Source organism: Peromyscus maniculatus, chromosome 1, assembly GCF_049852395.1.
Source record: "Peromyscus maniculatus bairdii isolate BWxNUB_F1_BW_parent chromosome 1, HU_Pman_BW_mat_3.1, whole genome shotgun sequence".
Classification (NCBI taxonomy): Eukaryota; Metazoa; Chordata; class Mammalia; order Rodentia; family Cricetidae; genus Peromyscus; species Peromyscus maniculatus.
This window is the reverse complement of record NC_134852.1, coordinates 44,762,350-44,906,528: the sequence shown is the minus strand read 5'-3', so window position 1 is coordinate 44,906,528 and position 144,179 is coordinate 44,762,350.

The following is a 144,179-nucleotide window of genomic DNA, read 5'->3' as shown; positions in this document are numbered from 1 at the left end:
CCTGTTTCTCAAAAGCAGAGTGTTTTCCTTGTAAGGCCGACTGGGGTTTAATACAACTTCCTAAACGGAGTTGAATCAAATTCAGTTTCAAGTTCTAGCATTAAGTGTTAATTCAGGGTAAGAACACCACTATTGTGCTATTCTGGCCATAAACAGTGCAAATAGCACTCGCGTGTGTTCCCAGCAAGTACAGTGTATTTGACTGAAGAGAAGCTCCTGTTTTACTTAGTTTCCAATACTGAGTTGAACTAGATATGCCCCGTTTGTGTAGGATGCACAGTTCTTTTGTTCTGAGCTAGCTCACTGTACTGGCCCTATAGGAAACACAGTGGAGTGCAAGAGTGCCTGTTTCTCAAAAGCAGAGTGTTTTTCCTGTAAGGCCGACTGGGGTTTAACACAACTTCCTAAACGTAGTTGAATCACATTCAGTTTCAAGTTCTAGCATTAAGTGTTAATTCAGGGTCAGAACACCACTATTGTGCTATTCTGTCCATAAACAGTGCAAATAGCACTCGCGTCTGTTCCCAGCAAATACAGTGTATTGGACTGAAGAGAAGCTCCTGTTTTGCTTAGTTTCCAATACTGAGTTGAACTAGATATGCCCCGTTTGTGTAGGAAGCACAGTTCTTTTGTTCTGAGCTAGCTCACTGTACTGGCCCTATAGGAAACACAGTGGAGTGCAAGAGTGCCTGTTTCTCAAAAGCAGAGTGTTTTTCTTGTAAGGCCGACTGGGGTTTAACACAACTTCCTAAAGGGAGTTGAATCACATTCAGTTTCAAGTTCTAGCATTAAGTGTTAATTCAGGGTAAGAACACCACTATTGTGCTATTCTGGCCATAAACAGTGCAAATAGCACTCGCGTCTGTTCCCAGCAAATACAGTGTATTGGACTGAAGAGAAGCTCCTGTTTTACTTAGTTCCCAATACTGAGTTGAACTAGATATGCCCCGTTTGTGTAGGAAGCACAGTTCTTTTGTTCTGAGCTAGCTCACTGTACTAGCCCTATAGGAAACACAGTGGAGTGCAAGAGTGTCTGTTTCTCAAAAGCAGAGTGTTTTTCTTGTAATGCCGACTGGGGTTTAATACAACTTCCTAAACGGAGTTGAATCACATTCAGTTTCAAGTTCTATCATTAAGTGTTAATTCAGGGTAAGAACACCACTATTGTGCTATTCTGGCCATAAACAGTGCAAATAGCACTCGCGTCTCTTCCCAGCAAATACAGTGTATTGGACTGAAGAGAAGCTCCTGTTTTGCTTAGTTTCCAATACTGAGTTGAACTAGATATGCCCCGTTTGTGTAGGAAGCACAGTTCTTTTGTTCTGAGCTAGCTCACTGTACTGGCCCTATAGGAAACACAGTGGAGTGCAAGAGTGCCTGTTTCTCAAAAGCAGAGTGTTTTTCTTGTAAGGCCGACTGGGGTTTAATACAACTTCCTAAACGGAGTTGAATCACATTCAGTTTCAAGTTCTAGCATTAAGTGTTAATTCAGGGTAAGAACACCACTATTGTGCTATTCTGGCCATGAACAGTGCAAATAGCACTCGCGTCTGTTGCCAGCAAATACAGTGTCTTGGACTGAAGAGAAGCTCCTGTTTTACTTAGTTTCCAATACTGAGTTGAACTAGATATGCCCCGTTTGTGTAGGAAGCACAGTTCTTTTGTTCTGAGCCAGCTCACTGTACTGGCCCTATAGGAAACACAGTGGAGTGCAAGAGTGCCTGTTTCTCAAAAGCAGAATGTTTTTCTTGTAAGGCCGACTGGGTTTAATACAACTTCCTAAACGGAGTTGAATCACAATCAGTTTCAAGTTCTAGCATTAAGTGTTAATTCAGGGTAAGAACACCACTATTGTGCTATTCTGGCCATAAACAGTGCAAATAGCACTCACGTGTGTTGCCAGCAAATACAGTGTATTAGACTGAAGAGAAGCTCCTGTTTTGCTTAGTATCCAATACTGAGTTGAACTAGATATGCCCCGTTTGTGTAGGAAGCACAGTTCTTTTGTTCTGAGCTAGCTCACTGTACTGGCCCTATAGGAAACACAGTGGAGCGCAAGAGTACCTGTTTCTCAAAAGCAGAGTGTTTTTCTTGTAAGGCCGACTGGGGTTTAATACAACTTCCTAAACGGAGTTGAATCACATTCAGTTTCAAGTTCTAGCATTAAGTGTTAATTCAGGGTCAGAACACCACTATTGTGCTATTCTGGCCATAAACAGTGCAAATAGCACTCGCGTATGTTCCCAGCAAATACAGTGTATTGGACTGAAGAGAAGCTCCTGTTTTACTTAGTTTCCAATACTGAGTTGAACTAGATATGCCCCGTTTGTGTAGGAAGCACAGTTCTTTTTTTCTGAGCTAGCTCACTGTACTGGCCCTATAGGAAACACAGTAGAGTGCAAGAGTGCCTGTTTCTCAAAAGCAGAGTGTTTTCCTTGTAAGGCCGACTGGGGTTTAATACAACTTCCTAAACGGAGTTGAATCAAATTCAGTTTCAAGTTCTAGCATTAAGTGTTAATTCAGGGTAAGAACACCACTATTGTGCTATTCTGGCCATAAACAGTGCAAATAGCACTCGCGTGTGTTCCCAGCAAGTACAGTGTATTTGACTGAAGAGAAGCTCCTGTTTTACTTAGTTTCCAATACTGAGTTGAACTAGATATGCCCCGTTTGTGTAGGATGCACAGTTCTTTTGTTCTGAGCTAGCTCACTGTACTGGCCCTATAGGAAACACAGTGGAGTGCAAGAGTGCCTGTTTCTCAAAAGCAGAGTGTTTTTCCTGTAAGGCCGACTGGGGTTTAACACAACTTCCTAAACGTAGTTGAATCACATTCAGTTTCAAGTTCTAGCATTAAGTGTTAATTCAGGGTCAGAACACCACTATTGTGCTATTCTGTCCATAAACAGTGCAAATAGCACTCGCGTCTGTTCCCAGCAAATACAGTGTATTGGACTGAAGAGAAGCTCCTGTTTTGCTTAGTTTCCAATACTGAGTTGAACTAGATATGCCCCGTTTGTGTAGGAAGCACAGTTCTTTTGTTCTGAGCTAGCTCACTGTACTGGCCCTATAGGAAACACAGTGGAGTGCAAGAGTGCCTGTTTCTCAAAAGCAGAGTGTTTTTCTTGTAAGGCCGACTGGGGTTTAACACAACTTCCTAAACGGAGTTGAATCACATTCAGTTTCAAGTTCTAGCCTTATTTGTTAATTCAGGGTAAGAACACCACTATTGTGCTATAATGGCCATAAACAGTGCAAATAGCACTCGCGTCTGTTCCCAGCAAATACAGTGTATTGGACTGAAGAGAAGCTCCTGTTTTACTTAGTTTCCAATACTGAGTTGAACTAGATATGCCCCGTTTGTGTAGGAAGCACAGTTCTTTTGTTCTGAGCTAGCTCACTGTACTAGCCCTATAGGAAACACAGTGGAGTGCAAGAGTGTCTGTTCTTCAAAAGCAGAGTGTTTTTCTTGTAATGCCGACTGAGGATTAATACAACTTCGTAAACGGAGTTGTATCACATTCAGTTTCAAGTTCTAGCATTAAGTGTTCATTCAAGGTAAGAACACCACTATTGTGCTATTCTGGCCATAAACAGTGCAAATAGCACTCGCGTCTGTTGCCAGCAAATACAGTGTATTAGACTGAAGAGAAGCTCCTGTTTTGCTTAGTTTCCAATACTGAGTTGAACTAGATATGCCCCGTTTGTGTAGGAAGCACAGTTCTTTTGTTCTGAGCTAGCTCACTGTACTGGCCCTATAGGAAACACAGTGGAGTGCAAGATTGCCTGTTTCTCAAAAGCAGAGTGTTTTTCTTGTAAGGCCGACTGGGGTTTAATACAACTTCCTAAACGGAGTTGAATCACATCAGTTTCAAGTTCTAGCATTAAGTGTTAATTCAGGGTAAGAACACCACTATTGTGCTATTCTGGCCATAAACAGTGCAAATAGCACTCGCGTCTGTTCCCAGCAAATACAGTGTATTGGACTGAAGAGAAGCTCCTGTTTTACTCAGTTTCCAATACTGAGTTGAACTAGATATGCCCCGTTTGTGTAGGATGCACAGTTCTTTTGTTCTGAGCTAGCTCACTGTACTGGCCCTATAGGAAACACAGTGGAGTGCAAGAGTGCCTGTTTCTCAAAAGCAGAGTGTTTTTCCTGTAAGGCCGACTGGGGTTTAACACAACTTCCTAAACGTAGTTGAATCACATTCAGTTTCAAGTTCTAGCATTAAGTGTTAATTCAGGGTCAGAACACCACTATTGTGCTATTCTGTCCATAAACAGTGCAAATAGCACTCGCGTCTGTTCCCAGCAAATACAGTGTATTGGACTGAAGAGAAGCTCCTGTTTTGCTTAGTTTCCAATACTGAGTTGAACTAGATATGCCCCGTTTGTGTAGGAAGCACAGTTCTTTTGTTCTGAGCTAGCTCACTGTACTGGCCCTATAGGAAACACAGTGGAGTGCAAGAGTGCCTGTTTCTCAAAAGCAGAGTGTTTTTCTTGTAAGGCCGACTGGGGTTTAACACAACTTCCTAAAGGGAGTTGAATCACATTCAGTTTCAAGTTCTAGCATTAAGTGTTAATTCAGGGTAAGAACACCACTATTGTGCTATTCTGGCCATAATCAGTGCAAATAGCACTCGCGTCTGTTCCCAGCAAATACAGTGTATTTGACTGAAGAGAAGCTCCTGTTTTACTTAGTTTCCAATACTGAGTTGAACTAGATATGCCCCGTTTGTGTAGGATGCACAGTTCTTTTGTTCTGAGCTAGCTCACTGTACTGGCCCTATAGGAAACACAGTGGAGTGCAAGAGTGCCTGTTTCTCAAAAGCAGAGTGTTTTTCCTGTAAGGCCGACTGGGGTTTAACACAACTTCCTAAACGTAGTTGAATCACATTCAGTTTCAAGTTCTAGCATTAAGTGTTAATTCAGGGTCAGAACACCACTATTGTGCTATTCTGTCCATAAACAGTGCAAATAGCACTCGCGTCTGTTCCCAGCAAATACAGTGTATTGGACTGAAGAGAAGCTCCTGTTTTGCTTAGTTTCCAATACTGAGTTGAACTAGATATGCCCCGTTTGTGTAGGAAGCACAGTTCTTTTGTTCTGAGCTAGCTCACTGTACTGGCCCTATAGGAAACACAGTGGAGTGCAAGAGTGCCTGTTTCTCAAAAGCAGAGTGTTTTTCTTGTAAGGCCGACTGGGGTTTAACACAACTTCCTAAAGGGAGTTGAATCACATTCAGTTTCAAGTTCTAGCATTAAGTGTTAATTCAGGGTAAGAACACCACTATTGTGCTATTCTGGCCATAAACAGTGCAAATAGCACTCGTGTCTGTTCCCAGCAAATACAGTGTATTGGACTGAAGAGAAGCTCCTGTTTTACTTAGTTCCCAATACTGAGTTGAACTAGATATGCCCCGTTTGTGTAGGAAGCACAGTTCTTTTGTTCTGAGCTAGCTCACTGTACTAGCCCTATAGGAAACACAGTGGAGTGCAAGAGTGTCTGTTTCTCAAAAGCAGAGTGTTTTTCTTGTAATGCCGACTGGGGTTTAATACAACTTCCTAAACGGAGTTGAATCACATTCAGTTTCAAGTTCTATCATTAAGTGTTAATTCAGGGTAAGAACACCACTATTGTGCTATTCTGGCCATAAACAGTGCAAATAGCACTCGCGTCTCTTCCCAGCAAATACAGTGTATTGGACTGAAGAGAAGCTCCTGTTTTGCTTAGTTTCCAATACTGAGTTGAACTAGATATGCCCCGTTTGTGTAGGAAGCACAGTTCTTTTGTTCTGAGCTAGCTCACTGTACTGGCCCTATAGGAAACACAGTGGAGTGCAAGAGTGCCTGTTTCTCAAAAGCAGAGTGTTTTTCTTGTAAGGCCGACTGGGGTTTAATACAACTTCCTAAACGGAGTTGAATCACATTCAGTTTCAAGTTCTAGCATTAAGTGTTAATTCAGGGTAAGAACACCACTATTGTGCTATTCTGGCCATGAACAGTGCAAATAGCACTCGCGTCTGTTGCCAGCAAATACAGTGTCTTGGACTGAAGAGAAGCTCCTGTTTTACTTAGTTTCCAATACTGAGTTGAACTAGATATGCCCCGTTTGTGTAGGAAGCACAGTTCTTTTGTTCTGAGCCAGCTCACTGTACTGGCCCTATAGGAAACACAGTGGAGTGCAAGAGTGCCTGTTTCTCAAAAGCAGAATGTTTTTCTTGTAAGGCCGACTGGGTTTAATACAACTTCCTAAACGGAGTTGAATCACAATCAGTTTCAAGTTCTAGCATTAAGTGTTAATTCAGGGTAAGAACACCACTATTGTGCTATTCTGGCCATAAACAGTGCAAATAGCACTCACGTGTGTTGCCAGCAAATACAGTGTATTAGACTGAAGAGAAGCTCCTGTTTTGCTTAGTATCCAATACTGAGTTGAACTAGATATGCCCCGTTTGTGTAGGAAGCACAGTTCTTTTGTTCTGAGCTAGCTCACTGTACTGGCCCTATAGGAAACACAGTGGAGCGCAAGAGTACCTGTTTCTCAAAAGCAGAGTGTTTTTCTTGTAAGGCCGACTGGGGTTTAATACAACTTCCTAAACGGAGTTGAATCACATTCAGTTTCAAGTTCTAGCATTAAGTGTTAATTCAGGGTCAGAACACCACTATTGTGCTATTCTGGCCATAAACAGTGCAAATAGCACTCGCGTCTGTTCCCAGCAAATACAGTGTATTGGACTGAAGAGAAGCTCCTGTTTTACTTAGTTTCCAATACTGAGTTGAACTAGATATGCCCCGTTTGTGTAGGAAGCACAGTTCTTTTTTTCTGAGCTAGCTCACTGTACTGGCCCTATAGGAAACACAGTAGAGTGCAAGAGTGCCTGTTTCTCAAAAGCAGAGTGTTTTCCTTGTAAGGCCGACTGGGGTTTAATACAACTTCCTAAACGGAGTTGAATCAAATTCAGTTTCAAGTTCTAGCATTAAGTGTTAATTCAGGGTAAGAACACCACTATTGTGCTATTCTGGCCATAAACAGTGCAAATAGCACTCGCGTGTGTTCCCAGCAAGTACAGTGTATTTGACTGAAGAGAAGCTCCTGTTTTACTTAGTTTCCAATACTGAGTTGAACTAGATATGCCCCGTTTGTGTAGGATGCACAGTTCTTTTGTTCTGAGCTAGCTCACTGTACTGGCCCTATAGGAAACACAGTGGAGTGCAAGAGTGCCTGTTTCTCAAAAGCAGAGTGTTTTTCCTGTAAGGCCGACTGGGGTTTAACACAACTTCCTAAACGTAGTTGAATCACATTCAGTTTCAAGTTCTAGCATTAAGTGTTAATTCAGGGTCAGAACACCACTATTGTGCTATTCTGTCCATAAACAGTGCAAATAGCACTCGCGTCTGTTCCCAGCAAATACAGTGTATTGGACTGAAGAGAAGCTCCTGTTTTGCTTAGTTTCCAATACTGAGTTGAACTAGATATGCCCCGTTTGTGTAGGAAGCACAGTTCTTTTGTTCTGAGCTAGCTCACTGTACTGGCCCTATAGGAAACACAGTGGAGTGCAAGAGTGCCTGTTTCTCAAAAGCAGAGTGTTTTTCTTGTAAGGCCGACTGGGGTTTAACACAACTTCCTAAACGGAGTTGAATCACATTCAGTTTCAAATTCTAGCCTTATTTGTTAATTCAGGGTAAGAACACCACTATTGTGCTATAATGGCCATAAACAGTGCAAATAGCACTCGCGTCTGTTCCCAGCAAATACAGTGTATTGGACTGAAGAGAAGCTCCTGTTTTACTTAGTTTCCAATACTGAGTTGAACTAGATATGCCCCGTTTGTGTAGGAAGCACAGTTCTTTTGTTCTGAGCTAGCTCACTGTACTAGCCCTATAGGAAACACAGTGGAGTGCAAGAGTGTCTGTTCTTCAAAAGCAGAGTGTTTTTCTTGTAAAACCGACTGAGGATTAATACAACTTCGTAAACGGAGTTGTATCACATTCAGTTTCAAGTTCTAGCATTAAGTGTTCATTCAAGGTAAGAACACCACTATTGTGCTATTCTGGCCATAAACAGTGCAAATAGCACTCGCGTCTGTTGCCAGCAAATACAGTGTATTAGACTGAAGAGAAGCTCCTGTTTTGCTTAGTTTCCAATACTGAGTTGAACTAGATATGCCCCGTTTGTGTAGGAAGCACAGTTCTTTTGTTCTGAGCTAGCTCACTGTACTGGCCCTATAGGAAACACAGTGGAGTGCAAGATTGCCTGTTTCTCAAAAGCAGAGTGTTTTTCTTGTAAGGCCGACTGGGGTTTAATACAACTTCCTAAACGGAGTTGAATCACATCAGTTTCAAGTTCTAGCATTAAGTGTTAATTCAGGGTAAGAACACCACTATTGTGCTATTCTGGCCATAAACAGTGCAAATAGCACTCGCGTCTGTTCCCAGCAAATACAGTGTATTGGACTGAAGAGAAGCTCCTGTTTTACTCAGTTTCCAATACAGAGTTGAACTAGATATGCCCCGTTTGTGTAGGATGCACAGTTCTTTTGTTCTGAGCTAGCTCACTGTACTGGCCCTATAGGAAACACAGTGGAGTGCAAGAGTGCCTGTTTCTCAAAAGCAGAGTGTTTTTCCTGTAAGGCCGACTGGGGTTTAACACAACTTCCTAAACGGAGTTGAGTCACATTCAGTTTCAAGTTCTAGCATTAAGTGTTAATTCAGGGTCAGAACACCACTATTGTGCTATTCTGTCCATAAACAGTGCAAATAACACTCGCGTCTGTTCCCAGCAAATACAGTGTATTGGACTGAAGAGAAGCTCCTGTTTTGCTTAGTTTCCAATACTGAGTTGAACTAGATATGCCCCGTTTGTGTAGGAAGCACAGTTCTTTTGTTCTGAGCTAGCTCACTGTACTGGCCCTATAGGAAACACAGTGGAGTGCAAGAGTGCCTGTTTCTCAAAAGCAGAGTGTTTTTCTTGTAAGGCCGACTGGGGTTTAACACAACTTCCTAAAGGGAGTTGAATCACATTCAGTTTCAAGTTCTAGCATTAAGTGTTAATTCAGGGTAAGAACACCACTATTGTGCTATTCTGGCCATAAACAGTGCAAATAGCACTCGCGTCTGTTCCCAGCAAATACAGTGTATTGGACTGAAGAGAAGCTCCTGTTTTACTTAGTTCCCAATACTGAGTTGAACTAGATATGCCCCGTTTGTGTAGGAAGCACAGTTCTTTTGTTCTGAGCTAGCTCACTGTACTAGCCCTATAGGAAACACAGTGGAGTGCAAGAGTGTCTGTTTCTCAAAAGCAGAGTGTTTTTCTTGTAATGCCGACTCGGGATTAATACAACTTCGTAAACGGAGTTGAATCACATTCAGTTTCAAGTTCTAGCATTAAGTGTTAATTCAGGGTAAGAACACCACTATTGTGCTATTCTGGCCATAAACAGTGCAAATAGCACTCGCGTCTGTTGCCAGCAAACACAGTGTATTAGACTGAAGAGAAGCTCCTGTTTTGCTTAGTTTCCAATACTGAGTTGAACTAGATATGCCCCGTTTGTGTAGGAAGCACAGTTCTTTTGTTCTGAGCTAGCTCACTGTACTGGCCCTATAGGAAACACAGAGGAGTGCAAGAGTGCCTGTTTCTCAAAAGCAGAATGTTTTTCCTGTAAGGCCGACTGGGGTTTAATACAACTTCCTAAATGGAGTTGAATCACATTCAGTTTCAAGTTCTAGCATTAAGTGTTAATTCAGGGTCAGAACACCACTATTGTGCTATTCTGTCCATAAACAGTGCAAATAGCACTCGCGTCTGTTCCCAGCAAATACAGTGTATTGGACTGAAGAGAAGCTCCTGTTTTGCTTAGTTTCCAATACTGAGTTGAACTAGATATGCCCCATTTGTGTAGGAAGCACAGTTCTTTTGTTCTGAGCTAGCTCACTGTACTGGCCCTATAGGAAACACAGTGGAGTGCAACAGTGCCTGTTTCTCAAAAGCAGAGTGTTTTTCTTGTAAGGCCGACTGGGGTTTAATACAACTTCCTAAACGGAGTTGAATCACATTCAGTTTCAAGTTCTATCATTAAGTGTTAATTCAGGGTAAGAACACCACTATTGTGCTATTCTGGCCATAAACAGTGCAAATAGCACTCGCGTCTGTTCCCAGCAAATACAGTGTATTGGACTGAAGAGAAGCTCCTGTTTTGCTTAGTTTCCAATACTGAGTTGAACTAGATATGCCCCGTTTGTGTAGGAAGCACAGTTCTTTTGTTCTGAGCTAGCTCACTGTACTGGCCCTATAGGAAACACAGTGGAGTGCAAGAGTGCCTGTTTCTCAAAAGCAGAGTGTTTTTCTTGTAAGGCCGACTGGGGTTTAATACAACTTCCTAAACGGAGTTGAATCACATTCAGTTTCAAGTTCTAGCATTAAGTGTTAATTCAGGGTCACAACACCACTATTGTGCTATTCTGGCCATGAACAGTGCAAATAGCACTCGCGTCTGTTGCCAGCAAATACAGTGTATTGGACTGAAGAGAAGCTCCTGTTTTACTTAGTTTCCAATACTGAGTTGAACTAGATATGCCCCGTTTGTGTAGGAAGCACAGTTCTTTTGTTCTGAGCCAGCTCACTGTACTGGCCCTATAGGAAACACAGTGGAGTGCAAGAGTGCCTGTTTCTCAAAAGCAGAATGTTTTTCTTGTAAGGCCGACTGGGGTTTAATACAACTTCCTAAACGGAGTTGAATCACAATCAGTTTCAAGTTCTAGCATTAAGTGTTAATTCAGGGTAAGAACACCACTATTGTGCTATTCTGGCCATAAACAGTGCAAATAGCACTCACGTCTGTTGCCAGCAAATACAGTGTATTAGAATGAAGAGAAGCTCCTGTTTTGCTTAGTTTCCAATACTGAGTTGAACTAGATATGCCCCGTTTGTGTAGGAAGCACAGTTCTTTTGTTCTGAGCTAGCTCACTGTACTGGCCCTATAGGAAACACAGTGGAGTGCAAGAGTGCCTGTTTCTCAAAAGCAGAGTGTTTTTCTTGTAAGGCCGACTGGGGTTTAATACAACTTCATAAACGGAGTTGAATCACATTCAGTTTCAAGTACTAGCATTAAGTGTTAATTCAGGGTCAGAACACCACTATTGTGCTATTCTGGCCATAAACAGTGCAAATAGCACTCGCGTCTCTTCCCAGCAAATACAGTGTATTGGACTGAAGAGAAGCTCCTGTTTTACTTAGTTTCCAATACTGAGTTGAACTAGATATGCCCCGTTTGTGTAGGAAGCACAGTTCTTTTGTTCTGAGCTAGCTCACTGTACTAGCCCTATAGGAAACACAGTGGAGTGCAAGAGTGCCTGTTTCTCAAAAGCAGAGTGTTTTTCTTGTAAGGCCGACTGGGGTTTAATACAACTTCCTAAACGGAGTTGAATCACATTCAGTTTCAAGTTCTAGCATTAAGTGTTAATTCAGGGTAAGAACACCACTATTGTGCTATTCTGGCCATAAACAGTGCAAATAGCACTCGCGTCTGTTCCCACCAAATACAGTGTATTGGACTGAAGAGAAGCTCCTGTTTTACTTAGTTTCCAATACTGAGTTGAACTAGATATGCCCCGTTTGTATAGGAAGCACAGTTCTTTTGTTCTGAGCTAGCTCACTGTACTGGCCCTATAGGAAACACAGTGGAGTGCAAGAGTGCCTGTTTCTCAAAAGCAGAGTGTTTTTCTTGTAAGGCCGACTGGGGTGTAATACAACTTCCTAAACGGAGTTGAATCAAATTCAGTTTCAAGTTCTAGCATTAAGTGTTAATTCAGGGTAAGAACACCACTATTGTGCTATTCTGGCCATAAACAGTGCAAATAGCACTCGCGTGTGTTCCCAGCAAGTACAGTGTATTTGACTGAAGAGAAGCTCCTGTTTTACTTAGTTTCCAATACTGAGTTGAACTAGATATGCCCCGTTTGTGTAGGATGCACAGTTCTTTTGTTCTGAGCTAGCTCACTGTACTGGCCCTATAGGAAACACAGTGGAGTGCAAGAGTGCCTGTTTCTCAAAAGCAGAGTGTTTTTCCTGTAAGGCCGACTGGGGTTTAACACAACTTCCTAAACGTAGTTGAATCACATTCAGTTTCAAGTTCTAGCATTAAGTGTTAATTCAGGGTCAGAACACCACTATTGTGCTATTCTGTCCATAAACAGTGCAAATAGCACTCGCGTCTGTTCCCAGCAAATACAGTGTATTGGACTGAAGAGAAGCTCCTGTTTTGCTTAGTTTCCAATACTGAGTTGAACTAGATATGCCCCGTTTGTGTAGGAAGCACAGTTCTTTTGTTCTGAGCTAGCTCACTGTACTGGCCCTATAGGAAACACAGTGGAGTGCAAGAGTGCCTGTTTCTCAAAAGCAGAGTGTTTTTCTTGTAAGGCCGACTGGGGTTTAACACAACTTCCTAAAGGGAGTTGAATCACATTCAGTTTCAAGTTCTAGCATTAAGTGTTAATTCAGGGTAAGAACACCACTATTGTGCTATTCTGGCCATAAACAGTGCAAATAGCACTCGCGTCTGTTCCCAGCAAATACAGTGTATTGGACTGAAGAGAAGCTCCTGTTTTACTTAGTTCCCAATACTGAGTTGAACTAGATATGCCCCGTTTGTGTAGGAAGCACAGTTCTTTTGTTCTGAGCTAGCTCACTGTACTAGCCCTATAGGAAACACAGTGGAGTGCAAGAGTGTCTGTTTCTCAAAAGCAGAGTGTTTTTCTTGTAATGCCGACTCGGGATTAATACAACTTCGTAAACGGAGTTGAATCACATTCAGTTTCAAGTTCTAGCATTAAGTGTTAATTCAGGGTAAGAACACCACTATTGTGCTATTCTGGCCATAAACAGTGCAAATAGCACTCGCGTCTGTTGCCAGCAAACACAGTGTATTAGACTGAAGAGAAGCTCCTGTTTTGCTTAGTTTCCAATACTGAGTTGAACTAGATATGCCCCGTTTGTGTAGGAAGCACAGTTCTTTTGTTCTGAGCTAGCTCACTGTACTGGCCCTATAGGAAACACAGAGGAGTGCAAGAGTGCCTGTTTCTCAAAAGCAGAATGTTTTTCCTGTAAGGCCGACTGGGGTTTAATACAACTTCCTAAATGGAGTTGAATCACATTCAGTTTCAAGTTCTAGCATTAAGTGTTAATTCAGGGTCAGAACACCACTATTGTGCTATTCTGTCCATAAACAGTGCAAATAGCACTCGCGTCTGTTCCCAGCAAATACAGTGTATTGGACTGAAGAGAAGCTCCTGTTTTGCTTAGTTTCCAATACTGAGTTGAACTAGATATGCCCCATTTGTGTAGGAAGCACAGTTCTTTTGTTCTGAGCTAGCTCACTGTACTGGCCCTATAGGAAACACAGTGGAGTGCAACAGTGCCTGTTTCTCAAAAGCAGAGTGTTTTTCTTGTAAGGCCGACTGGGGTTTAATACAACTTCCTAAACGGAGTTGAATCACATTCAGTTTCAAGTTCTATCATTAAGTGTTAATTCAGGGTAAGAACACCACTATTGTGCTATTCTGGCCATAAACAGTGCAAATAGCACTCGCGTCTGTTCCCAGCAAATACAGTGTATTGGACTGAAGAGAAGCTCCTGTTTTGCTTAGTTTCCAATACTGAGTTGAACTAGATATGCCCCGTTTGTGTAGGAAGCACAGTTCTTTTGTTCTGAGCTAGCTCACTGTACTGGCCCTATAGGAAACACAGTGGAGTGCAAGAGTGCCTGTTTCTCAAAAGCAGAGTGTTTTTCTTGTAAGGCCGACTGGGGTTTAATACAACTTCCTAAACGGAGTTGAATCACATTCAGTTTCAAGTTCTAGCATTAAGTGTTAATTCAGGGTCAGAACACCACTATTGTGCTATTCTGGCCATGAACACTGCAAATAGCACTCGCGTCTGTTGCCAGCAAATACAGTGTATTGGACTGAAGAGAAGCTCCTGTTTTACTTAGTTTCCAATACTGAGTTGAACTAGATATGCCCCGTTTGTGTAGGAAGCACAGTTCTTTTGTTCTGAGCCAGCTCACTGTACTGGCCCTATAGGAAACACAGTGGAGTGCAAGAGTGCCTGTTTCTCAAAAGCAGAATGTTTTTCTTGTAAGGCCGACTGGGGTTTAATACAACTTCCTAAACGGAGTTGAATCACAATCAGTTTCAAGTTCTAGCATTAAGTGTTAATTCAGGGTAAGAACACCACTATTGTGCTATTCTGGCCATAAACAGTGCAAATAGCACTCACGTCTGTTGCCAGCAAATACAGTGTATTAGACTGAAGAGAAGCTCCTGTTTTGCTTAGTTTCCAATACTGAGTTGAACTAGATATGCCCCGTTTGTGTAGGAAGCACAGTTCTTTTGTTCTGAGCTAGCTCACTGTACTGGCCCTATAGGAAACACAGTGGAGTGCAAGAGTGCCTGTTTCTCAAAAGCAGAGTGTTTTTCTTGTAAGGCCGACTGGGGTTTAATACAACTTCATAAACGGAGTTGAATCACATTCAGTTTCAAGTACTAGCATTAAGTGTTAATTCAGGGTCAGAACACCACTATTGTGCTATTCTGGCCATAAACAGTGCAAATAGCACTCGCGTCTCTTCCCAGCAAATACAGTGTATTGGACTGAAGAGAAGCTCCTGTTTTACTTAGTTTCCAATACTGAGTTGAACTAGATATGCCCCGTTTGTGTAGGAAGCACAGTTCTTTTGTTCTGAGCTAGCTCACTGTACTAGCCCTATAGGAAACACAGTGGAGTGCAAGAGTGCCTGTTTCTCAAAAGCAGAGTGTTTTTCTTGTAAGGCCGACTCTGGTTTAATACAACTTCCTAAACGGAGTTGAATCACATTCAGTTTCAAGTTCTAGCATTAAGTGTTAATTCAGGGTAAGAACACCACTATTGTGCTATTCTGGCCATAAACAGTGCAAATAGCACTCGCGTCTGTTCCCACCAAATACAGTGTATTGGACTGAAGAGAAGCTCCTGTTTTACTTAGTTTCCAATACTGAGTTGAACTAGATATGCCCCGTTTGTATAGGAAGCACAGTTCTTTTGTTCTGAGCTAGCTCACTGTACTGGCCCTATAGGAAACACAGTGGAGTGCAAGAGTGCCTGTTTCTCAAAAGCAGAGTGTTTTTCTTGTAAGGCCGACTGGGGTGTAATACAACTTCCTAAACGGAGTTGAATCACATTCAGTTTCAAGTTCTAGCATTAAGTGTTAATTCAGGGTAAGAACACCACTATTGTGCTATTCTGGCCATAAACAGTGCAAATAGCACTCGCGTGTGTTCCCAGCAAGTACAGTGTATTTGACTGAAGAGAAGCTCCTGTTTTACTTAGTTTCCAATACTGAGTTGAACTAGATATGCCCCGTTTGTGTAGGATGCACAGTTCTTTTGTTCTGAGCTAGCTCACTGTACTGGCCCTATAGGAAACACAGTGGAGTGCAAGAGTGCCAGTTTCTCAAAAGCAGAGTGTTTTTCCTGTAAGGCCGACTGGGGTTTAACACAACTTCCTAAACGGAGTTGAATCACATTCAGTTTCAAGTTCTAGCATTAAGTGTTAATTCAGGGTCAGAACACCACTATTGTGCTATTCTGTCCATAAACAGTGCAAATAGCACTCGCGTCTGTTCCCAGCAAATACAGTGTATTGGACTGAAGAGAAGCTCCTGTTTTGCTTAGTTTCCAATACTGAGTTGAACTAGATATGCCCCGTTTCTGTAGGAAGCACAGTTCTTTTGTTCTGAGCTAGCTCACTGTACTGGCCCTATAGGAAACACAGTGGAGTGCAAGAGTGCCTGTTTCTCAAAAGCAGAGTGTTTTTCTTGTAAGGCCGACTGGGGTTTAACACAACTTCCTAAAGGGAGTTGAATCACATTCAGTTTCAAGTTCTAGCATTAAGTGTTAATTCAGGGTAAGAACACCACTATTGTGCTATTCTGGCCATAAACAGTGCAAATAGCACTCGCGTCTGTTCCCAGCAAATACAGTGTATTGGACTGAAGAGAAGCTCCTGTTTTGCTTAGTTTCCAATACTGAGTTGAACTAGATATGCCCCGTTTGTGTAGGAAGCACAGTTCTTTTGTTCTGAGCTAGCTCACTGTACTGGCCCTATAGGAAACACAGTGGAGTGCAAGAGTGCCTGTTTCTCAAAAGCAGAGTGTTTTTCTTGTAAGGCCGACTGGGGTTTAATACAACTTCCTAAACGGAGTTGAATCACATTCAGTTTCAAGTTCTAGCATTAAGTGTTAATTCAGGGTCAGAACACCACTATTGTGCTATTCTGGCCATGAACAGTGCAAATAGCACTCGCGTCTGTTGCCAGCAAATACAGTGTATTGGACTGAAGAGAAGCTCCTGTTTTACTTAGTTTCCAATACTGAGTTGAACTAGATATGCCCCGTTTGTGTAGGAAGCACAGTTCTTTTGTTCTGAGCCAGCTCACTGTACTGGCCCTATAGGAAACACAGTGGAGTGCAAGAGTGCCTGTTTCTCAAAAGCAGAATGTTTTTCTTGTAAGGCCGACTGGGGTTTAATACAACTTCCTAAACGGAGTTGAATCACAATCAGTTTCAAGTTCTAGCATTAAGTGTTAATTCAGGGTAAGAACACCACTATTGTGCTATTCTGGCCATAAACAGTGCAAATAGCACTCACGTCTGTTGCCAGCAAATACAGTGTATTAGACTGAAGAGAAGCTCCTGTTTTGCTTAGTTTCCAATACTGAGTTGAACTAGATATGCCCCGTTTGTGTAGGAAGCACAGTTCTTTTGTTCTGAGCTAGCTCACTGTACTGGCCCTATAGGAAACACAGTGGAGTGCAAGAGTGCCTGTTTCTCAAAAGCAGAGTGTTTTTCTTGTAAGGCCGACTGGGGTTTAATACAACTTCCTAAACGGAGTTGAATCACATTCAGTTTCAAGTTCTAGCATTAAGTGTTAATTCAGGGTCAGAACACCACTATTGTGCTATTCTGGCCATGAACAGTGCAAATAGCACTCGCGTCTGTTGCCAGCAAATACAGTGTATTGGACTGAAGAGAAGCTCCTGTTTTACTTAGTTTCCAATACTGAGTTGAACTAGATATGCCCCGTTTGTGTAGGAAGCACAGTTCTTTTGTTCTGAGCCAGCTCACTGTACTGGCCCTATAGGAAACACAGTGGAGTGCAAGAGTGCCTGTTTCTCAAAAGCAGAATGTTTTTCTTGTAAGGCCGACTGGGGTTTAATACAACTTCCTAAACGGAGTTGAATCACAATCAGTTTCAAGTTCTAGCATTAAGTGTTAATTCAGGGTAAGAACACCACTATTGTGCTATTCTGGCCATAAACAGTGCAAATAGCACTCACGTCTGTTGCCAGCAAATACAGTGTATTAGACTGAAGAGAAGCTCCTGTTTTGCTTAGTTTCCAATACTGAGTTGAACTAGATATGCCCCGTTTGTGTAGGAAGCACAGTTCTTTTGTTCTGAGCTAGCTCACTGTACTGGCCCTATAGGAAACACAGTGGAGTGCAAGAGTGCCAGTTTCTCAAAAGCAGAGTGTTTTTCCTGTAAGGCCGACTGGGGTTTAACACAACTTCCTAAACGGAGTTGAATCACATTCAGTTTCAAGTTCTAGATTTAAGTGTTAATTCAGGGTCAGAACACCACTATTGTGCTATTCTGTCCATAAACAGTGCAAATAGCACTCGCGTCTGTTCCCAGCAAATACAGTGTATTGGACTGAAGAGAAGCTCCTGTTTTGCTTAGTTTCCAATACTGAGTTGAACTAGATATGCCCCGTTTCTGTAGGAAGCACAGTTCTTTTGTTCTGAGCTAGCTCACTGTACTGGCCCTATAGGAAACACAGTGGAGTGCAAGAGTGCCTGTTTCTCAAAAGCAGAGTGTTTTTCTTGTAAGGCCGACTGGGGTTTAACACAACTTCCTAAACGGAGTTGAATCACATTCAGTTTCAAGTTCTAGCCTTATTTGTTAATTCAGGGTAAGAACACCACTATTGTGCTATAATGGCCATAAACAGTGCAAATAGCACTCGCGTCTGTTCCCAGCAAATACAGTGTATTGGACTGAAGAGAAGCTCCTGTTTTACTTAGTTTCCAATACTGAGTTGAACTAGATATGCCCCGTTTGTGTAGGAAGCACAGTTCTTTTGTTCTGAGCTAGCTCACTGTACTAGCCCTATAGGAAACACAGTGGAGTGCAAGAGTGTCTGTTCTTCAAAAGCAGAGTGTTTTTCTTGTAATGCCGACTGAGGATTAATACAACTTCGTAAATGGAGTTGTATCACATTCAGTTTCAAGTTCTAGCATTAAGTGTTAATTCAAGGTAAGAACACCACTATTGTGCTATTCTGGCCATAAACAGTGCAAATAGCACTCGCGTCTGTTGCCAGCAAATACAGTGTATTAGACTGAAGAGAAGCTCCTGTTTTGCTTAGTTTCCAATACTGAGTTGAACTAGATATGCCCCGTTTGTGTAGGAAGCACAGTTCTTTTGTTCTGAGCTAGCTCACTGTACTGGCCCTATAGGAAACACAGTGGAGTGCAAGATTGCCTGTTTCTAAAAAGCAGAGTGTTTTTCTTGTAAGGCCGACTGGGGTTTAATACAACTTCCTAAACGGAGTTGAATCACATCAGTTTCAAGTTCTAGCATTAAGTGTTAATTCAGGGTAAGAACACCACTATTGTGCTATTCTGGCCATAAACAGTGCAAATAGCACTCGCGTCTGTTCCCAGCAAATACAGTGTATTGGACTGAAGAGAAGCTCCTGTTTTACTCAGTTTCCAATACTGAGTTGAACTAGATATGCCCCGTTTGTGTAGGATGCACAGTTCTTTTGTTCTGAGCTAGCTCACTGTACTGGCCCTATAGGAAACACAGTGGAGTGCAAGAGTGCCTGTTTCTCAAAAGCAGAGTGTTTTTCCTGGTAGGCCGACTGGGGTTTAACACAACTTCCTAAACGTAGTTGAATCACATTCAGTTTCAAGTTCTAGCATTAAGTGTTAATTCAGGGTCAGAACACCACTATTGTGCTATTCTGTCCATAAACAGTGCAAATAGCACTCGCGTCTGTTCCCAGCAAATACAGTGTATTGGACTGAAGAGAAGCTCCTGTTTTGCTTAGTTTCCAATACTGAGTTGAACTAGATATGCCCCGTTTGTGTAGGAAGCACAGTTCTTTTGTTCTGAGCTAGCTCACTGTACTGGCCCTATAGGAAACACAGTGGAGTACAATAGTGCCTGTTTCTCAAAAGCAGAGTGTTTTTCTTGTAAGGCCGACTGGGGTTTAACACAACTTCCTAAAGGGAGTTGAATCACATTCAGTTTCAAGTTCTAGCATTAAGTGTTAATTCAGGGTAAGAACACCACTATTGTGCTATTCTGGCCATAAACAGTGCAAATAGCACTCGCGTCTGTTCCCAGCAAATACAGTGTATTGGACTGAAGAGAAGCTCCTGTTTTACTTAGTTCCCAATACTGAGTTGAACTAGATATGCCCCGTTTGTGTAGGAAGCACAGTTCTTTTGTTCTGAGCTAGCTCACTGTACTAGCCCTATAGGAAACACAGTAGAGTGCAAGAGTGTCTGTTTCTCAAAAGCAGAGTGTTTTTCTTGTAATGCCGACTCGGGATTAATACAACTTCGTAAACGGAGTTGAATCACATTCAGTTTCAAGTTCTAGCATTAAGTGTTAATTCAGGGTAAGAACACCACTATTGTGCTATTCTGGCCATAAACAGTGCAAATAGCACTCGCGTCTGTTGCCAGCAAATACAGTGTATTAGACTGAAGAGAAGCTCCTGTTTTGCTTAGTTTCCAATACTGAGTTGAACTAGATATGCCCCGTTTGTGTAGGAAGCACAGTTCTTTTGTTCTGAGCTAGCTCACTGTACTGGCCCTATAGGAAACACAGTGGAGTGCAAGAGTGCCTGTTTCTCAAAAGCAGAGTGTTTTTCTTGTAAGGCCGTCTGGGGTTTAATACAACTTCCTAAACGGAGTTGAATCACATCAGTTTCAAGTTCTAGCATTAAGTGTTAATTCAGGGTAAGAACACCACTATTGTGCTATTCTGGCCATAAACAGTGCAAATAGCACTCGCGTCTGTTCCCAGCAAATACAGTGTATTGGACTGAAGAGAAGCTCCTGTTTTACTTAGTTTCCAATACTGAGTTGAACTAGATATGCCCCGTTTGTGTAGGAAGCACAGTTCTTTTGTTCTGAGCTAGCTCACTGTACTGGCCCTATAGGAAACACAGTGGAGTGCAAGAGTGCCTGTTTCTAAAAAGCAGAGTGTTTTTCTTGTAAGGCCGACTGGGGTTTAATACAACTTCCTAAACGGAGTTGAATCACATTCAGTTTCAAGTTCTATCATTAAGTGTTAATTCAGGGTAAGAACACCACTATTGTGCTATTCTGGCCATAAACAGTGCAAATAGCACTCGCGTCTGTTCCCTGCAAATACAGTGTATTAGACTGAAGAGAAGCTCCTGTTTTACTTAGTTTCCAATACTGAGTTGAACTAGATATGCCCCGTTTGTGTAGGAACAACAGTTCTTTTGTTCTGAGCTAGCTCACTGTACTGGCCCTATAGGAAACACAGTGGAATGCAAGAGTGCCTGTTTCTCAAAAGCAGAGTGTTTTTCCTGTAAGGCCGACTGGGGTTTAATACAACTTCCTAAATGGAGTTGAATCACATTCAGTTTCAAGTTCTAGCATTAAGTGTTAATTCAGGGTCAGAACACCACTATTGTGCTATTCTGTCCATAAACAGTGCAAATAGCACTCGCGTCTGTTCCCAGCAAATACAGTGTATTGGACTGAAGAGAAGCTCCTGTTTTGCTTAGTTTCCAATACTGAGTTGAACTAGATATGCCCCGTTTGTGTAGGAAGCACAGTTCTTTTGTTCTGAGCTAGCTCACTCTACTGGCCCTATAGGAAACACAGTGGAGTGCAAGAGTGCCTGTTTCTCAAAAGCAGAGTGTTTTCCTTGTAAGGCCGACTGGGGTTTAATACAACTTCCTAAACGGAGTTGAATCACATTCAGTTTCAAGTTCTAGCATTAAGTGTTAATTCAGGGTAAGAACACCACTATTGTGCTATTCTGGCCATAAACAGTGCAAATAGCACTCGCGTCTGTTCCCAGCAAATACAGTGTATTGGACTGAAGAGAAGCTCCTGTTTTACTTAGTTTCCAATACTGAGTTGAACTAGATATGCCCCGTTTGTGTAGGAAGCACAGTTCTTTTGTTCTGAGCTAGCTCACTGTACTGGCCCTATAGGAAACACAGTGGAGTGCAAGAGTGCCTGTTTCTCAAAAGCAGAGTGTTTTTCTTGTAAGGCCGACTGGGGTTTAATACAACTTCCTAAACGGAGTTGAATCACATTCAGTTTCAAGTTCTATCATTAAGTGTTAATTCAGGGTAAGAACACCACTATTGTGCTATTCTGGCCATAAACAGTGCAAATAGCACTCGCGTCTGTTCCCAGCAAATACAGTGTATTAGACTGAAGAGAAGCTCCTGTTTTACTTAGTTTCCAATACTGAGTTGAACTAGATATGCCCCGTTTGTGTAGGAACAACAGTTCTTTTGTTCTGAGCTAGCTCACTGTACTGGCCCTATAGGAAACACAGTGGAATGCAAGAGTGCCTGTTTCTCAAAAGCAGAGTGTTTTTCCTGTAAGGCCGACTGGGGTTTAATACAACTTCCTAAATGGAGTTGAATCACATTCAGTTTCAAGTTCTAGCATTAAGTGTTAATTCAGGGTCAGAACACCACTATTGTGCTATTCTGTCCATAAACAGTGCAAATAGCACTCGCGTCTGTTCCCAGCAAATACAGTGTATTGGACTGAAGAGAAGCTCCTGTTTTGCTTAGTTTCCAATACTGAGTTGAACTAGATATGCCCCGTTTGTGTAGGAAGCACAGTTCTTTTGTTCTGAGCTAGCTCACTGTACTGGCCCTATAGGAAACACAGTGGAGTGCAAGAGTGCCTGTTTCTCAAAAGCAGAGTGTTTTCCTTGTAAGGCCGACTGGGGTTTAATACAACTTCCTAAACGGAGTTGAATCACATTCAGTTTCAAGTTCTAGCATTAAGTGTTAATTCAGGGTAAGAACACCACTATTGTGCTATTCTGGCCATAAACAGTGCAAATAGCACTCGCGTCTGTTCCCACCAAATACAGTGTATTGGACTGAAGAGAAGCTCCTGTTTTACTTAGTTTCCAATACTGAGTTGAACTAGATATGCCCCGTTTGTATAGGAAGCACAGTTCTTTTGTTCTGAGCTAGCTCACTGTACTGGCCCTATAGGAAACACAGTGGAGTGCAAGAGTGCCTGTTTCTCAAAAGCAGAGTGTTTTTCTTGTAAGGCCGACTGGGGTTTAACACAACTTCCTAAAGGGAGTTGAATCACATTCAGTTTCAAGTTCTAGCATTAAGTGTTAATTCAGGGTCAGAACACCACTATTGTGCTATTCTGGCCATAAACAGTGCAAATAGCACTCGCCCCTCTTCCCAGCAAATACAGTGTATTGGACTGAAGAGAAGCTCCTGTTTTACTTAGTTTCCAATACTGAGTTGAACTAGATATGCCCCGTTTGTGTAGGAAGCACAGTTCTTTTGTTCTGAGCTAGCTCACTGTACTGGCCCTATAGGAAACACAGTGGAGTGCAAGAGTGCCTGTTTCTCAAAAGCAGAGTGTTTTCCTTGTAAGGCCGACTGGGGTTTAATACAACTTCCTAAACGGAGTTGAATCACATTCAGTTTCAAGTTCTAGCATTAAGTGTTAATTCAGGGTAAGAACACCACTATTGTGCTATTCTGGCCATAAACAGTGCAAATAGCACTCGCGTCTGTTCCCACCAAATACAGTGTATTGGACTGAAGAGAAGCTCCTGTTTTACTTAGTTTCCAATACTGAGTTGAACTAGATATGCCCCGTTTGTATAGGAAGCACAGTTCTTTTGTTCTGAGCTAGCTCACTGTACTGGCCCTATAGGAAACACAGTGGAGTGCAAGAGTGCCTGTTTCTCAAAAGCAGAGTGTTTTTCTTGTAAGGCCGACTGGGGTGTAATACAACTTCCTAAACGGAGTTGAATCAAATTCAGTTTCAAGTTCTAGCATTAAGTGTTAATTCAGGGTAAGAACACCACTATTGTGCTATTCTGGCCATAAACAGTGCAAATAGCACTCGCGTGTGTTCCCAGCAAGTACAGTGTATTTGACTGAAGAGAAGCTCCTGTTTTACTTAGTTTCCAATACTGAGTTGAACTAGATATGCCCCGTTTGTGTAGGATGCACAGTTCTTTTGTTCTGAGCTAGCTCACTGTACTGGCCCTATAGGAAACACAGTGGAGTGCAAGAGTGCCAGTTTCTCAAAAGCAGAGTGTTTTTCCTGTAAGGCCGACTGGGGTTTAACACAACTTCCTAAACGGAGTTGAATCACATTCAGTTTCAAGTTCTAGCATTAAGTGTTAACTCAGGGTCAGAACACCACTATTGTGCTATTCTGTCCATAAACAGTGCAAATAGCACTCGCGTCTGTTCCCAGCAAATACAGTGTATTGGACTGAAGAGAAGCTCCTGTTTTGCTTAGTTTCCAATACTGAGTTGAACTAGATATGCCCCGTTTCTGTAGGAAGCACAGTTCTTTTGTTCTGAGCTAGCTCACTGTACTGGCCCTATAGGAAACACAGTGGAGTGCAAGAGTGCCTGTTTCTCAAAAGCAGAGTGTTTTTCTTGTAAGGCCGACTGGGGTTTAACACAACTTCCTAAACGGTGTTGAATCACATCCAGTTTCAAGTTCTAGCATTAAGTGTTAATTCAGGGTAAGAACACAACTATTGTGCTATTCTGGCCATAAACAGTGCAAATAGCACTCGCGTCTGTTCCCAGCAAATACAGTGTATTGGACTGAAGAGAAGCTCCTGTTTTGCTTAGTTTCCAATACTGAGTTGAACTAGATATGCCCCGTTTGTGTAGGAAGCACAGTTCTTTTGTTCTGAGCTAGCTCACTCTACTGGCCCTATAGGAAACACAGTGGAGTGCAAGAGTGCCTGTTTCTCAAAAGCAGAGTGTTTTCCTTGTAAGGCCGACTGGGGTTTAATACAACTTCCTAAACGGAGTTGAATCACATTCAGTTTCAAGTTCTAGCATTAAGTGTTAATTCAGGGTAAGAACACCACTATTGTGCTATTCTGGCCATAAACAGTGCAAATAGCACTCGCGTCTGTTCCCAGCAAATACAGTGTATTGGACTGAAGAGAAGCTCCTGTTTTACTTAGTTTCCAATACTGAGTTGAACTAGATATGCCCCGTTTGTGTAGGAAGCACAGTTCTTTTGTTCTGAGCTAGCTCACTGTACTGGCCCTATAGGAAACACAGTGGAGTGCAAGAGTGCCTGTTTCTCAAAAGCAGAGTGTTTTTCTTGTAAGGCCGACTGGGGTTTAATACAACTTCCTAAACGGAGTTGAATCACATTCAGTTTCAAGTTCTATCATTAAGTGTTAATTCAGGGTAAGAACACCACTATTGTGCTATTCTGGCCATAAACAGTGCAAATAGCACTCGCGTCTGTTCCCAGCAAATACAGTGTATTAGACTGAAGAGAAGCTCCTGTTTTACTTAGTTTCCAATACTGAGTTGAACTAGATATGCCCCGTTTGTGTAGGAACAACAGTTCTTTTGTTCTGAGCTAGCTCACTGTACTGGCCCTATAGGAAACACAGTGGAATGCAAGAGTGCCTGTTAATCAAAAGCAGAGTGTTTTTCCTGTAAGGCCGACTGGGGTTTAATACAACTTCCTAAATGGAGTTGAATCACATTCAGTTTCAAGTTCTAGCATTAAGTGTTAATTCAGGGTCAGAACACCACTATTGTGCTATTCTGTCCATAAACAGTGCAAATAGCACTCGCGTCTGTTCCCAGCAAATACAGTGTATTGGACTGAAGAGAAGCTCCTGTTTTGCTTAGTTTCCAATACTGAGTTGAACTAGATATGCCCCGTTTGTGTAGGAAGCACAGTTCTTTTGTTCTGAGCTAGCTCACTGTACTGGCCCTATAGGAAACACAGTGGAGTGCAAGAGTGCCTGTTTCTCAAAAGCAGAGTGTTTTCCTTGTAAGGCCGACTGGGGTTTAATACAACTTCCTAAACGGAGTTGAATCACATTCAGTTTCAAGTTCTAGCATTAAGTGTTAATTCAGGGTAAGAACACCACTATTGTGCTATTCTGGCCATAAACAGTGCAAATAGCACTCGCGTCTGTTCCCACCAAATACAGTGTATTGGACTGAAGAGAAGCTCCTGTTTTACTTAGTTTCCAATACTGAGTTGAACTAGATATGCCCCGTTTGTATAGGAAGCACAGTTCTTTTGTTCTGAGCTAGCTCACTGTACTGGCCCTATAGGAAACACAGTGGAGTGCAAGAGTGCCTGTTTCTCAAAAGCAGAGTGTTTTTCTTGTAAGGCCGACTGGGGTTTAACACAACTTCCTAAAGGGAGTTGAATCACATTCAGTTTCAAGTTCTAGCATTAAGTGTTAATTCAGGGTCAGAACACCACTATTGTGCTATTCTGGCCATAAACAGTGCAAATAGCACTCGCGCCTCTTCCCAGCAAATACAGTGTATTGGACTGAAGAGAAGCTCCTGTTTTACTTAGTTTCCAATACTGAGTTGAACTAGATATGCCCCGTTTGTGTAGGAAGCACAGTTCTTTTGTTCTGAGCTAGCTCACTGTACTAGCCCTATAGGAAACACAGTGGAGTGCAAGAGTGCCTGTTTCTCAAAAGCAGAGTGTTTTCCTTGTAAGGCCGACTGGGGTTTAATACAACTTCCTAAACGGAGTTGAATCACATTCAGTTTCAAGTTCTAGCATTAAGTGTTAATTCAGGGTAAGAACACCACTATTGTGCTATTCTGGCCATAAACAGTGCAAATAGCACTCGCGTCTGTTCCCACCAAATACAGTGTATTGGACTGAAGAGAAGCTCCTGTTTTACTTAGTTTCCAATACTGAGTTGAACTAGATATGCCCCGTTTGTATAGGAAGCACAGTTCTTTTGTTCTGAGCTAGCTCACTGTACTGGCCCTATAGGAAACACAGTGGAGTGCAAGAGTGCCTGTTTCTCAAAAGCAGAGTGTTTTTCTTGTAAGGCCGACTGGGGTGTAATACAACTTCCTAAACGGAGTTGAATCAAATTCAGTTTCAAGTTCTAGCATTAAGTGTTAATTCAGGGTAAGAACACCACTATTGTGCTATTCTGGCCATAAACAGTGCAAATAGCACTCGCGTGTGTTCCCAGCAAGTACAGTGTATTTGACTGAAGAGAAGCTCCTGTTTTACTTAGTTTCCAATACTGAGTTGAACTAGATATGCCCCGTTTGTGTAGGATGCACAGTTCTTTTGTTCTGAGCTAGCTCACTGTACTGGCCCTATAGGAAACACAGTGGAGTGCAAGAGTGCCAGTTTTTCAAAAGCAGAGTGTTTTTCCTGTAAGGCCGACTGGGGTTTAACACAACTTCCTAAACGGAGTTGAATCACATTCAGTTTCAAGTTCTAGCATTAAGTGTTAACTCAGGGTCAGAACACCACTATTGTGCTATTCTGTCCATAAACAGTGCAAATAGCACTCGCGTCTGTTCCCAGCAAATACAGTGTATTGGACTGAAGAGAAGCTCCTGTTTTGCTTAGTTTCCAATACTGAGTTGAACTAGATATGCCCCGTTTCTGTAGGAAGCACAGTTCTTTTGTTCTGAGCTAGCTCACTGTACTGGCCCTATAGGAAACACAGTGGAGTGCAAGAGTGCCTGTTTCTCAAAAGCAGAGTGTTTTTCTTGTAAGGCCGACTGGGGTTTAACACAACTTCCTAAACGGTGTTGAATCACATTCAGTTTCAAGTTCTAGCATTAAGTGTTAATTCAGGGTAAGAACACAACTATTGTGCTATTCTGGCCATAAACAGTGCAAATAGCACTCGCGTCTGTTCCCAGCAAATACAGTGTATTGGACTGAAGAGAAGCTCCTGTTTTACTTAGTTTCCAATACTGAGTTGAACTAGATATGCCCCGTTTGTGTAGGAAGCACAGTTCTTTTGTTCTGAGCTAGCTCACTGTACTAGCCCTATAGGAAACACAGTGGAGTGCAAGAGTGTCTGTTCCTCAAAAGCAGAGTGTTTTTCTTGTAATGCCGACTGGGGATTAATACAACTTCGTAAACGGAGTTGAATCACATTCAGTTTCAAGTTCTAGCATTAAGTGTTAATTCAGGGTAAGAACACCACTATTGTGCTATTCTGGCCATAAACAGTGCAAATAGCACTCGCGTCTGTTGCCAGCAAATACAGTGTATTAGACTGAAGAGAAGCTCCTGTTTTGCTTAGTTTCCAATGCTGAGTTGAACTAGATATGCCCCGTTTGTGTAGGAAGCACAGTTCTTTTGTTCTGAGCTAGCTCACTGTACTGGCCCTATAGGAAACACAGTGGAGTGCAAGAGTGCCTGTTTCTCAAAAGCAGAGTGTTTTTCTTGTAAGGCCGACTGGGGTTTAATACAACTTCCTAAACGGAGTTGAATCACATCAGTTTCAAGTTCTAGCATTAAGTGTTAATTCAGGGTAAGAACACCACTATTGTGCTATTCTGGCCATAAACAGTGCAAATAGCACTCGCGTCTGTTCCCAGCAAATACAGTGTATTGGACTGAAGAGAAGCTCCTGTTTTACTTAGTTTCCAATACTGAGTTGAACTAGATATGCCCCGTTTGTGTAGGATGCACAGTTCTTTTGTTCTGAGCTAGCTCACTGTACTGGCCCTATAGGAAACACAGTGGAGTGCAAGAGTGCCTGTTTCTCAAAAGCAGAGTGTTTTTCCTGTAAGGCCGACTGGGGTTTAACACAACTTCCTAAACGGAGTTGAATCACATTCAGTTTCAAGTTCTAGCATTAAGTGTTAATTCAGGGTCAGAACACCACTATTGTGCTATTCTGTCCATAAACAGTGCAAATAGCACTCGCGTCTGTTCCCAGCAAATACAGTGTATTGGACTGAAGAGAAGCTCCTGTTTTGCTTAGTTTCCAATACTGAGTTGAACTAGATATGCCCCGTTTCTGTAGGAAGCACAGTTCTTTTGTTCTGAGCTAGCTCACTGTACTGGCCCTATAGGAAACACAGTGGAGTGCAAGAGTGCCTGTTTCTCAAAAGCAGAGTGTTTTTCTTGTAAGGCCGACTGGGGTTTAACACAACTTCCTAAACGGTGTTGAATCACATCCAGTTTCAAGTTCTAGCATTAAGTGTTAATTCAGGGTAAGAACACAACTATTGTGCTATTCTGGCCATAAACAGTGCAAATAGCACTCGCGTCTGTTCCCAGCAAATACAGTGTATTGGACTGAAGAGAAGCTCCTGTTTTGCTTAGTTTCCAATACTGAGTTGAACTAGATATGCCCCGTTTGTGTAGGAAGCACAGTTCTTTTGTTCTGAGCTAGCTCACTCTACTGGCCCTATAGGAAACACAGTGGAGTGCAAGAGTGCCTGTTTCTCAAAAGCAGAGTGTTTTCCTTGTAAGGCCGACTGGGGTTTAATACAACTTCCTAAACGGAGTTGAATCACATTCAGTTTCAAGTTCTAGCATTAAGTGTTAATTCAGGGTAAGAACACCACTATTGTGCTATTCTGGCCATAAACAGTGCAAATAGCACTCGCGTCTGTTCCCAGCAAATACAGTGTATTGGACTGAAGAGAAGCTCCTGTTTTACTTAGTTTCCAATACTGAGTTGAACTAGATATGCCCCGTTTGTGTAGGAAGCACAGTTCTTTTGTTCTGAGCTAGCTCACTGTACTGGCCCTATAGGAAACACAGTGGAGTGCAAGAGTGCCTGTTTCTCAAAAGCAGAGTGTTTTTCTTGTAAGGCCGACTGGGGTTTAATACAACTTCCTAAACGGAGTTGAATCACATTCAGTTTCAAGTTCTATCATTAAGTGTTAATTCAGGGTAAGAACACCACTATTGTGCTATTCTGGCCATAAACAGTGCAAATAGCACTCGCGTCTGTTCCCAGCAAATACAGTGTATTAGACTGAAGAGAAGCTCCTGTTTTACTTAGTTTCCAATACTGAGTTGAACTAGATATGCCCCGTTTGTGTAGGAACAACAGTTCTTTTGTTCTGAGCTAGCTCACTGTACTGGCCCTATAGGAAACACAGTGGAATGCAAGAGTGCCTGTTAATCAAAAGCAGAGTGTTTTTCCTGTAAGGCCGACTGGGGTTTAATACAACTTCCTAAATGGAGTTGAATCACATTCAGTTTCAAGTTCTAGCATTAAGTGTTAATTCAGGGTCAGAACACCACTATTGTGCTATTCTGTCCATAAACAGTGCAAATAGCACTCGCGTCTGTTCCCAGCAAATACAGTGTATTGGACTGAAGAGAAGCTCCTGTTTTGCTTAGTTTCCAATACTGAGTTGAACTAGATATGCCCCGTTTGTGTAGGAAGCACAGTTCTTTTGTTCTGAGCTAGCTCACTGTACTGGCCCTATAGGAAACACAGTGGAGTGCAAGAGTGCCTGTTTCTCAAAAGCAGAGTGTTTTCCTTGTAAGGCCGACTGGGGTTTAATACAACTTCCTAAACGGAGTTGAATCACATTCAGTTTCAAGTTCTAGCATTAAGTGTTAATTCAGGGTAAGAACACCACTATTGTGCTATTCTGGCCATAAACAGTGCAAATAGCACTCGCGTCTGTTCCCACCAAATACAGTGTATTGGACTGAAGAGAAGCTCCTGTTTTACTTAGTTTCCAATACTGAGTTGAACTAGATATGCCCCGTTTGTATAGGAAGCACAGTTCTTTTGTTCTGAGCTAGCTCACTGTACTGGCCCTATAGGAAACACAGTGGAGTGCAAGAGTGCCTGTTTCTCAAAAGCAGAGTGTTTTTCTTGTAAGGCCGACTGGGGTTTAACACAACTTCCTAAAGGGAGTTGAATCACATTCAGTTTCAAGTTCTAGCATTAAGTGTTAATTCAGGGTCAGAACACCACTATTGTGCTATTCTGGCCATAAACAGTGCAAATAGCACTCGCGCCTCTTCCCAGCAAATACAGTGTATTGGACTGAAGAGAAGCTCCTGTTTTACTTAGTTTCCAATACTGAGTTGAACTAGATATGCCCCGTTTGTGTAGGAAGCACAGTTCTTTTGTTCTGAGCTAGCTCACTGTACTAGCCCTATAGGAAACACAGTGGAGTGCAAGAGTGCCTGTTTCTCAAAAGCAGAGTGTTTTCCTTGTAAGGCCGACTGGGGTTTAATACAACTTCCTAAACGGAGTTGAATCACATTCAGTTTCAAGTTCTAGCATTAAGTGTTAATTCAGGGTAAGAACACCACTATTGTGCTATTCTGGCCATAAACAGTGCAAATAGCACTCGCGTCTGTTCCCACCAAATACAGTGTATTGGACTGAAGAGAAGCTCCTGTTTTACTTAGTTTCCAATACTGAGTTGAACTAGATATGCCCCGTTTGTATAGGAAGCACAGTTCTTTTGTTCTGAGCTAGCTCACTGTACTGGCCCTATAGGAAACACAGTGGAGTGCAAGAGTGCCTGTTTCTCAAAAGCAGAGTGTTTTTCTTGTAAGGCCGACTGGGGTGTAATACAACTTCCTAAACGGAGTTGAATCAAATTCAGTTTCAAGTTCTAGCATTAAGTGTTAATTCAGGGTAAGAACACCACTATTGTGCTATTCTGGCCATAAACAGTGCAAATAGCACTCGCGTGTGTTCCCAGCAAGTACAGTGTATTTGACTGAAGAGAAGCTCCTGTTTTACTTAGTTTCCAATACTGAGTTGAACTAGATATGCCCCGTTTGTGTAGGATGCACAGTTCTTTTGTTCTGAGCTAGCTCACTGTACTGGCCCTATAGGAAACACAGTGGAGTGCAAGAGTGCCAGTTTCTCAAAAGCAGAGTGTTTTTCCTGTAAGGCCGACTGGGGTTTAACACAACTTCCTAAACGGAGTTGAATCACATTCAGTTTCAAGTTCTAGCATTAAGTGTTAACTCAGGGTCAGAACACCACTATTGTGCTATTCTGTCCATAAACAGTGCAAATAGCACTCGCGTCTGTTCCCAGCAAATACAGTGTATTGGACTGAAGAGAAGCTCCTGTTTTGCTTAGTTTCCAATACTGAGTTGAACTAGATATGCCCCGTTTCTGTAGGAAGCACAGTTCTTTTGTTCTGAGCTAGCTCACTGTACTGGCCCTATAGGAAACACAGTGGAGTGCAAGAGTGCCTGTTTCTCAAAAGCAGAGTGTTTTTCTTGTAAGGCCGACTGGGGTTTAACACAACTTCCTAAACGGTGTTGAATCACATTCAGTTTCAAGTTCTAGCATTAAGTGTTAATTCAGGGTAAGAACACAACTATTGTGCTATTCTGGCCATAAACAGTGCAAATAGCACTCGCGTCTGTTCCCAGCAAATACAGTGTATTGGACTGAAGAGAAGCTCCTGTTTTACTTAGTTTCCAATACTGAGTTGAACTAGATATGCCCCGTTTGTGTAGGAAGCACAGTTCTTTTGTTCTGAGCTAGCTCACTGTACTAGCCCTATAGGAAACACAGTGGAGTGCAAGAGTGTCTGTTCCTCAAAAGCAGAGTGTTTTTCTTGTAATGCCGACTGGGGATTAATACAACTTCGTAAACGGAGTTGAATCACATTCAGTTTCAAGTTCTAGCATTAAGTGTTAATTCAGGGTAAGAACACCACTATTGTGCTATTCTGGCCATAAACAGTGCAAATAGCACTCGCGTCTGTTGCCAGCAAATACAGTGTATTAGACTGAAGAGAAGCTCCTGTTTTGCTTAGTTTCCAATGCTGAGTTGAACTAGATATGCCCCGTTTGTGTAGGAAGCACAGTTCTTTTGTTCTGAGCTAGCTCACTGTACTGGCCCTATAGGAAACACAGTGGAGTGCAAGAGTGCCTGTTTCTCAAAAGCAGAGTGTTTTTCTTGTAAGGCCGACTGGGGTTTAATACAACTTCCTAAACGGAGTTGAATCACATCAGTTTCAAGTTCTAGCATTAAGTGTTAATTCAGGGTAAGAACACCACTATTGTGCTATTCTGGCCATAAACAGTGCAAATAGCACTCGCGTCTGTTCCCAGCAAATACAGTGTATTGGACTGAAGAGAAGCTCCTGTTTTACTTAGTTTCCAATACTGAGTTGAACTAGATATGCCCCGTTTGTGTAGGATGCACAGTTCTTTTGTTCTGAGCTAGCTCACTGTACTGGCCCTATAGGAAACACAGTGGAGTGCAAGAGTGCCTGTTTCTCAAAAGCAGAGTGTTTTTCCTGTAAGGCCGACTGGGGTTTAACACAACTTCCTAAACGGAGTTGAATCACATTCAGTTTCAAGTTCTAGCATTAAGTGTTAATTCAGGGTCAGAACACCACTATTGTGCTATTCTGTCCATAAACAGTGCAAATAGCACTCGCGTCTGTTCCCAGCAAATACAGTGTATTGGACTGAAGCGAAGCTCCTGTTTTGCTTAGTTTCCAATACTGAGTTGAACTAGATATGCCCCGTTTGTGTAGGAAGCACAGTTCTTTTGTTCTGAGCTAGCTCACTGTACTGGCCCTATAGGAAACACAGTGGAGTGCAAGAGTGCCTGTTTCTCAAAAGCAGAGTGTTTTTCTTGTAAGGCCGACTGGGGTTTAACACAACTTCCTAAACGGAGTTGAATCACATTCAGTTTCAAGTTCTAGCATTAAGTGTTAATTCAGGGTAAGAACACCACTATTGTGCTATTCTGGCCATAAACAGTGCAATTAGCACTCGCGTCTGATCCCAGCAAATACAGTGTATTGGACTGAAGAGAAGCTCCTGTTTTACTTAGTTTCCAATACTGAGTTGAACTAGATATGCCCCGTTTGTGTAGGAAGCACAGTTCTTTTGTTCTGATCTAGCTCACTGTACTAGCCCTATAGGAAACACAGTGGAGTGCAAGAGTGTCTGTTTCTCAAAAGCAGAGTGTTTTTCTTGTAATGCCGACTGGGGATTAATACAACTTCGTAAACGGAGTTGAATCACATTCAGTTTCAAGTTCTAGCATTAAGTGTTAATTCAGGGTAAGAACACCACTATTGTGCTATTCTGGCCATAAACAGTGCAAATAGCACTCGCGTCTGTTGCCAGCAAATACAGTGTATTAGACTGAAGAGAAGCTCCGGTTTTGCTTAGTTTCCAATACTGAGTTGAACTAGATATGCCCCGTTTGTGTAGGAAGCACAGTTCTTTTGTTCTGAGCTAGCTCACTCTACTGGCCCTATAGGAAACACAGTGGAGTGCAAGAGTGCCTGTTTCTCAAAAGCAGAGTGTTTTTCTTGTAAGGCCGACTGGGGTTTAATACAACTTCCTAAACGGAGTTGAATCACATCAGTTTCAAGTTCTAGCATTAAGTGTTAATTCAGGGTAAGAACACCTCTATTGTGCTATTCTGGCCATAAACAGTGCAAATAGCACTCGCGTCTGTTCCCAGCAAATACAGTGTATTGGACTGAAGAGAAGCTCCTGTTTTACTTAGTTTCCAATACTGAGTTGAACTAGATATGCCCCGTTTGTGTAGGAAGCACAGTTCTTTTGTTCTGAGCTAGCTCACTGTACTGGCCCTATAGGAAACACAGTGGAGTGCAAGAGTGCCTGTTTCTCAAAAGCAGAGTGTTTTTCTTGTAAGGCCGACTGGGGTTTAATACAACTTCCTAAACGGAGTTGAATCACATTCAGTTTCAAGTTCTAGCATTAAGTGTTAATTCAGGGTAAGAACACCACTATTGTGCTATTCTGGCCATAAACAGTGCAAATAGCACTCGCGTCTGTTGCCAGCAAATACAGTGTATTAGACTGAAGAGAAGCTCCGGTTTTGCTTAGTTTCCAATACTGAGTTGAACTAGATATGCCCCGTTTGTGTAGGAAGCACAGTTCTTTTGTTATGAGCTAGCTCACTCTACTGGCCCTATAGGAAACACAGTGGAGTGCAAGAGTGCCTGTTTCTCAAAAGCAGAGTGTTTTTCTTGTAAGGCCGACTGGGGTTTAATACAACTTCCTAAACGGAGTTGAATCACATCAGTTTCAAGTTCTAGCATTAAGTGTTAATTCAGGGTAAGAACACCTCTATTGTGCTATTCTGTCCATAAACAGTGCAAATAGCACTCGCGTCTGTTCCCAGCAAATACAGTGTATTGGACTGAAGAGAAGCTCCTGTTTTACTTAGTTTCCAATACTGAGTTGAACTAGATATGCCCCGTTTGTGTAGGAAGCACAGTTCTTTTGTTCTGAGCTAGCTCACTGTACTGGCCCTATAGGAAACACAGTGGAGTGCAAGAGTGCCTGTTTCTCAAAAGCAGAGTGTTTTTCTTGTAAGGCCGACTGGGGTTTAATACAACTTCCTAAACGGAGTTGAATCACATTCAGTTTCAAGTTCTAGCATTAAGTGTTAATTCAGGGTAAGAACACCACTATTGTGCTATTCTGGCCATAAACAGTGCAAATAGCACTCGCGTCTGTTCCCAGCAAATACAGTGTATTGGACTGAAGAGAAGCTCCTGTTTTACTTAGTTTCCAATACTGAGTTGAACTAGATATGCCCCGTTTGTGTAGGAAGCACAGTTCTTTTGTTCTGAGCTAGCTCACTGTACTGGCCCTATAGGAAACACAGTGGAGTGCAAGAGTGCCTGTTTCTCAAAAGCAGAGTGTTTTCCTTGTAAGGCCGACTGGGGTTTAATACAACTTCCTAAACGGAGTTGAATCACATTCAGTTTCAAGTTCTATCATTAAGTGTTAATTCAGGGTAAGAACACCACTATTGTGCTATTCTGTCCATAAACAGTGCAAATAGCACTCGGTCTGTTCCCAGCAAATACAGTGTATTAGACTGAAGAGAAGCTCCTGTTTTACTTAGTTTCCAATACTGAGTTGAACTAGATATGCCCCGTTTGTGTAGGAAGCACAGTTCTTTTGTTCTGAGCTAGCTCACTGTACTGGCCCTATAGGAAACACAGTGGAGTGCAAGAGTGCCTGTTTCTCAAAAGCAGAGTGTTTTTCCTGTAAGGCCGACTGGGGTTTAATACAACTTCCTAAATGGAGTTGAATCACATTCAGTTTCAAGTTCTAGCATTAAGTGTTAATTCAGGGTAAGAACACCACTATTGTGCTATTCTGGCCATAAACAGTGCAAATAGCACTCGCGTCTGTTCCCAGAAAATACAGTGTATTGGACTGAAGAGAAGCTCCTGTTTTGCTTAGTTTCCAATACTGAGTTGAACTAGATATGCCCCGTTTGTGTAGGAAGCACAGTTCTTTTGTTCTGAGCTAGCTCACTGTACTGGCCCTATAGGAAACACAGTGGAGTGCAAGAGTGCCTGTTTCTCAAAAGCAGAGTGTTTTTCTTGTAAGGCCGACTGGGGTTTAATACAACTTCCTAAACGGAGTTGAATCATATTCAGTTTCAAGTTCTTGCATTAAGTGTTAATTCAGGGTAAGAACACCACTATTGTGCTATTCTGGCCATGAACAGTGCAAATAGCACTCGCGTATGTTCCCAGCAAATACAGTGTATTGGACTGAAGAGAAGCTCCTGTTTTACTTAGTTTCCAATACTGAGTTGAACTAGATATGCCCCGTTTGTGTAGGAAGCACAGTTCTTTTGTTCTGAGCCAGCTCACTGTACTGGCCCTATAGGAAACACAGTGGAGTGCAAGAGTGCCTGTTTCTCAAAAGCAGAATGTTTTTCTTGTAAGGCCGACTGGGGTTTAATACAACTTCCTAAACGGAGTTGAATCACAATCAGTTTCAAGTTCTAGCATTAAGTGTTAATTCAGGGTAAGAACACCTCTATTGTGCTATTCTGGCCATAAACAGTGCAAATAGCACTCGCGTCTGTTCCCAGCAAATACAGTGTATTGGACTGAAGAGAAGCTCCTGTTTTACTTAGTTTCCAATACTGAGTTGAACTAGATATGCCCCGTTTGTGTAGGAAGCACAGTTCTTTTGTTCTGAGCTAGCTCACTGTACTGGCCCTATAGGAAACACAGTGGAGTGCAAGAGTGCCTGTTTCTCAAAAGCAGAGTGTTTTTCTTGTAAGGCCGACTGGGGTTTAATACAACTTCCTAAACGGAGTTGAATCACATTCAGTTTCAAGTTCTAGCATTAAGTGTTAATTCAGGGTAAGAACACCACTATTGTGCTATTCTGGCCATAAACAGTGCAAATAGCACTCGCGTCTGTTCCCAGCAAATACAGTGTATTGGACTGAAGAGAAGCTCCTGTTTTACTTAGTTTCCAATACTGAGTTGAACTAGATATGCCCCGTTTGTGTAGGAAGCACAGTTCTTTTGTTCTGAGCTAGCTCACTGTACTGGCCCTATAGGAAACACAGTGGAGTGCAAGAGTGCCTGTTTCTCAAAAGCAGAGTGTTTTCCTTGTAAGGCCGACTGGGGTTTAATACAACTTCCTAAACGGAGTTGAATCACATTCAGTTTCAAGTTCTATCATTAAGTGTTAATTCAGGGTAAGAACACCACTATTGTGCTATTCTGTCCATAAACAGTGCAAATAGCACTCGGTCTGTTCCCAGCAAATACAGTGTATTAGACTGAAGAGAAGCTCCTGTTTTACTTAGTTTCCAATACTGAGTTGAACTAGATATGCCCCGTTTGTGTAGGAAGCACAGTTCTTTTGTTCTGAGCTAGCTCACTGTACTGGCCCTATAGGAAACACAGTGGAGTGCAAGAGTGCCTGTTTCTCAAAAGCAGAGTGTTTTTCCTGTAAGGCCGACTGGGGTTTAATACAACTTCCTAAATGGAGTTGAATCACATTCAGTTTCAAGTTCTAGCATTAAGTGTTAATTCAGGGTAAGAACACCACTATTGTGCTATTCTGGCCATAAACAGTGCAAATAGCACTCGCGTCTGTTCCCAGAAAATACAGTGTATTGGACTGAAGAGAAGCTCCTGTTTTGCTTAGTTTCCAATACTGAGTTGAACTAGATATGCCCCGTTTGTGTAGGAAGCACAGTTCTTTTGTTCTGAGCTAGCTCACTGTACTGGCCCTATAGGAAACACAGTGGAGTGCAAGAGTGCCTGTTTCTCAAAAGCAGAGTGTTTTTCTTGTAAGGCCGACTGGGGTTTAATACAACTTCATAAACGGAGTTGAATCACATTCAGTTTCAAGTTCTTGCATTAAGTGTTAATTCAGGGTAAGAACACCACTATTGTGCTATTCTGTCCATAAACAGTGCAAATAGCACTCGGTCTGTTCCCAGCAAATACAGTGTATTAGACTGAAGAGAAGCTCCTGTTTTACTTAGTTTCCAATACTGAGTTGAACTAGATATGCCCCGTTTGTGTAGGAAGCACAGTTCTTTTGTTCTGAGCTAGCTCACTGTACTGGCCCTATAGGAAACACAGTGGAGTGCAAGAGTGCCTGTTTCTCAAAAGCAGAGTGTTTTTCCTGTAAGGCCGACTGGGGTTTAATACAACTTCCTAAATGGAGTTGAATCACATTCAGTTTCAAGTTCTAGCATTAAGTGTTAATTCAGGGTAAGAACACCACTATTGTGCTATTCTGGCCATAAACAGTGCAAATAGCACTCGCGTCTGTTCCCAGAAAATACAGTGTATTGGACTGAAGAGAAGCTCCTGTTTTGCTTAGTTTCCAATACTGAGTTGAACTAGATATGCCCCGTTTGTGTAGGAAGCACAGTTCTTTTGTTCTGAGCTAGCTCACTGTACTGGCCCTATAGGAAACACAGTGGAGTGCAAGAGTGCCTGTTTCTCAAAAGCAGAGTGTTTTTCTTGTAAGGCCGACTGGGGTTTAATACAACTTCATAAACGGAGTTGAATCACATTCAGTTTCAAGTTCTTGCATTAAGTGTTAATTCAGGGTAAGAACACCACTATTGTGCTATTCTGGCCATGAACAGTGCAAATAGCACTCGCGTATGTTCCCAGCAAATACAGTGTATTGGACTGAAGAGAAGCTCCTGTTTTACTTAGTTTCCAATACTGAGTTGAACTAGATATGCCCCGTTTGTGTAGGAAGCACAGTTCTTTTGTTCTGAGCCAGCTCACTGTACTGGCCCTATAGGAAACACAGTGGAGTGCAAGAGTGCCTGTTTCTCAAAAGCAGAATGTTTTTCTTGTAAGGCCGACTGGGGTTTAATACAACTTCCTAAACGGAGTTGAATCACAATCAGTTTCAAATTCTAGCATTAAGTGTTAATTCAGGGTAAGAACACCACTATTGTGCTATTCTAGCCATAAACAGTACAAATAGCACTCACGTCTGTTCCCAGCAAATACAGTGTATTAGACTGAAGAGAAGCTCCTGTTTTGCTTAGTTTCCAACACTGAGTTGAACTAGATATGCCCCGTTTGTGTAGGAAGCACAGTTCTTTTGTTCTGAGCTAGCTCACTGTACTGGCCCTATAGGAAACACAGTGGAGTGCAAGAGTGCCTGTTTCTCAAAAGCAGAGTGTTTTTCTTGTAAGGCCGACTGGGGTTTAATACAACTTCCTAAACGGAGTTGAATCACATTCAGTTTCAAGTTCTCGCATTAAGTGTTAATTCAGGGTAAGAACACCACTATTGTGCTATTCTGGCCATAAACAGTGCAAATAGCACTCGCGTCTGTTCCCAGCAAATACAGTGTATTGGACTGAAGAGAAGCTCCTGTTTTACTTAGTTTCCAATACTGAGTTGAACTAGATATGCCCCGTTTGTGTAGGAAGCACAGTTCTTTTGTTCTGAGCTAGCTCACTGTACTGGCCCTATAGGAAACACAGTGGAGTGCAATAGTGCCTGTTTCTCAAAAGCAGAGTGTTTTTCTTGTAAGGCCGACTGGGGTTTAACACAACTTCCTAAACGGAGTTGAATCACATTCAGTTTCAAGTTCTAGCATTAAGTGTTAATTCAGGGTAAGAACACCACTATTGTGCTATTCTGGCCATAAACAGTGCAAATAGCACTCGTGTCTGTTCCCAGCAAATACAGTGTATTTGACTGAAGAGAAGCTCCTGTTTTACTTAGTTTCCAATACTGAGTTGAACTAGATATGCCCCGATTGTGTAGGAAGCACAGTTCTTTTGTTCTGAGCTAGCTCACTGTATTGGCCTTATAGGAAACACAGTGGAGTGCAAGAGTGCCTGTTTCTCAAAAGCAGAGTGTTTTTCTTGTAAGGCCGACTGGGGTTTATTACAACTTCCTAAACGGAGTTGAATCACATTCAGTTTCAAGTTCTAGCATTAAGTGTTAATTCAGGGTCAGAACACCACTATTGTGCTATTCTGTCCATAAACTGTGCAAATAGCACTCGCGTCTGTTCCCAGCAAATACAGTGTATTGGACTGAAGAGAAGCTCCTGTTTTCTTAGTTTCCAATACTGAGTTGAACTAGATATGCCCCGTTTGTGTAGGAAGCACAGTTCTTTTGTTCTGAGATAGCTCACTGTACTGGCCCTATAGGAAACACAGTGGAGTGCAAGAGTGCCTGTTTCTCAAAAGCAGAGTGTTTTTCTTGTAAGGCCGACTGGGGTTTAATACAACTTCCTAAACGGAGTTGCATCACATTCACTTTCAAGTTCTAGCATTAAGTGTTAATTCAGTGTAAGAACACCACTATTGTGCTATTCTGGCCATAAACAGTGCAAATAGCACTCGCGTCTGTTCCCAGCAAATACAGTGTATTGGACTGAAGAGAAGCTCCTGTTTTACTTAGTTTCCAATACTGAGTTGAACTAGATATGCCCCGTTTGTGTAGGAAGCACAGTTCTTTTGTTCTGAGCTAGCTCACTGTACTGGCCCTATAGGAAACACAGTGGAGTGCAAGAGTGCCTGTTTCTCAAAAGCAGAGTGTTTTCCTTGTAAGGCCGACTGGGGTTTAATACAACTTCCTAAACGGAGTTGAATCACATTCAGTTTCAGGTTCTAGCATTAAGTGTTAATTCAGGGTAAGAACACCACTATTGTGCTATTCTGGCCATAAACAGTGCAAATAGCACTCGCGTCTATTGCCAGCAAATACAGTGTATTAGACTGAAGAGAAGCTCCTGTTTTGCTTAGTTTCCAATACTGAGTTGAACTAGATATGCCCCGTTTGTGTAGGAAGCACAGTTCTTTTGTTCTGAGCTAGCTCACTGTACTGGCCCTATAGGAAACACAGTGGAGTGCAAGAGTGCCTGTTTCTCAAAAGCAGAGTGTTTTTCTTGTAAGGCCGACTGGGGTTTAATACAACTTCCTAAACGGAGTTGAATCACATTCAGTTTCAAGTTCTAGCATTAAGTGTTAATTCAGGGTAAGAACACCACTATTGTGCTATTCTGGCCATAAACAGTGCAAATAGCACTCGCGTCTGTTCCCAGCAAATACAGTGTATTGGACTGAAGAGAAGCTCCTGTTTTACTTAGTTTCTAATACTGAGTTGAACTAGATATGCCCCGTTTGTGTAGGAAGCACAGTTCTTTTGTTCTGAGATAGCTCACTGTACTGGCCCTATAGGAAACACAGTGGAGTGCAAGAGTGCCTGTTTCTCAAAAGCAGAGTGTTTTTCTTGTAAGGCCGACTGGGGTTTAATACAACTTCCTAAACGGAGTTGAATCACATTCAGTTTCAAGTTCTAGCATTAAGTGTTAATTCAGGGTCAGAACACCACTATTGTGCTATTCTGGCCATAAACAGTGCAAATAGCACTCGAGTCTGTTCCCAGCAAATACAGTGTATTGGACTGAAGAGAAGCTCCTGTTTTACTTAGTTTCCAATACTGAGTTGAACTAGATATGCCCCGTTTGTGTAGGAAGCACAGTTCTTTTGTTCTGAGCTAGCTCACTGTACTGGCCCTATAGGAAACACAGTGGAGTGCAAGAGTGCCTGTTTCTCAAAAGCAGAGTGCTTTTCTTGTAAGGCCGACTGGGGTTTAATACAACTTCCTAATCGGAGTTGAATCACATTCAGTTTCAAGTTCTAGCATTAAGTGTTAATTCAGGGTAAGAACACCACTATTGTGCTATTCTGGCCATAAACAGTGCAAATAGCACTCGCGTCTGTTCCCAGCAAATACAGTGTATTGGACTGAAGAGAAGCTCCTGTTTTATTTAGTTTCCAATACTGAGTTGAAATAGATATGCCCCGTTTGTGTAGGAAGCACAGTTCTTTTGTTCTGAGCTAGCTCACTGTACTGGCCCTATAGGAAACACAGTGGAGTGCAAGAGTGCCTGTTTCTCAAAAGCCGAGTGTTTTTCTTGTAAGGCCGACTGGGGTTTAATACAACTTCCTAAACGGAGTTGAATCACATTCAGTTTCAAGTTCTAGCATTAAGTGTTAATTCAGGGTAAGAACACCACTATTGTGCTATTCTGGCCATAAACATTGCAAATAGCACTCGCGTCTGTTCCCAGCAAATACAGTGTATTAGACTGAAGAGAAGCTCCGTTTTTGCTTAGTTTCCAATACTGAGTTGAACTAGATATGCCCCGTTTGTGTAGGAAGCACAGTTCTTTTGTTCTGAGCTAGCTCACTCTACTGGCCCTATAGGAAACACAGTAGAGTGCAAGAGTGCCTGTTTCTCAAAAGCAGAGTGTTTTTCTTGTAAGGCCGACTGGGGTTTAACACAACTTCCTAAACGGAGTTGAATCACATTCAGTTTCAAGTTCTAGCATTAAGTGTTAATTCAGGGTAAGAACACCACTATTGTGCTATTCTGGCCATAAACAGTGCAAATAGCACTCGCGTATGTTCCCAGCAAATACAGTGTATTGGACTGAAGAGAAGCTCCTGTTTTACTTAGTTTCCAATACTGAGTTGAACTAGATATGCCCCGTTTGTGTAGGAAGCACAGTTCTTTTGTTCTGAGCTAGCTCACTGTACTGGCCCTATAGGAAACACAGTGGAGTGCAAGAGTGCCTGTTTCTCAAAAGCAGAGTGTTTTTCTTGTAAGGCCGACTGGGGTTTAACACAACTTCCTAAACGGAGTTGAATCACATTCAGTTTCAAGTTCTAGCATTAAGTGTTAATTCAGGGTAAGAACACCACTATTGTGCTATTCTGGCCATAAACAGTGCAAATAGCACTCGCGTCTGTTGCCAGCAAATACAGTGTATTAGACTGAAGAGAAGCTCCTGTTTTGCTTAGTTTCCAATACTGAGTTGAACTAGATATGCCCCGTTTGTGTAGGAAGCACAGTTCTTTTGTTCTGAGCTAGCTCACTGTACTGGCCCTATAGGAAACACAGTGGAGTACAAGAGTGCCTGTTTCTCAAAAGCAGAGTGTTTTTCTTGTAAGGCCGACTGGCGTTTAATACAACTTCCTAAACGGAGTTGAATCACATTCAGTTTCAGGTTCTAGCATTAAGTGTTAATTCAGGGTAAGAACACCACTATTGTGCTATTCTGGCCATAAACAGTGCAAATAGCACTCGCGTCTGTTGCCAGCAAATACAGTGTATTAGACTGAAGAGAAGCTCCTGTTTTACTTAGTTTCCAATACTGAGTTGAACTAGATATGCCCCGTTTGTGTAGGAAGCACAGTTCTTTTGTTCTGAGCTAACTCACTGTACTGGCCCTATAGGAAACACAGTGGAGTGCAAGAGTGCCTGTTTCTCAAAAGCAGAGTGTTTTTCTTGTAAGGCCGACTGGGGTTTAATACAACTTCCTAAACGGAGTTGAATCACATTCAGTTTCAAGTTCTAGCATTAAGTGTTAATTCAGGGTCAGAACACCACTATTGTGCTATTCTGGCCATAAACAGTGCAAATAGCACTCGAGTCTGTTCCCAGCAAATACAGTGTATTGGACTGAAGAGAAGCTCCTGTTTTACTTAGTTTCCAATACTGAGTTGAACTAGATATGCCCCGTTTGTGTAGGAAGCACAGTTCTTTTGTTCTGAGCTAGCTCACTGTACTGGCCCTATAGGAAACACAGTGGAGTGCAAGAGTGCCTGTTTCTCAAAAGCAGAGTGCTTTTCTTGTAAGGCCGACTGGGGTTTAATACAACTTCCTAATCGGAGTTGAATCACATTCAGTTTCAAGTTCTAGCATTAAGTGTTAATTCAGGGTAAGAACACCACTATTGTGCTATTCTGGCCATAAACAGTGCAAATAGCACTCGCGTCTGTTCCCAGCAAATACAGTGTATTGGACTGAAGAGAAGCTCCTGTTTTATTTAGTTTCCAATACTGAGTTGAAATAGATATGCCCCGTTTGTGTAGGAAGCACAGTTCTTTTGTTCTGAGCTAGCTCACTCTACTGGCCCTATAGGAAACACAGTGGAGTGCAAGAGTGCCTGTTTCTCAAAAGCCGAGTGTTTTTCTTGTAAGGCCGACTGGGGTTTAATACAACTTCCTAAACGGAGTTGAATCACATTCAGTTTCAAGTTCTAGCATTAAGTGTTAATTCAGGGTAAGAACACCACTATTGTGCTATTCTGGCCATAAACATTGCAAATAGCACTCGCGTCTGTTCCCAGCAAATACAGTGTATTAGACTGAAGAGAAGCTCCGTTTTTGCTTAGTTTCCAATACTGAGTTGAACTAGATATGCCCCGTTTGTGTAGGAAGCACAGTTCTTTTGTTCTGAGCTAGCTCACTCTACTGGCCCTATAGGAAACACAGTAGAGTGCAAGAGTGCCTGTTTCTCAAAAGCAGAGTGTTTTTCTTGTAAGGACGACTGGGGTTTAACACAAATTCCTAAACGGAGTTGAATCACATTCAGTTTCAAGTTCTAGCATTAAGTGTTAATTCAGGGTAAGAACACCACTATTGTGCTATTCTGGCCATAAACAGTGCAAATAGCACTCGCGTATGTTCCCAGCAAATACAGTGTATTGGACTGAAGAGAAGCTCCTGTTTTACTTAGTTTCCAATACTGAGTTGAACTAGATATGCCCCGTTTGTGTAGGAAGCACAGTTCTTTTGTTCTGAGCTAGCTCACTGTACTGGCCCTATAGGAAACACAGTGGAGTGCAAGAGTGCCTGTTTCTCAAAAGCAGAGTGTTTTTCTTGTAAGGCCGACTGGGGTTTAACACAACTTCCTAAACGGAGTTGAATCACATTCAGTTTCAAGTTCTAGCATTAAGTGTTAATTCAGGGTAAGAACACCACTATTGTGCTATTCTGGCCATAAACAGTGCAAATAGCACTCGCGTCTGTTGCCAGCAAATACAGTGTATTAGACTGAAGAGAAGCTCCTGTTTTGCTTAGTTTCCAATACTGAGTTGAACTAGATATGCCCCGTTTGTGTAGGAAGCACAGTTCTTTTGTTCTGAGCTAGCTCACTGTACTGGCCCTATAGGAAACACAGTGGAGTACAAGAGTGCCTGTTTCTCAAAAGCAGAGTGTTTTTCTTGTAAGGCCGACTGGCGTTTAATACAACTTCCTAAACGGAGTTGAATCACATTCAGTTTCAGGTTCTAGCATTAAGTGTTAATTCAGGGTAAGAACACCACTATTGTGCTATTCTGGCCATAAACAGTGCAAATAGCACTCGCGTCTGTTGCCAGCAAATACAGTGTATTAGACTGAAGAGAAGCTCCTGTTTTACTTAGTTTCCAATACTGAGTTGAACTAGATATGCCCCGTTTGTGTAGGAAGCACAGTTCTTTTGTTCTGAGCTAACTCACTGTACTGGCCCTATAGGAAACACAGTGGAGTGCAAGAGTGCCTGTTTCTCAAAAGCAGAGTGTTTTTCTTGTAAGGCCGACTGGGGTTTAATACAACTTCCTAAACGGAGTTGAATCACATTCAGTTTCAAGTTCTAGCATTAAGTGTTAATTCAGGGTCAGAACACCACTATTGTGCTATTCTGGCCATAAACAGTGCAAATAGCACTCGAGTCTGTTCCCAGCAAATACAGTGTATTGGACTGAAGAGATGCTCCTGTTTTGCTTAGTTTCCAATACTGAGTTGAACTAGATATTCCCCGTTTGTGTAGGAAGCACAGTTCTTTTGTTCTGAGCTAACTCACTGTACTGGCCCTATAGGAAACACAGTGGAGTGCAAGAGTGCCTATTTCTCAAAAGCAGAGTGCTTTTCTTGTAAGGCCGACTGGGGTTTAATACAACTTCCTAAACGGAGTTGAATCACATTCAGTTTCAAGTTCTAGCATTAAGTGTTAATTCAGGGTAAGAACACCACTATTGTGCTATTCTGGCCATAAACAGTGCAAATAGCACTCGCGTCTGTTCCCAGCAAATACAGTGTATTGGACTGAGGAGAAGCTCCTGTTTTATTTAGTTTCCAATACTGAGTTGAAATAGATATGCCCCGTTTGTGTAGGAAGCACAGTTCTTTTGTTCTGAGCTAGCTCACTGTACTGGCCTTATAGGAAACACAGTGGAGTGCAAGAGTGCCTGTTTCTCAAAAGCAGAGTGTTTTTCTTGTAAGGCCGACAGGGGTTTAATACAACTTCCTAAACGGAGTTGAATCACATTCAGTTTCAAGTTCTAGCATTAAGTGTTAATTCAGGGTAAGAACACCACTATTGTGCTATTCTGGCCATAAACATTGCAAATAGCACTCGCGTCTGTTCCCAGCAAATACAGTGTATTAGACTGAAGAGAAGCTCCGGTTTTGCTTAGTTTCCAAAACTGAGTTGAACTAGATATGCCCCGTTTGTGTAGGAAGCACAGTTCTTTTGTTCTGAGCTAGCTCACTCTACTGGCCCTATAGGAAACACAGTAGAGTGCAAGAGTGCCTGTTTCTCAAAAGCAGAGTGTTTTTCTTGTAAGGCCGACTGGGGTTTAATACAACTTCCTAAACAGAGTTGAATCACATTCAGTTTCAAGTTCTAGCATTAAGTGTTAATTCAGGGTAAGAACACCACTATTGTGCTATTCTGGCCATAAACAGTGCAAATAGCACTTGCGTCTGTTCCCAGCAAATACAGTGTATTAGACTGAAGAGAAGCTCCTTTTTTACTTAGTTACCAATACTGAGTTGAACTAGATATACCCCGTTTGTGTAGGAAGCACAGTTCTTTTGTTCTGAGCTAGCTCACTGTACTGGCCCTATAGGAAACACAGTGGAGTGCAAGAGTGCCTGTTTCTCAAAAGCAGAGTGTTTTTCTTGTAAGGCCGACTGGAGTTTAATACAACTTCCTAAACGGAGTTGAATCACATTCAGTTTCAAGTTCTAGCATTAAGTGTTAATTCAGGGTAAGAACACCACTATTGTGCTATTCTGGCCATAAACAGTGCAAATAGCACTCGCGTCTGTTCCCAGCAAATACAGTGTATTGGACTGAAGAGAAGCTCCTGTTTTACTTAGTTTCTAATACTGAGTTGAACTAGATATGCCCCGTTTGTGTAGGAAGCACAGTTCTTTTGTTCTGAGATAGCTCACTGTACTGGCCCTATAGGAAACACAGTGGAGTGCAAGAGTGCCTGTTTCTCAAAAGCAGAGTGTTTTTCTTGTAAGGCCAACTGGGGTTTAATACAACTTCCTAAACGGAGTTGAATCACATTCAGTTTCAAGTTCTAGCATTAAGTGTTAATTCAGGGTCAGAACACCACTATTGTGCTATTCTGGCCATAAACAGTGCAAATAGCACTCGAGTCTGTTCCCAGCAAATACAGTGTATTGGACTGAAGAGAAGCTCCTGTTTTACTTAGTTTCTAATACTGAGTTGAACTAGATATGCCCCGTTTGTGTAGGAAGCACAGTTCTTTTGTTCTGAGATAGCTCACTGTACTGGCCCTATAGGAAACACAGTGGAGTGCAAGAGTGCCTGTTTCTCAAAAGCAGAGTGTTTTTCTTGTAAGGCCGACTGGGGTTTAATACAACTTCCTAAACGGAGTTGAATCACATTCAGTTTCAAGTTCTAGCATTAAGTGTTAATTCAGGGTCAGAACACCACTATTGTGCTATTCTGGCCATAAACAGTGCAAATAGCACTCGCGTCTGTTCCCAGCAAATACAGTGTATTGGACTGAAGAGAAGCTCCTGTTTTACTTAGTTTCCAATACTGAGTTGAACTAGATATGCCCCGTTTGTGTAGGAAGCACAGTTCTTTTGTTCTGAGCTAGCTCACTGTACTGGCCCTATAGGAAACACAGTGGAGTGCAAGAGTGCCTGTTTCTCAAAAGCAGAGTGTTTTTCTTGTAAGGCCGACTGGGGTTTAACACAACTTCCTAAACGGAGTTGAATCACATTCAGTTTCAAGTTCTAGCATTAAGTGTTAATTCAGGGTAAGAACACCACTATTGTGCTATTCTGGCCATAAACAGTGCAAATAGCACTCGCGTCTGTTGCCAGCAAATACAGTGTATTAGACTGAAGAGAAGCTCCTGTTTTGCTTAGTTTCCAATACTGAGTTGAACTAGATATGCCCCGTTTGTGTAGGAAGCACAGTTCTTTTGTTCTGAGCTAGCTCACTGTACTGGCCCTATAGGAAACACAGTGGAGTGCAAGAGTGCCTGTTTCTCAAAAGCAGAGTGTTTTTCTTGTAAGGCCGACTGGCGTTTAATACAACTTCCTAAACGGAGTTGAATCACATTCAGTTTCAGGTTCTAGCATTGTGTTAATTCAGGGTAAGAACACCACTATTGTGCTATTCTGGCCATAAACAGTGCAAATAGCACTCGCGTCTGTTGCCAGCAAATACAGTGTATTAGACTGAAGAGAAGCTCCTGTTTTCCTTAGTTTCCAATACTGAGTTGAACTAGATATGCCCCGTTTGTGTAGGAAGAACAGTTCTTTTGTTCTGAGCTAACTCACTGTACTGGCCCTATAGGAAACACAGTGGAGTGCAAGAGTGCCTGTTTCTCAAAAGCAGAGTGTTTTTCTTGTAAGGCCGACTGGGGTTTAATACAACTTCCTAAACGGAGTTGAATCACATTCAGTTTCAAGTTCTAGCATTAAGTGTTAATTCAGGGTCAGAACACCACTATTGTGCTATTCTGGCCATAAACAGTGCAAATAGCACTCGAGTCTGTTCCCAGCAAATACAGTGTATTGGACTGAAGAGATGCTCCTGTTTTGCTTAGTTTCCAATACTGAGTTGAACTAGATATGCCCCGTTTGTGTAGGAAGCACAGTTCTTTTGTTCTGAGCTAACTCACTGTACTGGCCCTATAGGAAACACAGTGGAGTGCAAGAGTGCCTGTTTCTCAAAAGCAGAGTGCTTTTCTTGTAAGGCCGACTGGGGTTTAATACAACTTCCTAAACGGAGTTGAATCACATTCAGTTTCAAGTTCTAGCATTAAGTGTTAATTCAGGGTAAGAACACCACTATTGTGCTATTCTGGCCATAAACAGTGCAAATAGCACTCGCGTCTGTTCCCAGCAAATACAGTGTATTGGACTGAAGAGAAGCTCCTGTTTTATTTAGTTTCCAATACTGAGTTGAAATAGATATGCCCCGTTTGTGTAGGAAGCACAGTTCTTTTGTTCTGAGCTAGCTCACTGTACTGGCCTTATAGGAAACACAGTGGAGTGCAAGAGTGCCTGTTTCTCAAAAGCAGAGTGTTTTTCTTGTAAGGCCGACAGGGGTTTAATACAACTTCCTAAACGGAGTTGAATCACATTCAGTTTCAAGTTCTAGCATTAAGTGTTAATTCAGGGTAAGAACACCACTATTGTGCTATTCTGGCCATAAACATTGCAAATAGCACTCGCGTCTGTTCCCAGCAAATACAGTGTATTAGACTGAAGAGAAGCTCCGGTTTTGCTTAGTTTCCAAAACTGAGTTGAACTAGATATGCCCCGTTTGTGTAGGAAGCACAGTTCTTTTGTTCTGAGCTAGCTCACTCTACTGGCCCTATAGGAAACACAGTAGAGTGCAAGAGTGCCTGTTTCTCAAAAGCAGAGTGTTTTTCTTATAAGGCCGACTGGGGTTTAATACAACTTCCTAAACGGAGTTGAATCACATTCAGTTTCAAGTTCTAGCATTAAGTGTTAATTCAGGGTAAGAACACCACTATTGTGCTATTCTGGCCATAAACAGTGCAAATAGCACTTGCGTCTGTTCCCAGCAAATACAGTGTATTAGACTGAAGAGAAGCTCCTTTTTTACTTAGTTACCAATACTGAGTTGAACTAGATATACCCCGTTTGTGTAGGAAGCACAGTTCTTTTGTTCTGAGCTAGCTCACTGTACTGGCCCTATAGGAAACACAGTGGAGTGCAAGAGTGCCTGTTTCTCAAAAGCAGAGTGTTTTTCTTGTAAGGCCGACTGGAGTTTAATACAACTTCCTAAACGGAGTTGAATCACATTCAGTTTCAAGTTCTAGCATTAAGTGTTAATTCAAGGTAAGAACACCACTATTGTGCTATTCTGGCCATAAACAGTGCAAATAGCACTCGCGTCTGTTCCCAGCAAATACAGTGTATTGGACTGAAGAGAAGCTCCTGTTTTACTTAGTTTCCAATACTGAGTTGAACTAGATATACCCCGTTTGTGTAGGAAGCACAGTTCTTTTGTTCTGAGCTAGCTCACTGTACTGGCCCTATAGGAAACACAGTGGAGTGCAAGAGTGCCTGTTTCTCAAAAGCAGAGTGTTTTTCTTGTAAGGCCGACTGGGGTTTAATACAACTTCCTAAACGGAGTTGAATCACATCCAGTTTCAAGTTCTAGCATTAAGTGTTAATTCAGGGTAAGAACACCACTATTGTGCTATTCTGGCCATAAACAGTGCAAATAGCACTCGCGTCTGTTCCCAGCAAATACAGTGTATTGGACTGAAGAGAAGCTCCTGTTTTACTTAGTTTCCAATACTGAGTTGAACTAGATATGCCCCGTTTGTGTAGGAAGCACAGTTCTTTTGTTCTGAGCTAGCTCACTGTACTGGCCCTATAGGAAACACAGTGGAGTGCAAGAGTGCCTGTTTCTCAAAAGCAGAGTGTTTTTCTTGTAAGGCCGACTGGGGTTTAATACAACTTCATAAACGGAGTTGAATCACATTCAGTTTCAAGTTCTTGCATTAAGTGTTAATTCAGGGTAAGAACACCACTATTGTGCTATTCTGTCCATAAACAGTGCAAATAGCACTCGGTCTGTTCCCAGCAAATACAGTGTATTAGACTGAAGAGAAGCTCCTGTTTTACTTAGTTTCCAATACTGAGTTGAACTAGATATGCCCCGTTTGTGTAGGAAGCACAGTTCTTTTGTTCTGAGCTAGCTCACTGTACTGGCCCTATAGGAAACACAGTGGAGTGCAAGAGTGCCTGTTTCTCAAAAGCAGAGTGTTTTTCCTGTAAGGCCGACTGGGGTTTAATACAACTTCCTAAATGGAGTTGAATCACATTCAGTTTCAAGTTCTAGCATTAAGTGTTAATTCAGGGTAAGAACACCACTATTGTGCTATTCTGGCCATAAACAGTGCAAATAGCACTCGCGTCTGTTCCCAGAAAATACAGTGTATTGGACTGAAGAGAAGCTCCTGTTTTGCTTAGTTTCCAATACTGAGTTGAACTAGATATGCCCCGTTTGTGTAGGAAGCACAGTTCTTTTGTTCTGAGCTAGCTCACTGTACTGGCCCTATAGGAAACACAGTGGAGTGCAAGAGTGCCTGTTTCTCAAAAGCAGAGTGTTTTTCTTGTAAGGCCGACTGGGGTTTAATACAACTTCATAAACGGAGTTGAATCACATTCAGTTTCAAGTTCTTGCATTAAGTGTTAATTCAGGGTAAGAACACCACTATTGTGCTATTCTGGCCATGAACAGTGCAAATAGCACTCGCGTATGTTCCCAGCAAATACAGTGTATTGGACTGAAGAGAAGCTCCTGTTTTACTTAGTTTCCAATACTGAGTTGAACTAGATATGCCCCGTTTGTGTAGGAAGCACAGTTCTTTTGTTCTGAGCCAGCTCACTGTACTGGCCCTATAGGAAACACAGTGGAGTGCAAGAGTGCCTGTTTCTCAAAAGCAGAATGTTTTTCTTGTAAGGCCGACTGGGGTTTAATACAACTTCCTAAACGGAGTTGAATCACAATCAGTTTCAAATTCTAGCATTAAGTGTTAATTCAGGGTAAGAACACCACTATTGTGCTATTCTAGCCATAAACAGTACAAATAGCACTCACGTCTGTTCCCAGCAAATACAGTGTATTAGACTGAAGAGAAGCTCCTGTTTTGCTTAGTTTCCAACACTGAGTTGAACTAGATATGCCCCGTTTGTGTAGGAAGCACAGTTCTTTTGTTCTGAGCTAGCTCACTGTACTGGCCCTATAGGAAACACAGTGGAGTGCAAGAGTGCCTGTTTCTCAAAAGCAGAGTGTTTTTCTTGTAAGGCCGACTGGGGTTTAATACAACTTCCTAAACGGAGTTGAATCACATTCAGTTTCAAGTTCTCGCATTAAGTGTTAATTCAGGGTAAGAACACCACTATTGTGCTATTCTGGCCATAAACAGTGCAAATAGCACTCGCGTCTGTTCCCAGCAAATACAGTGTATTGGACTGAAGAGAAGCTCCTGTTTTACTTAGTTTCCAATACTGAGTTGAACTAGATATGCCCCGTTTGTGTAGGAAGCACAGTTCTTTTGTTCTGAGCTAGCTCACTGTACTGGCCCTATAGGAAACACAGTGGAGTGCAATAGTGCCTGTTTCTCAAAAGCAGAGTGTTTTTCTTGTAAGGCCGACTGGGGTTTAACACAACTTCCTAAACGGAGTTGAATCACATTCAGTTTCAAGTTCTAGCATTAAGTGTTAATTCAGGGTAAGAACACCACTATTGTGCTATTCTGGCCATAAACAGTGCAAATAGCACTCGTGTCTGTTCCCAGCAAATACAGTGTATTTGACTGAAGAGAAGCTCCTGTTTTACTTAGTTTCCAATACTGAGTTGAACTAGATATGCCCCGATTGTGTAGGAAGCACAGTTCTTTTGTTCTGAGCTAGCTCACTGTATTGGCCTTATAGGAAACACAGTGGAGTGCAAGAGTGCCTGTTTCTCAAAAGCAGAGTGTTTTTCTTGTAAGGCCGACTGGGGTTTATTACAACTTCCTAAACGGAGTTGAATCACATTCAGTTTCAAGTTCTAGCATTAAGTGTTAATTCAGGGTCAGAACACCACTATTGTGCTATTCTGTCCATAAACTGTGCAAATAGCACTCGCGTCTGTTCCCAGCAAATACAGTGTATTGGACTGAAGAGAAGCTCCTGTTTTCTTAGTTTCCAATACTGAGTTGAACTAGATATGCCCCGTTTGTGTAGGAAGCACAGTTCTTTTGTTCTGAGATAGCTCACTGTACTGGCCCTATAGGAAACACAGTGGAGTGCAAGAGTGCCTGTTTCTCAAAAGCAGAGTGTTTTTCTTGTAAGGCCGACTGGGGTTTAATACAACTTCCTAAACGGAGTTGCATCACATTCACTTTCAAGTTCTAGCATTAAGTGTTAATTCAGTGTAAGAACACCACTATTGTGCTATTCTGGCCATAAACAGTGCAAATAGCACTCGCGTCTGTTCCCAGCAAATACAGTGTATTGGACTGAAGAGAAGCTCCTGTTTTACTTAGTTTCCAATACTGAGTTGAACTAGATATGCCCCGTTTGTGTAGGAAGCACAGTTCTTTTGTTCTGAGCTAGCTCACTGTACTGGCCCTATAGGAAACACAGTGGAGTGCAAGAGTGCCTGTTTCTCAAAAGCAGAGTGTTTTCCTTGTAAGGCCGACTGGGGTTTAATACAACTTCCTAAACGGAGTTGAATCACATTCAGTTTCAGGTTCTAGCATTAAGTGTTAATTCAGGGTAAGAACACCACTATTGTGCTATTCTGGCCATAAACAGTGCAAATAGCACTCGCGTCTATTGCCAGCAAATACAGTGTATTAGACTGAAGAGAAGCTCCTGTTTTGCTTAGTTTCCAATACTGAGTTGAACTAGATATGCCCCGTTTGTGTAGGAAGCACAGTTCTTTTGTTCTGAGCTAGCTCACTGTACTGGCCCTATAGGAAACACAGTGGAGTGCAAGAGTGCCTGTTTCTCAAAAGCAGAGTGTTTTTCTTGTAAGGCCGACTGGGGTTTAATACAACTTCCTAAACGGAGTTGAATCACATTCAGTTTCAAGTTCTAGCATTAAGTGTTAATTCAGGGTAAGAACACCACTATTGTGCTATTCTGGCCATAAACAGTGCAAATAGCACTCGCGTCTGTTCCCAGCAAATACAGTGTATTGGACTGAAGAGAAGCTCCTGTTTTACTTAGTTTCTAATACTGAGTTGAACTAGATATGCCCCGTTTGTGTAGGAAGCACAGTTCTTTTGTTCTGAGATAGCTCACTGTACTGGCCCTATAGGAAACACAGTGGAGTGCAAGAGTGCCTGTTTCTCAAAAGCAGAGTGTTTTTCTTGTAAGGCCGACTGGGGTTTAATACAACTTCCTAAACGGAGTTGAATCACATTCAGTTTCAAGTTCTAGCATTAAGTGTTAATTCAGGGTCAGAACACCACTATTGTGCTATTCTGGCCATAAACAGTGCAAATAGCACTCGAGTCTGTTCCCAGCAAATACAGTGTATTGGACTGAAGAGAAGCTCCTGTTTTACTTAGTTTCCAATACTGAGTTGAACTAGATATGCCCCGTTTGTGTAGGAAGCACAGTTCTTTTGTTCTGAGCTAGCTCACTGTACTGGCCCTATAGGAAACACAGTGGAGTGCAAGAGTGCCTGTTTCTCAAAAGCAGAGTGCTTTTCTTGTAAGGCCGACTGGGGTTTAATACAACTTCCTAATCGGAGTTGAATCACATTCAGTTTCAAGTTCTAGCATTAAGTGTTAATTCAGGGTAAGAACACCACTATTGTGCTATTCTGGCCATAAACAGTGCAAATAGCACTCGCGTCTGTTCCCAGCAAATACAGTGTATTGGACTGAAGAGAAGCTCCTGTTTTATTTAGTTTCCAATACTGAGTTGAAATAGATATGCCCCGTTTGTGTAGGAAGCACAGTTCTTTTGTTCTGAGCTAGCTCACTGTACTGGCCCTATAGGAAACACAGTGGAGTGCAAGAGTGCCTGTTTCTCAAAAGCCGAGTGTTTTTCTTGTAAGGCCGACTGGGGTTTAATACAACTTCCTAAACGGAGTTGAATCACATTCAGTTTCAAGTTCTAGCATTAAGTGTTAATTCAGGGTAAGAACACCACTATTGTGCTATTCTGGCCATAAACATTGCAAATAGCACTCGCGTCTGTTCCCAGCAAATACAGTGTATTAGACTGAAGAGAAGCTCCGTTTTTGCTTAGTTTCCAATACTGAGTTGAACTAGATATGCCCCGTTTGTGTAGGAAGCACAGTTCTTTTGTTCTGAGCTAGCTCACTCTACTGGCCCTATAGGAAACACAGTAGAGTGCAAGAGTGCCTGTTTCTCAAAAGCAGAGTGTTTTTCTTGTAAGGCCGACTGGGGTTTAACACAACTTCCTAAACGGAGTTGAATCACATTCAGTTTCAAGTTCTAGCATTAAGTGTTAATTCAGGGTAAGAACACCACTATTGTGCTATTCTGGCCATAAACAGTGCAAATAGCACTCGCGTATGTTCCCAGCAAATACAGTGTATTGGACTGAAGAGAAGCTCCTGTTTTACTTAGTTTCCAATACTGAGTTGAACTAGATATGCCCCGTTTGTGTAGGAAGCACAGTTCTTTTGTTCTGAGCTAGCTCACTGTACTGGCCCTATAGGAAACACAGTGGAGTGCAAGAGTGCCTGTTTCTCAAAAGCAGAGTGTTTTTCTTGTAAGGCCGACTGGGGTTTAACACAACTTCCTAAACGGAGTTGAATCACATTCAGTTTCAAGTTCTAGCATTAAGTGTTAATTCAGGGTAAGAACACCACTATTGTGCTATTCTGGCCATAAACAGTGCAAATAGCACTCGCGTCTGTTGCCAGCAAATACAGTGTATTAGACTGAAGAGAAGCTCCTGTTTTGCTTAGTTTCCAATACTGAGTTGAACTAGATATGCCCCGTTTGTGTAGGAAGCACAGTTCTTTTGTTCTGAGCTAGCTCACTGTACTGGCCCTATAGGAAACACAGTGGAGTACAAGAGTGCCTGTTTCTCAAAAGCAGAGTGTTTTTCTTGTAAGGCCGACTGGCGTTTAATACAACTTCCTAAACGGAGTTGAATCACATTCAGTTTCAGGTTCTAGCATTAAGTGTTAATTCAGGGTAAGAACACCACTATTGTGCTATTCTGGCCATAAACAGTGCAAATAGCACTCGCGTCTGTTGCCAGCAAATACAGTGTATTAGACTGAAGAGAAGCTCCTGTTTTACTTAGTTTCCAATACTGAGTTGAACTAGATATGCCCCGTTTGTGTAGGAAGCACAGTTCTTTTGTTCTGAGCTAACTCACTGTACTGGCCCTATAGGAAACACAGTGGAGTGCAAGAGTGCCTGTTTCTCAAAAGCAGAGTGTTTTTCTTGTAAGGCCGACTGGGGTTTAATACAACTTCCTAAACGGAGTTGAATCACATTCAGTTTCAAGTTCTAGCATTAAGTGTTAATTCAGGGTCAGAACACCACTATTGTGCTATTCTGGCCATAAACAGTGCAAATAGCACTCGAGTCTGTTCCCAGCAAATACAGTGTATTGGACTGAAGAGAAGCTCCTGTTTTACTTAGTTTCCAATACTGAGTTGAACTAGATATGCCCCGTTTGTGTAGGAAGCACAGTTCTTTTGTTCTGAGCTAGCTCACTGTACTGGCCCTATAGGAAACACAGTGGAGTGCAAGAGTGCCTGTTTCTCAAAAGCAGAGTGCTTTTCTTGTAAGGCCGACTGGGGTTTAATACAACTTCCTAATCGGAGTTGAATCACATTCAGTTTCAAGTTCTAGCATTAAGTGTTAATTCAGGGTAAGAACACCACTATTGTGCTATTCTGGCCATAAACAGTGCAAATAGCACTCGCGTCTGTTCCCAGCAAATACAGTGTATTGGACTGAAGAGAAGCTCCTGTTTTATTTAGTTTCCAATACTGAGTTGAAATAGATATGCCCCGTTTGTGTAGGAAGCACAGTTCTTTTGTTCTGAGCTAGCTCACTCTACTGGCCCTATAGGAAACACAGTGGAGTGCAAGAGTGCCTGTTTCTCAAAAGCCGAGTGTTTTTCTTGTAAGGCCGACTGGGGTTTAATACAACTTCCTAAACGGAGTTGAATCACATTCAGTTTCAAGTTCTAGCATTAAGTGTTAATTCAGGGTAAGAACACCACTATTGTGCTATTCTGGCCATAAACATTGCAAATAGCACTCGCGTCTGTTCCCAGCAAATACAGTGTATTAGACTGAAGAGAAGCTCCGTTTTTGCTTAGTTTCCAATACTGAGTTGAACTAGATATGCCCCGTTTGTGTAGGAAGCACAGTTCTTTTGTTCTGAGCTAGCTCACTCTACTGGCCCTATAGGAAACACAGTAGAGTGCAAGAGTGCCTGTTTCTCAAAAGCAGAGTGTTTTTCTTGTAAGGACGACTGGGGTTTAACACAAATTCCTAAACGGAGTTGAATCACATTCAGTTTCAAGTTCTAGCATTAAGTGTTAATTCAGGGTAAGAACACCACTATTGTGCTATTCTGGCCATAAACAGTGCAAATAGCACTCGCGTATGTTCCCAGCAAATACAGTGTATTGGACTGAAGAGAAGCTCCTGTTTTACTTAGTTTCCAATACTGAGTTGAACTAGATATGCCCCGTTTGTGTAGGAAGCACAGTTCTTTTGTTCTGAGCTAGCTCACTGTACTGGCCCTATAGGAAACACAGTGGAGTGCAAGAGTGCCTGTTTCTCAAAAGCAGAGTGTTTTTCTTGTAAGGCCGACTGGGGTTTAACACAACTTCCTAAACGGAGTTGAATCACATTCAGTTTCAAGTTCTAGCATTAAGTGTTAATTCAGGGTAAGAACACCACTATTGTGCTATTCTGGCCATAAACAGTGCAAATAGCACTCGCGTCTGTTGCCAGCAAATACAGTGTATTAGACTGAAGAGAAGCTCCTGTTTTGCTTAGTTTCCAATACTGAGTTGAACTAGATATGCCCCGTTTGTGTAGGAAGCACAGTTCTTTTGTTCTGAGCTAGCTCACTGTACTGGCCCTATAGGAAACACAGTGGAGTACAAGAGTGCCTGTTTCTCAAAAGCAGAGTGTTTTTCTTGTAAGGCCGACTGGCGTTTAATACAACTTCCTAAACGGAGTTGAATCACATTCAGTTTCAGGTTCTAGCATTAAGTGTTAATTCAGGGTAAGAACACCACTATTGTGCTATTCTGGCCATAAACAGTGCAAATAGCACTCGCGTCTGTTGCCAGCAAATACAGTGTATTAGACTGAAGAGAAGCTCCTGTTTTACTTAGTTTCCAATACTGAGTTGAACTAGATATGCCCCGTTTGTGTAGGAAGCACAGTTCTTTTGTTCTGAGCTAACTCACTGTACTGGCCCTATAGGAAACACAGTGGAGTGCAAGAGTGCCTGTTTCTCAAAAGCAGAGTGTTTTTCTTGTAAGGCCGACTGGGGTTTAATACAACTTCCTAAACGGAGTTGAATCACATTCAGTTTCAAGTTCTAGCATTAAGTGTTAATTCAGGGTCAGAACACCACTATTGTGCTATTCTGGCCATAAACAGTGCAAATAGCACTCGAGTCTGTTCCCAGCAAATACAGTGTATTGGACTGAAGAGATGCTCCTGTTTTGCTTAGTTTCCAATACTGAGTTGAACTAGATATTCCCCGTTTGTGTAGGAAGCACAGTTCTTTTGTTCTGAGCTAACTCACTGTACTGGCCCTATAGGAAACACAGTGGAGTGCAAGAGTGCCTATTTCTCAAAAGCAGAGTGCTTTTCTTGTAAGGCCGACTGGGGTTTAATACAACTTCCTAAACGGAGTTGAATCACATTCAGTTTCAAGTTCTAGCATTAAGTGTTAATTCAGGGTAAGAACACCACTATTGTGCTATTCTGGCCATAAACAGTGCAAATAGCACTCGCGTCTGTTCCCAGCAAATACAGTGTATTGGACTGAGGAGAAGCTCCTGTTTTATTTAGTTTCCAATACTGAGTTGAAATAGATATGCCCCGTTTGTGTAGGAAGCACAGTTCTTTTGTTCTGAGCTAGCTCACTGTACTGGCCTTATAGGAAACACAGTGGAGTGCAAGAGTGCCTGTTTCTCAAAAGCAGAGTGTTTTTCTTGTAAGGCCGACAGGGGTTTAATACAACTTCCTAAACGGAGTTGAATCACATTCAGTTTCAAGTTCTAGCATTAAGTGTTAATTCAGGGTAAGAACACCACTATTGTGCTATTCTGGCCATAAACATTGCAAATAGCACTCGCGTCTGTTCCCAGCAAATACAGTGTATTAGACTGAAGAGAAGCTCCGGTTTTGCTTAGTTTCCAAAACTGAGTTGAACTAGATATGCCCCGTTTGTGTAGGAAGCACAGTTCTTTTGTTCTGAGCTAGCTCACTCTACTGGCCCTATAGGAAACACAGTAGAGTGCAAGAGTGCCTGTTTCTCAAAAGCAGAGTGTTTTTCTTGTAAGGCCGACTGGGGTTTAATACAACTTCCTAAACAGAGTTGAATCACATTCAGTTTCAAGTTCTAGCATTAAGTGTTAATTCAGGGTAAGAACACCACTATTGTGCTATTCTGGCCATAAACAGTGCAAATAGCACTTGCGTCTGTTCCCAGCAAATACAGTGTATTAGACTGAAGAGAAGCTCCTTTTTTACTTAGTTACCAATACTGAGTTGAACTAGATATACCCCGTTTGTGTAGGAAGCACAGTTCTTTTGTTCTGAGCTAGCTCACTGTACTGGCCCTATAGGAAACACAGTGGAGTGCAAGAGTGCCTGTTTCTCAAAAGCAGAGTGTTTTTCTTGTAAGGCCGACTGGAGTTTAATACAACTTCCTAAACGGAGTTGAATCACATTCAGTTTCAAGTTCTAGCATTAAGTGTTAATTCAGGGTAAGAACACCACTATTGTGCTATTCTGGCCATAAACAGTGCAAATAGCACTCGCGTCTGTTCCCAGCAAATACAGTGTATTGGACTGAAGAGAAGCTCCTGTTTTACTTAGTTTCTAATACTGAGTTGAACTAGATATGCCCCGTTTGTGTAGGAAGCACAGTTCTTTTGTTCTGAGATAGCTCACTGTACTGGCCCTATAGGAAACACAGTGGAGTGCAAGAGTGCCTGTTTCTCAAAAGCAGAGTGTTTTTCTTGTAAGGCCAACTGGGGTTTAATACAACTTCCTAAACGGAGTTGAATCACATTCAGTTTCAAGTTCTAGCATTAAGTGTTAATTCAGGGTCAGAACACCACTATTGTGCTATTCTGGCCATAAACAGTGCAAATAGCACTCGAGTCTGTTCCCAGCAAATACAGTGTATTGGACTGAAGAGAAGCTCCTGTTTTACTTAGTTTCTAATACTGAGTTGAACTAGATATGCCCCGTTTGTGTAGGAAGCACAGTTCTTTTGTTCTGAGATAGCTCACTGTACTGGCCCTATAGGAAACACAGTGGAGTGCAAGAGTGCCTGTTTCTCAAAAGCAGAGTGTTTTTCTTGTAAGGCCGACTGGGGTTTAATACAACTTCCTAAACGGAGTTGAATCACATTCAGTTTCAAGTTCTAGCATTAAGTGTTAATTCAGGGTCAGAACACCACTATTGTGCTATTCTGGCCATAAACAGTGCAAATAGCACTCGCGTCTGTTCCCAGCAAATACAGTGTATTGGACTGAAGAGAAGCTCCTGTTTTACTTAGTTTCCAATACTGAGTTGAACTAGATATGCCCCGTTTGTGTAGGAAGCACAGTTCTTTTGTTCTGAGCTAGCTCACTGTACTGGCCCTATAGGAAACACAGTGGAGTGCAAGAGTGCCTGTTTCTCAAAAGCAGAGTGTTTTTCTTGTAAGGCCGACTGGGGTTTAACACAACTTCCTAAACGGAGTTGAATCACATTCAGTTTCAAGTTCTAGCATTAAGTGTTAATTCAGGGTAAGAACACCACTATTGTGCTATTCTGGCCATAAACAGTGCAAATAGCACTCGCGTCTGTTGCCAGCAAATACAGTGTATTAGACTGAAGAGAAGCTCCTGTTTTGCTTAGTTTCCAATACTGAGTTGAACTAGATATGCCCCGTTTGTGTAGGAAGCACAGTTCTTTTGTTCTGAGCTAGCTCACTGTACTGGCCCTATAGGAAACACAGTGGAGTGCAAGAGTGCCTGTTTCTCAAAAGCAGAGTGTTTTTCTTGTAAGGCCGACTGGCGTTTAATACAACTTCCTAAACGGAGTTGAATCACATTCAGTTTCAGGTTCTAGCATTGTGTTAATTCAGGGTAAGAACACCACTATTGTGCTATTCTGGCCATAAACAGTGCAAATAGCACTCGCGTCTGTTGCCAGCAAATACAGTGTATTAGACTGAAGAGAAGCTCCTGTTTTCCTTAGTTTCCAATACTGAGTTGAACTAGATATGCCCCGTTTGTGTAGGAAGAACAGTTCTTTTGTTCTGAGCTAACTCACTGTACTGGCCCTATAGGAAACACAGTGGAGTGCAAGAGTGCCTGTTTCTCAAAAGCAGAGTGTTTTTCTTGTAAGGCCGACTGGGGTTTAATACAACTTCCTAAACGGAGTTGAATCACATTCAGTTTCAAGTTCTAGCATTAAGTGTTAATTCAGGGTCAGAACACCACTATTGTGCTATTCTGGCCATAAACAGTGCAAATAGCACTCGAGTCTGTTCCCAGCAAATACAGTGTATTGGACTGAAGAGATGCTCCTGTTTTGCTTAGTTTCCAATACTGAGTTGAACTAGATATGCCCCGTTTGTGTAGGAAGCACAGTTCTTTTGTTCTGAGCTAACTCACTGTACTGGCCCTATAGGAAACACAGTGGAGTGCAAGAGTGCCTGTTTCTCAAAAGCAGAGTGCTTTTCTTGTAAGGCCGACTGGGGTTTAATACAACTTCCTAAACGGAGTTGAATCACATTCAGTTTCAAGTTCTAGCATTAAGTGTTAATTCAGGGTAAGAACACCACTATTGTGCTATTCTGGCCATAAACAGTGCAAATAGCACTCGCGTCTGTTCCCAGCAAATACAGTGTATTGGACTGAAGAGAAGCTCCTGTTTTATTTAGTTTCCAATACTGAGTTGAAATAGATATGCCCCGTTTGTGTAGGAAGCACAGTTCTTTTGTTCTGAGCTAGCTCACTGTACTGGCCTTATAGGAAACACAGTGGAGTGCAAGAGTGCCTGTTTCTCAAAAGCAGAGTGTTTTTCTTGTAAGGCCGACAGGGGTTTAATACAACTTCCTAAACGGAGTTGAATCACATTCAGTTTCAAGTTCTAGCATTAAGTGTTAATTCAGGGTAAGAACACCACTATTGTGCTATTCTGGCCATAAACATTGCAAATAGCACTCGCGTCTGTTCCCAGCAAATACAGTGTATTAGACTGAAGAGAAGCTCCGGTTTTGCTTAGTTTCCAAAACTGAGTTGAACTAGATATGCCCCGTTTGTGTAGGAAGCACAGTTCTTTTGTTCTGAGCTAGCTCACTCTACTGGCCCTATAGGAAACACAGTAGAGTGCAAGAGTGCCTGTTTCTCAAAAGCAGAGTGTTTTTCTTATAAGGCCGACTGGGGTTTAATACAACTTCCTAAACGGAGTTGAATCACATTCAGTTTCAAGTTCTAGCATTAAGTGTTAATTCAGGGTAAGAACACCACTATTGTGCTATTCTGGCCATAAACAGTGCAAATAGCACTTGCGTCTGTTCCCAGCAAATACAGTGTATTAGACTGAAGAGAAGCTCCTTTTTTACTTAGTTACCAATACTGAGTTGAACTAGATATACCCCGTTTGTGTAGGAAGCACAGTTCTTTTGTTCTGAGCTAGCTCACTGTACTGGCCCTATAGGAAACACAGTGGAGTGCAAGAGTGCCTGTTTCTCAAAAGCAGAGTGTTTTTCTTGTAAGGCCGACTGGAGTTTAATACAACTTCCTAAACGGAGTTGAATCACATTCAGTTTCAAGTTCTAGCATTAAGTGTTAATTCAAGGTAAGAACACCACTATTGTGCTATTCTGGCCATAAACAGTGCAAATAGCACTCGCGTCTGTTCCCAGCAAATACAGTGTATTGGACTGAAGAGAAGCTCCTGTTTTACTTAGTTTCCAATACTGAGTTGAACTAGATATACCCCGTTTGTGTAGGAAGCACAGTTCTTTTGTTCTGAGCTAGCTCACTGTACTGGCCCTATAGGAAACACAGTGGAGTGCAAGAGTGCCTGTTTCTCAAAAGCAGAGTGTTTTTCTTGTAAGGCCGACTGGGGTTTAATACAACTTCCTAAACGGAGTTGAATCACATCCAGTTTCAAGTTCTAGCATTAAGTGTTAATTCAGGGTAAGAACACCACTATTGTGCTATTCTGGCCATAAACAGTGCAAATAGCACTCGCGTCTGTTCCCAGCAAATACAGTGTATTGGACTGAAGAGAAGCTCCTGTTTTACTTAGTTTCCAATACTGAGTTGAACTAGATATGCCCCGTTTGTGTAGGAAGCACAGTTCTTTTGTTCTGAGCTAGCTCACTGTACTGGCCCTATAGGAAACACAGTGGAGTGCAAGAGTGCCTGTTTCTCAAAAGCAGAGTGTTTTTCTTGTAAGGCCGACTGGGGATTAATACAACTTCCTAAACGGAGATGAATCACATTCAGTTTCAAGTTCTAGCATTAAGTGTTATTTCAGGGTAAGAACACCACTATTGTGCTATTCTGGCCATAAACAGTGCAAATAGCACTCAAGTCTGTTCCCAGCCAGTACAGTGTATTGGACTGAAGAGAAGCTCCTGTTTTACTCAGTTTCCAATACTGAGTTGAACTAGATATGCCCCGTTTGTGTCGGAAGCACAGTTCTTTTGTTCTGAGCTAGCTCACTGTACGTGCCCTATAGGAAACACAGTAGAGTGAACGAATGCTGTTTTCTCTAAAACAGAGTGTTTTTCTTGCATGGCACACTAGGGTTCAATTAAACTTCCTAAACGGAGTTGAATCACGTTGAGATTCAAGTTCTAGCAGCAAGTGTTCATTCAGGCTAAGAACAGCACACTTGTGCTTTTCTGGCCATATACAGTGCAAATAGCATTCGCGTCTGTTCCCAGCCAGTACAGTGTATTGGACTGAAGAGAAGCTCCTGTTTTACTCAGTTTCCAATACTGAGTTGAACTAGATATGCCCCGATTGTGTAGGAAGCACAGTTCTTTTGTTCTGAGCTAGCTCACTGTACGTGCCCTATAGGAAACACAGTAGAGTGAAAGAATGCTGTTTTCTCTAAAACAGAGTGTTTTTCTTGCATGGCACACTAGGGTTCAATTAAACTTCCTAAACGGAGTTGAATCACGTTGAGATTCAAGTTCTAGCAGCAAGTGTTCATTCAGGCTAAGAACAGCACACTTGTGCTTTTCTGGCCATATACAGTGCAAATAGCGTTCGCGTCTGTTCCCAGCCAGTACAGTGTATTGGACTGAAGAGAAGCTCCTGTTTTACTCAGTTACCAATACTGAGTTGAACTAGATATGCCCCGTTTGTGTAGGAAGCACAGTTCTTTTGTTCTGAGCTAGCTCACTGTACGTGCCCTATAGGAAACACAGTAGAGTGAAAGAATGCTGTTTTCTCTAAAACAGAGTGTTTTTCTTGCATGGCACACTAGGGTTCAATTAAACTTCCTAAACGGAGTTGAATCACGTTGAGATTCAAGTTCCTGCAGCAAGTGTTCATTCAGGCTAAGAACAGCACACTTGTGCTTTTCTGGCCATATACAGTGCAAATAGCATTCGCGTCTGTTCCCAGCCAGTACAGTGTATTGGACTGAAGAGAAGCTCCTGTTTTACTCAGTTTCCAATACTGAGTTGAACTAGATATGCCCCGTTTGTGTAGGAAGCACAGTTCTTTTGTTCTGAGCTAGCTCACTGTACGTGCCCTATAGGAAACACAGTAGAGTGAAAGAATGCTGTTTTCTCTAAAACAGAGTGTTTTTCTTGCATGGCACACTAGGGTTCAATTAAACTTCCTAAACGGAGTTGAATCACGTTGAGATTCAAGTTCTAGCAGCAAGTGTTCATTCAGGCTAAGAACAGCACACTTGTGCTTTTCTGGCCATATACAGTGCAAATAGCGTTCGCGTCTGTTCCCAGCCAGTACAGTGTATTGGACTGAAGAGAAGCTCCTGTTTTACTCAGTTTCCAATACTGAGTTGAACTAGATATGCCCCGTTTGTGTAGGAAGCACAGTTCTTTTGTTCTGAGCTAGCTCACTGTACGTGCCCTATAGGAAACACAGTAGAGTGAAAGAATGCTGTTTTCTCTAAAACAGAGTGTTTTTCTTGCATGGCACACTAGGGTTCAATTAAACTTCCTAAACGGAGTTGAATCACGTTGAGATTCAAGTTCTAGCAGCAAGTGTTCATTCAGGCTAAGAACAGCACACTTGTGCTTTTCTGGCCATATACAGTGCAAATAGCATTCGCGTCTGTTCCCAGCCAGTACAGTGTATTGGACTGAAGAGAAGCTCCTGTTTTACTCAGTTTCCAATACTGAGTTGAACTAGATATGCCCCGTTTGTGTAGGAAGCACAGTTCTTTTGTTCTGAGCTAGCTCACTGTACGTGCCCTATAGGAAACACAGTAGAGTGAAAGAATGCTGTTTTCTCTAAAACAGAGTGTTTTTCTTGCATGGCACACTAGGGTTCAATTAAACTTCCTAAACGGAGTTGAATCACGTTGAGATTCAAGTTCTAGCAGCAAGTGTTCATTCAGGCTAAGAACAGCACACTTGTGCTTTTCTGGCCATATACAGTGCAAATAGCGTTCGCGTCTGTTCCCAGCCAGTACAGTGTATTGGACTGAAGAAAAGCTCCAGTTTTACTCAGTTTCCAATACTGAGTTGAACTAGATATGCCCCGTTTGTGTAGGAAGCACAGTTCTTTTGTTCTGAGCTAGCTCACTGTACGTGCCCTATAGGAAACACAGTAGAGTGAAAGAATGCTGTTTTCTCTAAAACTGAGTGTTTTTCTTGCATGGCACACTAGGGTTCAATTAAACTTCCTAAACGGAGTTGAATCACGTTGAGATTCAAGTTCTAGCAGCAAGTGTTCATTCAGGCTAAGAACAGCACACCTGTGCTTTTCTGGCCATATACAGTGCAAATAGCATTCGCGTCTGTTCCCAGCCAGTACAGTGTATTGGACTGAAGAGAAGCTCCTGTTTTACTCAGTTTCCAATACTGAGTTGAACTAGATATGCCCCGTTTGTGTAGGAAGCACAGTTCTTTTGTTCTGAGCTAGCTCACTGTACGTGCCCTATAGGAAACACAGTAGAGTGAAAGAATGCTGTTTTCTCTAAAACAGAGTGTTTTTCTTGCATGGCACACTAGGGTTCAATTAAACTTCCTAAACGGAGTTGAATCACGTTGAGATTCAAGTTCTAGCAGCAAGTGTTCATTCAGGCTAAGAACAGCACACTTGTGCTTTTCTGGCCATATACAGTGCAAATAGCATTCGCGTCTGTTCCCAGCCAGTACAGTGTATTGGACTGAAGAGAAGCTCCAGTTTTACTCAGTTTCCAATACTGAGTTGAACTAGATATGCACCGTTTATTTAGGAAGCACAGTTCTTTTGTTCTGAGCTAGATCACTGTACGTGCCCTATAGGAAACACAGTAGAGTGAAAGAATGCTGTTTTCTCTAAAACAGAGTGTTTTTCTTGCATGGCACACTAGGGTTCAATTAAACTTCCTAAACGGAGTTGAATCACGTTGAGATTCAAGTTCTAGCAGCAAGTGTTCATTCAGGCTAAGAACAGCACACTTGTGCTTTTCTGGCCATATACAGTGCAAATAGCGTTCGCGTCTGTTCCCAGCCAGTACAGTGTATTGGACTGAAGAGAAGCTCCTGTTTTACTCAGTTACCAATACTGAGTTGAACTAGATATGCCCCGTTTGTGTAGGAAGCACAGTTCTTTTGTTCTGAGCTAGCTCACTGTACGTGCCCTATAGGAAACACAGTAGAGTGAAAGAATGCTGTTTTCTCTAAAACAGAGTGTTTTTCTTGCATGGCACACTAGGGTTCAATTAAACTTCCTAAACGGAGTTGAATCACGTTGAGATTCAAGTTCCTGCAGCAAGTGTTCATTCAGGCTAAGAACAGCACACTTGTGCTTTTCTGGCCATATACAGTGCAAATAGCATTCGCGTCTGTTCCCAGCCAGTACAGTGTATTGGACTGAAGAGAAGCTCCTGTTTTACTCAGTTTCCAATACTGAGTTGAACTAGATATGCCCCGTTTGTGTAGGAAGCACAGTTCTTTTGTTCTGAGCTAGCTCACTGTACGTGCCCTATAGGAAACACAGTAGAGTGAAAGAATGCTGTTTTCTCTAAAACAGAGTGTTTTTCTTGCATGGCACACTAGGGTTCAATTAAACTTCCTAAACGGAGTTGAATCACGTTGAGATTCAAGTTCTAGCAGCAAGTGTTCATTCAGGCTAAGAACAGCACACTTGTGCTTTTCTGGCCATATACAGTGCAAATAGCGTTCGCGTCTGTTCCCAGCCAGTACAGTGTATTGGACTGAAGAGAAGCTCCTGTTTTACTCAGTTTCCAATACTGAGTTGAACTAGATATGCCCCGTTTGTGTAGGAAGCACAGTTCTTTTGTTCTGAGCTAGCTCACTGTACGTGCCCTATAGGAAACACAGTAGAGTGAAAGAATGCTGTTTTCTCTAAAACAGAGTGTTTTTCTTGCATGGCACACTAGGGTTCAATTAAACTTCCTAAACGGAGTTGAATCACGTTGAGATTCAAGTTCTAGCAGCAAGTGTTCATTCAGGCTAAGAACAGCACACTTGTGCTTTTCTGGCCATATACAGTGCAAATAGCATTCGCGTCTGTTCCCAGCCAGTACAGTGTATTGGACTGAAGAGAAGCTCCTGTTTTACTCAGTTTCCAATACTGAGTTGAACTAGATATGCCCCGTTTGTGTAGGAAGCACAGTTCTTTTGTTCTGAGCTAGCTCACTGTACGTGCCCTATAGGAAACACAGTAGAGTGAAAGAATGCTGTTTTCTCTAAAACAGAGTGTTTTTCTTGCATGGCACACTAGGGTTCAATTAAACTTCCTAAACGGAGTTGAATCACGTTGAGATTCAAGTTCTAGCAGCAAGTGTTCATTCAGGCTAAGAACAGCACACTTGTGCTTTTCTGGCCATATACAGTGCAAATAGCGTTCGCGTCTGTTCCCAGCCAGTACAGTGTATTGGACTGAAGAAAAGCTCCAGTTTTACTCAGTTTCCAATACTGAGTTGAACTAGATATGCCCCGTTTGTGTAGGAAGCACAGTTCTTTTGTTCTGAGCTAGCTCACTGTACGTGCCCTATAGGAAACACAGTAGAGTGAAAGAATGCTGTTTTCTCTAAAACTGAGTGTTTTTCTTGCATGGCACACTAGGGTTCAATTAAACTTCCTAAACGGAGTTGAATCACGTTGAGATTCAAGTTCTAGCAGCAAGTGTTCATTCAGGCTAAGAACAGCACACCTGTGCTTTTCTGGCCATATACAGTGCAAATAGCATTCGCGTCTGTTCCCAGCCAGTACAGTGTATTGGACTGAAGAGAAGCTCCTGTTTTACTCAGTTTCCAATACTGAGTTGAACTAGATATGCCCCGTTTGTGTAGGAAGCACAGTTCTTTTGTTCTGAGCTAGCTCACTGTACGTGCCCTATAGGAAACACAGTAGAGTGAAAGAATGCTGTTTTCTCTAAAACAGAGTGTTTTTCTTGCATGGCACACTAGGGTTCAATTAAACTTCCTAAACGGAGTTGAATCACGTTGAGATTCAAGTTCTAGCAGCAAGTGTTCATTCAGGCTAAGAACAGCACACTTGTGCTTTTCTGGCCATATACAGTGCAAATAGCATTCGCGTCTGTTCCCAGCCAGTACAGTGTATTGGACTGAAGAGAAGCTCCAGTTTTACTCAGTTTCCAATACTGAGTTGAACTAGATATGCACCGTTTATTTAGGAAGCACAGTTCTTTTGTTCTGAGCTAGATCACTGTACGTGCCCTATAGGAAACACAGTAGAGTGAAAGAATGCTGTTTTCTCTAAAACAGAGTGTTTTTCTTGCATGGCACACTAGGGTTCAATTAAACTTCCTAAACGGAGTTGAATCACGTTGAGATTCAAGTTCTAGCAGCAAGTGTTCATTCAGGCTAAGAACAGCACACTTGTGCTTTTCTGGCCATATACAGTGCAAATAGCGTTCGCGTCTGTTCCCAGCCAGTACAGTGTATTGGACTGAAGAGAAGCTCCTGTTTTACTCAGTTACCAATACTGAGTTGAACTAGATATGCCCCGTTTGTGTAGGAAGCACAGTTCTTTTGTTCTGAGCTAGCTCACTGTACGTGCCCTATAGGAAACACAGTAGAGTGAAAGAATGCTGTTTTCTCTAAAACAGAGTGTTTTTCTTGCATGGCACACTAGGGTTCAATTAAACTTCCTAAACGGAGTTGAATCACGTTGAGATTCAAGTTCCTGCAGCAAGTGTTCATTCAGGCTAAGAACAGCACACTTGTGCTTTTCTGGCCATATACAGTGCAAATAGCGTTCGCGTCTGTTCCCAGCCAGTACAGTGTATTGGACTGAAGAGAAGCTCATGTTTTACTCAGTTACCAATACTGAGTTGAACTAGATATGCCCCGTTTGTGTAGGAAGCACAGTTCTTTTGTTCTGAGCTAGCTCACTGTACGTGCCCTATAGGAAACACAGTAGAGTGAAAGAATGCTGTTTTCTCTAAAACTGAGTGTTTTTCTTGCATGGCACACTAGGGTTCAATTAAACTTCCTAAACGGAGTTGAATCACGTTGAGATTCAAGTTCTAGCAGCAAGTGTTCATTCAGGCTAAGAACAGCACACTTGTGCTTTTCTGGCCATATACAGTGCAAATAGCATTCGCGTCTGTTCCCAGCCAGTACAGTGTATTGGACTGAAGAGAAGTTCCTGTTTTACTCAGTTTCCAATACTGAGTTGAACTAGATATGCCCCGATTGTGTAGGAAGCACAGTTCTTTTGTTCTGAGCTAGCTCACTGTACGTGCCCTATAGGAAACACAGTAGAGTGAAAGAATGCTGTTTTCTCTAAAACAGAGTGTTTTTCTTGCATGGCACACTAGGGTTCAATTAAACTTCCTAAACGGAGTTGAATCACGTTGAGATTCAAGTTCTAGCGGCAAGTGTTCATTCAGGCTAAGAACAGCACACTTGTGCTTTTCTGGCCATATACAGTGCAAATAGCGTTCGCGTCTGTTCCCAGCCAGTACAGTGTATTGGACTGAAGAGAAGCTCCAGTTTTACTCAGTTTCCAATACTGAGTTGAACTAGATATGCCCCGTTTGTGTAGGAAGCACAGTTCTTTTGTTCTGAGCTAGCTCACTGTATGTGCCCTATAGGAAACACAGTAGAGTGAAAGAATGCTGTTTTCTCTAAAACAGAGTGTTTTTCTTGCATGGCACACTAGGGTTCAATTAAACTTCCTAAACGGAGTTGAATCACGTTGAGATTCAAGTTCTAGCAGCAAGTGTTCATTCAGGCTAAGAACAGCACACTTGTGCTTTTCTGGCCATATACAGTGCAAATAGCATTCGCGTCTGTTCCCAGCCAGTACAGTGTATTGGACTGAAGAGAAGCTCCTGTTTTACTCAGTTTCCAATACTGAGTTGAACTAGATATGCCCCGTTTGTGTAGGAAGCACAGTTCTTTTGTTCTGAGCTAGCTCACTGTACGTGCCCTATAGGAAACACAGTAGAGTGAAAGAATGCTGTTTTCTCTAAAACAGAGTGTTTTTCTTGCATGGCACACTAGGGTTCAATTAAACTTCCTAAACGGAGTTGAATCACGTTGAGATTCAAGTTCTAGCAGCAAGTGTTCATTCAGGCTAAGAACAGCACACTTGTGCTTTTCTGGCCATATACAGTGCAAATAGCGTTCGCGTCTGTTCCCAGCCAGTACAGTGTATTGGACTGAACAGAAGCTCCTGTTTTACTCAGTTTCCAATACTGAGTTGAACTAGATATGCCCCGTTTGGGTAGGAAGCACAGTTCTTTTGTTCTGAGCTAGCTCACTGTACGTGCCCTATAGGAAACACAGTAGAGTGAAAGAATGCTGTTTTCTCTAAAACAGAGTGTTTTTCTTGCATGGCACACTAGGGTTCAATTAAACTTCCTAAACGGAGTTGAATCACGTTGAGATTCAAGTTCTAGCAGCAAGTGTTCATTCAGGCTAAGAACAGCACACTTGTGCTTTTCTGGCCATATACAGTACAAATAGCGTTCGTGTCTGTTCCCAGCCAGTACAGTGTATTGGACTGAAGAAAAGCTCCAGTTTTACTCAGTTTCCAATACTGAGTTGAACTAGATATGCCCCGTTTGTGTAGGAAGCACAGTTCTTTTGTTCTGAGCTAGCTCACTGTACGTGCCCTATAGGAAACACAGTAGAGTGAAAGAATGCTGTTTTCTCTAAAACTGAGTGTTTTTCTTGCATGGCACACTAGGGTTCAATTAAACTTCCTAAACGGAGTTGAATCACGTTGAGATTCAAGTTCTAGCAGCAAGTGTTCATTCAGGCTAAGAACAGCACACTTGTGCTTTTCTGGCCATATACAGTGCAAATAGCATTCGCGTCTGTTCCCAGCCAGTACAGTGTATTGGACTGAAGAGAAGCTCCTGTTTTACTCAGTTTCCAATACTGAGTTGAACTAGATATGCCCCGTTTGTGTAGGAAGCACAGTTCTTTTGTTCTGAGCTAGCTCACTGTACGTGCCCTATAGGAAACACAGTAGAGTGAAAGAATGCTGTTTTCTCTAAAACAGAGTGTTTTTCTTGCATGGCACACTAGGGTTCAATTAAACTTCCTAAACGGAGTTGAATCACGTTGAGATTCAAGTTCTAGCAGCAAGTGTTCATTCAGGCTAAGAACAGCACACTTGTGCTTTTCTGGCCATATACAGTGCAAATAGCATTCGCGTCTGTTCCCAGCCAGTACAGTGTATTGGACTGAAGAGAAGCTCCAGTTTTACTCAGTTTCCAATACTGAGTTGAACTAGATATGCACCGTTTATTTAGGAAGCACAGTTCTTTTGTTCTGAGCTAGATCACTGTACGTGCCCTATAGGAAACACAGTAGAGTGAAAGAATGCTGTTTTCTCTAAAACAGAGTGTTTTTCTTGCATGGCACACTAGGGTTCAATTAAACTTCCTAAACGGAGTTGAATCACGTTGAGATTCAAGTTCTAGCAGCAAGTGTTCATTCAGGCTAAGAACAGCACACTTGTGCTTTTCTGGCCATATACAGTGCAAATAGCGTTCGCGTCTGTTCCCAGCCAGTACAGTGTATTGGACTGAAGAGAAGCTCCTGTTTTACTCAGTTACCAATACTGAGTTGAACTAGATATGCCCCGTTTGTGTAGGAAGCACAGTTCTTTTGTTCTGAGCTAGCTCACTGTACGTGCCCTATAGGAAACACAGTAGAGTGAAAGAATGCTGTTTTCTCTAAAACAGAGTGTTTTTCTTGCATGGCACACTGGGGTTCAATTAAACTTCCTAAACGGAGTTGAATCACGTTGAGATTCAAGTTCCTGCAGCAAGTGTTCATTCAGGCTAAGAACAGCACACTTGTGCTTTTCTGGCCATATACAGTGCAAATAGCGTTCGCGTCTGTTCCCAGCAAGTACAGTGTATTGGACTGAAGAGAAGCTCCTGTTTTACTCAGTTTCCAATACTGAGTTGAACTAGATATGCCCCGTTTGTGTAGGAAGCACAGTTCTTTTGTTCTGAGCTAGCTCACTGTACGTGCCCTATAGGAAACACAGTAGAGTGAAAGAATGCTGTTTTCTCTAAAACAGAGTGTTTTTCTTGCATGGCACACTAGGGTTCAATTAAACTTCCTAAACGGAGTTGAATCACGTTGAGATTCAAGTTCTAGCAGCAAGTGTTCATTCAGGCTAAGAACAGCACACTTGTGCTTTTCTGGCCATATACAGTGCAAATAGCATTCGCGTCTGTTCCCAGCCAGTACAGTGTATTGGACTGAAGAGAAGCTCCTGTTTTACTCAGTTTCCAATACTGAGTTGAACTAGATATGCCCCGTTTGTGTAGGAAGCACAGTTCTTTTGTTCTGAGCTAGCTCACTGTACGTGCCCTATAGGAAACACAGTAGAGTGAAAGAATGCTGTTTTCTCTAAAACAGAGTGTTTTTCTTGCATGGCACACTAGGGTTCAATTAAACTTCCTAAACGGAGTTGAATCACGTTGAGATTCAAGTTCTAGCAGCAAGTGTTCATTCAGGCTAAGAACAGCACACTTGTGCTTTTCTGGCCATATACAGTGCAAATAGCGTTCGCGTCTGTTCCCAGCCAGTACAGTGTATTGGACTGAAGAGAAGCTCCAGTTTTACTCAGTTTCCAATACTGAGTTGAACTAGATATGCCCCGTTTGTGTAGGAAGCACAGTTCTTTTGTTCTGAGCTAGCTCACTGTACGTGCCCTATAGGAAACACAGTAGAGTGAAAGAATGCTGTTTTCTCTAAAACAGAGTGTTTTTCTTGCATGGCACACTAGGGTTCAATTAAACTTCCTGAACGGAGTTGAATCACGTTGAGATTCAAGTTCTAGCAGCAAGTGTTCATTCAGGCTAAGAACAGCACACTTGTGCTTTTCTGGCCATATACAGTGCAAATAGCATTCGCGTCTGTTCCCAGCCAGTACAGTGTATTGGACTGAAGAGAAGCTCCTGTTTTACTCAGTTTCCAATACTGAGTTGAACTAGATATGCCCCGTTTGTGTAGGAAGCACAGTTCTTTTGTTCTGAGCTAGCTCACTGTACGTGCCCTATAGGAAACACAGTAGAGTGAAAGAATGCTGTTTTCTCTAAAACAGAGTGTTTTTCTTGCATGGCACACTAGGGTTCAATTAAACTTCCTAAACGGAGTTGAATCACGTTGAGATTCAAGTTCTAGCAGCAAGTGTTCATTCAGGCTAAGAACAGCACACTTGTGCTTTTCTGGCCATATACAGTGCAAATAGCGTTCGCGTCTGTTACCAGCCTGTACAGTGTATTGGACTGAAGAGAAGCTCCTGTTTTACTCAGTTTCCAATACTGAGTTGAACTAGATATGCCCCGTTTGTGTAGGAAGCACAGTTCTTTTGTTCTGAGCTAGCTCACTGTACGTGCCCTATAGGAAACACAGTAGAGTGAAAGAATGCTGTTTTCTCTAAAACAGAGTGTTTTTCTTGCATGGCACACTAGGGTTCAATTAAACTTCCTAAACGGAGTTGAATCACGTTGAGATTCAAGTTCTAGCAGCAAGTGTTCATTCAGGCTAAGAACAGCACACTTGTGCTTTTCTGGCCATATACAGTGCAAATAGCATTCGTGTCTGTTCCCAGCCAGTACAGTGTATTGGACTGAAGAGAAGCTCCTGTTTTACTCAGTTTCCAATACTGAGTTGAACTAGATATGCCCCGTTTGTGTAGGAAGCACAGTTCTTTTGTTCTGAGCTAGCTCACTGTACGTGCCCTATAGGAAACACAGTAGAGTGAAAGAATGCTGTTTTCTCTAAAACAGAGTGTTTTTCTTGCATGGCACACTAGGGTTCAATTAAACTTCCTAAACGGAGTTGAATCACGTTGAGATTCAAGTTCTAGCAGCAAGTGTTCATTCAGGCTAAGAACAGCACACTTGTGCTTTTCTGGCCATATACAGTGCAAATAGCGTTCGCGTCTGTTCCCAGCCAGTACAGTGTATTGGACTGAAGAGAAGCTCCAGTTTTACTCAGTTTCCAATACTGAGTTGAACTAGATATGCCCCGTTTGTGTAGGAAGCACAGTTCTTTTGTTCTGAGCTAGCTCACTGTACGTGCCCTATAGGAAACACAGTAGAGTGAAAGAATGCTGTTTTCTCTAAAACAGAGTGTTTTTCTTGCATGGCACACTAGGGTTCAATTAAACTTCCTAAACGGAGTTGAATCACGTTGAGATTCAAGTTCTAGCAGCAAGTGTTCATTCAGGCTAAGAACAGCACACTTGTGCTTTTCTGGCCATATACAGTGCAAATAGCATTCGCGTCTGTTCCCAGCCAGTACAGTGTATTGGACTGAAGAGAAGCTCCTGTTTTACTCAGTTTCCAATACTGAGTTGAACTAGATATGCCCCGTTTGTGTAGGAAGCACAGTTCTTTTGTTCTGAGCTAGCTCACTGTACGTGCCCTATAGGAAACACAGTAGAGTGAAAGAATGCTGTTTTCTCTAAAACAGAGTGTTTTTCTTGCATGGCACACTAGGGTTCAATTAAACTTCCTAAACGGAGTTGAATCACGTTGAGATTCAAGTTCTAGCAGCAAGTGTTCATTCAGGCTAAGAACAGCACACTTGTGCTTTTCTGGCCATATACAGTGCAAATAGCGTTCGCGTCTGTTCCCAGCCAGTACAGTGTATTGGACTGAAGAGAAGCTCCTGTTTTACTCAGTTTCCAATACTGAGTTGAACTAGATATGCCCCGTTTGTGTAGGAAGCACAGTTCTTTTGTTCTGAGCTAGCTCACTGTACGTGCCCTATAGGAAACACAGTAGAGTGAAAGAATGCTGTTTTCTCTAAAACAGAGTGTTTTTCTTGCATGGCACACTAGGGTTCAATTAAACTTCCTAAACGGAGTTGAATCACGTTGAGATTCAAGTTCTAGCAGCAAGTGTTCATTCAGGCTAAGAACAGCACACTTGTGCTTTTCTGGCCATATACAGTGCAAATAGCATTCGCGTCTGTTCCCAGCCAGTACAGTGTATTGGACTGAAGAGAAGCTCCTGTTTTACTCAGTTTCCAATACTGAGTTGAACTAGATATGCCCCGTTTGTGTAGGAAGCACAGTTCTTTTGTTCTGAGCTAGCTCACTGTACGTGCCCTATAGGAAACACAGTAGAGTGAAAGAATGCTGTTTTCTCTAAAACAGAGTGTTTTTCTTGCATGGCACACTAGGGTTCAATTAAACTTCCTAAACGGAGTTGAATCACGTTGAGATTCAAGTTCTAGCAGCAAGTGTTCATTCAGGCTAAGAACAGCACACTTGTGCTTTTCTGGCCATATACAGTGCAAATAGCATTCGCGTCTGTTCCCAGCCAGTACAGTGTATTGGACTGAAGAGAAGCTCCTGTTTTACTCAGTTTCCAATACTGAGTTGAACTAGATATGCCCCGTTTGTGTAGGAAGCACAGTTCTTTTGTTCTGAGCTAGCTCACTGTACGTGCCCTATAGGAAACACAGTAGAGTGAAAGAATGCTGTTTTCTCTAAAACAGAGTGTTTTTCTTGCATGGCACACTAGGGTTCAATTAAACTTCCTAAACGGAGTTGAATCACGTTGAGATTCAAGTTCTAGCAGCAAGTGTTCATTCAGGCTAAGAACAGCACACTTGTGCTTTTCTGGCCATATACAGTGCAAATAGCATTCGCGTCTGTTCCCAGCCAGTACAGTGTATTGGACTGAAGAGAAGCTCCAGTTTTACTCAGTTTCCAATACTGAGTTGAACTAGATATGCACCGTTTATTTAGGAAGCACAGTTCTTTTGTTCTGAGCTAGATCACTGTACGTGCCCTATAGGAAACACAGTAGAGTGAAAGAATGCTGTTTTCTCTAAAACAGAGTGTTTTTCTTGCATGGCACACTAGGGTTCAATTAAACTTCCTAAACGGAGTTGAATCACGTTGAGATTCAAGTTCTAGCAGCAAGTGTTCATTCAGGCTAAGAACAGCACACTTGTGCTTTTCTGGCCATATACAGTGCAAATAGCGTTCGCGTCTGTTCCCAGCCAGTACAGTGTATTGGACTGAAGAGAAGCTCCTGTTTTACTCAGTTACCAATACTGAGTTGAACTAGATATGCCCCGTTTGTGTAGGAAGCACAGTTCTTTTGTTCTGAGCTAGCTCACTGTACGTGCCCTATAGGAAACACAGTAGAGTGAAAGAATGCTGTTTTCTCTAAAACAGAGTGTTTTTCTTGCATGGCACACTGGGGTTCAATTAAACTTCCTAAACGGAGTTGAATCACGTTGAGATTCAAGTTCCTGCAGCAAGTGTTCATTCAGGCTAAGAACAGCACACTTGTGCTTTTCTGGCCATATACAGTGCAAATAGCGTTCGCGTCTGTTCCCAGCAAGTACAGTGTATTGGACTGAAGAGAAGCTCCTGTTTTACTCAGTTTCCAATACTGAGTTGAACTAGATATGCCCCGTTTGTGTAGGAAGCACAGTTCTTTTGTTCTGAGCTAGCTCACTGTACGTGCCCTATAGGAAACACAGTAGAGTGAAAGAATGCTGTTTTCTCTAAAACAGAGTGTTTTTCTTGCATGGCACACTAGGGTTCAATTAAACTTCCTAAACGGAGTTGAATCACGTTGAGATTCAAGTTCTAGCAGCAAGTGTTCATTCAGGCTAAGAACAGCACACTTGTGCTTTTCTGGCCATATACAGTGCAAATAGCATTCGCGTCTGTTCCCAGCCAGTACAGTGTATTGGACTGAAGAGAAGCTCCTGTTTTACTCAGTTTCCAATACTGAGTTGAACTAGATATGCCCCGTTTGTGTAGGAAGCACAGTTCTTTTGTTCTGAGCTAGCTCACTGTACGTGCCCTATAGGAAACACAGTAGAGTGAAAGAATGCTGTTTTCTCTAAAACAGAGTGTTTTTCTTGCATGGCACACTAGGGTTCAATTAAACTTCCTAAACGGAGTTGAATCACGTTGAGATTCAAGTTCTAGCAGCAAGTGTTCATTCAGGCTAAGAACAGCACACTTGTGCTTTTCTGGCCATATACAGTGCAAATAGCGTTCGCGTCTGTTCCCAGCCAGTACAGTGTATTGGACTGAAGAGAAGCTCCAGTTTTACTCAGTTTCCAATACTGAGTTGAACTAGATATGCCCCGTTTGTGTAGGAAGCACAGTTCTTTTGTTCTGAGCTAGCTCACTGTACGTGCCCTATAGGAAACACAGTAGAGTGAAAGAATGCTGTTTTCTCTAAAACAGAGTGTTTTTCTTGCATGGCACACTAGGGTTCAATTAAACTTCCTGAACGGAGTTGAATCACGTTGAGATTCAAGTTCTAGCAGCAAGTGTTCATTCAGGCTAAGAACAGCACACTTGTGCTTTTCTGGCCATATACAGTGCAAATAGCATTCGCGTCTGTTCCCAGCCAGTACAGTGTATTGGACTGAAGAGAAGCTCCTGTTTTACTCAGTTTCCAATACTGAGTTGAACTAGATATGCCCCGTTTGTGTAGGAAGCACAGTTCTTTTGTTCTGAGCTAGCTCACTGTACGTGCCCTATAGGAAACACAGTAGAGTGAAAGAATGCTGTTTTCTCTAAAACAGAGTGTTTTTCTTGCATGGCACACTAGGGTTCAATTAAACTTCCTAAACGGAGTTGAATCACGTTGAGATTCAAGTTCTAGCAGCAAGTGTTCATTCAGGCTAAGAACAGCACACTTGTGCTTTTCTGGCCATATACAGTGCAAATAGCGTTCGCGTCTGTTACCAGCCTGTACAGTGTATTGGACTGAAGAGAAGCTCCTGTTTTACTCAGTTTCCAATACTGAGTTGAACTAGATATGCCCCGTTTGTGTAGGAAGCACAGTTCTTTTGTTCTGAGCTAGCTCACTGTACGTGCCCTATAGGAAACACAGTAGAGTGAAAGAATGCTGTTTTCTCTAAAACAGAGTGTTTTTCTTGCATGGCACACTAGGGTTCAATTAAACTTCCTAAACGGAGTTGAATCACGTTGAGATTCAAGTTCTAGCAGCAAGTGTTCATTCAGGCTAAGAACAGCACACTTGTGCTTTTCTGGCCATATACAGTGCAAATAGCATTCGTGTCTGTTCCCAGCCAGTACAGTGTATTGGACTGAAGAGAAGCTCCTGTTTTACTCAGTTTCCAATACTGAGTTGAACTAGATATGCCCCGTTTGTGTAGGAAGCACAGTTCTTTTGTTCTGAGCTAGCTCACTGTACGTGCCCTATAGGAAACACAGTAGAGTGAAAGAATGCTGTTTTCTCTAAAACAGAGTGTTTTTCTTGCATGGCACACTAGGGTTCAATTAAACTTCCTAAACGGAGTTGAATCACGTTGAGATTCAAGTTCTAGCAGCAAGTGTTCATTCAGGCTAAGAACAGCACACTTGTGCTTTTCTGGCCATATACAGTGCAAATAGCGTTCGCGTCTGTTCCCAGCCAGTACAGTGTATTGGACTGAAGAGAAGCTCCAGTTTTACTCAGTTTCCAATACTGAGTTGAACTAGATATGCCCCGTTTGTGTAGGAAGCACAGTTCTTTTGTTCTGAGCTAGCTCACTGTACGTGCCCTATAGGAAACACAGTAGAGTGAAAGAATGCTGTTTTCTCTAAAACAGAGTGTTTTTCTTGCATGGCACACTAGGGTTCAATTAAACTTCCTAAACGGAGTTGAATCACGTTGAGATTCAAGTTCTAGCAGCAAGTGTTCATTCAGGCTAAGAACAGCACACTTGTGCTTTTCTGGCCATATACAGTGCAAATAGCATTCGCGTCTGTTCCCAGCCAGTACAGTGTATTGGACTGAAGAGAAGCTCCTGTTTTACTCAGTTTCCAATACTGAGTTGAACTAGATATGCCCCGTTTGTGTAGGAAGCACAGTTCTTTTGTTCTGAGCTAGCTCACTGTACGTGCCCTATAGGAAACACAGTAGAGTGAAAGAATGCTGTTTTCTCTAAAACAGAGTGTTTTTCTTGCATGGCACACTAGGGTTCAATTAAACTTCCTAAACGGAGTTGAATCACGTTGAGATTCAAGTTCTAGCAGCAAGTGTTCATTCAGGCTAAGAACAGCACACTTGTGCTTTTCTGGCCATATACAGTGCAAATAGCGTTCGCGTCTGTTCCCAGCCAGTACAGTGTATTGGACTGAAGAGAAGCTCCTGTTTTACTCAGTTTCCAATACTGAGTTGAACTAGATATGCCCCGTTTGTGTAGGAAGCACAGTTCTTTTGTTCTGAGCTAGCTCACTGTACGTGCCCTATAGGAAACACAGTAGAGTGAAAGAATGCTGTTTTCTCTAAAACAGAGTGTTTTTCTTGCATGGCACACTAGGGTTCAATTAAACTTCCTAAACGGAGTTGAATCACGTTGAGATTCAAGTTCTAGCAGCAAGTGTTCATTCAGGCTAAGAACAGCACACTTGTGCTTTTCTGGCCATATACAGTGCAAATAGCATTCGCGTCTGTTCCCAGCCAGTACAGTGTATTGGACTGAAGAGAAGCTCCTGTTTTACTCAGTTTCCAATACTGAGTTGAACTAGATATGCCCCGTTTGTGTAGGAAGCACAGTTCTTTTGTTCTGAGCTAGCTCACTGTACGTGCCCTATAGGAAACACAGTAGAGTGAAAGAATGCTGTTTTCTCTAAAACAGAGTGTTTTTCTTGCATGGCACACTAGGGTTCAATTAAACTTCCTAAACGGAGTTGAATCACGTTGAGATTCAAGTTCTAGCAGCAAGTGTTCATTCAGGCTAAGAACAGCACACTTGTGCTTTTCTGGCCATATACAGTGCAAATAGCATTCGCGTCTGTTCCCAGCCAGTACAGTGTATTGGACTGAAGAGAAGCTCCTGTTTTACTCAGTTTCCAATACTGAGTTGAACTAGATATGCCCCGTTTGTGTAGGAAGCACAGTTCTTTTGTTCTGAGCTAGCTCACTGTACGTGCCCTATAGGAAACACAGTAGAGTGAAAGAATGCTGTTTTCTCTAAAACAGAGTGTTTTTCTTGCATGGCACACTAGGGTTCAATTAAACTTCCTAAACGGAGTTGAATCACGTTGAGATTCAAGTTCTAGCAGCAAGTGTTCATTCAGGCTAAAAACAGCACACTTGTGCTTTTCTGGCCATATACAGTGCAAATAGCATTCGCGTCTGTTCCCAGCCAGTACAGTGTATTGGACTGAAGAGAAGCTCCTGTTTTACTCAGTTTCCAATACTGAGTTGAACTAGATATGCCCCGTTTGTGTAGGAAGCACAGTTCTTTTGTTCTGAGCTAGCTCACTGTACGTGCCCTATAGGAAACACAGTAGAGTGAAAGAATGCTGTTTTCTCTAAAACAGAGTGTTTTTCTTGCATGGCACACTAGGGTTCAATTAAACTTCCTAAACGGAGTTGAATCACGTTGAGCTTCAAGTTCTAGCAGCAAGTGTTCATTCAGGCTAAGAACAGCACACTTGTGCTTTTCTGGCCATATACAGTGCAAATAGCATTCGCGTCTGTTCCCAGCCAGTACAGTGTATTGGACTGAAGAGAAGCTCCTGTTTTACTCAGTTTCCAATACTGAGTTGAACTAGATATGCCCCGTTTGTGTAGGAAGCACAGTTCTTTTGTTCTGAGCTAGCTCACTGTACGTGCCCTATAGGAAACACAGTAGAGTGAAAGAATGCTGTTTTCTCTAAAACAGAGTGTTTTTCTTGCATGGCACACTAGGGTTCAATTAAACTTCCTAAACGGAGTTGAATCACGTTGAGATTCAAGTTCTAGCAGCAAGTGTTCATTCAGGCTAAGAACAGCACACTTGTGCTTTTCTGGCCATATACAGTGCAAATAGCATTCGCGTCTGTTCCCAGCCAGTACAGTGTATTGGACTGAAGAGAAGCTCCAGTTTTACTCAGTTTCCAATACTGAGTTGAACTAGATATGCACCGTTTATTTAGGAAGCACAGTTCTTTTGTTCTGAGCTAGATCACTGTACGTGCCCTATAGGAAACACAGTAGAGTGAAAGAATGCTGTTTTCTCTAAAACAGAGTGTTTTTCTTGCATGGCACACTAGGGTTCAATTAAACTTCCTAAACGGAGTTGAATCACGTTGAGATTCAAGTTCTAGCAGCAAGTGTTCATTCAGGCTAAGAACAGCACACTTGTGCTTTTCTGGCCATATACAGTGCAAATAGCGTTCGCGTCTGTTCCCAGCCAGTACAGTGTATTGGACTGAAGAGAAGCTCCTGTTTTACTCAGTTACCAATACTGAGTTGAACTAGATATGCCCCGTTTGTGTAGGAAGCACAGTTCTTTTGTTCTGAGCTAGCTCACTGTACGTGCCCTATAGGAAACACAGTAGAGTGAAAGAATGCTGTTTTCTCTAAAACAGAGTGTTTTTCTTGCATGGCACACTGGGGTTCAATTAAACTTCCTAAACGGAGTTGAATCACGTTGAGATTCAAGTTCCTGCAGCAAGTGTTCATTCAGGCTAAGAACAGCACACTTGTGCTTTTCTGGCCATATACAGTGCAAATAGCGTTCGCGTCTGTTCCCAGCAAGTACAGTGTATTGGACTGAAGAGAAGCTCCTGTTTTACTCAGTTTCCAATACTGAGTTGAACTAGATATGCCCCGTTTGTGTAGGAAGCACAGTTCTTTTGTTCTGAGCTAGCTCACTGTACGTGCCCTATAGGAAACACAGTAGAGTGAAAGAATGCTGTTTTCTCTAAAACAGAGTGTTTTTCTTGCATGGCACACTAGGGTTCAATTAAACTTCCTAAACGGAGTTGAATCACGTTGAGATTCAAGTTCTAGCAGCAAGTGTTCATTCAGGCTAAGAACAGCACACTTGTGCTTTTCTGGCCATATACAGTGCAAATAGCATTCGCGTCTGTTCCCAGCCAGTACAGTGTATTGGACTGAAGAGAAGCTCCTGTTTTACTCAGTTTCCAATACTGAGTTGAACTAGATATGCCCCGTTTGTGTAGGAAGCACAGTTCTTTTGTTCTGAGCTAGCTCACTGTACGTGCCCTATAGGAAACACAGTAGAGTGAAAGAATGCTGTTTTCTCTAAAACAGAGTGTTTTTCTTGCATGGCACACTAGGGTTCAATTAAACTTCCTAAACGGAGTTGAATCACGTTGAGATTCAAGTTCTAGCAGCAAGTGTTCATTCAGGCTAAGAACAGCACACTTGTGCTTTTCTGGCCATATACAGTGCAAATAGCGTTCGCGTCTGTTCCCAGCCAGTACAGTGTATTGGACTGAAGAGAAGCTCCAGTTTTACTCAGTTTCCAATACTGAGTTGAACTAGATATGCCCCGTTTGTGTAGGAAGCACAGTTCTTTTGTTCTGAGCTAGCTCACTGTACGTGCCCTATAGGAAACACAGTAGAGTGAAAGAATGCTGTTTTCTCTAAAACAGAGTGTTTTTCTTGCATGGCACACTAGGGTTCAATTAAACTTCCTGAACGGAGTTGAATCACGTTGAGATTCAAGTTCTAGCAGCAAGTGTTCATTCAGGCTAAGAACAGCACACTTGTGCTTTTCTGGCCATATACAGTGCAAATAGCATTCGCGTCTGTTCCCAGCCAGTACAGTGTATTGGACTGAAGAGAAGCTCCTGTTTTACTCAGTTTCCAATACTGAGTTGAACTAGATATGCCCCGTTTGTGTAGGAAGCACAGTTCTTTTGTTCTGAGCTAGCTCACTGTACGTGCCCTATAGGAAACACAGTAGAGTGAAAGAATGCTGTTTTCTCTAAAACAGAGTGTTTTTCTTGCATGGCACACTAGGGTTCAATTAAACTTCCTAAACGGAGTTGAATCACGTTGAGATTCAAGTTCTAGCAGCAAGTGTTCATTCAGGCTAAGAACAGCACACTTGTGCTTTTCTGGCCATATACAGTGCAAATAGCGTTCGCGTCTGTTACCAGCCTGTACAGTGTATTGGACTGAAGAGAAGCTCCTGTTTTACTCAGTTTCCAATACTGAGTTGAACTAGATATGCCCCGTTTGTGTAGGAAGCACAGTTCTTTTGTTCTGAGCTAGCTCACTGTACGTGCCCTATAGGAAACACAGTAGAGTGAAAGAATGCTGTTTTCTCTAAAACAGAGTGTTTTTCTTGCATGGCACACTAGGGTTCAATTAAACTTCCTAAACGGAGTTGAATCACGTTGAGATTCAAGTTCTAGCAGCAAGTGTTCATTCAGGCTAAGAACAGCACACTTGTGCTTTTCTGGCCATATACAGTGCAAATAGCATTCGTGTCTGTTCCCAGCCAGTACAGTGTATTGGACTGAAGAGAAGCTCCTGTTTTACTCAGTTTCCAATACTGAGTTGAACTAGATATGCCCCGTTTGTGTAGGAAGCACAGTTCTTTTGTTCTGAGCTAGCTCACTGTACGTGCCCTATAGGAAACACAGTAGAGTGAAAGAATGCTGTTTTCTCTAAAACAGAGTGTTTTTCTTGCATGGCACACTAGGGTTCAATTAAACTTCCTAAACGGAGTTGAATCACGTTGAGATTCAAGTTCTAGCAGCAAGTGTTCATTCAGGCTAAGAACAGCACACTTGTGCTTTTCTGGCCATATACAGTGCAAATAGCGTTCGCGTCTGTTCCCAGCCAGTACAGTGTATTGGACTGAAGAGAAGCTCCAGTTTTACTCAGTTTCCAATACTGAGTTGAACTAGATATGCCCCGTTTGTGTAGGAAGCACAGTTCTTTTGTTCTGAGCTAGCTCACTGTACGTGCCCTATAGGAAACACAGTAGAGTGAAAGAATGCTGTTTTCTCTAAAACAGAGTGTTTTTCTTGCATGGCACACTAGGGTTCAATTAAACTTCCTAAACGGAGTTGAATCACGTTGAGATTCAAGTTCTAGCAGCAAGTGTTCATTCAGGCTAAGAACAGCACACTTGTGCTTTTCTGGCCATATACAGTGCAAATAGCATTCGCGTCTGTTCCCAGCCAGTACAGTGTATTGGACTGAAGAGAAGCTCCTGTTTTACTCAGTTTCCAATACTGAGTTGAACTAGATATGCCCCGTTTGTGTAGGAAGCACAGTTCTTTTGTTCTGAGCTAGCTCACTGTACGTGCCCTATAGGAAACACAGTAGAGTGAAAGAATGCTGTTTTCTCTAAAACAGAGTGTTTTTCTTGCATGGCACACTAGGGTTCAATTAAACTTCCTAAACGGAGTTGAATCACGTTGAGATTCAAGTTCTAGCAGCAAGTGTTCATTCAGGCTAAGAACAGCACACTTGTGCTTTTCTGGCCATATACAGTGCAAATAGCGTTCGCGTCTGTTCCCAGCCAGTACAGTGTATTGGACTGAAGAGAAGCTCCTGTTTTACTCAGTTTCCAATACTGAGTTGAACTAGATATGCCCCGTTTGTGTAGGAAGCACAGTTCTTTTGTTCTGAGCTAGCTCACTGTACGTGCCCTATAGGAAACACAGTAGAGTGAAAGAATGCTGTTTTCTCTAAAACAGAGTGTTTTTCTTGCATGGCACACTAGGGTTCAATTAAACTTCCTAAACGGAGTTGAATCACGTTGAGATTCAAGTTCTAGCAGCAAGTGTTCATTCAGGCTAAGAACAGCACACTTGTGCTTTTCTGGCCATATACAGTGCAAATAGCATTCGCGTCTGTTCCCAGCCAGTACAGTGTATTGGACTGAAGAGAAGCTCCTGTTTTACTCAGTTTCCAATACTGAGTTGAACTAGATATGCCCCGTTTGTGTAGGAAGCACAGTTCTTTTGTTCTGAGCTAGCTCACTGTACGTGCCCTATAGGAAACACAGTAGAGTGAAAGAATGCTGTTTTCTCTAAAACAGAGTGTTTTTCTTGCATGGCACACTAGGGTTCAATTAAACTTCCTAAACGGAGTTGAATCACGTTGAGATTCAAGTTCTAGCAGCAAGTGTTCATTCAGGCTAAAAACAGCACACTTGTGCTTTTCTGGCCATATACAGTGCAAATAGCATTCGCGTCTGTTCCCAGCCAGTACAGTGTATTGGACTGAAGAGAAGCTCCTGTTTTACTCAGTTTCCAATACTGAGTTGAACTAGATATGCCCCGTTTGTGTAGGAAGCACAGTTCTTTTGTTCTGAGCTAGCTCACTGTACGTGCCCTATAGGAAACACAGTAGAGTGAAAGAATGCTGTTTTCTCTAAAACAGAGTGTTTTTCTTGCATGGCACACTAGGGTTCAATTAAACTTCCTAAACGGAGTTGAATCACGTTGAGATTCAAGTTCTAGCAGCAAGTGTTCATTCAGGCTAAGAACAGCACACTTGTGCTTTTCTGGCCATATACAGTGCAAATAGCATTCGCGTCTGTTCCCAGCCAGTACAGTGTATTGGACTGAAGAGAAGCTCCTGTTTTACTCAGTTTCCAATACTGAGTTGAACTAGATATGCCCCGTTTGTGTAGGAAGCACAGTTCTTTTGTTCTGAGCTAGCTCACTGTACGTGCCCTATAGGAAACACAGTAGAGTGAAAGAATGCTGTTTTCTCTAAAACAGAGTGTTTTTCTTGCATGGCACACTAGGGTTCAATTAAACTTCCTAAACGGAGTTGAATCACGTTGAGATTCAAGTTCTAGCAGCAAGTGTTCATTCAGGCTAAAAACAGCACACTTGTGCTTTTCTGGCCATATACAGTGCAAATAGCATTCGCGTCTGTTCCCAGCCAGTACAGTGTATTGGACTGAAGAGAAGCTCCTGTTTTACTCAGTTTCCAATACTGAGTTGAACTAGATATGCCCCGTTTGTGTAGGAAGCACAGTTCTTTTGTTCTGAGCTAGCTCACTGTACGTGCCCTATAGGAAACACAGTAGAGTGAAAGAATGCTGTTTTCTCTAAAACAGAGTGTTTTTCTTGCATGGCACACTAGGGTTCAATTAAACTTCCTAAACGGAGTTGAATCACGTTGAGCTTCAAGTTCTAGCAGCAAGTGTTCATTCAGGCTAAGAACAGCACACTTGTGCTTTTCTGGCCATATACAGTGCAAATAGCATTCGCGTCTGTTCCCAGCCAGTACAGTGTATTGGACTGAAGAGAAGCTCCTGTTTTACTCAGTTTCCAATACTGAGTTGAACTAGATATGCCCCGTTTGTGTAGGAAGCACAGTTCTTTTGTTCTGAGCTAGCTCACTGTACGTGCCCTATAGGAAACACAGTAGAGTGAAAGAATGCTGTTTTCTCTAAAACAGAGTGTTTTTCTTGCATGGCACACTAGGGTTCAATTAAACTTCCTAAACGGAGTTGAATCACGTTGAGATTCAAGTTCTAGCAGCAAGTGTTCATTCAGGCTAAGAACAGCACACTTGTGCTTTTCTGGCCATATACAGTGCAAATAGCATTCGCGTCTGTTCCCAGCCAGTACAGTGTATTGGACTGAAGAGAAGCTCCTGTTTTACTCAGTTTCCAATACTGAGTTGAACTAGATATGCCCCGTTTGTGTAGGAAGCACAGTTCTTTTGTTCTGAGCTAGCTCACTGTACGTGCCCTATAGGAAACACAGTAGAGTGAAAGAATGCTGTTTTCTCTAAAACAGAGTGTTTTTCTTGCATGGCACACTAGGGTTCAATTAAACTTCCTAAACGGAGTTGAATCACGTTGAGATTCAAGTTCTAGCAGCAAGTGTTCATTCAGGCTAAGAACAGCACACTTGTGCTTTTCTGGCCATATACAGTGCAAATAGCGTTCGCGTCTGTTCCCAGCCAGTACAGTGTATTGGACTGAAGAGAAGCTCCTGTTTTACTCAGTTACCAATACTGAGTTGAACTAGATATGCCCCGATTGTGTAGGAAGCACAGTTCTTTTGTTCTGAGCTAGCTCACTGTACGTGCCCTATAGGAAACACAGTAGAGTGAAAGAATGCTGTTTTCTCTAAAACAGAGTGTTTTTCTTGCATGGCACACTAGGGTTCAATTAAACTTCCTAAACAGAGTTGAATCACGTTGAGATTCAAGTTCCTGCAGCAAGTGTTCATTCAGGCTAAGAACAGCACACTTGTGCTTTTCTGGCCATATACAGTGCAAATAGCGTTCGCGTCTGTTCCCAGCCAGTACAGTGTATTGGACTGAAGAGAAGCTCCTGTTTTACTCAGTTTCCAATACTGAGTTGAACTAGATATGCCCCGTTTGTGTTGGAAGCACAGTTCTTTTGCTCTGAGCTAGCTCACTGTACGTGCCCTATAGGAAACACAGTAGAGTGAAAGAATGCTGTTTTCTCTAAAACTGAGTGTTTTTCTTGCATGGCACACTAGGGTTCAATTAAACTTCCTAAACGGAGTTGAATCACGTTGAGATTCAAGTTCTAGCAGCAAGTGTTCATTCAGGCTAAGAACAGCACACTTGTGCTTTTCTGGCCATATACAGTGCAAATAGCATTCGCGTCTGTTCCCAGCCAGTACAGTGTATTGGAATAAAGAGAAGCTCCTGTTTTACTCAGTTTCCAATACTGAGTTGAACTAGATATGCCCCGATTGTGTAGGAAGCACAGTTCTTTTGTTCTGAGCTAGCTCACTGTACGTGCCCTATAGGAAACACAGTAGAGTGAAAGAATGCTGTTTTCTCTAAAACAGAGTGTTTTTCTTGCATGGCACACTAGGGTTCAATTAAACTTCCTAAACGGAGTTGAATCACGTTGAGATTCAAGTTCTAGCGGCAAGTGTTCATTCAGGCTAAGAACAGCACACTTGTGCTTTTCTGGCCATATACAGTGCAAATAGCGTTCGCGTCTGTTCCCAGCCAGTACAGTGTATTGGACTGAAGAGAAGCTCCTGTTTTACTCAGTTTCCAATACTGAGTTGAACTAGATATGCCCCGTTTGTGTAGGAAGCACAGTTCTTTTGTTCTGAGCTAGCTCACTGTACGTGCCCTATAGGAAACACAGTAGAGTGAAAGAATGCTGTTTTCTCTAAAACAGAGTGTTTTTCTTGCATGGCACACTAGGGTTCAATTAAACTTCCTAAACGGAGTTGAATCACGTTGAGATTCAAGTTCTAGCAGCAAGTGTTCATTCAGGCTAAGAACAGCACACTTGTGCTTTTCTGGCCCTATACAGTGCAAATAGCATTCGCGTCTGTTCCCAGCCAGTACAGTGTATTGGACTGAAGAGAAGCTCCTGTTTTACTCAGTTTCCAATACTGAGTTGAACTAGATATGCCCCGTTTGTGTAGGAAGCACAGTTCTTTTGTTCTGAGCTAGCTCACTGTACGTGCCCTATAGGAAACACAGTAGAGTGAAAGAATGCTGTTTTCTCTAAAACAGAGTGTTTTTCTTGCATGGCACACTAGGGTTCAATTAAACTTCCTAAACGGAGTTGAATCACGTTGAGATTCAAGTTCTAGCAGCAAGTGTTCATTCAGGCTAAGAACAGCACACTTGTGCTTTTCTGGCCATATACAGTGCAAATAGCGTTCGCGTCTGTTCCCAGCCAGTACAGTGTATTGGACTGAAGAGAAGCTCCAGTTTTACTCAGTTTCCAATACTGAGTTGAACTAGATATGCCCCGTTTGTGTAGGGAGCACAGTTCTTTTGTTCTGAGCTAGCTCACTGTACGTGCCCTATAGGAAACACAGTAGAGTGAAAGAATGCTGTTTTCTCTAAAACAGAGTGTTTTTCTTGCATGGCACACTAGGGTTCAATTAAACTTCCTAAACGGAGTTGAATCACGTTGAGATTCAAGTTCTAGCAGCAAGTGTTCATTCAGGCTAAGAACAGCACACTTGTGCTTTTCTGGCCATATACAGTGCAAATAGCGTTCGCGTCTGTTCCCAGCCAGTACAGTGTATTGGACTGAAGAGAAGCTCCTGTTTTACTCAGTTTCCAATACTGAGTTGAACTAGATATGCCCCGTTTGTGTAGGAAGCACAGTTCTTTTGTTCTGAGCTAGCTCACTGTACGTGCCCTATAGGAAACACAGTAGAGTGAAAGAATGCTGTTTTCTCTAAAACTGAGTGTTTTTCTTGCATGGCACACTAGGGTTCAATTAAACTTCCTAAACGGAGTTGAATCACGTTGAGATTCAAGTTCTAGCAGCAAGTGTTCATTCAGGCTAAGAACAGCACACTTGTGCTTTTCTGGCCATATACAGTGCAAATAGCATTCGCGTCTGTTCCCAGCCAGTACAGTGTATTGGACTAAAGAGAAGCTCCTGTTTTACTCAGTTTCCAATACTGAGTTGAACTAGATATGCCCCGATTGTGCAGGAAGCACAGTTCTTTTGTTCTGAGCTAGCTCACTGTATGTGCCCTATAGGAAACACAGTAGAGTGAAAGAATGCTGTTTTCTCTAAAACAGAGTGTTTTTCTTGCATGGCACACTAGGGTTCAATTAAACTTCCTAAACGGAGTTGAATCACGTTGAGATTCAAGTTCTAGCGGCAAGTGTTCATTCAGGCTAAGAACAGCACACTTGTGCTTTTCTGGCCATATACAGTGCAAATAGCGTTCGCGTCTGTTCCCAGCCAGTACAGTGTATTGGACTGAAGAGAAGCTCCAGTTTTACTCAGTTTCCAATACTGAGTTGAACTAGATATGCCCCGTTTGTGTAGGAAGCACAGTTCTTTTGTTCTGAGCTAGCTCACTGTATGTGCCCTATAGGAAACACAGTAGAGTGAAAGAATGCTGTTTTCTCTAAAACAGAGTGTTTTTCTTGCATGGCACACTAGGGTTCAATTAAACTTCCTAAACGGAGTTGAATCACGTTGAGATTCAAGTTCTAGCAGCAAGTGTTCATTCAGGCTAAGAACAGCACACTTGTGCTTTTCTGGCCATATACAGTGCAAATAGCATTCGCGTCTGTTCCCAGCCAGTACAGTGTATTGGACTGAAGAGAAGCTCCTGTTTTACTCAGTTTCCAATACTGAGTTGAACTAGATGTGCCCCGTTTGTGTAGGAAGCACAGTTCTTTTGTTCTGAGCTAGCTCACTGTATGTGCCCTATAGGAAACACAGTAGAGTGAAAGAATGCTGTTTTCTCTAAAACAGAGTGTTTTTCTTGCATGGCACACTAGGGTTCAATTAAACTTCCTAAACGGAGTTGAATCACGTTGAGATTCAAGTTCTAGCAGCAAGTGTTCATTCAGGCTAAGAATAGCACACTTGTGCTTTTCTGGCCATATACAGTGCAAATAGCGTTCGCGTCTGTTCCCAGCCAGTACAGTGTATTGGACTGAAGAGAAGCTCCTGTTTTACTCAGTTTCCAATACTGAGTTGAACTAGATATGCCCCGTTTGTGTAGGAAGCACAGTTCTTTTGTTCTGAGCTAGCTCACTGTACGTGCCCTATAGGAAACACAGTAGAGTGAAAGAATGCTGTTTTCTCTAAAACAGAGTGTTTTTCTTGCATGGCACACTAGGGTTCAATTAAACTTCCTAAACGGAGTTGAATCACGTTGAGATTCAAGTTCTAGCAGCAAGTGTTCATTCAGGCTAAGAACAGCACACTTGTGCTTTTCTGGCCCTATACAGTGCAAATAGCATTCGCGTCTGTTCCCAGCCAGTACAGTGTATTGGACTGAAGAGAAGCTCCTGTTTTACTCAGTTTCCAATACTGAGTTGAACTAGATATGCCCCGTTTGTGTAGGAAGCACAGTTCTTTTGTTCTGAGCTAGCTCACTGTACGTGCCCTATAGGAAACACAGTAGAGTGAAAGAATGCTGTTTTCTCTAAAACAGAGTGTTTTTCTTGCATGGCACACTAGGGTTCAATTAAACTTCCTAAACGGAGTTGAATCACGTTGAGATTCAAGTTCTAGCAGCAAGTGTTCATTCAGGCTAAGAACAGCACACTTGTGCTTTTCTGGCCATATACAGTGCAAATAGCGTTCGCGTCTGTTCCCAGCCAGTACAGTGTATTGGACTGAAGAGAAGCTCCAGTTTTACTCAGTTTCCAATACTGAGTTGAACTAGATATGCCCCGTTTGTGTAGGAAGCACAGTTCTTTTGTTCTGAGCTAGCTCACTGTATGTGCCCTATAGGAAACACAGTAGAGTGAAAGAATGCTGTTTTCTCTAAAACAGAGTGTTTTTCTTGCATGGCACACTAGGGTTCAATTAAACTTCCTAAACGGAGTTGAATCACGTTGAGATTCAAGTTCTAGCAGCAAGTGTTCATTCAGGCTAAGAACAGCACACTTGTGCTTTTCTGGCCATATACAGTGCAAATAGCATTCGCGTCTGTTCCCAGCCAGTACAGTGTATTGGACTGAAGAGAAGCTCCTGTTTTACTCAGTTTCCAATACTGAGTTGAACTAGATATGCCCCGTTTGTGTAGGAAGCACAGTTCTTTTGTTCTGAGCTAGCTCACTGTACGTGCCCTATAGGAAACACAGTAGAGTGAAAGAATGCTGTTTTCTCTAAAACAGAGTGTTTTTCTTGCATGGCACACTAGGGTTCAATTAAACTTCCTAAACGGAGTTGAATCACGTTGAGATTCAAGTTCTAGCAGCAAGTGTTCATTCAGGCTAAGAACAGCACACTTGTGCTTTTCTGGCCATATACAGTGCAAATAGCATTCGCGTCTGTTCCCAGCCAGTACAGTGTATTGGACTGAAGAGAAGCTCCAGTTTTACTCAGTTTCCAATACTGAGTTGAACTAGATATTCCCCGTTTATTTAGGAAGCACAGTTCTTTTGTTCTGAGCTAGCTCACTGTACGTGCCCTATAGGAAACACAGTAGAGTGAAAGAATGCTGTTTTCTCTAAAACAGAGTGTTTTTCTTGCATGGCACACTAGGGTTCAATTAAACTTCCTAAACGGAGTTGAATCACGTTGAGATTCAAGTTCTAGCAGCAAGTGTTCATTCAGGCTAAAAACAGCACACTTGTGCTTTTCTGGCCATATACAGTGCAAATAGCGTTCGCGTCTGTTCCCAGCCAGTACAGTGTATTGGACTGAAGAGAAGCTCCTGTTTTACTCAGTTACCAATACTGAGTTGAACTAGATATGCCCCGTTTGTGTAGGAAGCACAGTTCTTTTGTTCTGAGCTAGCTCACTGTACGTGCCCTATAGGAAACACAGTAGAGTGAAAGAATGCTGTTTTCTCTAAAACAGAGTGTTTTTCTTGCATGGCACACTAGGGTTCAATTAAACTTCCTAAACGGAGTTGAATCACGTTGAGATTCAAGTTCCTGCAGCAAGTGTTCATTCAGGCTAAGAACAGCACACTTGTGCTTTTCTGGCCATATACAGTGCAAATAGCGTTCGCGTCTGTTCCCAGCAAGTACAGTGTATTGGACTGAAGAGAAGCTCCTGTTTTACTCAGTTTCCAATACTGAGTTGAACTAGATATGCCCCGTTTGTGTAGGAAGCACAGTTCTTTTTTTCTGAGCTAGCTCACTGTACGTGCCCTATAGGAAACACAGTAGAGTGAAAGAATGCTATTTCTCTAAAACTGAGTGTTTTTCTTGCATGGCACACTAGGGTTCAATTAAACTTCCTAAACGGAGTTGAATCACGTTGAGATTCAAGTTCTAGCAGCAAGTGTTCATTCAGGCTAAGAACAGCACACTTGTGCTTTTCTGGCCATATACAGTGCAAATAGCATTCGCGTCTGTTCCCAGCCAGTACAGTGTATTGGACTGAAGAGAAGCTCCTGTTTTACTCAGTTTCCAATACTGAGTTGAACTAGATATGCCCCGATTGTGTAGGAAGCACAGTTCTTTTGTTCTGAGCTAGCTCACTGTACGTGCCCTATAGGAAACACAGTAGAGTGAAAGAATGCTGTTTTCTCTAAAACAGAGTGTTTTTCTTGCATGGCACACTAGGGTTCAATTAAACTTCCTAAACGGAGTTGAATCACGTTGAGATTCAAGTTCTAGCGGCAAGTGTTCATTCAGGCTAAGAACAGCACACTTGTGCTTTTCTGGCCATATACAGTGCAAATAGCGTTCGCGTCTGTTCCCAGCCAGTACAGTGTATTGGACTGAAGAGAAGCTCCAGTTTTACTCAGTTTCCAATACTGAGTTGAACTAGATATGCCCCGTTTGTGTAGGAAGCACAGTTCTTTTGTTCTGAGCTAGCTCACTGTATGTGCCCTATAGGAAACACAGTAGAGTGAAAGAATGCTGTTTTCTCTAAAACAGAGTGTTTTTCTTGCATGGCACACTAGGGTTCAATTAAACTTCCTAAACGGAGTTGAATCACGTTGAGATTCAAGTTCTAGCAGCAAGTGTTCATTCAGGCTAAGAACAGCACACTTGTGCTTTTCTGGCCCTATACAGTGCAAATAGCATTCGCGTCTGTTCCCAGCCAGTACAGTGTATTGGACTGAAGAGAAGCTCCTGTTTTACTCAGTTTCCAATACTGAGTTGAACTAGATATGCCCCGTTTGTGTAGGAAGCACAGTTCTTTTGTTCTGAGCTAGCTCACTGTACGTGCCCTATAGGAAACACAGTAGAGTGAAAGAATGCTGTTTTCTCTAAAACAGAGTGTTTTTCTTGCATGGCACACTAGGGTTCAATTAAACTTCCTAAACGGAGTTGAATCACGTTGAGATTCAAGTTCTAGCAGCAAGTGTTCATTCAGGCTAAGAACAGCACACTTGTGCTTTTCTGGCCATATACAGTGCAAATAGCGTTCGCGTCTGTTCCCAGCCAGTACAGTGTATTGGACTGAAGAGAAGCTCCAGTTTTACTCAGTTTCCAATACTGAGTTGAACTAGATATGCCCCGTTTGTGTAGGGAGCACAGTTCTTTTGTTCTGAGCTAGCTCACTGTACGTGCCCTATAGGAAACACAGTAGAGTGAAAGAATGCTGTTTTCTCTAAAACAGAGTGTTTTTCTTGCATGGCACACTAGGGTTCAATTAAACTTCCTAAACGGAGTTGAATCACGTTGAGATTCAAGTTCTAGCAGCAAGTGTTCATTCAGGCTAAGAACAGCACACTTGTGCTTTTCTGGCCATATACAGTGCAAATAGCGTTCGCGTCTGTTCCCAGCCAGTACAGTGTATTGGACTGAAGAGAAGCTCCTGTTTTACTCAGTTTCCAATACTGAGTTGAACTAGATATGCCCCGTTTGTGTAGGAAGCACAGTTCTTTTGTTCTGAGCTAGCTCACTGTACGTGCCCTATAGGAAACACAGTAGAGTGAAAGAATGCTGTTTTCTCTAAAACTGAGTGTTTTTCTTGCATGGCACACTAGGGTTCAATTAAACTTCCTAAACGGAGTTGAATCACGTTGAGATTCAAGTTCTAGCAGCAAGTGTTCATTCAGGCTAAGAACAGCACACTTGTGCTTTTCTGGCCATATACAGTGCAAATAGCATTCGCGTCTGTTCCCAGCCAGTACAGTGTATTGGACTAAAGAGAAGCTCCTGTTTTACTCAGTTTCCAATACTGAGTTGAACTAGATATGCCCCGATTGTGCAGGAAGCACAGTTCTTTTGTTCTGAGCTAGCTCACTGTATGTGCCCTATAGGAAACACAGTAGAGTGAAAGAATGCTGTTTTCTCTAAAACAGAGTGTTTTTCTTGCATGGCACACTAGGGTTCAATTAAACTTCCTAAACGGAGTTGAATCACGTTGAGATTCAAGTTCTAGCGGCAAGTGTTCATTCAGGCTAAGAACAGCACACTTGTGCTTTTCTGGCCATATACAGTGCAAATAGCGTTCGCGTCTGTTCCCAGCCAGTACAGTGTATTGGACTGAAGAGAAGCTCCAGTTTTACTCAGTTTCCAATACTGAGTTGAACTAGATATGCCCCGTTTGTGTAGGAAGCACAGTTCTTTTGTTCTGAGCTAGCTCACTGTATGTGCCCTATAGGAAACACAGTAGAGTGAAAGAATGCTGTTTTCTCTAAAACAGAGTGTTTTTCTTGCATGGCACACTAGGGTTCAATTAAACTTCCTAAACGGAGTTGAATCACGTTGAGATTCAAGTTCTAGCAGCAAGTGTTCATTCAGGCTAAGAACAGCACACTTGTGCTTTTCTGGCCATATACAGTGCAAATAGCATTCGCGTCTGTTCCCAGCCAGTACAGTGTATTGGACTGAAGAGAAGCTCCTGTTTTACTCAGTTTCCAATACTGAGTTGAACTAGATGTGCCCCGTTTGTGTAGGAAGCACAGTTCTTTTGTTCTGAGCTAGCTCACTGTATGTGCCCTATAGGAAACACAGTAGAGTGAAAGAATGCTGTTTTCTCTAAAACAGAGTGTTTTTCTTGCATGGCACACTAGGGTTCAATTAAACTTCCTAAACGGAGTTGAATCACGTTGAGATTCAAGTTCTAGCAGCAAGTGTTCATTCAGGCTAAGAATAGCACACTTGTGCTTTTCTGGCCATATACAGTGCAAATAGCGTTCGCGTCTGTTCCCAGCCAGTACAGTGTATTGGACTGAAGAGAAGCTCCTGTTTTACTCAGTTTCCAATACTGAGTTGAACTAGATATGCCCCGTTTGTGTAGGAAGCACAGTTCTTTTGTTCTGAGCTAGCTCACTGTACGTGCCCTATAGGAAACACAGTAGAGTGAAAGAATGCTGTTTTCTCTAAAACAGAGTGTTTTTCTTGCATGGCACACTAGGGTTCAATTAAACTTCCTAAACGGAGTTGAATCACGTTGAGATTCAAGTTCTAGCAGCAAGTGTTCATTCAGGCTAAGAACAGCACACTTGTGCTTTTCTGGCCCTATACAGTGCAAATAGCATTCGCGTCTGTTCCCAGCCAGTACAGTGTATTGGACTGAAGAGAAGCTCCTGTTTTACTCAGTTTCCAATACTGAGTTGAACTAGATATGCCCCGTTTGTGTAGGAAGCACAGTTCTTTTGTTCTGAGCTAGCTCACTGTACGTGCCCTATAGGAAACACAGTAGAGTGAAAGAATGCTGTTTTCTCTAAAACAGAGTGTTTTTCTTGCATGGCACACTAGGGTTCAATTAAACTTCCTAAACGGAGTTGAATCACGTTGAGATTCAAGTTCTAGCAGCAAGTGTTCATTCAGGCTAAGAACAGCACACTTGTGCTTTTCTGGCCATATACAGTGCAAATAGCGTTCGCGTCTGTTCCCAGCCAGTACAGTGTATTGGACTGAAGAGAAGCTCCAGTTTTACTCAGTTTCCAATACTGAGTTGAACTAGATATGCCCCGTTTGTGTAGGAAGCACAGTTCTTTTGTTCTGAGCTAGCTCACTGTATGTGCCCTATAGGAAACACAGTAGAGTGAAAGAATGCTGTTTTCTCTAAAACAGAGTGTTTTTCTTGCATGGCACACTAGGGTTCAATTAAACTTCCTAAACGGAGTTGAATCACGTTGAGATTCAAGTTCTAGCAGCAAGTGTTCATTCAGGCTAAGAACAGCACACTTGTGCTTTTCTGGCCATATACAGTGCAAATAGCATTCGCGTCTGTTCCCAGCCAGTACAGTGTATTGGACTGAAGAGAAGCTCCTGTTTTACTCAGTTTCCAATACTGAGTTGAACTAGATATGCCCCGTTTGTGTAGGAAGCACAGTTCTTTTGTTCTGAGCTAGCTCACTGTACGTGCCCTATAGGAAACACAGTAGAGTGAAAGAATGCTGTTTTCTCTAAAACAGAGTGTTTTTCTTGCATGGCACACTAGGGTTCAATTAAACTTCCTAAACGGAGTTGAATCACGTTGAGATTCAAGTTCTAGCAGCAAGTGTTCATTCAGGCTAAGAACAGCACACTTGTGCTTTTCTGGCCATATACAGTGCAAATAGCATTCGCGTCTGTTCCCAGCCAGTACAGTGTATTGGACTGAAGAGAAGCTCCAGTTTTACTCAGTTTCCAATACTGAGTTGAACTAGATATTCCCCGTTTATTTAGGAAGCACAGTTCTTTTGTTCTGAGCTAGCTCACTGTACGTGCCCTATAGGAAACACAGTAGAGTGAAAGAATGCTGTTTTCTCTAAAACAGAGTGTTTTTCTTGCATGGCACACTAGGGTTCAATTAAACTTCCTAAACGGAGTTGAATCACGTTGAGATTCAAGTTCTAGCAGCAAGTGTTCATTCAGGCTAAAAACAGCACACTTGTGCTTTTCTGGCCATATACAGTGCAAATAGCGTTCGCGTCTGTTCCCAGCCAGTACAGTGTATTGGACTGAAGAGAAGCTCCTGTTTTACTCAGTTACCAATACTGAGTTGAACTAGATATGCCCCGTTTGTGTAGGAAGCACAGTTCTTTTGTTCTGAGCTAGCTCACTGTACGTGCCCTATAGGAAACACAGTAGAGTGAAAGAATGCTGTTTTCTCTAAAACAGAGTGTTTTTCTTGCATGGCACACTAGGGTTCAATTAAACTTCCTAAACGGAGTTGAATCACGTTGAGATTCAAGTTCCTGCAGCAAGTGTTCATTCAGGCTAAGAACAGCACACTTGTGCTTTTCTGGCCATATACAGTGCAAATAGCGTTCGCGTCTGTTCCCAGCAAGTACAGTGTATTGGACTGAAGAGAAGCTCCTGTTTTACTCAGTTTCCAATACTGAGTTGAACTAGATATGCCCCGTTTGTGTAGGAAGCACAGTTCTTTTTTTCTGAGCTAGCTCACTGTACGTGCCCTATAGGAAACACAGTAGAGTGAAAGAATGCTATTTCTCTAAAACTGAGTGTTTTTCTTGCATGGCACACTAGGGTTCAATTAAACTTCCTAAACGGAGTTGAATCACGTTGAGATTCAAGTTCTAGCAGCAAGTGTTCATTCAGGCTAAGAACAGCACACTTGTGCTTTTCTGGCCATATACAGTGCAAATAGCATTCGCGTCTGTTCCCAGCCAGTACAGTGTATTGGACTGAAGAGAAGCTCCTGTTTTACTCAGTTTCCAATACTGAGTTGAACTAGATATGCCCCGATTGTGTAGGAAGCACAGTTCTTTTGTTCTGAGCTAGCTCACTGTATGTGCCCTATAGGAAACACAGTAGAGTGAAAGAATGCTGTTTTCTCTAAAACAGAGTGTTTTTCTTGCATGGCACACTAGGGTTCAATTAAACTTCCTAAACGGAGTTGAATCACGTTGAGATTCAAGTTCTAGCAGCAAGTGTTCATTCAGGCTAAGAATAGCACACTTGTGCTTTTCTGGCCATATACAGTGCAAATAGCGTTCGCGTCTGTTCCCAGCCAGTACAGTGTATTGGACTGAAGAGAAGCTCCTGTTTTACTCAGTTTCCAATACTGAGTTGAACTAGATATGCCCCGTTTGTGTAGGAAGCACAGTTCTTTTGTTCTGAGCTAGCTCACTGTACGTGCCCTATAGGAAACACAGTAGAGTGAAAGAATGCTGTTTTCTCTAAAACAGAGTGTTTTTCTTGCATGGCACACTAGGGTTCAATTAAACTTCCTAAACGGAGTTGAATCACGTTGAGATTCAAGTTCTAGCAGCAAGTGTTCATTCAGGCTAAGAACAGCACACTTGTGCTTTTCTGGCCCTATACAGTGCAAATAGCATTCGCGTCTGTTCCCAGCCAGTACAGTGTATTGGACTGAAGAGAAGCTCCTGTTTTACTCAGTTTCCAATACTGAGTTGAACTAGATATGCCCCGTTTGTGTAGGAAGCACAGTTCTTTTGTTCTGAGCTAGCTCACTGTACGTGCCCTATAGGAAACACAGTAGAGTGAAAGAATGCTGTTTTCTCTAAAACAGAGTGTTTTTCTTGCATGGCACACTAGGGTTCAATTAAACTTCCTAAACGGAGTTGAATCACGTTGAGATTCAAGTTCTAGCAGCAAGTGTTCATTCAGGCTAAGAACAGCACACTTGTGCTTTTCTGGCCATATACAGTGCAAATAGCGTTCGCGTCTGTTCCCAGCCAGTACAGTGTATTGGACTGAAGAGAAGCTCCAGTTTTACTCAGTTTCCAATACTGAGTTGAACTAGATATGCCCCGTTTGTGTAGGAAGCACAGTTCTTTTGTTCTGAGCTAGCTCACTGTATGTGCCCTATAGGAAACACAGTAGAGTGAAAGAATGCTGTTTTCTCTAAAACAGAGTGTTTTTCTTGCATGGCACACTAGGGTTCAATTAAACTTCCTAAACGGAGTTGAATCACGTTGAGATTCAAGTTCTAGCAGCAAGTGTTCATTCAGGCTAAGAACAGCACACTTGTGCTTTTCTGGCCATATACAGTGCAAATAGCATTCGCGTCTGTTCCCAGCCAGTACAGTGTATTGGACTGAAGAGAAGCTCCTGTTTTACTCAGTTTCCAATACTGAGTTGAACTAGATATGCCCCGTTTGTGTAGGAAGCACAGTTCTTTTGTTCTGAGCTAGCTCACTGTACGTGCCCTATAGGAAACACAGTAGAGTGAAAGAATGCTGTTTTCTCTAAAACAGAGTGTTTTTCTTGCATGGCACACTAGGGTTCAATTAAACTTCCTAAACGGAGTTGAATCACGTTGAGATTCAAGTTCTAGCAGCAAGTGTTCATTCAGGCTAAGAACAGCACACTTGTGCTTTTCTGGCCCTATACAGTGCAAATAGCATTCGCGTCTGTTCCCAGCCAGTACAGTGTATTGGACTGAAGAGAAGCTCCTGTTTTACTCAGTTTCCAATACTGAGTTGAACTAGATATGCCCCGTTTGTGTAGGAAGCACAGTTCTTTTGTTCTGAGCTAGCTCACTGTACGTGCCCTATAGGAAACACAGTAGAGTGAAAGAATGCTGTTTTCTCTAAAACAGAGTGTTTTTCTTGCATGGCACACTAGGGTTCAATTAAACTTCCTAAACGGAGTTGAATCACGTTGAGATTCAAGTTCTAGCAGCAAGTGTTCATTCAGGCTAAAAACAGCACACTTGTGCTTTTCTGGCCATATACAGTGCAAATAGCGTTCGCGTCTGTTCCCAGCCAGTACAGTGTATTGGACTGAAGAGAAGCTCCTGTTTTACTCAGTTACCAATACTGAGTTGAACTAGATATGCCCCGTTTGTGTAGGAAGCACAGTTCTTTTGTTCTGAGCTAGCTCACTGTACGTGCCCTATAGGAAACACAGTAGAGTGAAAGAATGCTGTTTTCTCTAAAACAGAGTGTTTTTCTTGCATGGCACACTAGGGTTCAATTAAACTTCCTAAACGGAGTTGAATCACGTTGAGATTCAAGTTCCTGCAGCAAGTGTTCATTCAGGCTAAGAACAGCACACTTGTGCTTTTCTGGCCATATACAGTGCAAATAGCGTTCGCGTCTGTTCCCAGCAAGTACAGTGTATTGGACTGAAGAGAAGCTCCTGTTTTACTCAGTTTCCAATACTGAGTTGAACTAGATATGCCCCGTTTGTGTAGGAAGCACAGTTCTTTTTTTCTGAGCTAGCTCACTGTACGTGCCCTATAGGAAACACAGTAGAGTGAAAGAATGCTATTTCTCTAAAACTGAGTGTTTTTCTTGCATGGCACACTAGGGTTCAATTAAACTTCCTAAACGGAGTTGAATCACGTTGAGATTCAAGTTCTAGCAGCAAGTGTTCATTCAGGCTAAGAACAGCACACTTGTGCTTTTCTGGCCATATACAGTGCAAATAGCATTCGCGTCTGTTCCCAGCCAGTACAGTGTATTGGACTGAAGAGAAGCTCCTGTTTTACTCAGTTTCCAATACTGAGTTGAACTAGATATGCCCCGATTGTGTAGGAAGCACAGTTCTTTTGTTCTGAGCTAGCTCACTGTACGTGCCCTATAGGAAACACAGTAGAGTGAAAGAATGCTGTTTTCTCTAAAACAGAGTGTTTTTCTTGCATGGCACACTAGGGTTCAATTAAACTTCCTAAACGGAGTTGAATCACGTTGAGATTCAAGTTCTAGCGGCAAGTGTTCATTCAGGCTAAGAACAGCACACTTGTGCTTTTCTGGCCATATACAGTGCAAATAGCGTTCGCGTCTGTTCCCAGCCAGTACAGTGTATTGGACTGAAGAGAAGCTCCAGTTTTACTCAGTTTCCAATACTGAGTTGAACTAGATATGCCCCGTTTGTGTAGGAAGCACAGTTCTTTTGTTCTGAGCTAGCTCACTGTATGTGCCCTATAGGAAACACAGTAGAGTGAAAGAATGCTGTTTTCTCTAAAACAGAGTGTTTTTCTTGCATGGCACACTAGGGTTCAATTAAACTTCCTAAACGGAGTTGAATCACGTTGAGATTCAAGTTCTAGCAGCAAGTGTTCATTCAGGCTAAGAACAGCACACTTGTGCTTTTCTGGCCATATACAGTGCAAATAGCATTCGCGTCTGTTCCCAGCCAGTACAGTGTATTGGACTGAAGAGAAGCTCCTGTTTTACTCAGTTTCCAATACTGAGTTGAACTAGAGATGCCCCGTTTGTGTAGGAAGCACAGTTCTTTTGTTCTGAGCTAGCTCACTGTACGTGCCCTATAGGAAACACAGTAGAGTGAAAGAATGCTGTTTTCTCTAAAACAGAGTGTTTTTCTTGCATGGCACACTAGGGTTCAATTAAACTTCCTAAACGGAGTTGAATCACGTTGAGATTCAAGTTCTAGCAGCAAGTGTTCATTCAGGCTAAGAACAGCACACTTGTGCTTTTCTGGCCATATACAGTGCAAATAGCATTCGCGTCTGTTCCCAGCCAGTACAGTGTATTGGACTGAAGAGAAGCTCCTGTTTTACTCAGTTTCCAATACTGAGTTGAACTAGAGATGCCCCGTTTGTGTAGGAAGCACAGTTCTTTTGTTCTGAGCTAGCTCACTGTACGTGCCCTATAGGAAACACAGTAGAGTGAAAGAATGCTGTTTTCTCTAAAACAGAGTGTTTTTCTTGCATGGCACACTAGGGTTCAATTAAACTTCCTAAACGGAGTTGAATCACGTTGAGATTCAAGTTCTAGCAGCAAGTGTTCATTCAGGCTAAGAACAGCACACTTGTGCTTTTCTGGCCATATACAGTGCAAATAGCATTCGCGTCTGTTCCCAGCCAGTACAGTGTATTGGACTGAAGAGAAGCTCCTGTTTTACTCAGTTTCCAATACTGAGTTGAACTAGATATGCCCCGTTTGTGTAGGAAGCACAGTTCTTTTGTTCTGAGCTAGCTCACTGTACGTGCCCTATAGGAAACACAGTAGAGTGAAAGAATGCTGTTTTCTCTAAAACAGAGTGTTTTTCTTGCATGGCACACTAGGGTTCAATTAAACTTCCTAAACGGAGTTGAATCACGTTGAGATTCAAGTTCTAGCAGCAAGTGTTCATTCAGGCTAAGAAGAGCACACTTGTGCTTTTCTGGCCATATACAGTGCAAATAGCGTTCGCGTCTGTTCCCAGCCAGTACAGTGTATTGGACTGAAGAGAAGCTCCAGTTTTACTCAGTTTCCAATACTGAGTTGAACTAGATATGCCCCGTTTGTGTAGGAAGCACAGTTCTTTTGTTCTGAGCTAGCTCACTGTACGTGCCCTATAGGAAACACAGTAGAGTGAAAGAATGCTGTTTTCTCTAAAACAGAGTGTTTTTCTTGCATGGCACACTAGGGTTCAATTAAACTTCCTAAACGGAGTTGAATCACGTTGAGATTCAAGTTCTAGCAGCAAGTGTTCATTCAGGCTAAGAACAGCACACTTGTGCTTTTCTGGCCATATACAGTGCAAATAGCATTCGCGTCTGTTCCCAGCCAGTACAGTGTATTGGACTGAAGAGAAGCTCCTGTTTTACTCAGTTTCCAATACTGAGTTGAACTAGATATGCCCCGTTTGTGTAGGAAGCACAGTTCTTTTGTTCTGAGCTAGCTCACTGTACGTGCCCTATAGGAAACACAGTAGAGTGAAAGAATGCTGTTTTCTCTAAAACAGAGTGTTTTTCTTGCATGGCACACTAGGGTTCTATTAAACTTCCTAAACGGAGTTGAATCACGTTGAGATTCAAGTTCTAGAAGCAAGTGTTCATTCAGGCTAAGAACAGCACACTTGTGCTTTTCTGGCCATATACAGTGCAAATAGCGTTCGCGTCTGTTCCCAGCCAGTACAGTGTATTGGACTGAAGAGAAGCTCCAGTTTTACTCAGTTTCCAATACTGAGTTGAACTAGATATGCCCCGTTTGTGTAGGAAGCACAGTTCTTTTGTTCTGAGCTAGCTCACTGTACGTGCCCTATAGGAAACACAGTAGAGTGAAAGAATGCTGTTTTCTCTAAAACAGAGTGTTTTTCTTGCATGGCACACTAGGGTTCAATTAAACTTCCTAAACGGAGTTGAATCACGTTGAGATTCAAGTTCTAGCAGCAAGTGTTCATTCAGGCTAAGAACAGCACACTTGTGCTTTTCTGGCCATATACAGTGCAAATAGCATTCGCGTCTGTTCCCAGCCAGTACAGTGTATTGGACTGAAGAGAAGCTCCTGTTTTACTCAGTTTCCAATACTGAGTTGAACTAGATATGCCCCGTTTGTGTAGGAAGCACAGTTCTTTTGTTCTGAGCTAGCTCACTGTACGTGCCCTATAGGAAACACAGTAGAGTGAAAGAATGCTGTTTTCTCTAAAACAGAGTGTTTTTCTTGCATGGCACACTAGGGTTCAATTAAACTTCCTAAACGGAGTTGAATCACGTTGAGATTCAAGTTCTAGCAGCAAGTGTTCATTCAGGCTAAGAACAGCACACTTGTGCTTTTCTGGCCATATACAGTGCAAATAGCATTCGCGTCTGTTCCCAGCCAGTACAGTGTATTGGACTGAAGAGAAGCTCCAGTTTTACTCAGTTTCCAATACTGAGTTGAACTAGATATGCCCCGTTTATTTAGGAAGCACAGTTCTTTTGTTCTGAGCTAGCTCACTGTACGTGCCCTATAGGAAACACAGTAGAGTGAAAGAATGCTGTTTTCTCTAAAACAGAGTGTTTTTCTTGCATGGCACACTAGGGTTCAATTAAACTTCCTAAACGGAGTTGAATCACGTTGAGATTCAAGTTCTAGCAGCAAGTGTTCATTCAGGCTAAGAACAGCACACTTGTGCTTTTCTGGCCATATACAGTGCAAATAGCGTTCGCGTCTGTTCCCAGCCAGTACAGTGTATTGGACTGAAGAGAAGCTCCTGTTTTACTCAGTTACCAATACTGAGTTGAACTAGATATGCCCCGTTTGTGTAGGAAGCACAGTTCTTTTGTTCTGAGCTAGCTCACTGTACGTGCCCTATAGGAAACACAGTAGAGTGAAAGAATGCTGTTTTCTCTAAAACAGAGTGTTTTTCTTGCATGGCACACTAGGGTTCAATTAAACTTCCTAAACGGAGTTGAATCACGTTGAGATTCAAGTTCCTGCAGCAAGTGTTCATTAAGGCTAAGAACAGCACACTTGTGCTTTTCTGGCCATATACAGTGCAAATAGCGTTCGCGTCTGTTCCCAGCAAGTACAGTGTATTGGACTGAAGAGAAGCTCCTGTTTTACTCAGTTTCCAATACTGAGTTGAACTAGATATGCCCCGATTGTGTAGGAAGCACAGTTCTTTTGTTCTGAGCTAGCTCACTGTACGTGCCCTATAGGAAAAACAGTAGAGTGAAAGAATGCTGTTTTCTCTAAAACTGAGTGTTTTTCTTGCATGGCACACTAGGGTTCAATTAAACTTCCTAAACGGAGTTGAATCACGTTGAGATTCAAGTTCTAGCAGCAAGTGTTCATTCAGGCTAAGAACAGCACACTTGTGCTTTTCTGGCCATATACAGTGCAAATAGCATTCGCGTCTGTTCCCAGCCAGTACAGTGTATTGGACTGAAGAGAAGCTCCTGTTTTACTCAGTTTCCAATACTGAGTTGAACTAGATATGCCCCGATTGTGTAGGAAGCACAGTTCTTTTGTTCTGAGCTAGCTCACTGTACGTGCCCTATAGGAAACACAGTAGAGTGAAAGAATGCTGTTTTCTCTAAAACAGAGTGTTTTTCTTGCATGGCACACTAGGGTTCAATTAAACTTCCTAAACGGAGTTGAATCACGTTGAGATTCAAGTTCTAGCGGCAAGTGTACATTCAGGCTAAGAACAGCACACTTGTGCTTTTCTGGCCATATACAGTGCAAATAGCGTTCGCGTCTGTTCCCAGCCAGTACACTGTATTGGACTGAAGAGAAGCTCCAGTTTTACTCAGTTTCCAATACTGAGTTGAACTAGATATGCCCCGTTTGTGTAGGAAGCACAGTTCTTTTGTTCTGAGCTAGCTCACTGTATGTGCCCTATAGGAAACACAGTAGAGTGAAAGAATGCTGTTTTCTCTAAAACAGAGTGTTTTTCTTGCATGGCACACTAGGGTTCAATTAAACTTCCTAAACGGAGTTGAATCACGTTGAGATTCAAGTTCTAGCAGCAAGTGTTCATTCAGGCTAAGAACAGCACACTTGTGCTTTTCTGGCCATATACAGTGCAAATAGCATTCGCGTCTGTTCCCAGCCAGTACAGTGTATTGGACTGAAGAGAAGCTCCTGTTTTACTCAGTTTCCAATACTGAGTTGAACTAGATATGCCCCGTTTGTGTAGGAAGCACAGTTCTTTTGTTCTGAGCTAGCTCACTGTACGTGCCCTATAGGAAACACAGTAGAGTGAAAGAATGCTGTTTTCTCTAAAACAGAGTGTTTTTCTTGCATGGCACACTAGGGTTCAATTAAACTTCCTAAACGGAGTTGAATCACGTTGAGATTCAAGTTCTAGCAGCAAGTGTTCATTCAGGCTAAGAACAGCACACTTGTGCTTTTCTGGCCATATACAGTGCAAATAGCATTCGCGTCTGTTCCCAGCCAGTACAGTGTATTGGACTGAAGAGAAGCTCCTGTTTTACTCAGTTTCCAATACTGAGTTGAACTAGATATGCCCCGTTTGTGTAGGAAGCACAGTTCTTTTGTTCTGAGCTAGCTCACTGTACGTGCCCTATAGGAAACACAGTAGAGTGAAAGAATGCTGTTTTCTCTAAAACAGAGTGTTTTTCTTGCATGGCACACTAGGGTTCAATTAAACTTCCTAAACGGAGTTGAATCACGTTGAGATTCAAGTTCTAGCAGCAAGTGTTCATTCAGGCTAAGAACAGCACACTTGTGCTTTTCTGGCCATATACAGTGCAAATAGCGTTCGCGTCTGTTCCCAGCCAGTACAGTGTATTGGACTGAAGAGAAGCTCCAGTTTTACTCAGTTTCCAATACTGAGTTGAACTAGATATGCCCCGTTTGTGTAGGAAGCACAGTTCTTTTGTTCTGAGCTAGCTCACTGTACGTGCCCTATAGGAAACACAGTAGAGTGAAAGAATGCTGTTTTCTCTAAAACAGAGTGTTTTTCTTGCATGGCACACTAGGGTTCAATTAAACTTCCTAAACGGAGTTGAATCACGTTGAGATTCAAGTTCTAGCAGCAAGTGTTCATTCAGGCTAAGAACAGCACACTTGTGCTTTTCTGGCCATATACAGTGCAAATAGCGTTCGCGTCTGTTCCCAGCCAGTACAGTGTATTGGACTGAAGAGAAGCTCCTGTTTTACTCAGTTACCAATACTGAGTTGAACTAGATATGCCCCGTTTGTGTAGGAAGCACAGTTCTTTTGTTCTGAGCTAGCTCACTGTACGTGCCCTATAGGAAACACAGTAGAGTGAAAGAATGCTGTTTTCTCTAAAACAGAGTGTTTTTCTTGCATGGCACACTAGGGTTCAATTAAACTTCCTAAACGGAGTTGAATCACGTTGAGATTCAAGTTCCTGCAGCAAGTGTTCATTCAGGCTAAGAACAGCACACTTGTGCTTTTCTGGCCATATACAGTGCAAATAGCGTTCGCGTCTGTTCCCAGCAAGTACAGTGTATTGGACTGAAGAGAAGCTCCTGTTTTACTCAGTTTCCAATACTGAGTTGAACTAGATATGCCCCGATTGTGTAGGAAGCACAGTTCTTTTGTTCTGAGCTAGCTCACTGTACGTGCCCTATAGGAAACACAGTAGAGTGAAAGAATGCTGTTTTCTCTAAAACTGAGTGTTTTTCTTGCATGGCACACTAGGGTTCAATTAAACTTCCTAAACGGAGTTGAATCACGTTGAGATTCAAGTTCTAGCAGCAAGTGTTCAATCAGGCTAAGAACAGCACACTTGTGCTTTTCTGGCCATATACAGTGCAAATAGCATTCGCGTCTGTTCCCAGCCAGTACAGTGTATTGGACTGAAGAGAAGCTCCTGTTTTACTCAGTTTCCAATACTGAGTTGAACTAGATATGCCCCGATTGTGTAGGAAGCACAGTTCTTTTGTTCTGAGCTAGCTCACTGTACGTGCCCTATAGGAAACACAGTAGAGTGAAAGAATGCTGTTTTCTCTAAAACAGAGTGTTTTTCTTGCATGGCACACTAGGGTTCAATTAAACTTCCTAAACGGAGTTGAATCACGTTGAGATTCAAGTTCTAGCGGCAAGTGTTCATTCAGGCTAAGAACAGCACACTTGTGCTTTTCTGGCCATATACAGTGCAAATAGCGTTCGCGTCTGTTCCCAGCCAGTACACTGTATTGGACTGAAGAGAAGCTCCAGTTTTACTCAGTTTCCAATACTGAGTTGAACTAGATATGCCCCGTTTGTGTAGGAAGCACAGTTCTTTTGTTCTGAGCTAGCTCACTGTATGTGCCCTATAGGAAACACAGTAGAGTGAAAGAATGCTGTTTTCTCTAAAACAGAGTGTTTTTCTTGCATGGCACACTAGGGTTCAATTAAACTTCCTAAACGGAGTTGAATCACGTTGAGATTCAAGTTCTAGCAGCAAGTGTTCATTCAGGCTAAGAACAGCACACTTGTGCTTTTCTGGCCATATACAGTGCAAATAGCATTCGCGTCTGTTCCCAGCCAGTACAGTGTATTGGACTGAAGAGAAGCTCCTGTTTTACTCAGTTTCCAATACTGAGTTGAACTAGATATGCCCCGTTTGTGTAGGAAGCACAGTTCTTTTGTTCTGAGCTAGCTCACTGTACGTGCCCTATAGGAAACACAGTAGAGTGAAAGAATGCTGTTTTCTCTAAAACAGAGTGTTTTTCTTGCAGGGCACACTAGGGTTCAATTAAACTTCCTAAACGGAGTTGAATCACGTTGAGATTCAAGTTCTAGCAGCAAGTGTTCATTCAGGCTAAGAACAGCACACTTGTGCTTTTCTGGCCATATACAGTGCAAATAGCATTCGCGTCTGTTCCCAGCCAGTACAGTGTATTGGACTGAAGAGAAGCTCCTGTTTTACTCAGTTTCCAATACTGAGTTGAACTAGATATGCCCCGTTTGTGTAGGAAGCACAGTTCTTTTGTTCTGAGCTAGCTCACTGTACGTGCCCTATAGGAAACACAGTAGAGTGAAAGAATGCTGTTTTCTCTAAAACAGAGTGTTTTTCTTGCAGGGCACACTAGGGTTCAATTAAACTTCCTAAACGGAGTTGAATCACGTTGAGATTCAAGTTCTAGCAGCAAGTGTTCATTCAGGCTAAGAACAGCACACTTGTGCTTTTCTGGCCATATACAGTGCAAATAGCATTCGCGTCTGTTCCCAGCCAGTACAGTGTATTGGACTGAAGAGAAGCTCCTGTTTTACTCAGTTTCCAATACTGAGTTGAACTAGATATGCCCCGTTTGTGTAGGAAGCACAGTTCTTTTGTTCTGAGCTAGCTCACTGTACGTGCCCTATAGGAAACACAGTAGAGTGAAAGAATGCTGTTTTCTCTAAAACAGAGTGTTTTTCTTGCATGGCACACTAGGGTTCAATTAAACTTCCTAAACGGAGTTGAATCACGTTGAGATTCAAGTTCTAGCAGCAAGTGTTCATTCAGGCTAAGAACAGCACACTTGTGCTTTTCTGGCCATATACAGTGCAAATAGCGTTCGCGTCTGTTCCCAGCCAGTACACTGTATTGGACTGAAGAGAAGCTCCAGTTTTACTCAGTTTCCAATACTGAGTTGAACTAGATATGCCCCGTTTGTGTAGGAAGCACAGTTCTTTTGTTCTGAGCTAGCTCACTGTACGTGCCCTATAGGAAACACAGTAGAGTGAAAGAATGCTGTTTTCTCTAAAACAGAGTGTTTTTCTTGCATGGCACACTAGGGTTCAATTAAACTTCCTAAACGGAGTTGAATCACGTTGAGATTCAAGTTCTAGCAGCAAGTGTTCATTCAGGCTAAGAACAGCACACTTGTGCTTTTCTGGCCATATACAGTGCAAATAGCATTCGCGTCTGTTCCCAGCCAGTACAGTGTATTGGACTGAAGAGAAGCTCCTGTTTTACTCAGTTTCCAATACTGAGTTGAACTAGATATGCCCCGTTTGTGTTGGAAGCACAGTTCTTTTGTTCTGAGCTAGCTCACTGTACGTGCCCTATAGGAAACACAGTAGAGTGAAAGAATGCTGTTTTCTCTAAAACAGAGTGTTTTTCTTGCATGGCACACTAGGGTTCAATTAAACTTCCTAAACGGAGTTGAATCACGTTGAGATTCAAGTTCTAGCAGCAAGTGTTCATTCTGGCTAAGAACAGCACACTTGTGCTTTTCTGGCCATATACAGTGCAAATAGCCTTCGCGTCTGTTCCCAGCCAGTACAGTGTATTGGACTGAAGAGAAGCTCCTGTTTTACTCAGTTTCCAATACTGAGTTGAACTAGATATGCCCCGTTTGTGTAGGAAGCACAGTTCTTTTGTTCTGAGCTAGCTCACTGTACGTGCCCTATAGGAAACACAGTAGAGTGAAAGAATGCTGTTTTCTCTAAAACAGAGTGTTTTTCTTGCATGGCACACTAGGGTTCAATTAAACTTCCTAAACGGAGTTGAATCACGTTGAGATTCAAGTTCTAGCAGCAAGTGTTCATTCAGGCTAAGAACAGCACACTTGTGCTTTTCTGGCCATATACAGTGCAAATAGCATTCGCGTCTGTTCCCAGCCAGTACAGTGTATTGGACTGAAGAGAAGCTCCTGTTTTACTCAGTTTCCAATACTGAGTTGAACTAGATATGCCCCGTTTGTGTAGGAAGCACAGTTCTTTTGTTCTGAGCTAGCTCACTGTACGTGCCCTATAGGAAACACAGTAGAGTGAAAGAATGCTGTTTTCTCTAAAACAGAGTGTTTTTCTTGCATGGCACACTAGGGTTCAATTAAACTTCCTAAACGGAGTTGAATCACGTTGAGATTCAAGTTCTAGCAGCAAGTGTTCATTCAGGCTAAGAACAGCACACTTGTGCTTTTCTGGCCATATACAGTGCAAATAGCATTCGCGTCTGTTCCCAGCCAGTACAGTGTATTGGACTGAAGAGAAGCTCCTGTTTTACTCAGTTTCCAATACTGAGTTGAACTAGATATGCCCCGTTTGTGTAGGAAGCACAGTTCTTTTGTTCTGAGCTAGCTCACTGTACGTGCCCTATAGGAAACACAGTAGAGTGAAAGAATGCTGTTTTCTCTAAAACAGAGTGTTTTTCTTGCATGGCACACTAGGGTTCAATTAAACTTCCTAAACGGAGTTGAATCACGTTGAGATTCAAGTTCTAGCAGCAAGTGTTCATTCAGGCTAAGAACAGCACACTTGTGCTTTTCTTGCCATATACAGTGCAAATAGCATTCGCGTCTGTTCCCAGCCAGTACAGTGTATTGGACTGAAGAGAAGCTCCTGTTTTACTCAGTTTCCAATACTGAGTTGAACTAGATATGCCCCGTTTGTGTAGGAAGCACAGTTCTTTTGTTCTGAGCTAGTTCACTGTACGTGCCCTCTAGGAAACACAGTAGAGTGAAAGAATGCTGTTTTCTCTAAAACAGAGTGTTTTTCTTGCATGGGACACTAGGGTTCAATTAAACTTCCTAAAAGGAGTTGAATCACGTTGAGATTCAAGTTCTAGCAGCAAGTGTTCATTCAGGCTAAGAACAGCACACTTGTGCTTTTCTCGCCATATACAGTGCAAATAGCATTCGCGTCTATTCCCAGCGAGTACAGTGTATTGGACTGAAGAGAAGCTCCTGTTTTACTTAGTTTCCAATACTGAGTTGAACTAGATATGCCCCGTTTGTGTAGGAAGCACAGTTCTTTTGTTCTGAGCTAGCTCACTCTACTGGCCCTATAGGAAACACAGTGGAGTGCAAGAGTGCCTGTTTCTCAAAAGAAGAGTATTTTTGTTGTAAATCCGACTGGGGTTTAATACAACTTCCTAAATGGAGTTGAATCACATTCAGTTTCAAGTTCTAACATTAAGTGTTAATTCAGGGTAAGAACACCACTATTGTGCTATTCTGGCCATAAACAGTGCAAATAGCACTCGCGTCTGTTCCCAGCAAATACAATGTATTGGACTGAAGAGAAGCTCCTGTTTTACTTAGTTTCCAATACTGAGTTGAACTAGATATGCCCCGTTTGTGTAGGAAGCACAGTTCCTTTGTTCTGAACTAGCTCACTGTACTGGCCCTATAGGAAACACAGTGGAGTGCAAGAGTGCCTATTTCTCAAAAGCAGAGTGTTTTTCTTGTAAGGCCGACTGGGGTTTAATACAACTTTGTAAACGGAGTTGAATCACATTCAACAGTGGAGTGCAAGAGTGCCTGTTTCTCAAAAGCAGAGTGTTTTTCTTGTAAGGCCGACTGGGGTTTAATACAACTTCCTAAACGGAGTTGAATCACATTCAGTTTCAAGTTCTAGCATTAAGTGTTAATTCAGGGTCAGAACACCACTATTGTGCTATTCTGGCCCTAAACAGTGCAAATAGCACTCGTGTCTGTTGCCAGCAAATACAGTGTATTGGACTGAAGAGAAGCTCCTGTTTTACTTAGTTTCCAATACTGAGTTGAACTAGATATGCCCCGTTTGTGTAGGAAGCACAGTTCTTTTGTTCTGAGCTAGCTCACTGTACTGGCCCTATAGGAAACACAGTAGAGTGCAAGAGTGCCTGTTTCTCAAAAGCAGAGTGTTTTTATTGTAAGGCCGACTGGGGTTTAATACAACTTCGTAAACGGAGTTGAATCACATTCAGTTTCAAGTTCTAGCATTAAGTGTTAATTCAGGGTAAGAACACCACTATTGTGCTATTCTGGCCATAAACAGTGCAAATAGCACTCGCGTCTGTTACCAGCAAATACAGTGTATTAGACTGAAGAGAAGCTCCTGTTTTACTTAGTTTCCAATACTGAGTTGAACTAGATATGCCCCGTTTGTGTAGGAAGCACAGTTCTTTTGTTCTGAGCTAGCTCACTGTACTGGCCCTATAGGAAACACAGTGGAGTGCAAGAGTGCCTGTTTCTCAAAAGCAGAGTGTTTTTCTTGTAAGGCCGACTGGGGTTTAATACAAATTTGTAAACGGAGTAGAATCACATTCAACATTGGTGTGCAAGAGTGCCTGTTTCTCAAAAGCAGAGTGTTTTTCTTGTAAGGCCGACTGGGGTTTAATACAACTTCCTAAACGGAGTTGAATCACATTCAGTTTCAAGTTCTAGCATTAAGTGTTAATTCAGGGTCAGAACACCACTATTGTGCTATTCTGGCCATAAACAGTGCAAATAGCACTCGCGTCTGTTCCCAGCAAATACAGTGTATTGGACTGAAGAGAAGCTCCTGTTTTACTTAGTTTCCAATACTGAGTTTAAATAGATATGCCCCGTTTGTGTAGGAAGCACAGTTCTTTTGTTCTGAGCTAGCTTACTGTACTGGCTCTATAGGAAACACAGTGGAGTGCAAGAGTGCCTGTTTCTCAAAAGCAGAGTGTTTTTCTTGTAAGGCCACTGGGGTTTAATACAACTTCCTAAACGGAGTTGAATCACATCCAGTTTCAAGTTCTAGCATTAAGTGTTAATTCAGGGTAAGAACACCACTATTGTGCTATTCTGGCCATAAACAGTGCAAATAGCACTCGCGTCTGTTCCCAGGAAATACAGTGTATTGGACTGAAGAGAAACTCCTGTTTTACTTAGTTTCCAATACTGAGTTGAACTAAATATGCCCCGTTTGTTTAGGAAGCATAGTTCTTTTGTTCTGAGCTAGCTCACTGTACTGGCCCTATAGGAAACACAGTGGAGTACAAGAGTGCCTGTTTCTCAAAAGCAGAGTGTTTTTCTTGTAAGGCCGACGGGGGTTTAATACAACTTCCTAAACGGAGTTGAATCACATTAAGTTTCAAGTTCTAGCATTAAGTGTTAATTCAGGGTCAGAACACCACTATTGTGCTATTCTGGCCATAAACAGTGCAAATAGCACTCGCGTCTGTTCCCAGCAAATACAGTGTATTGGACTGAAGAGAAGCTCCTGTTTTACTTAGTTTCCAATACTGAGTTGAACTAGATATGCCCCGTTTGTGTAGGAAGCACAGTTCTTTTGTTCTGAGCTAGCTCACTGTACTGGCCCTATAGGAAACACAGTGGAGTGCAAGAGTGCCTGTTTCTCAAAAACAGAGTGTTTTTCGTGTAAGGATGACTGGAGTTTAATACAACTTCGTAAACGGAGTTGAATCACATTTAGTTTCAAGTTCTAGCATTAAGTGTTAATTCAGGGTAAGAACACCACTATTGTGCTATTCTGGCCATAAACAGTGCAAATAGCACTCGCGTCTGTTGCCAGCAAATACAGTGTATTGGAATGAAGAGAAGCTCATGTTTTACTTAGTTTCCAATACTGAGTTGAACTAGATATGCCCCGTTTGTGTAGGAAGCACAGTTCTTTTGTTCTGAGCTAGCTCACTGTACTGGCCCTATAGGAAACACAGTGGAGTGCAAGAGTGCCTGTTTCTCAAAAGCAGAGTGTTTTTCTTCTAAGGCCGACTGGGGTTTAATACAAATTCCTAAACGGAGTTGAATCACATTCAGTTTCAAGTTCTAGCATTAAGTGTTAATTCAGGGTAAGAACACCACTATTGTGCTATTCTGGCCATAAACAGTGCAAATAGCACTCGCGTCTGTTCCCACCAAATACAGTGTATTGGACTGAAGAGAAGCTCCTGTTTTACTTAGTTTCCAATACTGAGTTGAACTAGATATGCCCCGTTTGTATAGGAAGCACAGTTCTTTTGTTCTGAGCTAGCTCACTGTACTGGCCCTATAGGAAACACAGTGGAGTGCAAGAGTGCCTGTTTCTCAAAAGCAGAGTGTTTTTCTTGTAAGGCCGACTGGGGAGTAATACAACTTCCTAAACGGAGTTGAATCAAATTCAGTTTCAAGTTCTAGCATTAAGTGTTAATTCAGGGTAAGAACACCACTATTGTGCTATTCTGGCCATAAACAGTGCAAATAGCACTCACGTGTGTTCCCAGCAAGTACAGTGTATTTGACTGAAGAGAAGCTCCTGTTGTACTTAGTTTCCAATACTGAGTTGAACTAGATATGCCCCGTTTGTGTAGGATGCACAGTTCTTTTGTTCTGAGCTAGCTCACTGTACTGGCCCTATAGGAAACACAGTGGAGTGCAAGAGTGCCTGTTTCTCAAAAGCAGAGTGTTTTTCCTGTAAGGCCGACTGGGGTTTAACACAACTTCCTAAACGGAGTTGAATCACATTCAGTTTCAAGTTCTAGCATTAAGTGTTAATTCAGGGTCAGAACACCACTATTGTGCTATTCTGTCCATAAACAGTGCAAATAGCACTCGCGTCTGTTCCCAGCAAATACAGTGTATTGGACTGAAGAGAAGCTCCTGTTTTGCTTAGTTTCCAATACTGAGTTGAACTAGATATGCCCCGTTTGTGTAGGAAGCACAGTTCTTTTGTTCTGAGCTAGCTCACTGTACTGGCCCTATAGGAAACACAGTGGAGTGCAAGAGTGCCTGTTTCTCAAAAGCAGAGTGTTTTTCTTGTAAGGCCGACTGCGGTTTAACACAACTTCCTAAACGGAGTTGAATCACATTCAGTTTCAAGTTCTAGCATTAAGTGTTAATTCAGGGTAAGAACACCACTATTGTGCTATTCTGGCCATAAACAGTGCAAATAGCACTCGCGTCTGTTCCCAGCAAATACAGTGTATTGGACTGAAGAGAAGCTCCTGTTTTACTTAGTTTCCAATACTGAGTTGAACTAGATATGCCCCGTTTGTGTAGGAAGCACAGTTCTTTTGTTCTGAGCTAGCTCACTGTACTAGCCCTATTGGAAACACAGTGGAGTGCAAGAGTGTCTGTTTCTCAAAAGCAGAGTGTTTTTCTTGTAATGCCGACTGGGGATTAATACAACTTCGTAAACGGAGTTGAATCACATTCAGTTTCAAGTTCTAGCATTAAGTGTTAATTCAGGGTAAGAACACCACTATTGTGCTATTCTGGCCATAAACAGTGCAAACAGCACTCGCGTCTGTTGCCAGCAAATACAGTGTATTAGACTGAAGAGAAGCTCCTGTTTTGCTTGTTTTCCAATACTGAGTTGAACTAGATATGCCCCGTTTGTGTAGGAAGCACAGTTCTTTTGTTCTGAGCTAGCTCACTGTACTGGCCCTATAGGAAACACAGTGGAGTGCAAGAGTGCCTGTTTCTCAAAAGCAGAGTGTTTTCCTTGTAAGGCCGACTGGGGTTTAATACAACTTCCTAAACGGAGTTGAATCACATCAGTTTCAAGTTCTAGCATTAAGTGTTAATTCAGGGTAAGAACACCACTATTGTGCTATTCTGGCCATAAACAGTGCAAATAGCACTCGCGTCTGTTCCCAGCAAATACAGTGTATTGGACTGAAGAGAAGCTCCTGTTTTACTTAGTTTCCAATACTGAGTTGAACTAGATATGCCCCGTTTGTGTAGGATGCACAGTTCTTTTGTTCTGAGCTAGCTCACTGTACTGGCCCTATAGGAAACACAGTGGAGTGCAAGAGTGCCTGTTTCTCAAAAGCAGAGTGTTTTTCCTGTAAGGCCGACTGGGGTTTAACACAACTTCCTAAACGGAGTTGAATCACACTCAGTTTCAAGTTCTAGCATTAAGTGTTAATTCAGGGTCAGAACACCACTATTGTGCTATTCTGGCCATAAACAGTGCAAATAGCACTCGCGTCTGTTCCCAGCAAATACAGTGTATTGGACTGAAGAGAAACTCCTGTTTTGCTTAGTTTCCAATACTGAGTTGAACTAGATATGCCCCGTTTGTGTAGGAAGCACAGTTCTTTTGTTCTGAGCTAGCTCACTGTACTGGCCCTATAGGAAACACAGTGGAGTGCAAGAGTGCCTGTTTCTCAAAAGCAGAGTGTTTTCCTTGTAAGGCCGACTGGGGTTTAATACAACTTCCTAAACGGAGTTGAATCACATCAGTTTCAAGTTCTAGCATTAAGTGTTAATTCAGGGTAAGAACACCACTATTGTGCTATTCTGGCCATAAACAGTGCAAATAGCACTCGCGTCTGTTCCCAGCAAATACAGTGTATTGGACTGAAGAGAAGCTCCTGTTTTACTTAGTTTCCAATACTGAGTTGAACTAGATATGCCCCGTTTGTGTAGGATGCACAGTTCTTTTGTTCTGAGCTAGCTCACTGTACTGGCCCTATAGGAAACACAGTGGAGTGCAAGAGTGCCTGTTTCTCAAAAGCAGAGTGTTTTTCCTGTAAGGCCGACTGGGGTTTAACACAACTTCCTAAACGGAGTTGAATCACATTCAGTTTCAAGTTCTAGCATTAAGTGTTAATTCAGGGTAAGAACACCACTATTGTGCTATTCTGTCCATAAACAGTGCAAATAGCACTCGCGTCTGTTCCCAGCAAATACAGTGTATTGGACTGAAGAGAAGCTCCTGTTTTGCTTAGTTTCCAATACTGAGTTGAACTAGATATGCCCCGTTTGTGTAGGAAGCACAGTTCTTTTGTTCTGAGCTAGCTCACTGTACTGGCCCTATAGGAAACACAGTGGAGTGCAAGAGTGCCTGTTTATCAAAAGCAGAGTGTTTTTCTTGTAATGCCGACTGGGGATTAATACAACTTCGTAAACGGAGTTGAATCACATTCATTTTCAAGTTCTAGCATTAAGTGTTAATTCAGGGTAAGATCACCACTATTGTGCTATTCTGGCCATAAACAGTGCAAATAGCACTCGCGTCTGTTGCCAGCAAATACAGTGTATTAGACTGAAGAGAAGCTCCTGTTTTGCTTAGTTTCCAATACTGAGTTGAACTAGATATGCCCCGTTTGTGTAGGAAGCACAGTTCTTTTGTTCTGAGCTAGCTCACTGTACTGGCCCTATAGGAAACACAGTGGAGTGCAAGAGTGCCTGTTTCTCAAAAGCAGAGTGTTTTCCTTGTAAGGCCGACTGGGGTTTAATACAACTTCCTAAACGGAGTTGAATCACATCAGTTTCAAGTTCTAGCATTAAGTGTTAATTCAGGGTAAGAACACCACTATTGTGCTATTCTGTCCATAAACAGTGCAAATAGCACTCGCGTCTGTTCCCAGCAAATACAGTGTATTGGACTGAAGAGAAGCTCCTGTTTTGCTTAGTTTCCAATACTGAGTTGAACTAGATATGCCCCGTTTGTGTAGGAAGCACAGTTCTTTTGTTCTGAGCTAGCTCACTGTACTGGCCCTATAGGAAACACAGTGGAGTGCAAGAGTGCCTGTTTCTCAAAAGCAGAGTGTTTTTCCTGTAAGGCCGACTGGGGTTTAACACAACTTCCTAAACGGAGTTGAATCACATTCAGTTTCAAGTTCTAGCATTAAGTGTTAATTCAGGGTCAGAACACCACTATTGTGCTATTCTGTCCATAAACAGTGCAAATAGCACTCGCGTCTGTTCCCAGCAAATACAGTGTATTGGACTGAAGAGTAGCTCCTGTTTTGCTTAGTTTCCAATACTGAGTTGAACTAGATATGCCCCGTTTGTGTAGGAAGCACAGTTCTTTTGTTCTGAGATAGCTCACTGTACTGGCCCTATAGGAAACACAGTGGAGTGCAAGAGTGCCTGTTTCTCAAAAGCAGAGTGTTTTTCTTGTAAGGCCGACTGGGCTTTAACACAACTTCCTAAACGGAGTTGAATCACATTCAGTTTCAAGTTCTAGCATTAAGTGTTAATTCAGGGTAAGAACACCACTATTGTGCTATTCTGGCCATAAACAGTGCAAATAGCACTCGCGTCTGTTCCCAGCAAATACAGTGTATTGGACTGAAGAGAAGCTCCTGTTTTACTTAGTTTCCAATACTGAGTTGAACTAGATATGCCCCGTTTGTGTAGGAAGCACAGTTCTTTTGTTCTGAGCTAGCTCACTGTACTAGCCCTCTAGGAAACACAGTGGAGTGCAAGAGTGTCTGTTTCTCAAAAGCAGAGTGTTTTTCTTGTAATGCCGACTGGGGTTTAATACAACTTCCTAAACGGAGTTGAATCACCATCAGTTTCAAGTTCTATCATTAAGTGTTAATTCAGGGTAAGAACACCACTATTGTGCTATTCTGGCCATAAACAGTGCAAATAGCACTCGCGTCTGTTCGTAGCAAATACAGTGTATTAGACTGAAGAGAAGCTCCTGTTTTACTTAGTTTCCAATACTGAGTTGAACTAGATATGCCCCGTTTGTGTAGGAAGCACAGTTCTTTTGTTCTGAGCTAGCTCACTGTACTGGCCCTATAGGAAACACAGTGGAGTGCAAGAGTGCCTGTTTCTCAAAAGCAGAGTGTTTTTCCTGTAAGGCCGACTGGGGTTTAATACAACTTCCTAAATGGAGTTGAATCACATTCAGTTTCAAGTTCTAGCATTAAGTGTTAATTCAGGGTCAGAACACCACTATTGTGCTATTCTGTCCATAAACAGTGCAAATAGCACTCGCGTCTGTTCCCAGCAAATACAGTGTATTGGACTGAAGAGAAGCTCCTGTTTTGCTTAGTTTCCAATACTGAGTTGAACTAGATATGCCCCGTTTGTGTAGGAAGCACAGTTCTTTTGTTCTGAGCTAGCTCACTGTACTGGCCCTATAGGAAACACAGTGGAGTGCAAGAGTGCCTGTTTCTCAAAAGCAGAGTGTTTTTCTTGTAAGGCCGACTGGGGTTTAATACAACTTCCTAAACGGAGTTGAATCACATTCAGTTTCAAGTTCTTGCATTAAGTGTTAATTCAGGGTAAGAACACCACTATTGTGCTATTCTGGCCATGAACAGTGCAAATAGCACTCGCGTCTGTTCCCAGCAAATACAGTGTATTGGACTGAAGAGAAGCTCCTGTTTTACTCAGTTTCCAATACTGAGTTGAACTAGATATGCCCCGTTTGTGTAGGAAGCACAGTTCTTTTGTTCTGAGCTAGCTCACTGTACTGGCCCTATAGGAAACACAGTGGAGTGCAAGAGTGCCTGTTTCTCAAAAGCAGAGTGTTTTTCCTGTAAGGCCGACTGGGGTTTAACACAACTTCCTAAACGGAGTTGAATCACATTCAGTTTCAAGTTCTAGCATTAAGTGTTAATTCAGGGTAAGAACACCACTATTGTGCTACTCTGGCCATAAACAGTGCAAATAGCACTCGTGTCTGTTCCCAGCAAATACAGTGTATTGGACTGAAGAGAAGCTCCTGTTTTACTTAGTTTCCAATACTGAGTTGAACTAGATATGCTCCGTTTGTGTAGGAAGCACAGTTCTTTTGTTCTGAGCTAGCTCACTGTACTGGCCTTATAGGAAACACAGTGGAGTGCAAGAGTGCCTGTTTCTCAAAAGCAGAGTGTTTTTCTTGTAAGGCCGACTGGGGTTTAATACAACTTCCTAAACGGAGTTGAATCACATTCAGTTTCAAGTTCTAGCATTAAGTGTTAATTCAGGGTAAGAACACCACTATTGTGCTATTCTGGCCATAAACAGTGCAAATAGCACTCACGTCTGTTCCCAGCAAATACAGTGTATTCGACTGAAGAGAAGCTCCTGTTGTACTTAGTTTCCAATACTGAGTTGAACTAGATATGCCCCGTTTGTGTAGGAAGCCCAGTTCTTTTGTTCTGAGCTAGCTCACTGTACTGGCCCTATAGGAAACACAGTGGAGTGCAAGAGTGCCTGTTTCTCAAAAGCAGAGTGTTTTTCTTGTAAAGCCGACTGGGGTTTAATACAACTTCCTAAACGGAGTTGAATCACATTCAGTTTCAAGTTCTAGCATTAAGTGTTAATTCAGGGTAAGAACACCACTATTGTGCTATTCTGGCCATAAACAGTGCAAAAAGCACTCGCGTCTGTTCCCAGCAAATACAGTGTATTGGACTGAAGAGAAGCTCCTGTTTTACTTAGTTTCCAATACTGAGTTGAACTAGATATGCCCCGTTTGTGTAGGAAGCACAGTTCTTTTGTTCTGAGCTAGCTCACTGTACTGGCCCTATAGGAAACACACTGGAGTGCAAGAGTGCCTGTTTCTCAAAAGCAGAGTGTTTTTCTTGTAAGGCCGACTGGGTTTAACACAACTTCCTAAACGGAGTTGAATCACATTCAGTTTCAAGTTCTAGCATTAAGTGTTAATTCAGGGTAAGAACACCACTATTGTGCTATTCTGGCCATAAACAGTGCAAATAGCACTCGCGTCTGTTCCCAGCAAATACAGTGTATGGACTGAAGAGAAGCTCCTGTTTTACTTAGTTTCCAATACTGAGTTGAGCTAGATATGCCCCGTTTGTGTAGGAAGCACAGTTCTTTTGTTCTGAGCTAGCTCACTGTACTGGCCCTATAGGAAACACAGTGGAGTGCAAGAGTGCCTGTTTGTCAGAAAAGAGTGTTTTTCTCGTAAGGCCGACTGGGGTTTAATACAACTTCCTAAACGGAGTTGAATCACATTCAGTTTCAAGTTCTAGCATTAAGTGTTAATTCAGGGTAAGAACACCACTATTGTGCTATTCTGGCCATAAACAGTGCAAATAGCACTCGCGTATGTTCCCAGCAAATACAGTGTATTGGACTGAAGAGTAGCTCCTGTTTTGCTTAGTTTCCAATACTGAGTTGAACTAGATATGCCCCGTTTGTGTAGGAAGCACAGTTCTTTTGTTCTGAGATAGCTCACTGTACTGGCCCTATAGGAAACACAGTGGAGTGCAAGAGTGCCTGTTTCTCAAAAGCAGAGTGTTTTTCTTGTAAGGCCGACTGGGCTTTAACACAACTTCCTAAACGGAGTTGAATCACATTCAGTTTCAAGTTCTAGCATTAAGTGTTAATTCAGGGTAAGAACACCACTATTGTGCTATTCTGGCCATAAACAGTGCAAATAGCACTCGCGTCTGTTCCCAGCAAATACAGTGTATTGGACTGAAGAGAAGCTCCTGTTTTACTTAGTTTCCAATACTGAGTTGAACTAGATATGCCCCGTTTGTGTAGGAAGCACAGTTCTTTTGTTCTGAGCTAGCTCACTGTACTAGCCCTCTAGGAAACACAGTGGAGTGCAAGAGTGTCTGTTTCTCAAAAGCAGAGTGTTTTTCTTGTAATGCCGACTGGGGTTTAATACAACTTCCTAAACGGAGTTGAATCACCATCAGTTTCAAGTTCTATCATTAAGTGTTAATTCAGGGTAAGAACACCACTATTGTGCTATTCTGGCCATAAAGAGTGCAAATAGCACTCGCGTCTGTTCGTAGCAAATACAGTGTATTAGACTGAAGAGAAGCTCCTGTTTTACTTAGTTTCCAATACTGAGTTGAACTAGATATGCCCCGTTTGTGTAGGAAGCACAGTTCTTTTGTTCTGAGCTAGCTCACTGTACTGGCCCTATAGGAAACACAGTGGAGTGCAAGAGTGCCTGTTTCTCAAAAGCAGAGTGTTTTTCCTGTAAGGCCGACTGGGGTTTAATACAACTTCCTAAATGGAGTTGAATCACATTCAGTTTCAAGTTCTAGCATTAAGTGTTAATTCAGGGTCAGAACACCACTATTGTGCTATTCTGTCCATAAACAGTGCAAATAGCACTCGCGTCTGTTCCCAGCAAATACAGTGTATTGGACTGAAGAGAAGCTCCTGTTTTGCTTAGTTTCCAATACTGAGTTGAACTAGATATGCCCCGTTTGTGTAGGAAGCACAGTTCTTTTGTTCTGAGCTAGCTCACTGTACTGGCCCTATAGGAAACACAGTGGAGTGCAAGAGTGCCTGTTTCTCAAAAGCAGAGTGTTTTTCTTGTAAGGCCGACTGGGGTTTAATACAACTTCCTAAACGGAGTTGAATCACATTCAGTTTCAAGTTCTTGCATTAAGTGTTAATTCAGGGTAAGAACACCACTATTGTGCTATTCTGGCCATGAACAGTGCAAATAGCACTCGCGTCTGTTCCCAGCAAATACAGTGTATTGGACTGAAGAGAAGCTCCTGTTTTACTCAGTTTCCAATACTGAGTTGAACTAGATATGCCCCGTTTGTGTAGGAAGCACAGTTCTTTTGTTCTGAGCTAGCTCACTGTACTGGCCCTATAGGAAACACAGTGGAGTGCAAGAGTGCCTGTTTCTCAAAAGCAGAGTGTTTTTCCTGTAAGGCCGACTGGGGTTTAACACAACTTCCTAAACGGAGTTGAATCACATTCAGTTTCAAGTTCTAGCATTAAGTGTTAATTCAGGGTAAGAACACCACTATTGTGCTACTCTGGCCATAAACAGTGCAAATAGCACTCGTGTCTGTTCCCAGCAAATACAGTGTATTGGACTGAAGAGAAGCTCCTGTTTTACTTAGTTTCCAATACTGAGTTGAACTAGATATGCTCCGTTTGTGTAGGAAGCACAGTTCTTTTGTTCTGAGCTAGCTCACTGTACTGGCCTTATAGGAAACACAGTGGAGTGCAAGAGTGCCTGTTTCTCAAAAGCAGAGTGTTTTTCTTGTAAGGCCGACTGGGGTTTAATACAACTTCCTAAACGGAGTTGAATCACATTCAGTTTCAAGTTCTAGCATTAAGTGTTAATTCAGGGTAAGAACACCACTATTGTGCTATTCTGGCCATAAACAGTGCAAATAGCACTCACGTCTGTTCCCAGCAAATACAGTGTATTCGACTGAAGAGAAGCTCCTGTTGTACTTAGTTTCCAATACTGAGTTGAACTAGATATGCCCCGTTTGTGTAGGAAGCCCAGTTCTTTTGTTCTGAGCTAGCTCACTGTACTGGCCCTATAGGAAACACAGTGGAGTGCAAGAGTGCCTGTTTCTCAAAAGCAGAGTGTTTTTCTTGTAAAGCCGACTGGGTTTTAATACAACTTCCTAAACGGAGTTGAATCACATTCAGTTTCAAGTTCTAGCATTAAGTGTTAATTCAGGGTAAGAACACCACTATTGTGCTATTCTGGCCATAAACAGTGCAAAAAGCACTCGCGTCTGTTCCCAGCAAATACAGTGTATTGGACTGAAGAGAAGCTCCTGTTTTACTTAGTTTCCAATACTGAGTTGAACTAGATATGCCCCGTTTGTGTAGGAAGCACAGTTCTTTTGTTCTGAGCTAGCTCACTGTACTGGCCCTATAGGAAACACACTGGAGTGCAAGAGTGCCTGTTTCTCAAAAGCAGAGTGTTTTTCTTGTAAGGCCGACTGGGTTTAACACAACTTCCTAAACGGAGTTGAATCACATTCAGTTTCAAGTTCTAGCATTAAGTGTTAATTCAGGGTAAGAACACCACTATTGTGCTATTCTGGCCATAAACAGTGCAAATAGCACTCGTGTCTGTTCCCAGCAAATACAGTGTATTGGACTGAAGAGAAGCTCCTGTTTTACTTAGTTTCCAATACTGAGTTGAACTAGATATGCCCCGTTTGTGTAGGAAGCACAGTTCTTTTGTTCTGAGCTAGCTCACTGTACTGGCCTTATAGGAAACACAGTGGAGTGCAAGAGTGCCTGTTTCTCAAAAGCAGAGTGTTTTTCTTGTAAGGCCGACTGGGGTTTAATACAACTTCCTAAACGGAGTTGAATCACATTCAGTTTCAAGTTCTAGCATTAAGTGTTAATTCAGGGTAAGAACACAACTATTGTGCTATTCTGGCCATAAAAAGTGCAAATAGCACTCACGTCTGTTCCCAGCAAATACAGTGTATTAGACTGAAGAGAAGCTCCTGTTTTACTTAGTTTCCAATACTGAGTTGAACTAGATATGCCCCGTTTGTGTAGGAAGCCCAGTTCTTTTGTTCTGAGCTAGCTCACTGTACTGGCCCTATAGGAAACACAGTGGAGTGCAAGAGTGCCTGTTTCTCAAAAGCAGAGTGTTTTTCTTGTAAGGCCGACTGGGGTTTAATACAACTTCCTAAACGGAGTTGAATCACATTCAGTTTCAAGTTCTAGCATTAAGTGTTAATTCAGGGTAAGAACACCACTATTGTGCTATTCTAGCCATAAACAGTGCAAATAGCACTCGCGTCTGTTCCCAGCAAATACAGTGTATTGGACTGAAGAGAAGCTCCTGTTTTACTTAGTTTCCAATACTGAGTTGAACTAGATATGCCCCGTTTGTGTAGGAAGCACAGTTCTTTTGTTCTGAGCTAGCTCACTGTAATGGCCCTATAGGAAACACAGTGGAGTGCAAGAGTGCCTGTTTGTCAGAAGCAGAGTGTTTTTCTCGTAAGGCCGACTGGGGTTTTATACAACTTCCTAAACGGAGTTGAATCACATTCAGTTTCAAGTTCTAGCATTAAGTGTTAATTCAGGGTAAGTACACCACTATTGTGCTATTCTGGCCATAAACAGTGCAAATAGCACTCGCGTCTGTTCCCAGCAAATACAGTGTATTGGACTGAAGAGAAGCTCCTGTTTTACTTAGTTTCCAATACTGAGTTGAACTAGAAATGCCCCGTTTGTTTAGGAAGCACAGTTCTTTTGTTCTGAGCTAGCTCACTGTACTGGCCTTATAGGAAACACAGTGGAGTGCAAGAGTGCCTGTTTCTCAAAAGCAGAGTGTTTTTCTTGTAAGGCCAACTGGGTTTTAATACAACTTCCTAAACGGAGTTGAATCACATTCAGTTTCAAGTTCTAGCATTAAGTGTTAATTCAGGGTAAGAACACCACTATTGTGCTATTCTGGCCATAAACAGTGCAAATAGAACTCGCGTCTGTTCCCAGCAAATACAATGTATTGGACTGAAGAGAAGCTCCTGTTTTACTTAGTTTCCAATACTGAGTTGAGCTAGATATGCCCCGTTTGTGTAGGAAGCACAGTTCTTTTGTTCTGAGCTAGCTCACTGTACTGGCCCTATAGGAAACACAGTGGAGTGCAAGAGTGCCTGTTTGTCAGAAAAGAGTGTTTTTCTCGTAAGGCCGACTGGGGTTTAATACAACTTCCTAAACGGAGTTGAATCACATTCAGTTTCAAGTTCTAGCATTAAGTGTTAATTCAGGGTAAGAACACCACTATTGTGCTATTCTGGCCATGAACAGTGCAAATAGCACTCGCGTCTGTTCCCAGCAAATACAGTGTATTGGACTGAAGAGAAGCTCCTGTTTTACTCAGTTTCCAATACTGAGTTGAACTAGATATGCCCCGTTTGTGTAGGAAGCACAGTTCTTTTGTTCTGAGCTAGCTCACTGTACTGGCCCTATAGGAAACACAGTGGAGTGCAAGAGTGCCTGTTTCTCAAAAGCAGAGTGTTTTTCTTGTAAGGCCGACTGGGGTTTAATACAACTTCCTAAACGGAGTTGAATCACATTCAGTTTCAAGTTCTTGCATTAAGTGTTAATTCAGGGTAAGAACACCACTATTGTGCTATTCTGGCCATGAACAGTGCAAATAGCACTCGCGTCTGTTCCCAGCAAATACAGTGTATTGGACTGAAGAGAAGCTCCTGTTTTACTCAGTTTCCAATACTGAGTTGAACTAGATATGCCCCGTTTGTGTAGGAAGCACAGTTCTTTTGTTCTGAGCTAGCTCACTGTACTGGCCCTATAGGAAACACAGTGGAGTGCAAGAGTGCCTGTTTCTCAAAAGCAGAGTGTTTTTCCTGTAAGGCCGACTGGGGTTTAACACAACTTCCTAAACGGAGTTGAATCACATTCAGTTTCAAGTTCTAGCATTAAGTGTTAATTCAGGGTAAGAACACCACTATTGTGCTACTCTGGCCATAAACAGTGCAAATAGCACTCGTGTCTGTTCCCAGCAAATACAGTGTATTGGACTGAAGAGAAGCTCCTGTTTTACTTAGTTTCCAATACTGAGTTGAACTAGATATGCTCCGTTTGTGTAGGAAGCACAGTTCTTTTGTTCTGAGCTAGCTCACTGTACTGGCCTTATAGGAAACACAGTAGAGTGCAAGAGTGCCTGTTTCTCAAAAGCAGAGTGTTTTTCTTGTAAGGCCGACTGGGGTTTAATACAACTTCCTAAACGGAGTTGAATCACATTCAGTTTCAAGTTCTAGCATTAAGTGTTAATTCAGGGTAAGAACACCACTATTGTGCTATTCTGGCCATAAACAGTGCAAATAGCACTCACGTCTGTTCCCAGCAAATACAGTGTATTCGACTGAAGAGAAGCTCCTGTTGTACTTAGTTTCCAATACTGAGTTGAACTAGATATGCCCCGTTTGTGTAGGAAGCCCAGTTCTTTTGTTCTGAGCTAGCTCACTGTACTGGCCCTATAGGAAACACAGTGGAGTGCAAGAGTGCCTGTTTCTCAAAAGCAGAGTGTTTTTCTTGTAAAGCCGACTGGGTTTTAATACAACTTCCTAAACGGAGTTGAATCACATTCAGTTTCAAGTTCTAGCATTAAGTGTTAATTCAGGGTAAGAACACCACTATTGTGCTATTCTGGCCATAAACAGTGCAAAAAGCACTCGCGTCTGTTCCCAGCAAATACAGTGTATTGGACTGAAGAGAAGCTCCTGTTTTACTTAGTTTCCAATACTGAGTTGAACTAGATATGCCCCGTTTGTGTAGGAAGCACAGTTCTTTTGTTCTGAGCTAGCTCACTGTACTGGCCCTATAGGAAACACACTGGAGTGCAAGAGTGCCTGTTTCTCAAAAGCAGAGTGTTTTTCATGTAAGGCCGACTGGGTTTAACACAACTTCCTAAACGGAGTTGAATCACATTCAGTTTCAAGTTCTAGCATTAAGTGTTAATTCAGGGTAAGAACACCACTATTGTGCTATTCTGGCCATAAACAGTGCAAATAGCACTCGTGTCTGTTCCCAGCAAATACAGTGTATTGGACTGAAGAGAAGCTCCTGTTTTACTTAGTTTCCAATACTGAGTTGAACTAGATATGCCCCGTTTGTGTAGGAAGCACAGTTCTTTTGTTCTGAGCTAGCTCACTGTACTGGCCTTATAGGAAACACAGTGGAGTGCAAGAGTGCCTGTTTCTCAAAAGCAGAGTGTTTTTCTTGTAAGGCCGACTGGGGTTTAATACAACTTCCTAAACGGAGTTGAATCACATTCAGTTTCAAGTTCTAGCATTAAGTGTTAATTCAGGGTAAGAACACAACTATTGTGCTATTCTGGCCATAAAAAGTGCAAATAGCACTCACGTCTGTTCCCAGCAAATACAGTGTATTAGACTGAAGAGAAGCTCCTGTTTTACTTAGTTTCCAATACTGAGTTGAACTAGATATGCCCCGTTTGTGTAGGAAGCCCAGTTCTTTTGTTCTGAGCTAGCTCACTGTACTGGCCCTATAGGAAACACAGTGGAGTGCAAGAGTGCCTGTTTCTCAAAAGCAGAGTGTTTTTCTTGTAAGGCCGACTGGGGTTTAATACAACTTCCTAAACGGAGTTGAATCACATTCAGTTTCAAGTTCTAGCATTAAGTGTTAATTCAGGGTAAGAACACCACTATTGTGCTATTCTAGCCATAAACAGTGCAAATAGCACTCGCGTCTGTTCCCAGCAAATACAGTGTATTGGACTGAAGAGAAGCTCCTGTTTTACTTAGTTTCCAATACTGAGTTGAACTAGATATGCCCCGTTTGTGTAGGAAGCACAGTTCTTTTGTTCTGAGCTAGCTCACTGTAATGGCCCTATAGGAAACACAGTGGAGTGCAAGAGTGCCTGTTTGTCAGAAGCAGAGTGTTTTTCTCGTAAGGCCGACTGGGGTTTAATACAACTTCCTAAACGGAGTTGAATCACATTCAGTTTCAAGTTCTAGCATTAAGTGTTAATTTAGGGTAAGTACACCACTATTGTGCTATTCTGGCCATAAACAGTGCAAATAGCACCGCGTCTGTTCCCAGCAAATACAGTGTATTGGACTGAAGAGAAGCTCCTGTTTTACTTAGTTTCCAATACTGAGTTGAACTAGAAATGCCCCGTTTGTGTAGGAAGCACAGTTCTTTTGTTCTGAGCTAGCTCACTGTACTGGCCTTATAGGAAACACAGTGGAGTGCAAGAGTGCCTGTTTCTCAAAAGCAGAGTGTTTTTCTTGTAAGGCCGACTGGGGTTTAATACAACTTCCTAAACGGAGTTGAATCACATTCAGTTTCAAGTTCTAGCATTAAGTGTTAATTCAGGGTAAGAACACCACTATTGTGCTATTCTGGCCATAAACAGTGCAAATAGAACTCGCGTCTGTTCCCAGCAAATACAATGTATTGGACTGAAGAGAAGCTCCTGTTTTACTTAGTTTCCAATACTGAGTTGAGCTAGATATGCCGCGTTTGTGTAGGAAGCACAGTTCTTTTGTTCTGAGCTAGCTCACTGTACTGGCCCTATAGGAAACACAGTGGAGTGCAAGAGTGCCTGTTTGTCAGAAAAGAGTGTTTTTCTCGTAAGGCCGACTGGGGTTTAATACAACTTCCTAAACGGAGTTGAATCACATTCGGTTTCAAGTTCTAGCATTAAGTGTTAATTCAGGGTAAGAACACCACTATTGTGCTATTCTGGCCATAAACAGTGCAAATAGCACTCGCGTATGTTCCCAGCAAATACAGTGTATTGGACTGAATAGAAGCTCCTGTTTTACTTAGTTTCCAATACTGAGTTGAACTAGATATGCCCCGTTTGTGTAGGAAGCACAGTTCTTTTGTTCTGAGCTAGCTCACTGTACTGGCCTTATAGGAAACACTGTGGAGTGCAAGAGTGCCTGTTTCTCAAAAGCAGAGTGTGTTTCTTGTAAGGCCGACTGGGGTTTAATACAACTTCCTAAACGGAGTTGAATCACATTCAGTTTCAAGTTCTAGCATTAAGTGTTAATTCAGGGTAAGAACACCACTATTGTGCTATTCTGGCCATAAACAGTGCAAATAGAACTCGCGTCTGTTCCCAGCAAATACAATGTATTGGACTGAAGAGAAGCTCCTGTTTTACTTAGTTTCCAATACTGAGTTGAGCTAGATATGCCCCGTTTGTGTAGGAAGCACAGTTCTTTTGTTCTGAGCTAGCTCACTGTACTGGCCTTATAGGAAACACAGTGGAGTGCAAGAGTGCCTGTTTCTCAAAAGCAGAGTGTTTTTCCTGTAAGGCCGACTGGGGTTTAATACAACTTCCTAAACGGAGTTGAATCACATTCAGTTTCAAGTTCTAGCATTAAGTGTTAATTCAGGGTCAGAACACCACTATTGTGCTATTCTGTCCATAAACTGTGCAAATAGCACTCGCGTCTGTTCCCAGCAAATACAGTGTATTGGACTGAAGAGAAGCTCCTGTTTTGCTTAGTTTCCAATACTGAGTTGAACTAGATATGCCCCGTTTGTGTAGGAAGCACAGTTCTTTTGTTCTGAGACAGCTCACTGTACTGGCCCTATAGGAAACACAGTGGAGTGCAAGAGTGCCTGTTTCTCAAAAGAAGAGTGTTTTTCTTGTAAGGCCGACTGGGGTTTAATACAACTTCCTAAACGGAGTTGAATCACATTCAGTTTCAAGTTCTAGCATTAAGTGTTAATTCAGGGTAAGAACACCACTATTGTGCTATTCTGGCCATAAACAGTGCAAATAGCACTCGCGTCTGTTCCCAGCAAATACAGTGTATTGGACTGAAGAGAAGCTCCTGTTTTACTTAGTTTCCAATACTGAGTTGAACTAGATATGCCCCGTTTGTGTAGGAAGCACAGTTCTTTTGTTCTGAGCTAGCTCACTGTACTGGCCCTATAGGAAACACAGTGGAGTGCAAGAGTGCCTGTTTCTCAAAAGCAGAGTGTTTTTCTTGTAAGGCCGACTGGGGTTTAATACAACTTCCTAAACGGAGTTGAATCACATTCAGTTTCAAGTTCTAGCATTAAGTGTTAATTCAGGGTAAGAACACCACTATTGTGCTATTCTGGCCATAAACAGTGCAAATAGCACTCGCGTCTGTTCCCAGCAAATACAGTGTATTAGACTGAAGTGAAGCTCCTGTTTTACTTAGTTTCCAATACTGAGTTGAACTAGATATGCCCCGTTTGTGTAGGAAGCACAGTTCTTTTGTTCTGAGCTAACTCACTGTACTGGCCCTATAGGAAACACAGTGGAGTGCAAGAGTGCCTGTTTCTCAAAAGCAGAGTGTTTTTCTTGTAAGGCCGAATGGGGTTTAATACAACTTCCTAAACGGAGTTGAATCACATTCAGTTTCAAGTTCTAGCATTAAGTGTTAATTCAGGGTCAGAACACCACTATTGTGCTATTCTGGCCATAAACAGTGCAAATAGCACTCGCGTGTGTTCCCAGCAAATACAGTGTATTGGACTGAAGAGAAGCTCCTGTTTTACTTAGTTTCCAATACTGAGTTGAACTAGATATGCCCCGTTTGTGTAGGAAGCACATTTCTTTTGTTCTGAGCTAGCTCACTGTACTGGCCCTATAGGAAACACAGTGGAGTGCAAGAGTGCCTGTTTCTCAAAAGCAGAGTGCTTTTTTTGTAAGGCCGACTGGGGTTTAATACAACTTCCTAAACGGAGTTGAATCACATTCAGTTTCAAGTTCTAGCATTAAGTGTTAATTCAGGGTAAGAACACCACTATTGTGCTATTCTGGCCATAAACAGTGCAAATAGCACTCGCGTCTGTTCCCAGCAAATACAGTGTATTAGACTGAAGTGAAGCTCCTGTTTTACTTAGTTTCCAATACTGAGTTGAACTAGATATGCCCCGTTTGTGTAGGAAGCACAGTTCTTTTGTTCTGAGCTAACTCACTGTACTGGCCCTATAGGAAACACAGTGGAGTGCAAGAGTGCCTGTTTCTCAAAAGCAGAGTGTTTTTCTTGTAAGGCCGAATGGGGTTTAATACAACTTCCTAAACGGAGTTGAATCACATTCAGTTTCAAGTTCTAGCATTAAGTGTTAATTCAGGGTAAGTACACCACTATTGTGCTATTCTGGCCATAAACAGTGCAAATAGCACTCGCGTCTGTTCCCAGCAAATACAGTGTATTGGACTGAAGAGAAGCTCCTGTTTTACTTAGTTTCCAATACTGAGTTGAACTAGAAATGCCCCGTTTGTGTAGGAAGCACAGTTCTTTTGTTCTGAGCTAGCTCACTGTACTGGCCTTATAGGAAACACAGTGGAGTGCAAGAGTGCCTGTTTCTCAAAAGCAGAGTGTTTTTCTTGTAAGGCCAACTGGGGTTTAATACAACTTCCTAAACGGAGTTGAATCACATTCAGTTTCAAGTTCTAGCATTAAGTGTTAATTCAGGGTAAGAACACCACTATTGTGCTATTCTGGCCATAAACAGTGCAAATAGAACTCGCGTCTGTTCCCAGCAAATACAATGTATTGGACTGAAGAGAAGCTCCTGTTTTACTTAGTTTCCAATACTGAGTTGAGCTAGATATGCCCCGTTTGTGTAGGAAGCACAGTTCTTTTGTTCTGAGCTAGCTCACTGTAATGGCCCTATAGGAAACACAGTGGAGTGCAAGAGTGCCTGTTTGTCAGAAGCAGAGTGTTTTTCTCGTAAGGCCGACTGGGGTTTAATACAACTTCCTAAACGGAGTTGAATCACATTCAGTTTCAAGTTCTAGCATTAAGTGTTAATTCAGGGTAAGAACACCACTATTGTGCTATTCTGGCCATAAACAGTGCAAATAGCACTCGCGTATGTTCCCAGCAAATACAGTGTATTGGACTGAATAGAAGCTCCTGTTTTACTTAGTTTCCAATACTGAGTTGAACTAGATATGCCCCGTTTGTGTAGGAAGCACAGTTCTTTTGTTCTGAGCTAGCTCACTGTACTGGCCTTATAGGAAACACTGTGGAGTGCAAGAGTGCCTGTTTCTCAAAAGCAGAGTGTGTTTCTTGTAAGGCCGACTGGGGTTTAATACAACTTCCTAAACGGAGTTGAATCACATTCAGTTTCAAGTTCTAGCATTAAGTGTTAATTCAGGGTAAGAACACCACTATTGTGCTATTCTGGCCATAAACAGTGCAAATAGAACTCGCGTCTGTTCCCAGCAAATACAATGTATTGGACTGAAGAGAAGCTCCTGTTTTACTTAGTTTCCAATACTGAGTTGAGCTAGATATGCCCCGTTTGTGTAGGAAGCACAGTTCTTTTGTTCTGAGCTAGCTCACTGTACTGGCCTTATAGGAAACACAGTGGAGTGCAAGAGTGCCTGTTTCTCAAAAGCAGAGTGTTTTTCCTGTAAGGCCGACTGGGGTTTAATACAACTTCCTAAACGGAGTTGAATCACATTCAGTTTCAAGTTCTAGCATTAAGTGTTAATTCAGGGTCAGAACACCACTATTGTGCTATTCTGTCCATAAACTGTGCAAATAGCACTCGCGTCTGTTCCCAGCAAATACAGTGTATTGGACTGAAGAGAAGCTCCTGTTTTGCTTAGTTTCCAATACTGAGTTGAACTAGATATGCCCCGTTTGTGTAGGAAGCACAGTTCTTTTGTTCTGAGACAGCTCACTGTACTGGCCCTATAGGAAACACAGTGGAGTGCAAGAGTGCCTGTTTCTCAAAAGAAGAGTGTTTTTCTTGTAAGGCCGACTGGGGTTTAATACAACTTCCTAAACGGAGTTGAATCACATTCAGTTTCAAGTTCTAGCATTAAGTGTTAATTCAGGGTAAGAACACCACTATTGTGCTATTCTGGCCATAAACAGTGCAAATAGCACTCGCGTCTGTTCCCAGCAAATACAGTGTATTGGACTGAAGAGAAGCTCCTGTTTTACTTAGTTTCCAATACTGAGTTGAACTAGATATGCCCCGTTTGTGTAGGAAGCACAGTTCTTTTGTTCTGAGCTAGCTCACTGTACTGGCCCTATAGGAAACACAGTGGAGTGCAAGAGTGCCTGTTTCTCAAAAGCAGAGTGTTTTTCTTGTAAGGCCGACTGGGGTTTAATACAACTTCCTAAACGGAGTTGAATCACATTCAGTTTCAAGTTCTAGCATTAAGTGTTAATTCAGGGTAAGAACACCACTATTGTGCTATTCTGGCCATAAACAGTGCAAATAGCACTCGCGTCTGTTCCCAGCAAATACAGTGTATTAGACTGAAGTGAAGCTCCTGTTTTACTTAGTTTCCAATACTGAGTTGAACTAGATATGCCCCGTTTGTGTAGGAAGCACACTTCTTTTGTTCTGAGCTAACTCACTGTACTGGCCCTATAGGAAACACAGTGGAGTGCAAGAGTGCCTGTTTCTCAAAAGCAGAGTGTTTTTCTTGTAAGGCCGAATGGGGTTTAATACAACTTCCTAAACGGAGTTGAATCACATTCAGTTTCAAGTTCTAGCATTAAGTGTTAATTCAGGGTCAGAACACCACTATTGTGCTATTCTGGCCATAAACAGTGCAAATAGCACTCGCGTGTGTTCCCAGCAAATACAGTGTATTGGACTGAAGAGAAGCTCCTGTTTTACTTAGTTTCCAATACTGAGTTGAACTAGATATGCCCCGTTTGTGTAGGAAGCACATTTCTTTTGTTCTGAGCTAGCTCACTGTACTGGCCCTATAGGAAACACAGTGGAGTGCAAGAGTGCCTGTTTCTCAAAAGCAGAGTGCTTTTTTTGTAAGGCCGACTGGGGTTTAATACAACTTCCTAAACGGAGTTGAATCACATTCAGTTTCAAGTTCTAGCATTAAGTGTTAATTCAGGGTAAGAACACCACTATTGTGCTATTCTGGCCATAAACAGTGCAAATAGCACTGGCGTCTGTTCCCAGCAAATACAGTGTATTAGACTGAAGTGAAGCTCCTGTTTTACTTAGTTTCCAATACTGAGTTGAGCTAGATATGCCCCGTTTGTGTAGGAAGCACAGTTCTTTTGTTCTGAGCTAACTCACTGTACTGGCCCTATAGGAAACACAGTGGAGTGCAAGAGTGCCTGTTTCTCAAAAGCAGAGTGTTTTTCTTGTAAGGCCGAATGGGGTTTAATACAACTTCCTAAACGGAGTTTAATCACTTTCAGTTTCAAGTTCTAGCATTAAGTGTTAATTCAGGGTCAGAACACCACTATTGTGCTATTCTGGCCATAAACAGTGCAAATAGCACTCGCGTATGTTCCCAGCAAATACAGTGTATTGGACTGAATAGAAGCTCCTGTTTTACTTAGTTTCCAATACTGAGTTGAACTAGATATGCCCCGTTTGTGTAGGAAGCACATTTCTTTTGTTCTGAGCTAGCTCACTGTACTGGCCCTATAGGAAACACAGTGGAGTGCAAGAGTGCCTGTTTCTCAAAAGCAGAGTGCTTTTTTTGTAAGGCCGACTGGGGTTTAATACAACTTCCTAAACGGAGTTGAATCACATTCAGTTTCAAGTTCTAGCATTAAGTGTTAATTCAGGGTAAGAACACCACTATTGTGCTATTCTGGCCATAAACAGTGCAAATAGCACTCGCGTCTGTTCCCAGCAAATACAGTGTATTGGACTGAAGAGAAGCTCCTGTTTTATTTAGTTTCCAATACTGAGTTGAAATAGATATGCCCCGTTTGTGTAGGAAGCACAGTTCTTTTGTTCTGAGCTAGCTCACTGTACTGGCCTTATAGGAAACACAATGGAGTGCAAGAGTGCCTGTTTCTCAAAAGCAGAGTGTTTTTCTTGTAAGGCCGACTGGGGTTTCATACAACTTCCTAAACGGAGTTGAATCACATTCAGTTTCAAGTTCTAGCATTAAGTGTTAATTCAGGGTCAGAACACCACTATTTTGTTATTCTGGCCATAAACACTGCAAATAGCACTCGCGTCTGTTCCCAACAAATACAGTGTATTGGACTTAAGAGAAGCTCCTGTTTTACTTAGTTTCCAATACTGAGTTGAACTAGATATGCCCCGTTTGTGTAGGAAGCACAGTTCTTTTGTTCTGAGCTAGCTCACTGTACTGGCCCTATAGGAAACACACTGGAGTGCAAGAGTGCCTGTTTCTCAAAAGCAGAGTGTTTTTCTTGTAAGGCCACTGGGGTTTAATACAACTTCCTAAACGGAGTTTAATCACTTTCAGTTTCAAGTTCTAGCATTAAGTGTTAATTCAGGGTCAGAACACCACTATTGTGCTATTCTGGCCATAAACAGTGCAAATAGCACTCGCGTATGTTCCCAGCAAATACAGTGTATTGGACTGAATAGAAGCTCCTGTTTTACTTAGTTTCCAATACTGAGTTGAACTAGATATGCCCCGTTTGTGTAGGAAGCACAGTTCTTTTGTTCTGAGCTAGCTCACTGTACTGGCCTTATAGGAAACACTGTGGAGTGCAAGAGTGCCTGTTTCTCAAAAGCAGAGTGTGTTTCTTGTAAGGCCGACTGGGGTTTAATACAACTTCCTAAACGGAGTTGAATCACATTCAGTTTCAAGTTCTAGCATTAAGTGTTAATTCAGGGTAAGAACACCACTATTGTGCTATTCTGGCCATAAACAGTGCAAATAGAACTCGCGTCTGTTCCCAGCAAATACAATGTATTGGACTGAAGAGAAGCTCCTGTTTTACTTAGTTTCCAATACTGAGTTGAGCTAGATATGCCCCGTTTGTGTAGGAAGCACAGTTCTTTTGTTCTGAGCTAGCTCACTGTACTGGCCTTATAGGAAACACAGTGGAGTGCAAGAGTGCCTGTTTCTCAAAAGCAGAGTGTTTTTCCTGTAAGGCCGACTGGGGTTTAATACAACTTCCTAAACGGAGTTGAATCACATTCAGTTTCAAGTTCTAGCATTAAGTGTTAATTCAGGGTCAGAACACCACTATTGTGCTATTCTGTCCATAAACTGTGCAAATAGCACTCGCGTCTGTTCACAGCAAATACAGTGTATTGGACTGAAGAGAAGCTCCTGTTTTGCTTAGTTTCCAATACTGAGTTGAACTAGATATGCCCCGTTTGTGTAGGAAGCACAGTTCTTTTGTTCTGAGATAGCTCACTGTACTGGCCCTATAGGAAACACAGTGGAGTGCAAGAGTGCCTGTTTCTCAAAAGAAGAGTGTTTTTCTTGTAAGGCCGACTGGGGTTTAATACAACTTCCTAAACGGAGTTGAATCACATTCAGTTTCAAGTTCTAGCATTAAGTGTTAATTCAGGGTAAGAACACCACTATTGTGCTATTCTGGCCATAAACAGTGCAAATAGCACTCGCGTCTGTTCCCAGCAAATACAGTGTATTGGACTGAAGAGAAGCTCCTGTTTTACTTAGTTTCCAATACTGAGTTGAACTAGATATGCCCCGTTTGTGTAGGAAGCACAGTTCTTTTGTTCTGAGCTAGCTCACTGTACTGGCCCTATAGGAAACACAGTGGAGTGCAAGAGTGCCTGTTTCTCAAAAGCAGAGTGTTTTTCTTGTAAGGCCGACTGGGGTTTAATACAACTTCCTAAACGGAGTTGAATCACATTCAGTTTCAAGTTCTAGCATTAAGTGTTAATTCAGGGTAAGAACACCACTATTGTGCTATTCTGGCCATAAACAGTGCAAATAGCACTCGCGTCTGTTCCCAGCAAATACAGTGTATTAGACTGAAGTGAAGCTCCTGTTTTACTTAGTTTCCAATACTGAGTTGAACTAGATATGCCCCGTTTGTGTAGGAAGCACAGTTCTTTTGTTCTGAGCTAACTCACTGTACTGGCCCTATAGGAAACACAGTGGAGTGCAAGAGTGCCTGTTTCTCAAAAGCAGAGTGTTTTTCTTGTAAGGCCGAATGGGGTTTAATACAACTTCCTAAACGGAGTTGAATCACATTCAGTTTCAAGTTCTAGCATTAAGTGTTATTTCAGGGTCAGAACACCACTATTGTGCTATTCTGGCCATAAACAGTGCAAATAGCACTCGCGTCTGTTCCCAGCAAATACAGTGTATTGGACTGAAGAGAAGCTCCTGTTTTACTTAGTTTCCAATACTGAGTTGAACTAGATATGCCCCGTTTGTGTAGGAAGCACAGTTCTTTTGTTCTGAGCTAGCTCACTGTACGGGCCCTATAGGAAACACAGTGGAGTGCAAGAGTGCCTGTTTCTCAAAAGCAGAGTGCTTTTCTTGTAAGGCCGACTGGGGTTTAATACAACTTCCTAAACGGAGTTGAATCACATTCAGTTTCAAGTTCTAGCATTAAGTGTTAATTCAGGGTAAGAACACCACTATTGTGCTATTCTGGCCATAAACAGTGCAAATAGCACTCGCGTCTGTTCCCAGCAAATACAGTGTATTGGACTGAAGAGAAGCTCCTGTTTTATTTATTTTCCAATACTGAGTTGAAATAGATATGCCCCGTTTGTGTAGGAAGCACAGTTCTTTTGTTCTGAGCTAGCTCACTGTACTGGCCTTATAGGAAACACAATGGAGTGCAAGAGTGCCTGTTTCTCAAAAGCAGAGTGTTTTTCTTGTAAGGCCGACTGGGGTTTCATACAACTTCCTAAACGGAGTTGAATCACATTCAGTTTCAAGTTCTAGCATTAAGTGTTAATTCAGGGTCAGAACACCACTATTTTGTTATTCTGGCCATAAACACTGCAAATAGCACTCGCGTCTGTTCCCAACAAATACAGTGTATTGGACTTAAGAGAAGCTCCTGTTTTACTTAGTTTCCAATACTGAGTTGAACTAGATATGCCCCGTTTGTGTAGGAAGCACAGTTCTTTTGTTCTGAGCTAGCTCACTGTACTGGCCCTATAGGAAACACACTGGAGTGCAAGAGTGCCTGTTTCTCAAAAGCAGAGTGTTTTTCTTGTAAGGCCACTGGGGTTTAATACAACTTCCTAAACGGAGTTTAATCACTTTCAGTTTCAAGTTCTAGCATTAAGTGTTAATTCAGGGTCAGAACACCACTATTGTGCTATTCTGGCTATAAACAGTGCAAATAGCACTCGCGTCTGTTCCCAGCAAATACATTGTATTGGACTGAAGAGAAGCTCCTGTTTTACTTAGTTTCCAATACTGAGTTGAACTAAATATGCCCCGTTTGTGTAGGAAGCATGGTTCTTTTGTTCTGAGCTAGCTCACTGTACTGGCCCTATAGGAAACACAGTGGAGTGCAAGAGTGCCTGTTTCTCAAAAGCAGAGTGCTTTTCTTGTAAGGCCGACTGGAGTTTAATACAACTTCCTAAACGGAGTTGAATCACATTCAGTTTCAAGTTCTAGCATTAAGTGTTAATTCAGGGTCAGAACACCACTATTGTGCTATTCTGGCCATAAACAGTGCAAATAGCACTCGCATCTGTTCCCAGCAAATACAGTATATTGGACTGAAGAGAAGCTCCTGTTTTACTTAGTTTCCAATACTGAGTTGAACTAGATATGCCCAGTTTGTGTAGGAAGCACAGTTCTTTTGTTCTGAGCTAGCTCACTGTACTGGCCCTATAGGAAACACAGTGGAGTGCAAGAGTGCCTGTTTCTCAAAAGCAGAGTGTTTTTCTTGTAAGGCCGACTGGGGTTTAATACAACTTCCTAAACGGAGTTGAATCACATCCAGTTTCAAGTTCTAGCATTAAGTGTTAATTCAGGGTAAGAAGACCACTATTGTGCTATAATGGCCATAAACAGTGCAAATAGCACTCGCGTCTGTTCCCAGCAAATACAGTGTATTGGACTGAAGAGAAGCTCCTGTTTTACTTAGTTTCCAATACTGAGTTGAACTAGATATGCCCCGTTTGTGTAGGAAGCACAGTTCTTTTGTTCTGAGCTAGCTCACTGTACTGGCCCTATAGGAAACACAGTGGAGTGCAAGAGTGCCTGTTTCTCAAAAGCAGAGTGTTTTTCTTGTAAGGCCGACTGGGGATTAATACAAATTCCTAAACGGAGTTGAATCACATTCAGTTTCAAGTTCTGGCATTAAGTGTTAATTCAGGGTAAGAACACCACTATTGTGCTATTCTGGCCATAAACAGTGCAAATAGCACCCAAGTCTGTTCCCAGCCAGTACAGTGTATTGGACTGAAGAGAAGCTCCTGTTTTACTCAGTTTCCAATACTGAGTTGAACTAGATATGCCCCGTTTGTGTAGGAAGCACAGTTCTTTTGTTCTGAGCTAGCTCACTGTACGTGCCCTATAGGAAACACAGTAGAGTGAAAGAATGCTGTTTTCTCTAAAACAGAGTGTTTCTCTTGCATGGCACACTAGGGTTCAATTAAACTTCCTAAACGGAGTTGAATCACGTTGAGATTCAAGTTCTAGCAGCAAGTGTTCATTCAGGCTAAGAACAGCACACTTGTGCTTCTGGCCATATACAGTGCAAATAGCGTTCGAGTCTGTTCCCAGCCAGTACAGTGTATTGGACTGAAGAGAAGCTCCTGTTTTACTCAGTTTCCAATACTGAGTTGAACTAGATATGCCCCGTTTGTGTAGGAAGCACAGTTCTTTTGTTCTGAGCTAGCTCACTGTACGTGCCCTATAGGAAACACAGTAGAGTGAAAGAATGCTGTTTTCTCTAAAACAGAGTGTTTTTCTTGCATGGCACACTAGGGTTCAATTAAACTTCCTAAACGGAGTTGAATCACGTTGAGATTCAAGTTCTAGCAGCAAGTGTTCATTCAGGCTAAGAACAGCACACTTGTGCTTTTCTGGCCATATACAGTGCAAATAGCATTCGCGTCTGTTCCCAGCCAGTACAGTGTATTGGACTGAAGAGAAGCTCCTGTTTTACTCAGTTTCCAATACTGAGTTGAACTAGATATGCCCCGTTTGTGTAGGAAGCACAGTACTTTTGTTCTGAGCTAGCTCACTGTACGTGCCCTATAGGAAACACAGTAGAGTGAAAGAATGCTGTTTTCTCTAAAACAGAGTGTTTTTCTTGCATGGCACACTAGGGTTCAATTAAACTTCCTAAACGGAGTTGAATCACGTTGAGATTCAAGTTCCTGCAGCAAGTGTTCATTCAGGCTAAGAACAGCACCTTTGTGCTTTTCTGGCCATATACAGTGCAAATAGCGTTCGCGTCTGTTCCCAGCCAGTACAGTGTATTGGACTGAAGAGAAGCTCCTGTTTTACTCAGTTTCCAATACTGAGTTGAACTAGATATGCCCCGTTTGTGTAGGAAGCACAGTTCTTTTGTTCTGAGCTAGCTCACTGTACGTGCCCTATAGGAAACACAGTAGAGTGAAAGAATGCTGTTTTCTCTAAAACAGAGTGTTTTTCTTGCATGGCACACTAGGGTTCAATTAAACTTCCTAAACGGAGTTGAATCACGTTGAGATTCAAGTTCTAGCAGCAAGTGTTCATTCAGGCTAAGAACAGCACACTTGTGCTTTTCTGGCCATATACAGGGCAAATAGCGTTCGTGTCTGTTCCCAGCCAGTACAGTGTATTGGACTGAAGAGAAGCTCCTGTTTTACTCAGTTTCCAATACTGAGTTGAACTAGATATGCCCCGTTTGTGTAGGAAGCACAGTTCTTTTGTTCTGAGCTAGCTCACTGTACGTGCCCTATAGGAAACACAGTAGAGTGAAAGAATGCTGTTTTCTCTAAAACAGAGTGTTTTTCTTGCATGGCACACTAGGGTTCAATTAAACTTCCTAAACGGAGTTGAATCACGTTGAGATTCAAGTTCTAGCAGCAAGTGTTCATTCAGGCTAAGAACAGCACACTTGTGCTTTTCTGGCCATATACAGTGCAAATAGCGTTCGCGTCTGTTCCCAGCCAGTACAGTGTATTGGACTGAAGAGAAGCTCCTGTTTTACTCAGTTTCCAATACTGAGTTGAACTAGATATGCCCCGTTTGTGTAGGAAGCACAGTTCTTTTGTTCTGAGCTAGCTCACTGTACGTGCCCTATAGGAAACACAGTAGAGTGAAAGAATGCTGTTTTCTCTAAAACAGAGTGTTTTTCTTGCATGGCACACTAGGGTTCAATTAAACTTCCTAAACGGAGTTGAATCACGTTGAGATTCAAGTTCTAGCAGCAAGTGTTCATTCAGGCTAAGAACAGCACACTTGTGCTTTTCTGGCCATATACAGTGCAAATAGCATTCGCGTCTGTTCCCAGCCAGTACAGTGTATTGGACTGAAGAGAAGCTCCTGTTTTACTCAGTTTCCAATACTGAGTTGAACTAGATATGCCCCGTTTGTGTAGGAAGCACAGTTCTTTTGTTCTGAGCTAGCTCACTGTACGTGCCCTATAGGAAACACAGTAGAGTGAAAGAATGCTGTTTTCTCTAAAACAGAGTGTTTTTCTTGCATGGCACACTAGGGTTCAATTAAACTTCCTAAACGGAGTTGAATCACGTTGAGATTCAAGTTCTAGCAGCAAGTGTTCATTCAGGCTAAGAACAGCACACTTGTGCTTTTCTGGCCATATACAGTGCAAATAGCATTCGCGTCTGTTCCCAGCCAATACAGTGTATTGGACTGAAGAGAAGCTCCTGTTTTACTCAGTTTCCAATACTGAGTTGAACTAGATATGCCCCGTTTGTGTAGGAAGCACAGTTCTTTTGTTCTGAGCTAGCTCACTGTACGTGCCCTATAGGAAACACAGTAGAGTGAAAGAATGCTGTTTTCTCTAAAACAGAGTGTTTTTCTTGCATGGCACACTAGGGTTCATTAAACTTCCTAAACGGAGTTGAATCACGTTGAGATTCAAGTTCTAGCAGCAAGTGTTCATTCAGGCTAAGAACAGCACACTTGTGCTTTTCTGGCCATATACAGTGCAAATAGCATTCGCGTCTGTTCCCAGCCAGTACAGTGTATTGGACTGAAGAGAAGCTCCTGTTTTACTCAGTTTCCAATACTGAGTTGAACTAGATATGCCCCGTTTGTGTAGGAAGCACATTTCTTTTGTTCTGAGCTAGCTCACTGTACGTGCCCTATAGGAAACACAGTAGAGTGAAAGAATGCTGTTTTCTCTAAAACAGAGTGTTTTTCTTGCATGGCACACTAGGGTTCAATTAAACTTCCTAAACGGAGTTGAATCACGTTGAGATTCAAGTTCTAGCAGCAAGTGTTCATTCAGGCTAAGAACAGCACACTTGTGCTTTTCTGGCCATATACAGTGCAAATAGCGTTCGCGTCTGTTCCCAGCCAGTACAGTGTATTGGACTGAAGAGAAGCTCCTGTTTTACTCAGTTTCCAATACTGAGTTGAACTAGATATGCCCCGTTTGTGTAGGAAGCACAGTTCTTTTGTTCTGAGCTAGCTCACTGTACGTGCCCTATAGGAAACACAGTAGAGTGAAAGAATGCTGTTTTCTCTAAAACAGAGTGTTTTTCTTGCATGGCACACTAGGGTTCAATTAAACTTCCTAAACGGAGTTGAATCACGTTGAGATTCAAGTTCTAGCAGCAAGTGTTCATTCAGGCTAAGAACAGCACACTTGTGCTTTTCTGGCCATATACAGTGCAAATAGCGTTCGCGTCTGTTCCCAGCCAGTACAGTGTATTGGACTGAAGAGAAGCTCCTGTTTTACTCAGTTTCCAATACTGAGTTGAACTAGATATGCCCCGTTTGTGTAGGAAGCACAGTTCTTTTGTTCTGAGCTAGCTCACTGTACGTGCCCTATAGGAAACACAGTAGAGTGAAAGAATGCTGTTTTCTCTAAAACTGAGTGTTTTTCTTGCATGGCACACTAGGGTTCAATTAAACTTCCTAAACGGAGTTGAATCACGTTGAGATTCAAGTTCTAGCAGCAAGTGTTCATTCAGGCTAAGAACAGCACACTTGTGCTTTTCTGGCCATATACAGTGCAAATAGCATTCGCGTCGTTCCCAGCCAGTACAGTGTATTGGACTGAAGAGAAGCTCCTGTTTTACTCAGTTTCCAATACTGAGTTGAACTAGATATGCCCCGTTTGTGTAGGAAGCACAGTTCTTTTGTTCTGAGCTAGCTCACTGTACGTGCCCTATAGGAAACACAGTAGATTGAAAGAATGCTGTTTTCTCTAAAACAGAGTGTTTTTCTTGCATGGCACACTAGGGTTCAATTAAACTTCCTAAACGGAGTTGAATCACGTTGAGATTCAAGTTCTAGCAGCAAGTGTTCATTCAGGCTAAGAACAGCACACTTGTGCTTTTCTGGCCATATACAGTGCAAATAGCGTTCGCGTCTGTTCCCAGCCAGTACAGTGTATTGGACTGAAGAGAAGCTCCTGTTTTACTCAGTTTCCAATACTGAGTTGAACTAGATATGCCCCGTTTGTGTAGGAAGCACAGTTCTTTTGTTCTGAGCTAGCTCACTGTACGTGCCCTATAGGAAACACAGTAGAGTGAAAGAATGCTGTTTTCTCTAAAACAGAGTGTTTTTCTTACATGGCACACTAGGGTTCAATTAAACTTCCTAAACGGAGTTGAATCACGTTGAGATTCAAGTTCTAGCAGCAAGTGTTCATTCAGGCTAAGAACAGCACACTTGTGCTTTTCTGGCCATATACAGTGCAAATAGCATTCGCGTCTGTTCCCAGCCAGTACAGTGTATTGGACTGAAGAGAAGCTCCTGTTTTACTCAGTTTCCAATACTGAGTTGAACTAGATATGCCCCGTTTGTGTAGGAAGCACAGTTCTTTTGTTCTGAGCTAGCTCACTGTACGTGCCCTATAGGAAACACAGTAGAGTGAAAGAATGCTGTTTTCTCTAAAACAGAGTGTTTTTCTTGCATGGCACACTAGGGTTCAATTAAACTTCCTAAACGGAGTTGAATCACGTTGAGATTCAAGTTCCTGCAGCAACTGTTCATTCAGGCTAAGAACAGCACACTTGTGCTTTTCTGGCCATATACAGTGCAAATAGCGTTCGCGTCTGTTCCCAGCCAGTACAGTGTATTGGACTGAAGAGAAGCTCCTGTTTTACTCAGTTTCCAATACTGAGTTGAACTAGATATGCCCCGTTTGTGTAGGAAGCACAGTTCTTTTGTTCTGAGCTAGCTCACTGTACGTGCCCTATAGGAAACACAGTAGAGTGAAAGAATGCTGTTTTCTCTAAAACAGAGTGTTTTTCTTGCATGGCACACTAGGGTTCAATTAAACTTCCTAAACGGAGTTGAATCACGTTGAGATTCAAGTTCTAGCAGCAAGTGTTCATTCAGGCTAAGAACAGCACACGTGTGCTTTTCTGGCCATATACAGTGCAAATAGCGTTCGCGTCTGTTCCCAGCCAGTACAGTGTATTGGACTGAAGAGAAGCTCCTGTTTTACTCAGTTTCCAATACTGAGTTGAACTAGATATGCCCCGTTTGTGTAGGAAGCACAGTTCTTTTGTTCTGAGCTAGCTCACTGTACGTGCCCTATAGGAAACACAGTAGAGTGAAAGAATGCTGTTTTCTCTAAAACAGAGTGTTTTTCTTGCATGGCACACTAGGGTTCAATTAAACTTCCTAAACGGAGTTGAATCACGTTGAGATTCAAGTTCTAGCAGCAAGTGTTCATTCAGGCTAAGAACAGCACACTTGTGCTTTTCTGGCCATATACAGTGCAAATAGCATTCGCGTCTGTTCCCAGCCAGTACAGTGTATTGGACTGAAGAGAAGCTCCTGTTT